At 43.6% G+C, this 144,179-nt stretch overlaps 1 protein-coding gene across 1 annotated transcript; it reads left to right on the top strand.

The window, feature by feature from the left end:
• Positions 1-26,486: 26,486 nt before the first annotated feature.
• On the top strand, positions 26,487-142,629 carry LOC124545959 (glucose dehydrogenase [FAD, quinone]-like). The gene is made up of 13 exons (XM_047124922.1): positions 26,487-26,678; positions 28,653-28,841; positions 32,056-32,298; positions 36,100-36,336; positions 47,324-47,545; positions 52,149-52,328; positions 57,038-57,236; positions 64,027-64,387; positions 130,986-131,278; positions 132,460-132,531; positions 140,413-140,609; positions 141,682-141,797; positions 142,212-142,629. Exons 1-13 carry the CDS (start codon positions 26,517-26,519, stop codon positions 142,627-142,629), a joined length of 2,889 nt encoding a protein of 962 aa, XP_046980878.1. The 5' UTR covers positions 26,487-26,516.
• The last annotated feature ends 1,550 nt before the right edge of the window (positions 142,630-144,179 follow it).

The following is a 144,179-nucleotide window of genomic DNA, read 5'->3' as shown; positions in this document are numbered from 1 at the left end:
TGCGAATGTGGGGAAACTGTTGGTGCTCGTGCAGTGGGCGCTTCAGTGAGTGACCGGTGTCTCGAGAGGCAACGTGTCAAACACTTATAACGCATACAGAGGCAGCGGGAAAACGTCACCCGCCAAGTCACAACGCGGACGAAAGTCTGCACTGAGCGAAAGTGACAGACGGCCATTGAGGAAGACTGCGCCGAAAGTCACTGCAGAACTGAACGTCGCACTCGTGAACCCTATCAGCGCCAAAACAACGGAAAGTGAGCTCCATAATCAGGCAACTGCAGGACATGCTGGAATTCCAAAGCCTCTCGCCACTGATGCAAATGTCCGCAACAGAAAACCGTACCGTGGTTCCAAGTCTTTAAACTTGCACTACGGAGCAATGGAAGAATGCCATTTGGCCGAATGACTCTTGTTTCACACTGTTTCCAATTTCTGATCGAGTTTACGTCCAAAGAATGTAACAAGGCGAGGATACGGTAATGATATGGCAACTATAGCGCGTTATTCCATGGGCCCCACGTTTACTCTACGTGGTCACTTTACTGTCAACGATTATGTGACCAATCTGGCTGATCAAGTCCATCCCATGGTACAGCGTTTCTTCCTCAACAGTAAAGCTGCGTTCCAAGGCTACACGGCCCCGGTTCCCACAGCTCTCATCGTGCAGGACTGGTCTTGTGAGTACTACGATGAAAAGTCACATCTTCCGTGTTTACCAGACTCACCAGATCTCAATATTATTGAGCCTTTGTCGTCTACTTTTGACAGAAGGATGAGTGATCGCTAGCCATCTCCATCGTCGTTACGTAAATTTGCCACTATTCTCTACATGTAAGACTCCGCTGAAAACCGTATAAGAGCTGTATTTATCCATTTCGAGATGACTGGAAGCCGTTTTGAATGCCAATAGCTTTTCTACATCGTTAGAGGCATGCCAATGTGTTGTATTTTTGGTGTTTCCATATTTTCGTGCAGCCTCTATATTCGTTGCCTTTAAAGAGGCGAGTCGCAGTGAAGACGATATCCCCGCACCCCACCACCCTCCTTCACCTGCTGCAATTCATCTTCCTTTAAGTCTCTTCTGATGAGGGGATTCAGTTTCTTAAATTCGATTGTTCCAATTCTAACAGTGCTATGCACATCGGGTTTCACATCAGTGAGCAGTAAAGTTAACAAGTCAACGTCATTCGTTGAATATCGAAACATCCGCATACTGAAAACTGCAGATCATTTATAAACACCGTACACTAATTGGCACTAGTCATGATTACAACTCTGATAAAAAAGTTACAGAAAATTGAAAATAGGCATTTAGTACGAGAAAGATACGCTACAAACTAATCACCACACGGTTGCTTAACCTAACAATCATTCGCGTCTGTCAGAAGCTAAAGTCTCCGTGTACGATGTTACTTTTCACAACTACGTATTTATAACTACATCTATAAAATATCTATAGTTTTAATAGACAAATCTGCAATACGAGTGATAAGGAGTGTTGAAATCCATTTCGTGTACTACTGCAGTTCCTTCTTGCAAAAATATACTTAAAGTTTTCCTGAAAATACCTTTTGTATCTCTACAAACTATTTTAATTTTTTATTTTTTTAAATTTTATTAATCTGAGACAATTATTTCCCATACTAAATATGATCCCTACAGCGTGTTACACTTTATTTCGGTGTTCGTCAACGCCATTCGATATTAATACGAGAGACTTCTTTTCTTCCATATAACATAGTGTCTTTAGTGTGAGCTGTTACGCTTGGGAAAGCCTCAGGAAGAGTGTTTTCCTATATATGACGATGGGGCGGTACGAGCAGCTGAGAAATTTCCGCGGAGACTATTTTTCTCGCGGACTTACACTTGATAGTACAAAATTTTTGGCAGTCACGTAATGTTGCTATTCTGGGTCGCTAAATTCTAGATGGAATTCGACCTGTGAAAGATAAGAATTGTTGTAAGATTTTAATTAATCATATTAACAGATATTAATTAAATGCATTTAGCAGACGGCTGATGTTTAATAATTCTGATACTGTAGGGTTGATACGTTCTATCGTCAACAGGTAGCAATTTCTTTTCCCGTCACTTTAATGATTCTTAAATGTTCATTTCAGTTGAATATGTACGTTATTTTAAGTAGATACTTTAATAATAATGGGTACACTCTAAACAACTCGCTAAGATCTATAATCGCAACGACATTGGCTGCCTGCGAAGCTATAATTACAGATGCACATTCAGACCACTTTCCATCTCTTTACACGAAGTTCTCGCGAAGCTGATTTTTTCTGTGGATCAATATAAGGCAACAAGTTACCGTATATGGAGGCAACGAACACGATGGTGTGCTAGCCTGATAACAGGTCATCGCTCAAATGTCCCTCAATTACAGTTGATTTAATTAAAATTACTAAACTGTAATTAACGTGCATACTCTCAATTCAGATGAAACCTGCAACCAACTCAGCCCAGAATACGATTAAATATATCCGAAACAGACACGCAAAGCAAATGTTACTTAATTTTAGATGTTGTTGTGGTCTTCAGTCCTGAGACTGGTTTGATGCAGCTCTCCGTGCTGCTCTATCCAGTGCAAGCTTCTTCATCTCCGAGTAACTACTGCAACGTACATGCTTCTGAATCTGATGAGTGTATTCATCTCTTGGTCTCCCTCTGCGATTTTTACCCTCCACGCTGCCCTACAATACTAAATTGGTAATCCCTCGATGGTTCAGAAAGTGTCCTACCAACCGATCCCTTCTTCTTGTCAAGTTTTGCCACAAATTCCTCCTCTCCGCAATTCTATTCAGTACTTCCCCATTAGTTACGTGATCTGCCCATCTAATCCTTAGCATTCTTCTGTAGCAACACATTTCGAAAGCTTCTATTCTCTTCTTGTCCAAACTATTTATCGTCCGTGTTTCATTCCCATACATGGATACACTCCATACAAATACTTTCAGGAAACACTTCCTGACACTTAAAACTACACTCGATGTTAAAAAATTTCTTTTCTTCAGAAACGCTTTCCTTGCCATAGGCAGTCTACATTTTTTTATTCTCTCCACTTCGACTATCATCAGTTATTTTGCTCCCCGAATAGCAAAACTCATTTCCTACTTTACGTGTCTCATTTCCAAATCTAATTCTCTCAGCATCACCTGATTAAATTCTACTACATTCCGTTATCCTCGTTTTCTTTTTGTTGATGTTAATCTTATATCCTCCTTTCGAGACGCTGTCCATTCCGTTCAGCAGCTCTTCCAGGTCCTTTGCTCTGTCTAGCAGAATTACGATGTCATCGACAAACCGCAAAGTTTTTATTTCTTCTCCATGGATTTTAATTCCTACTCCAGATTTTTCTTTCGTTTCATTTACTGCCTGCTCAATATACAGATTGAATAACATCGGGGATAGGCTACAGCCGTGTCTCACTCCCTTCTCAATCACTGCTTTCGCTAAGTCTACAAATGCTAAAACGTAGGTTTGCCTTTCCTTAACCTATCTTCTAAGATAAGTCGCAGGGTCAGTATTGCCTCGCGTTTTCGAACATTTCTACAGAATCCAAACTGATCCTCCCCGAACTCGGCTTCTACCAGTTTCCATTCGTTTGTAAACAATACGTGTTCGTATCGATTTTAATACTGAAATTTTTCTGGCGGAAAAGCAGTATATTCCAGTTTTAGTTTTCTATAATATGATTTCTCCTACACAAAAATGAGCAGCATAAAACTTAATTTTGTAGTTTTTGCATGAACAATATTAAATTTGTTTTTAGTCATGTAGGAACCAGCTATATCAAATTTTTAACATAATCTCAGATGCCAAAATGTGGTAGGTACCGATATAGTCATGAATCATCAATTTACAAACACAGGTACAGACATCTTTTTAAAACATCAACTGCTGCAGAAAGCGCGCTGGACCGAGCCTACACTGAGTACCAGTTTATGTTGGCAACGCTAAAAGAACTCATTTATACCGCACCATTTTGCTTTGATATCCCGGTTGTAGTCGACCGCGTGTGGAACTGCTTGCTTTGTCCTCTTGGTAGTTGTATCGAGATTAACAAAAAAGTACTAAAACAACGTTTTTTACTTAGCCTACAAACTTGTCACAGGTAGAAATTTCAACAAAAATTAAGCGTTACGCAGATCTGCGTTTTTTGAGGGACTTTGGTCGTAAGTGGCATTTATAATTTTTTTTTTTTAAATGAACAGATCACCTTACTTACTTGTTAGACCATTTTACCTGTACTATCCACACACGGAAGCATGTATGCAGGCTAATCCTGCCAGATTTCATTCATGTCCTATCTCTCTCTCTCTCTCTCTCTCTCTCTCTCTCTCACTCACTCCTCCTCTTCACTCGCGTTCTCTAACCAAGCCTGCCTGCCCTGTGGTATACGTATAGTCGTGTTAACTACATTACAATTCATATTTGCGAACTTTCAGTGATAAATGCCACATGCAGAGATCGTATTATTTTGTGGTTTCGTGTACTGTACAGAGATATAATTTGTGAAGAGTGTTACATAGTTTTGATTTTATTTTTTGGCATCGTGAAGTGATGAAAAATATCCTTTGTCTTTCAGGAAATCAATACAGTTTTCCAAATGTTTCTTGTGCTTTAGTTCTGTCTGTTCACTAAGAATTTCGTCTGGAAATGCGTCTGCGTGTATGTAAATTTCGAGTATTTCCAAAATATCATTTATGTTTGGTTTGGGTATACGATGTAGAACTTTCATTGCATTTTGTGTTCACACAAGTTGAACGAAACAAGGCAGTAAACTTTCTCGACTTAACAACAAGCAACAAGAACAACCGCCATAAATTTGAAAAGTGTAGAAAACCTACCATGACAGACATTACAGTTTTATTAACAGTCACTTCTACCACCCGTTTCCACGTAGACTTGCATTCCTTACATCAATGATTAACCGAATCTTGAACTTACCACTTGGTATTGACGCACTACAGAAAGAAACAGAAACATTACCATAGATAGCACTACCGAATGCTTTTAATCCAACAGTAATCTTGAGACTATACAATCAGTACATACAACAAAACACAGGAAACATAAATACAGACAGAACTCTGATAAGAGAAGAACAAAATCATGAAAAAAATACTTACGTTCCACCACCATGGATCGTCCAAATTTCAGGAAAACTCAACAAAATATTTAGAAAAACGAAGGTGAAAAAGGAGTTTAGTAACAGTAACACTTTAAAAAAAAAGGCTGTGACTTAACATCTGAGGTCATCAGTCCCCTAGAACTTGAAACTACTTAAACCTAACTAACCTAAGGACATCGCACACATCCATGACCGAGGCAGGATTCGAACACTTTAAAAAGAAAGTACAATGAGAAAAAACAAAAATCTCAACTTCCTCGTACCCAGACACTTATAAAATCACATGTGATGATTGTAACAAATTTTACATAGGACAGACAGGTAAGACGTTCTCAATTAGATTTAAAGAATACACGCGAAATTGTGAAAGTAATCAATCCACATTTTATACACATTTACGCGACTATAAACACGTATCACAACAAACATAAAATGCAATAAAAATTCTACTTTGTGTACGGAAAGAAATCTAAATAATATTTTGGAAGAGCTCGAAATTTATATCCACGAAGACGCATTTCCAGACAAAATTCCCAACGAACAAACAGAACTGAAGCAGAAGCAACATTTACAAAACTACTGATTTCCTAAAAGAGAAAGAATATTTTTCAGCACTTCACGATGCAAAGAAATACGAATATCTATTTCTTATGCAGGACTCTGAGAATCACTGATGTATGTCCGACACGCAAGTCGCCGAAGAGGCGTCAACTCTTTTTTCTGATGTATGTCAAGGCAACTAACCGGAACCTTCAGGACCAACTTTCACATTTACTTGTGAATGAAGTGCTGTAACTAAAGTCCTCGTTGCGAAACTATTGGGAAACGGACGAGTCATTTTTCCCGCCTACATGCCCACTAAGGTAACGTGGACAAGCTCCTCGCGAAAGAGAAAGCTGAAACGGTAGTAGTAACTCTGGACGCGCTCGCGCAGACACACACAACGCACACATAATATGCGTGTTAGGCAGATGTGAACAATCGACTAACACATTAAAAATCATCTAGGTTTTGTTCAAGTGCACCAGTTGACAAGGGGACCTTATGGACTGATATGCCTTCTTCGATTTTTCTTTTTTTTTTTCATTCTTACAGAATTTGCAACTGTGTGTCCAGAGGCTCAGTTTCCTAAAAGATGTAAGACGCAGTTATCAAAAAAATCCAAAAAAGTAGCCTCATTCTGTCGAACAAGCTGTATTGAAGGTGTCCATGGTATTCTGCTAATTATTACATCATTGGGTACTTGAATTCCGAGTTTTGCTGCGATTTAGCACTGTTCTTAACATGCGTTAGTGCCGAATCCCGTCTTCACACACCGGTTGCGACCTACACGGAGGAATCTCAGATACTCCCAATTTATAACAGGGGTGGGTATATATAAGCGTCTTTTATTGCTATCCTATGTTTTACATTAACTATTGTAGGACATGACCAAACGCTGAAATAAATTTTCGGAATTTCATGATACACACTCATTTGGATGGCAAATCTTTATTTTACAAGGAGTTTCAGTCTTACAAGTGCACAGAGTAAAAAGTAAATGTAATGTATGGAAAATGCAAGCTAAGTGAGTGGATTCCATGATATACGGGGACTGGAATTATCAACATGGAAAAACATTCACGTACTTAATATTTTGTTTCTTTGAAACGTCTGCACTCCTGGTGGACTGAAATCCCTGCGCTCACAGTACCGTAACACTTTGAAACAGCAGCCAAAACAGCTGGCGCCGCCCTCAGATAAAATCAAGAATCGAGCGTTAACAGTAGAGTTGAGCCAAACCTATGGTAACAATGCATCATCATATGACGCGGTAGTTAGGTGGTGCAAGCGCTTTCCAGAGCCGTCAAACGAGTCGGAATCGAGAAGAACAAACCAGCTGATCAAATCTCTGTGGAGAACCAGCGATCGCAACGACAGGCCTGATGCTCTAAAAGTGGTGTGTCACAATAGAGACGGCAGTGGAAAAGGTGAAAATAAGTCATGGATCACTTTACAGGATCCTGTACGACATTTAGAGCACGAAAAGGCTGCCGTCCGGTTAGTCCCGACTCGTTCTGGAAGGAACGCAAGTCACACATGCTCCTTATATGGGCTAGACAAATTTTGCTTCTTCCCCAAATTCTCCTGACATGGTACCCTGTGCCTTTTTCTTCTTTCCATGGCAAACGAAACCATTAAGTTCCCGGCATTTCTAAAACGACGGGAGTGATATTTTGCGGGTGGAATGGTTCCTGAACTTCCAGAATGCAGACGTCTACCCTTCGTTCACAATAAGAACAAAGCTACTGTAAACAAAAGCAGACTGGTAACAGGCCAGCTGACGTAGCACACGCACACTCGTGTTGTTACGCTCTTGGAAGTAGGTCCTACTCATCCATTACATATCTTATCACCAAGTTAAAAACAGAATTTTAATATATTGTAGTGTATTAACATTGGTCAATAGTTTCGTTGACCATACTTTAACTTTGTAGTATTTATTGCAAAAATCGTGTACAGTCGCAGTCTCTGTAACGATAATTGTGTTCTGATTATCGAACTGTTGATATATACTGTAAAAATCGCTGACGTTGCATCCTGCTCCGTAGCGAAACACGCGCACGGAATACTGTTCTTAAAATGTTTTACACAGGTTTACAGAGAACAGCGTCTTTGAAGTTTTCTGAGGAATTTTATTTACCGAAGTTAATTCGTTTCTGTAAACGAGGTGCGTTGCTGAACCGGTAGTGTTGGAGCATTGTAGTTGAGTATTCTATAGGGAGCACTGTAGTCATGTACTCTATGGATCGCTGGTTCTGATATAGTTTTGGTCTGTTTATTCGAATTTTTGTTTTCATTCAGTTCAAATACCTACATCATTTAAACATAAAAATCATCTAATATATCATAACTAGCACATATATAATCATATTTTATTAAACATTCACGTCTTCCTATTTGTAATTACATATCGAATGCTAAATTACAGTTTTCATTGCAAATATAAATTCATTATCGCTATTTTATAAAAGATAAAAGAGTGTTTAAATTAAGCAAACATAACAAAATTTAAAAATCAGATACTCTTTACTTGTACTGTTTACACTTTTTTACACCAGAGATGTTGCCTCACACTAGGCGTGGTGATAAGCGCAGTAGGAAAACGGAAAACAATTTTCGAGGCATCGGACGCACCGTACAGATGCTGCATTTTTGTAGTTGCCACTGTACCACTGCAATCTGAGCCCAGTAGAAATGATCCGGATCCTAAATAAGGCATTTGTCGAGAGAAATAATAAGATATTTAAGCTGGAACACGTACTGGAACTGATGCACGGAAGTCTATAGTTCGTCACCAGATAAAGAGAAAATGCGGAGCTTAGATGGTTTCGTGGGATCTATTCTTGATCACCTCGTTGTCAACGTAGCGTAGCACATCAAAATTCCAGTACTGAAACGCGTTTCTCTTATTCGGATGTGGAACGAGTCCAGACATTACCAAGCAACTGACTGTAAGTAATAGCCTCAGCGGCTTCCATATTTACTATACGGAGAAATCCCTGCAATAAGCTTTTACGTTACAAACAGCTCACACAGAATTTTTTGTTAGGAATTTCATCACTCTAGGTTCGAATTACGGTACTATGCCAGCAAAGGAACGAGAGCTGATGTTTTACATCTGGTTTCCTAAGAAGCGTATTGCTGGAGTTTTACCGTGTATTACGTCATTCCGTATAGAAATTAAAGACATCTGAGGCTATGCTGTTTTTCTGTTGTGTATTATCGCTGAGTCAATGTGCACATAACGTTAAATGCGAACATTTTTAGGTTAGGCTTTACCGTGACTGTTACTGGCATTAAATGAAACAACAAGTTCACTGTTACCAGTCACCGTTTTATTTATTTCCACGACGCGTTTCGAAGGTTTAAACCTCCATCATCGGGTGGATTTACACTAGTAAGTATTACATTTGTGTGTGTGTTGTGTTACGATTTTTGGAGGAACTTGTGGCACTGCCTAGTGGATAAACAAGACACTATTTCAGAATACGGTTTAGGATTACTTTTGACAAAAAATTAAACTGATATCTAATGGCAAACAGTAAGTAAGTAAACGAGAGTACCTTCAGTGGTCACAGGTTCCTTTTGCTGTCGTAACACATCACAGCTGGGTGCAAGATTCGTATAGCAGAAGAGAAGACATGATCGCAAAGTGCAAAGAATATACATTGTAACAACATTATTGCAGAATAATTGTTTTAAGCATTTGGCGGTGTTTGTTTTGAGATGTCAGATGTATGTGTGTGTACTTCAGGTGGTATATAAATCCAATTTTGAAAGGTGAAAACAGCTAAACATTCATACTCGTTTATACAATCAGGTGAAATGTTAAAATGGCTTAAACTTCATACTTGTTGGTAATAATTAGGTGAAATGTTACAGACTTTAATTACAATGATCATATTGGCTACAACAGTAAAATCATACATACATTACACTCTTTGATTGGGATTAATAAACAGATGTGAGGTGAGGGGCTGGAGGCAGAAGGAGAGGTAGAGAGAGGGGAAGAAGTGTGTGTGTGTGTGTGTGTGTGTGTGTGTGTGTGTGTGTGTGTGTGTGAGTGAGTAAGTGAGTGAGTGAGAGAGAGAGAGAGAGAGAGAGAGAGAGAGAGAGAGGGAAGAGTGATTATATGAGAGCAAACATTTACATTACAAGGGGTCTTAAGATTGCATGTTGCATATATTAGCTGCCTAAAGGTTGGGGTAATACATTGGTCAGTGCTATAAAATATGCAGATAGATATACATTTGTGCCAGTAGTTGATGTACATACGGTTTCAAGCTGACAAGGGGTACAAGCTGTTGGTGTGATGAATTATCTGTGAATGAGGTCTATCTCCTGTACTCTTTGCAGCTGTCAATATTTATGATAAATGTTAGGTGTGTGTGTGTGTGTGTGTGTGTGTGTGTGTGTGTGTGTGTGTGTGTGTGTGCGTGTGTGTGTGTGCGTTTTTAAGAGTGTAGGCAGTTGTTGAAAACGGAGATGATACTATTGTAAATATTGTCATTTTGGTCATTTAAGATGGACTCTGGTTTGTTTCATTTGATGTTTGTATATTTGGAGAGTTTCAAGGATGTTTAGTTTTCTGCCTTTTGGTTGGATATGTAGGATGCTAATACTTGTGTTGTTAACATGGTGTTTTGTTTCATGCAGGTGGGTAGCTGTTGCTGATGTGTGATATTTTTTGTTTTTTAGTGCTGCCATGTGTTCCTTGAACCTAATCTCAAATGATATGCCTGTCTGGCCTATGTAGAAGCAGTCACAGTCCAAACATTCAATTTTGTACACACCTGTGTGATGAAGTGGGTTTCGTGTGCCGATGTTGTGGGGTAACTTCTGTCCAATCCTGTTGTCAGTTGTAAAGGATATGCTTATGCCTTTTCGTTTGAAGACATTGGCAATCTGGTATGAAATGTTACCCAGAAAGAGGATTGTATGGAAGATGTTATTTTCTTTTTGTTTTTTGTGTTGTGATTCCTTTGCCATTATTGAGTGTTTTAGGGTGTCCACTATGGAGCTGTTATAACCATTTTCAATACCTGTTTGTTTTATTATTTCAGTTTCTCGATCACATTTGTCTTCAGAGAGTGGTAGCTGGATAGCTCTATTGATCACGTACCGGAATGCTGCCATTTTGTGGGCTGTGGGGTGACAAGAGGAGTTGTGGACTGTGATATGTGCTGTGTCATCTTTTTGGCGTTCAACTGTGAATTTTATGTTTTCATGGGAGTTGTTGAAAAACTGATTTAACTCACTGATGTCATCTTGAGTGCCTTTGATTAAAATGATGGTATCATCTACATATCTGTAGTAGTAGATGATATTTTTGAGGAGGTGGTGATTGGAATTCAGGATTTTGTCTTCTAGGTTACTTATAAATACTCGTATTTCTGCTAGCAATCCGGAAAGATTTGAGCCCATTGGCAGACCATCTGTTTGTTTGTAGATTTTATTGTTAAATTTAAAATAGTTGTGTGAAAGTGTGAATTCAAGCAGGTCCATTAGTTCATTAATGTGAGTTGAAGGGATTTTTTTGTGTTTATGTAGGTTGGCATTAATTATCTGTAGTGTGGGATCTATTGGCACAGAGGAATATAGGTTTGTATGTCAAATGAGGCAAGTGTGGCTCTATCAGGTACTTGTATGTTTTTGACATATTGTGTGAACTCTGTTGTGTTTTTAAGTGTTCTCTCATTATTGAATGTGTATGCTTGTTTGAGAATTCTGAAGAGTATTTTATTGCGCTTGAATGTTGCGCTGTTCCTACAGTTCACTATGGGCCTGGTGGGGGTCCCATTTTTGTGGATCTTTGGTTGCGGTCTAAGGCAAGGTGCTTGTGGGCTCATTGTTACAATGTTAGTGCACATAACGCACAGCATAAAACGATCCTTATTCTCTTACTTGACTGTTCTCGAGGCAGCTTGGCTACTGCTCCACGTGAAACGAAATCCAAAGAGTCGATATGTAGAGAAGGGCGACCAATCTCCATAATCGCAGCCGGATTATTTAGAGGTGCTAATAAAAACGTTATGCGTATCACGTTCTGTATGATTATTTCACTAACATTGTCATTCACTGTGAATTAGTATTGTTTCCTCATACATGACCTTAGGACCAGTTTACAATTAGGTGGATTGGCTGCGATACAATCTAACGAAAATTATATAAAATATTCTTTCGTTGTCGTCCCGTCGGAGGTTCGAGTCCTCCATCGGGCATGGGTGTGTGTGCTGTCCAGTCCCGTCGGAGGTTCGAGTCCTCCATCGGGCGTGGGTGTGTGTGCTGTCCATAACGTAAGTTAGTTTAAGTTATATTAAGTAGTTTGTAGGCTTAGGGACCGATGACCTCAGCATTTTGGTACCATAAGACCTTACCACAAATTTCCAATTCTTTCGTTGTTTGATGCACACTGACGTTATATATCTACGATCAGTCGTGTTTCAGCAATTTTCCATTTGCAAATAATTCCGCAATATACAGATGTATCGTATAAAATTATAATAATGTAAGTGGTATGGGTTACGCCTATGTTGGTAGATATTTGCGTTTTTTTGGGTCAGGATTTGATGTCTTGGGGTGTCCGTTGATATTATTTCTTAGTTTCTGTGCTGTTTACGTTTATGAGACTTCTGTATATTGTGCGCACTTCTTTATTTGCACTTACGTTTGACAGCACAATACAGTCCAACGATACATATCGAGGGGCGTTCAACAAACAGTGCAACACTTTTCTTGTGAAAGCATATTGTTTTTATTCAGGATTTCGAGACACCATTTTACTCCCCCTCTTTTGGCTACAGAGCCCTGTTTTTCAACATAACCTCCGTTCAATGCGACGGCCCTACGCCACCTTACTGAGACGGCCCATATGCCTGTGTGGTAGGACTGTACTGGCTCACGTCGGAGCCGACGTCTTTCTGCGCCAGTAAGCTCCCCGTCATTCACGCACTGCTCATCGCGGAGCGCATCCTTCATTTGGCCAGATACATCGAAGTCGGAAGGTACGACATGCAGCTGAGCAGCGAGGTGTCTGATTGTGATCAGTCGATCACCGCGAATCAGAGTATTCGCACGTTCCAACATTGCAGGAGTCACAGCTGTGTACGGCCGACCGACAAGTGGTGGGTAAGGGGGGGGGGGGGGAGGGGGAGAGGGGGAGAGCGGCTGGAGAATTAAAATGGCCGTTTTTTTTATTTATAGGATGCACAAAAGTCTTATTAGATCAGAGGGAACTGATAGCTATCCACTCACTTGTAGAAGTTTGTGAGAATTCTGTAATGAAGAGAAAACTGTGGGCAGGACGCTGTCTTGCCCTCCTCCAGCGCACGCCTATGGTCGGACGCCTCTCTAGAAAGCGGTGGTCGCTGGCGTGCGGCTGCTTGCGAAACTAAACTAGCTACACAAGCGTTCTCTCGCGCTGAGAGGTGTTGCATGTCGACACTCCGAACACGAAATATCGAGTTTAATTCGAAACAGCTGGCGTTTTACCTAACAACAATAGGAGGTCCAGGGTAGTTGTACGTTGCAGCTCCTGCCGTGTCTCCAGCTGTCAGAGACGTCTTCGGTGGAAATCGTCAACTAATCAGAATGAGGCACGTGGCAATATTACCAAATAAACACCAGCTACCTGGTGTAGAACTATGAAACACGAATTTGGTTGCAATAATTACGCGTCTGTTGTTTCAAACTGATAAACAATATTTGTTCAAAATAATCTCCATTGCTATTTATACATTTCTCCCACCTCTCCGACAGGCTATGTATGTCATGCCCAAAAAACAGTTCTTGTTTTGAAGCGAACCAGTCAGCTAGCCATTTTCGTACATTTTCATAAGAATTGAAGCATTGTTCAGCGAGAGAGTGTCCCAGTGCTGCAAATAGATGATAGTCGGACGGACCCAAGTCTGGAGAATAAGCCGCATGTCCCAGTATTTCCCAACTGAACGCCTCGATGGTTTCCCTGACCTGTTTTGCTGTGTGTGATGGAGCGTTGTCAAGGAGCAATATGATTTAGCGTTGCACTTTTCCATATTCCGGTCGGTTTTCACTTAATTCTCAATTTAAATCGACCACTTGCTGTTGGTAGCGATCAGTGATAACGGTTTCACCAGGTTTTAGCAGCTCACAATAGATGACATCCTTCCGATCCCACCAAACACAGAGCATTGTCTTCTATCCAAAGCGATTTGGTCTTTCAGTGGATGCCGATGGTTTGCCTGGATTCTTTCGATTTGCTTGCCGTCTTTCATTCAGTTCATTCGGAGCCCATTTTCCCACTTTCTGCACGTTTCCCATAGCTTTCAACCGAAGAGAAACGGCTTTCTGCGTCACACTCAATTGTTCAAATGGTTCAAATGGCTCTGAGCACTACGGGAATTAACATCTGAGGTCATCAGTCCCCTAGAACTTAGAACTACTTAAACCTAACTAACCTAAGGACATCACACACATCCATGCCCGAGGCAGGATTCGAACCTGCTACCGTAGCGGTCGCGCGGTTCCAGACTGTAGCGCCTTTAACCGCTTGGTCACTCCGGCCGGCCACTCAATTGTTCCGCGAGCTCTTATTGAGTTCGAGTATCATCTTCATCCAATAACGCCTGCTAATTCGTTGTCTTCAAACTTTTTCAGTGGTTTCCCGCGGTTGTCGTTTCTCACGTCAAAGTCACCACTTTTGAATTTTTTGAACCATTCGAAACACTGTGTTTTCCCACGAGCATGTTCGCCGAAAGCTTCGACAGCATTCGATACGATTCTGCAGCAGTTTTCATCAAATGATAATAGAAAACCAATGCTATTTGCAGATCGTAGTCCGTAGGCACAAAACCTGACATGTTTACGGTTTTGCATCAGATACCGATGTATGGAACTTTGGTTACTGTGTGCTGACACTCTTTCTCAGCCGTTACAGGAGGCAGATGGCGCTGCAGACGCGCTCTCACGGGCCCTACAATGACGGCTAGCACCATCTATAGGGAAATTCCAGTTTCATACTTCTACACCTGTCAATTACTCGTTTCTATTTCTATTTGCGAGAACAGTTTCATTCCCGTATGCCTGTTTTCAAGATAAAATCTGGGTTTGACACATCGAACGGAGTATCAAATGTACTCAAAGCTAACTTAGTGCATCATGTTCTTTGTTATGTTTGGGTCATGGCTCCAAGCGCGTTTTATCTGCTACTTATTTAACGACATATAAGTTATAACCGGTTACAAAACGTTTCTTTAATTATCTCGACCAGCTTCACGCTGTGCACAAAATTTGAAACTGACATCTCCGGTGCAATTGTCTGTAGCATCCACACAGTAACGTTTACAGCCTCAATTTAAAAACCACTTACGTTCGCGTATCATCTATACGGCTGTCATGGCAATTATATTCATAACTTTCATTTTCGGATATTTGCGACTTAAATTTATAATTCCGCACTATACAAGAACAGTTTACATAATCGTTGACTAGGCAACGCTACAAAATGCAAGTACAACAAATTACCGTAAATTATGACCCCATGTCAAACCACCGGGCTACGCCAATCACAAACGTCCATAAACAACGCTCTCTCCAGGCAGCCATACCTCTTAGCGGGAACTAATTTGGTCATGTGACTAGATAGTTAAAGGTAGTGCTCTCTCTTTCCTCACAGCGCAAGCATGGAAAGTGATCACGGAAAATGCTTGCTGTTAACATAATTAAATTTAATGAAGTAAGAAGTGGAAAGGAATTACAGAGTTTACAGAAATATGGGGCGGAAGCTGCAAGGAAAATGTTGAAAGATCGACAGGTCAACGGTATGAATATTACCCTGGAGGGAAAGATGCTTAGCGTATTGGTACTCAATAATTTGGTAGTAAAAGGCACACAATAAATATCCCACTCAGGATATGGACAAATGTGTATATTAGGCAGAATTTCTACGATATTATGCACAATACAAAGGAATACCAATTTTACAAAAACTTCACAGCTTTTGTAGGAAAGAACTGAACGTGGATACTAAGGACACTAAGAAAAAATTATTCTATCTATGACAATTAGGTGCGAGATTAACCGTGGCGTTATATGTAGCTTTAAAAAAGGCACACTGAACTGAAGTTTTACGAAATCGTAAAGCATCAATTTTAAAGGAGACACTGTGAATACAGGTAGATAATGTATGTAACAAGCCGAAATGCTGGTCATAAACCTCCATTGCAAAAACTTTATAGGTGTTATCTTTTTGACTGACAAACGTAAAAACATGGCAGGATAACTACGCAATCAAAAGACGTCGCAATACCTCTTAATAAAAGAACTAAGTTAAACTGCATTGTACAACAGATCAAATTGAAAAAGTTGCGTATTAAAATTCGAACCGTTTAATTGACAACTAACACGATTACCTTCCGATGAAAAGAAATAATTACAAGATTAACAGCGTATTTTCACACAACAACAATATAGCTTAGATGGTTAATTTGTTGCAAACGCATAAAATATACACTCCTGGAAATTGAAATAAGAACACCGTGAATTCATTGTCCCAGGAAGGGGAAACTTTATTGACACATTCCTGGGGTCAGATACATCACATGATCACACTGACAGAACCACAGGCACATAGACACAGGCAACATAGCATGCACAATGTCGGCACTAGTACAGTGTATATCCACCTTTCGCAGCAATGCAGGCTGCTATTCTCCCATGGAGACGACCGTAGAGATGCTGGATGTAGTCCTGTGGAACGGCTTGCCATGCCATTTCCACCTGGCGCCTCAGTTGGACCAGCGTTCGTGCTGGACGTGCAGACCGCGTGAGACGACGCTTCATCCAGTCCCAAACATGCTCAATGGGGGACAGATCCGGAGATCTTGCTGGCCAGGGTAGTTGACTTACACCTTCTAGAGCACGTCTGGTGGCACGGGATACATGCGGACGTGCATTGTCCTGTTGGAACAGCAAGTTCCCTTGCCGGTCTAGGAATGGTAGGACGATGGGTTCGATGACGGTTTGGATGTACCGTGCACTATTCAGTGTCCCCTCGACGATCACCAGTGGTGTACGGCCAGTGTAGGAGATCGCTCCCCACACCATGATGCCGGGTGTTGGCCCTGTGTGCCTCGGTCGTATGCAGTCCTGATTGTGGCGCTCACCTGCACGGCGCCAAACACGCATACGACCATCATTGGCACCAAGGCAGAAGCGACTCTCATCGCTGAAGACGACACGTCTCCATTCGTCCCTCCATTCACGCCTGTCGCGACTAGAGATGGGGGATGCGCTCTTGAACTAATTCATAGAGTTGAATCTTTCAAAGGAGTGAACAATCAGTGATTCAGAAAAAAAGAACGGTAGCTCCAAACGTTTCCCACGGCAGAGAGAGAGAGAGAGAGAGAGAGAGAGAGAGAGAGAGAGACGGAGCATATCAGCAGCGCCTCTGCTGGTCAGAGCACAGTGCACGCCACACAACACAGCCAGCGCCGGCCTCTGCCCTGCTTCTACCTTGGCTGCCTGCATTGTGCAGTGCCCCATTGGATTTTGTGTTTCACATATGCCGTGCCGTCCATGTGCGTCGTCTGCCGCGCGCAGTGTCTGGCGCAGCTTAACTTCGCATCGCACTCTGTCGGCGATCGTTTCAGTCGCACGTCCTGCCCTCTGGGCAGTTGATGCGAGCAACAGGACAGAGAGCCACCTAGCGGATAACATAGGAACTACTTGCAACAACCTGCTCGCAAGGGAACGGACGATTTGTTTCGGAGCGGGTGAGTTCACCGCTCCCCCCACCCTCGGAACTCGCCCGCTCAACGCTCACCCCACCGTCTCGACTCTAGCCAGAGCGTTGAGCAAAGCGACTCAGGTGTCACTCTGGTCTCTGCGGTCTCGGCTCACGCAGTAATACAGCTCGCGGCTCGACCCGCTCGACTCAGCGCCTCTGCATCGGAGTTCGTCCCTACTGGATATTGTTCTTCGTAGTAATACCGCTACGTATATTACATTATTATGTTATGTATACATCAATTGTTTTTATTTTATTTTTATTTGTTTAAACTGATTAGATTAGGTTCCTGATGACTCCTCTTACTATAGGATTTTTATTATGGACACTCGAATTTACGCTTTAATTACGAGCGAACCGATAAACGTATCGCAAAATGTGACACACCAATATTTTCCTTGTTTTATTCTGCGTAAGGCTATACGCAGCACTTTCGTTTTACAGTCAAATTTATATATTTTTGTTTTCTTATTCTGGTACGGATTTTGCGATTTTAGGCGTCTTCGGAAGGAAACGTTCACTTTAAAAATATATGGCTTGCGATGAATTTGTATGAGGTTAATGAAATTTTAATACATTATAGCCAAATATATTGTTAATGTAAATCTCAAGTTACAACATTTTCCGATCACCCAAAAAACCACGATAGTGCAAAATAAATCAATAATCAAAAACTTTGTCATATCGTGGAAATTTCAATAAACAATACAAAATTCTCACTCATTATCTGTGTTACTTAAAAATAGGATCAAATAAGATCAAAATACAGGTGTAGTATTGGAATAAACCAAGTTTAAAGGACAATGTGCCTTCCATTTATTTTCTATTGTAAATGAGTGGTGAGTCATGAAAAAGAGCTAATTCATTTCAGGGAGTGAACAGTTCTGATCCAATCTCTGAAAAGAACAGTTTTGCCCATCTCTAGTCGCGACACCACTGGAGGCGGGCTGCACGATGTTGGGGCGTAAGCGGAAGATGGCCTAACGGTGTGCGGGACCGTAGCCCAGCTTCATGGAGACGGTTGCGAATGGTCCTCGCCGATACCCCAGGAGCAACAGTGTCCCTAATTTGCTGGGAAGTGGCGATGCGGTCCCCAACGGCACTGCGTAGGATCCTACGGTCTTGGCGTGCATCCGTGCGTCGCTGCGGTCCGGTCCCAGGTCGACGGGCACGTGCACCTTCCGCCGACCACTGGCGACAACATCGATGTACTGTGGAGACCTCACGCCCCACGTGTTGAGCAATTCGGTGGTACGTCCACCCGGCCTCCCGCATGCCCACTATACGCCCTCGCTCAAAGTCCGTCAACTGCACATACGGTTCACGTCCACGCTGTCGCAGCATGCTACCAGTGTTAAAGACTGCGATGGAGCTCCGTATGCCACGGCAAACTGGCTGACACTGACGGCGGCGGTGCACAAATGCTGCGCAGCTAGCGCCATTCGACGGCCAACACCGCGGTTCCTGGTGTGTCCGCTGTGCCGTGCGTGTGATCATTGCTTGTACAGCCCTCTCGCAGTGTCCGGAGCAAGTATGGTGGGTCTGACACACCGGTGTCAATGTGTTCTTTTTTCCATTTCCAGGAGTGTATTAGCTATACTGCCACATGTACCCATCTTCCGACGGATATGTAGCTTAATCAGAAAATCGTGACACGCTGCCTTGCTAATACCGCCCCCCCCCCTCCACTCTCTCTACGCAGAAGTCACATCAAGTCATATTTACGTGGAACCTCGTTGTAAAAAAAAATGTTTCAGTAATGCGTGATGGGTGTATAATAATTTATCGCGTGGAGATCGCTTGGTTCACATTACCAGTTTCGGTAATTCATTGCTATCATCAGATGTGATACATAACCCACATTCAGTTTCGTCATGAAATGCAGACTCAAGTTATATGTATTCTGAATACCATGAAATGTTATAAACTATGTCAATGAAAAGAAATTCTGTACCTATTTTCTCAATGACCCAAGTGTTTCAACAAGTATTTGATTGTGGTTCGTTTAATCGTTTATAAATTATACAAATATAAGGGTTTTTAATACGGTTGCTTATATTGTGGTGGACTTAGCATACTAATTGTTTAAAGAATTTAACTTTTAGTATTAACTTAGACCAAAAAGGAAGGATCTTGGGATATGACAGCCTTTGCAGTTTGCATTGATAGGCGGTGTAGATGATTTCACGGGCGTTTCTCTGGTATTTGGATGAGGTCGTATGCATCTTTCTATGCGCGCAGTGTCATCAGAGATGCTCTGTCGTCTGGACGATTGCTGGGGCCATCTCTGCAAGATGCGCGGGCGACGATGCTTGCTGTCAATCGTGAGAGGAGGAGTCACGGTAGTCGGAAGTGGTGACATGGGTAGTAAGTAATACGGCATAGGCCGAGTGGTACGGTTGCAGTTATATTCTGAGGAAGTGGAACATGCTGACTTACTGATTAATTATTTGAGATGAGGAAAGAGAGTGAAGCGTTTTGTGATGAATATTTTATTATGATTATTTAAATGACTAGTAGAAGAGGATTTAATATAACGTATGTTGTACTTTGTACTGTATTGCAGTAGCTTGTAGTTATGCATTCTTGGTTCAGACATGATACGTTCAAATATGTGTGAATTCAAAAAATGGCTCTGAGCACTATGGGACTTAACATCTGAGGTCATCAGTCCCCTAGAACTTAGAACTACTTAAACCTAACTAACCTAAGGACATCACACACATCCATGCCCGAGGCAGGATTCGAACCTGCGACCGTAGCGGTCGCGCGATATGTGAATTCGTAAGGGACCAAACTGCTGAGGTCAACGGTCCCTTGACTTACACACTACTTTAACTTATACTAACCTATGCTAAGACAACACTCACATCGATGCCCGAGGGAGGACTCGAACTTCCGGCAGGGCCGCGCAATCCGAGACGTGGCGCCTCAAAACGCGCGGCCACTCCGTGCGGCGGTTCAGGCATCCAGAGACTTGCGTATAGGGGAAGATAAACAGCCATGCGTAATTTTCAATTTGTTGAAATATATAATGTCATTCTCTTTTTTGTTGAAACGATCTCATTTGATGTTAAAGATTACTTACCTTTGTCCACTCGAAAACTGTATTTTTTTGTATATTAATGTTTGTGAAGCAAAGAAAGAGAATTTTTCCACGCGGAACTTTTGTAGTAAGAAAACTAAGTACATCTGATGTTATAATTTATCCCAAGTCATTGTCCGCCCGAGTCCATGCCAAAATATGATTTATCAATTTTATTTTTTCAACGTTGTAATGGAAAAAAAAGAGAGAACGCATTGCACGAGGCGCGTCTCAGTAGTTGGCTGTAGCTCAGCAAATGCGACGCGCTTTTCAAGACACGAGCAGTATCGTGGTGTTTCCATTCTGCAACTGGTAAGCCAATAATAATAATAATAATAAAACGGGAACATTGAGTTTTTCAGAGCCAATTTATCAGTTTAAAAGTTTACCGATTCACAGTGTTAAATTCAGACATTATTCTTGCCATTACGAATGTTTAAATAGACAGGGAACCAGATAAGCACTTTCAAGTTATTTTCTCGAACTCAGATTTTACAGCACTTTTTCGCAGTCGAATTCTGACGTGAAAAATTTACGAATTCCTACGTTTAAAATCAACGTAAGCTTTTATTTATTTTACTCTTGCTTGTGCTTATAAGGAACTACCTTTAAAAATCGCATACGGCAAACGTAAGTCCGTACAGAGTGCGCTCATATTCACCTTGCTTCGCCTATGGCCTGAGACGTAGCACTGGGTATGCCATCTCACTGCGCTCGCGGTGGATGATTACAAGATTATGGCGAGGATTCAGGAAGAAACTTACGTAGGCAGATGTGAAGTTTTATTTAAAATGAAAACTGCATGGGATCACGAGCTATATGAATTTTGATTGAGCGTAATGATCAGAATTGACGTTAACCGGGAGTGGCCGTGAGAAGCTGTTGTCTTGCAGGAGGGAGAGGGCGCACAAAAAGCGTGCGCCATCTTGGGGGGAGATCTGAGTGTGGCGTCGGGACGTGTCTGGCCGACAAAAACAAAGACAGAGGGCGTAGTTTGCAGGGGCGAGCACCCCCTCAGCTACGACTAGCTGGAACAGTCCAAGGCGGTGCAGAACGAAAAGGAAAATGAGTCCATCATAAAACTAGGTCTTATCAAAGCTAGGAAGAGGGGGAAATTATTTCATGCATCATTCTGAGTGTCCCTCCAGTGGATTTAAGCCGTTATAGTATGAGAAGTATTAATTTTCCTAATGTGGATCGTCTGACGTCACGGCAGCAGTGCGGTGTCGACCCAGTGTTCTTGGAGGATATGCTGGTTGTTGGAAGAGGTCGGACGGGGGACGAACGGCAGCTCCGCTTCTACGGCGTAGTAAGCTTTGCTTTTGCTCATGACGAGTTTACAACGTCCAATCAAATAAAGACGCGTAGTCAGTGAATTTTATTGGTGTCTGTCGATAAAGTATATTTTGATTGTCTCGGTCAGCACAGTCTGCCTAGCTGTTTACTGCCTCTGACCGTATCACGGCTGATGGCCTCTAGGTCGCGACGGTGGGTTACGTCATTTTGTGTCTTGGAGAATATCGTGTTACCATGGGGTACCAAAAAACACCGGAACTATTTTTCAAAACCTATGTATTTTCAAGTTGTTTGTAAAACAACCTTACCCCCTTCAAAACACTTTCCATTACAACTAATACATTTGTCCCACCAGTGCTTCGATACATTTTTGGTAGTCATCTTTAAAAGTGCCTGACAGCTCCTCCCTCGTTTTTTTTTCTTCACTTCTTCAATGTTGTTGAATCGGTGTCCTTTCATGCCCCTTTTTCATGCAGGGAAATGAGAAACAGACGCATGAAGCCAGGTCATGCGAGTAACGTGCGCGGGGTAGCGGAACCATGCCATTTTTAGCCAAAAACTGTCTAAAAGAGATGGTTGTGTCTGCAGGTGCGCTGTCCTGTTAGAAGAACCATTCTCCTGTCTGTCATCAATCGAGTCTTTTTTTTTACGAACACTGTTGTCCAATAATCTTAAAACTTCTTAAAACTGTCTGTGAGGACAAGCTCTCGAATTTTTTAAACTTTTTCGTCGATTCAGGCAGTTGATGGACGTCCAGAACGACGTTTGTCATCAAACGACATGCCGCCATTCGTACACTTTAGTTTCTCCCATAGCCTCCTCTTGATAAGCTGTTTTCAACATTAAAACAGTTTCAGCAGCATTTTTACCGAGTAGAAAACAAAATTTCACAGCTGCACGTTGTTCACTTTGAACTTGCCATCACAAAAAACGAAACAAGAACAAAACAGTGCCAGCAAAAACAGTCACTGCAGATGAGGAGAACAAACAGGCGGGACTGAACTGGCAATGGGTTGCACTACACACGCCTAGCGGCAGACGAGAATGTTATTTCGCTTTACTTTGGTACCCCCACCTACTTATTGCCACCAAAGTCCCGCGTTGTACAGAGCATAAATCATACGCAGCGTATCATAGAACTATTGTGGCAGCTTAGGGTTGTATGTTCATACTCGAGTAATTGTTTTGTTCGTGGCGCAGTGTCGTGCTGATTAGAAGTAGCTGCGGTCGGCGGAGCTCCCTCCGTGAATCCTGATAAACACACCTGTAATTCCTATAACGAATGTACATGCACAAAACTGGAGAACTCTGGACCACGACAATGCATTACGATTTTTCGAGGTTTGTTTGCTCGTGTGCTAACCTCTCCCGGGGCGTTGTTCTGCTATTCGTCATCAGAGTTCATTTGTCGTAGCGTAGCGTATAAAAAACTGCACTCTGGGTAAGGTCAAGTAAGGTTAACAGATCGAGAATGTGGGGATGGATTGCTTGAGGACGCAGTACTGACTGATAGGTCTGCATTGCGACTGAGTCACGTACCGCTGCGTGGCTTTGACTTCTGGTAGAGGCAGTTTCTTCCATAGTAAGTGATTGCTCAGGGTTTGGTAGCGACATAAATCGATATATTTTGTTACGAGTAGCACAAAAAGGGACTAAATCAAATCAATTTCTAACACAGTAGGCTCTAACAAAGTTACACGCCTCAGTTCGCCACCCCCTCTCGTCCCATTTTCAAGACCCCCTCTTCCATTTGTTTTATACACTGAAGAGCCAAAGAAACTGGTAAACATGTCTAATATCGTGTATGGGCCCCAGTGAGCTCACAGAAGTGCCGCAACACGACGTGGCATCGACTCGACTCATGTCTGAAGTAGTGCTGGAGGGAACTGACACCATCAATCCTGCAGGGCTATCCATGAATACGCAAGCGTACGAGGGGGTGGAGATCTCTTATGAACAGCACGTTGCAGGGCATCCCAGGTATGCTCACTAATGCTAATGTCTGGGGAGTTTGGTGGCCATCGGTAGTGTTTAAACTCAGAAAAGTGTTCCTGGAGCCACTCTGTAGCAATTCGTGACGCGTAGGGTGTCGCATTGTCCTGCTGGAGTTGCTCAAGTCCGTCCGAATGCACAATGGACATGAATTGATGTTAGTTGTCAGACAGGATACTTACGTACGCGTCACCTGCCAGAGTCGTATCTAGACGCATCAGGCATCCCGTATCACTCCAACTGCACACGCCGCACACCATTACAAAGCCTCCATCTGCTTGAACATTCCCCTGCTGACACACAGTGTCCATGGATTCAAGAAGTTGTCTCCTTACCTGTAAATGTACATCCGATCGATACAACTTGAAACGAGTCTAGTCCAAACAATCTCGGTGTTGAGGGGCCCAGACGAGGCGTAAGGCTTTGTGTTGTGTAGTCATCAAGTTATCAGGGGTGCAGGGGTGGGCTTTAGGCTCCGAAAGCCCATACCGATGATGTTTCGTTGAATGGTTCACAGGCTGACACTTCTTGATGGCCCAGCATTGAAATCTGCAGCAATTTGCAGAAGGGTTGCACTTCTGTCACGTTGAACGAATGTTTTCAGTCGTGGTTGTCCCATTCTTGCAGGATCTTTTTCTGGCCGCAGCAGCGTCGGAGATTTGATGTTTTATCGCATTCCTGATATTCACGGTACACTCGCTACCTCGAGAGATGCTGTGCCCCATCGCTTGTGCGCCGACAACAACACCACGCTGAAAGTCACTTCCCTGCCGACCGCAGTGCGGTATTCTGCCTTTTTACGTATCTCTGTATTTGAAAAGGCATGTCTACGCCAGTTTCTTTGGCGCTTCAGTGTATAGAAAGCACACAGCTGTATTTTAATTTCAGTGTTTTTTACAATGTGACGACATGATGGATGTTTCATTGGCATGTTTTCTACAATTTCTTTTATATTCACTCAAAGATAAAATAAATAAAAAATCGAAGCACTACGCAGAAATTACCCGAGTGGGACGGAAATCGGTAGATTTGATGTACACGTACAGACAAGCAAGTGAAGCCAATTGCAGAAAAATTGGGTGGTTTATTCAAGATTTTAAGAAGCTTCAAAAACTGGGCAGTGAAACGCGTCGGCCCGCCCCTGGTCCCTGTGCGAGCGGAGTTGTTCGGCTTGGCACTGATTGACAGAGTTGTTGGATGTCCTCTTGCAGGATATCGAGCCAAATTCTGTCCGAGTGGCGCGTTAGATCGCTGTAATCCTGAGGTGGCTAGAGAGCTGTGCCGTAACGGTCCAATCGTTCTCAGTTGTTGAGAGAACTGGCGACTTTGCTGGGCAAGGTAGGGTTTGATAAAGACGAAAACAAGCAGAAGCAGCTCTTCGATGTATGGGGGCGGTCATTATTTTGCTGAAATGTAAGCCCAAGATGGCTTTGCATGAGGGACAACAGAACAGGGCGCAGAATACCGTCGACGTACCGCGGTGCTATATGGGTGCCGCAGATGACCACCACAGTGGTCTTGTTATGAAACGAAATGGCGGCCCACACCGTAGTTGGGCCATATGGCGGGCAACAGTGAGGTTAGTATTGCAGCCCTGGCCGGCGTGGCTCCAGACACGTCTTTGCTGGTCATCAGAGCCTAATTCGAAGGGGGCTTGTTGGTGCACAGTGGTCAACAGTAGTCGGCGAAAGCCTCCTTTCTGTGAGCCTCCTATTAATGTCCTTGTTGTCAGTGAAGCACCAACTGCATGTGATAATGATGAATCTACGGCTTCGAGTGTCTCTCTGGCGACTGCTCGGCCCTCACGTTCTGTCATCTCTCTAGGACGACCGGCCGCTTTCTTCTTGGTGCTGTGTTCGGTCACGGTTCATCCATTTCTTCCAACATCGTCGAATAGCGGCACCGCTCCTATTCAAATGTCGAGCGATTCGCCGGCCACTCCAACCGGCTTCTTTGAGCCCAACCACACGTCCTCTTTCAAATGCTTGGATTTGCGTATATCGTACACGCACTTGTTTGTGAGGAATAGCTACTGTCCAACTGAGTACACCAAATCAAACTGGAAATGATTTTATGCCCTGATATCGACAAGTCACCTGCTTACTATGCTTGCCAACTACGCTTGAAACTGTGCTGAAGTGCGTCGGCCGCCAAAGTTTACGATTTCGTATTTCCCATCTATACATGTAGGAATATCAGTTTGAGACCAATTTGCAGAGCTCCTTCGCGGTGAGTCTTTGTATCTTAGAGTGTATTACGGCTAAACTGTCTGTGCAGTAATTAAAACATTTGAAAACTAATAAAAAGCCGAAACTGGTAATGTGAATTAGGTGATTTTAACATAACGATTATATTAACATGAACAACCTCGCAAGCTTCCATTTGACAAAACGACGACTCTGTAACAGCGAGAATGAGAATTGATTTGTATCTTCATAATCCAGAAACATGACGTGGCAATGTTCTGGCTCCATTCGCTTTTTTTCCTCCTTATATATGTTAAAGAGACGGAGTGAGATGACAGGAAAGTGCTACGAAAAGCCTAAGAGTGTGTTGGAGAGCTTTAGACCGCGTGACCCGCTACGCTCGGGGAACCTCACGGCCACCTGTTGCAGATGCCGCCGACTCTGCTGTCGATGCTGGGCGGGGCGGGCGCCAGCGTGGGCGTGGTCAGCCCCGCCACGTGGCTGATGGCGCCGCTGCTCGCCATGGGCCTCACCGCCTACTACCGCTACGCCTCCGTCGACCCGGAGACACACCCCATCAACGCGCGCAGTCTGCTGCCGGAGTACGATTTCGTCGTCGTGGGGGGCGGCTCCGCGGGGGCGGTAGTCGCCAGCAGGCTATCCGAGGTGCGTACACACAGCTGTAACTACTCTCTACTCCACGCTTATTGCTGTTGTAATGGACTGAGGTGACAGACGTCGTGGGATACCTCCTAACATTGTGTCGGACATCCTTTTGCCCGCCGTAGCGCAGCTTGTAAACCAGGCTTGGCACTCAATAAGTCTTTGGAAGTACCCTGCAGAAATATTCAGCCATGTTGCCTCTATAGCCGTCCACAATTGTGAAAGTGTTGCCGGAGCAAGATTTTGTGCACTAAATTACCTCTCGGTTTGTCCCATAAATGTTCGATGGGATTCATGTCGGGCGATCTGGGCGGCCGGATCACTCACTCGAACTGTCCAGAATTTTGTTCAAACCAGTCGCTAACAGCTTCGCCAAATGAGATGGCGCTTTATCATCCATAAAAATTCCATCTTTCTTTGCAACTTGACGTCCACGAAAGGCTGCAAATGATCTGCAAGTAGCCGAACATAACCATTTCCAATCAATGATCGGTTCAGTTGGACCATTCCACGTAAACACAGCCCACAGCATTACGGAGCTACCACCAGCTTACACGGTGCCTTGTTGACAACTTGGGTCCATGGCTTCGCTGGGTCTGTCCCACACTCGAACCCTACCGTCAGCTCTTGTCTATTGAAGTCGGGACTCATCTGACCAGACCGCGGTTTTCCAGTCGTCTAGGGTCCAACCAGCCGAGGAGGGCCGCTGCAGGCGATGTCGTGCTGTTAGCAAAGGCACTTCCGTCAGTCTTCTGCTGGCACAGCCCATTAAAACCAAATATGGCTGCACTGTCGTAACGGACTCTTTCGTCGTGCGTCCCACATTGATATCTGCAGGAATTTCATACAGTATTGCTTGTCTGTTATCACTGACGCAAACGCCGCTGCTCTCTGTCGTTATGTGAAGGCTGACGGCCACTGCGTTGTTCGTGGTGCGATGTAGTGCCTGAAATGTGATATTCTCGGCGCACTGTTGACACTGTGGGCATCGGAATACTGAATTCCCTAACGGTTGCCGACATGCAATATCCCATGCGTCTAGTTCCATCCACAATTCCGCGTTCAAAGTCTGTTAACTGCCGTCGTGCGGCTACAAATCAGTTCGGAAATTTCTTCCATGAATCACCTGAGTAAAATGGCGGCTCCACCAATCCACTGCCCTTTTACACGTTGTGCACGCGATACTACCGCCGTCTACCACCTGTATGTGTGCATATCGCTATGGCACGACTTAAATGTATGTCACCTCAGTGTATTAGCTATATTTTCTAATGTTGCTCGGTAACAGTCATACAACATTTTTTAGAGGAACACACCGCCATTTGACAGTTTTATTGTTTATTTAAGTACAACCCACGTTTCGGCCTTTTATGCCGTTTTCAAGTATTTCATCATATAACACCAGAATAATCGTGGGGGATGATGTACTCTCACGATTATTTACTGAACATTGATTTTACATCTGGCATTGGATGGGGAGCCAATGTATTTCTTATGACCAGCTTTAAGCCTGACAACATGTGAAGTGTCCTGCAATGTATGTTAAAGACATTAAATCAAATACTTGAAAATGACGTAAAAGGCCGAAACCTGGGTTGTACTTAAATAAACAATAAAACTGTCAAATGGCGGCGTGTTCCTTTTAAAAAAAACCTATGTTTTTGTTTGTAAGATTTGTAACATAAATGCCGAAACTGGTTATCTCTTTCTATTCATTCCAAATATAAATTCTACCAGATCGCCTGGTGATTAGCTGAAAACTTCCACGATTTTCTAGTGGGCCGAATTCCGTATAGCCCGCCCACCTCCTTGGAACAGTGAAAGAAAATCATCAGAAGACGTTCGCTGACCCTCTTCCTACTGACTACTTCCTCGGCGTCCGTCTCGCCCCATCCCTCTGGCCCTCCTGCTCCTGTTTACCTGTTTACCGCGAGTCGCCGGTGCCTCTAGTGTCGCCCCCGTGCCTTCCTGGTGCAGATTCCCGGCTGGAAGGTGCTGCTGCTGGAGGCTGGAGGGGACGAGAACGAGGTGACGGACGTGCCGTCGCTGGCGGGCTACCTGCAGCTGTCGCAGTTCGACTGGAAGTACAAGACGGCGGCCGCGGGCCCCGACTCCCCCTACTGCCTCGCCATGGTCGCCGACCGCTGCAACTGGCCGCGCGGAAAGGTCTGTAAGCAGCCGCCGGAAGGTCGCGCCACTGCCCTAGGCGGAACACGCTCTCATTCCTTTACTGGCGGTGCTCGCTCATTAGCTACGTTTGGGATACGAATCCTCAAAACTGTGGCAATTTGTGCGTCGGAAGCAGAGAAGGCAATGGTATACGGTATCAAAGATACCACGAATATCGAATAGCATCGATATTAACACATCGACATTGCGATACTATCATTACTTTCGACCGTTATGCTGGATTTTGATATTTTTTTCTATACAGTTTTACTAGGGGTTGAATGTAAGCCAAAACGTTGTTGTGATGATGTGTCTGAAGACGCTATTCCCTGTAAGTCTCCTCATCTCTGCTTAAACACATCCATTTCGATCTGCTTACTGTAGTCAAGCCACGGTCGTCCTACATTGATGTTGTCGATTTGGGACGTAATTTTACACCTAATTTAACGAATATACTAGCGCTATTGTATTTTATATTTGCATCTTCTTATTACTTCAAACAAACGCGGTTACGCTGGAATGTGTTCCCGCTATGTGAGTATATGTATGAACTTTATATTTTCGAAGATCAGATGATGACAGCAAGTTTCTGTGGAAACCGTCATCGTGAAATAAATAATATTTAGCGATACTGGCTTCAGAATTAATTTATTTCGAACAAATAAGCGATGTTCTTCCAATACAATTTTTACACGCGAGGCTTCTCCCCGTAAATTATTTATATTCCTGCTCATGTGTGTGCTATAAATCCACTCCTTCTTTTAGTCAAGTTCTATAAACTATTTTCTATGTAGTGTCTCCGTTAATATACAATTTTTACACGCGAGGCTTCTCCCAGTAACAAGAGAAACTGCCGCGCGGGATTAGCCGAGCGGTCTGGGGCGCTGTAGTCATGGACTGTGCGGCTGGTCCCGGCGGAGGTTCGAGTCTTCCCTCGGGCATGGGTGTTTCTCCTTAGGATAATATGGGTTAAGTAGTGTGTAAGCTTAGGGACTGATGACCTTAGGAGTAAAGTCCCATAAGATTTCAGACACATTTGAACATTTTGAACAAGAGAAACTATTTATATTCCTCCTCATGTTGTGTGCTTTCTCAGTAGTGTCTCCGTTAATATAGGTTTAGGGCAATTAAGCAGTTTCGTACATTTTCTTCGATTTAAAAGCAATGAAAATGCAGAAAAGAAATCCTTAATAAAGATTAAACAAATTCCAGGACAAAACAACTGTTTCTTAAGTAAAATAAGCTTTATTCACATAATGAAAAACCATTGTGTCGAATATACACATCTAGCATACATATCAATTAAACGAGTTATGGAAAACTTACTCCATTTTATGACTGACGTTGCGGCTGCACTCAGAAGCATCTTCAGTTTGACCATTTTCTATTAAATTTCTGAAGATTCTCGCGTCTGACGGACGAAACAAGCAAAAATAAAAGTGGTACGGACTTGGGGCTGCTGGACAATCTTATTTACCGAAAAGTCGTTACATCGTTACTTCATGAAAATCGTGACGTCTGTAGTTGGGAGATACCAACAGGACAGTGGCATACACTTTGCTGCGCCTTTCGCGAATAGTTTAGGACATTCTGTCGCGTAAAATAAACATACAGCACAGAGAAGCAATGCATACCACGAAAACGAATCAATATTTTTTCCGTAACCCTTCGCGAGCATCTCTGTGTGGGAACTGGCGTGTGAGGCAGCCAAGCGATATGAGCACTGTGAATAGAATGGGGGCGTGACCAAACCTCATTCTCTAATTCGTTGTTGCTGTGGTAGCTATCAATCACTTTGTTCCACTGTTCCAAGTATATATGGAGAAGCTGAGAGTGTTTTGAAAGGACGTATTGTTTCTGACGCTGATAATCAACAACACGTACCCTGCAGTGGCAAAGTCGTGGGACACCTCCTGATATCCTGTCGGACCTCGTAGTGCAGCATCTCCACGTGACATGGACTCCTCAAGTCTTTGGAAGTCCTCTGGAAACATATTGTGCCAGACTGCCTCCATAATTGCGAAAGTGTTGCCGGTGCAGAATGTTGTGCACGAACTGTACTTCCGACTACGTCCCACAAACGTTCGATGAAATTCATGTCGGGCGGTTTGTGTGGCCAAACCATTCGCTCGAATTGTACAGAATGTTCTTCAGAGAAAAAGAGTAGAATTGTGGCCTGCTGACATGGCGCACTGTCATCCATAAAAATTCCATCGTTGTTTGGAAACAAATGGTCTCCAACACAACTATTTGTAGTCAATGATCGGTTCAGTTGGACCAGAGGATCCAGTCATTTCCAAGTCAACACAGCCACCATCAGTTTGTACAGTGCCTTGTTGACAACTTCGGTCCATGGCTTTGTCGGGTCTGTGCTACATCCGCACCCTACCATCAACTATTACCAACTGAAATAGGAACTCACCTGCCAAAGTCACTGCTTTAGAGTCCGTTTAGGGTCCAACGGATATAGTCAAAGACCCGGGAGAGGCGCTGCAGGCCATGTCGTGTTGTCAGCACCGCACTCGCCTCGTTCGTCTGTTGTTATACCCCTCTAACGCCAGTTCTCGCCGCACTGCACCAACCGATACCTCCGTCACATTGATTTCTGCGCTAATTTCATGCAACGCTGCTTGTCTGTTAGCATTAACAACTCTAAGCAAACGCTGGTGCTCTTGGGCGTTAAGTCTAGACCGTCGGCCACTGCGTTGTCCTTGGTGAGAGGTCACGTGCCTGAAATGTGTTCTCGCCACACACTTGACATTTTAGATATCAGAATATTGAATTCCCTACTAACGATTTCCAAAGGGGAGTATGCCATGCATCTAGCTTCAACTAGCATTCCGCGTTCAAACTCTAGTAATTCCTGTCGTCGACGATAATCATGTCGGTAAATTTTTCACATGAATCACCCGAGTACAAATGACAGTTTCGCCAATGCACTCCAATTTATCCTTGTGTACGCCATACTACCGTCATCTATATATGTGCTTATAGCTAATGATTTTTGTCAGCTCAGTGTTCATTTTCCATTTAACTGTTTTTGAGAACCTGTGTACCAGTGATCCACTTCAAAAACTGCAGTTTATACCGTCACAGGACGGCCAATCTCTAGCCAGGTACAGTGGGTATATTGGCAGAATCTGTTCTCGGACACGAGTGTACTGTGATACGCTGCTGTAGAGACAGTGTAGAGACTGTGCTCTGCCGACAGGTGTTGGGCGGCTCCAGCGTGCTGAACGCAATGATCTACGTGCGGGGCAACCGGCGCGACTACGACCGCTGGGCCCAGCTGGGCAACCCGGGCTGGAGCTACGACGAGGTGCTGCCGTACTTCAAGAAGTCGGAGGACCAGCGCAACCCCTACCTGGCCAGGACGGCCTTCCACTCCACAGGGGGGCTGCTCACCGTGCAGGAGGCGCCCTGGCGCTCGCCGCTCGCCGTCGCCTTCGTGCAGGTAGGCAGGCGGCCAGCAAGCAGGAGTCTCTGCTCCTCTCCCTGCTCTGCAGTTCACACTTGCATTTTGTAGCAAGAACTCCGCAAGTAACTGTATTTGAGCCGCAGCTGCTTTCGTAGCCTGTCGCCAGGTCATCAGATTTATATCTGCACAACAAGAAATACATAATGATAATAACTCAACACCTGTCCATCAAAGTAATACCAGAACCATAAGCACATAATTGTCAGAATAGATAAAAACACAAAAATGAACTTACAAAGACTAAAACTTGGTACGTAATATGGCAAACAATTTAGATGCCCCAAACTTCTTAGTTAAAACCAAAATGTCCGTTCGGAATCCTACATTCTTCGCCAAGTTGTGTTTGCATGTACATTTGTGTTTTTATCCATTCTGGTAAATTTGGTGTTTATGGCTCCTATTACTTTATAATGTATAGCGCTTCAGTCATTATCGCTGTGTATTTCTTGTTGTTCAAATACGCACCTGACGATGTGGCTACAAGCCTCGAAACATGCAGTGCCTTATTAAAACTAGTTCAAAATATAGTTGTTTGTGGAGTTCCTGCTACAAATTTGTTACCACAGCTGCGGATGTCGAGACCACAGAGTCATTCGTAATTCACACTTAAGTATGTGGCAGGCGGTTTATGGAACGATTCGAAGCCTATTTATCCACCGTTCCACTCTCGAAATGCAGACTGCAAAACTAAAAAACTAGACCTTTCCCTGCAAGCTCTGACTACTATTATATTTCTTCCCCACAGCATTTTCTATGCGACAATTCGAATTTAAGATGGTCCTCTTTGTAATCCATAGGTATTTAGCTGAATCAACTATCTTTCAATTTGTGTGATTTATAGTGAAACTAAATTTAACGTATTTTATCATTATTATTATTTTTAGTTCTCAGGACCTCACATATCTTATTCTTCAGTGTTTGTCGCCATTTTCACAGCTTGCAAATGTCCTGCCAAAATGATTAAGCACATCCTTTGGATCTTCTGGTGACTTTACTAGACGGTAGACGACATCATCATCTGCAAACAGTCTAATAGGAAGCTCAGATTGTCTCCTATATCCTTTATACTGGGTGGCCAGAAAGAGTCGGAAACGCTTGCAGGGTAGGTTTTGCTAAGAAATAATTGTTAAGAAAAAATCCCATACGTTGCGCCTTTTCCGAGACAACGAGCACTGAAGCTAGCCAATCAGCCTGTTGCACGCTCAAATTCAAACAGACCGATATATTTCCCAATATTCGAACACAGCATATGTTGTAATTGATATCAATACTACAGGTCTATAACTCAATGGATTACTTCTGTGACCACTGTAACGTTTTAGTCTTTAGTTACAGCTCTTTCGTCGAGAAAGTGGTCGAAAATGATGGCTAAAAATTTACCTACTTCATCACCATACTGCGAAAGGAGCGTAATGAAAGCTTTGCACTTATTAAGTAATAAAACTCTTCGCTACACCAATGGTATCTACACCATCCGATCAAAAGTATCCGGAGATCCCAATGTAAGGCGGAATTGACCACTAGATGTGAGGAGAGGCGGACTCGCTACTGTAAAAGGATGGGGGGCGGGGGGGGGGGGGGGGGAGTGTTGCGTTGTCAGTGTAGAAGCAGTGAAACCAGAATGGGGTGGTCGGGAGAGGTCAGTGACGTAGAACTTGGACTGGTCATTCAGAGCAACAAATCCATCAGGGAGAGTTCAACACTTGTAAAGTTACACCAGTGAGTTGTTCGATGTGAAATGGAAACATCAAGACTTCACGTACTGACAGACAGTCACCATCCATCATTAGGAAGGGTGGTTGTAAAAAATGGCATGAAATCAGTGGAAGGAACCCCTCGTGAGTCCAACCAGTAGAATCAATACGCACAGGGAGTTAAAAAGAAGTTACTCGCACAATGCTCGAGGAGCTCCTTACAAACCACACATTTATTAATAATCCATTAACCCCAAACATCTAACTAATATTTCAGTCATAGTGGTCTGTATGCAATACGTTGTGGTGTTGTTCGGTCGTACTGTTCATTTACCATCACTTCCCCCATTTGAAGGTCACTGCCCAGCTATCAGTTCTGTTTTCGGTAACTGGTGCAGTTCATCGCAATCAATCCTGCCTCGCAGTAACATTACTGGCGTTCTCTTTCACGAGTACAGACGGAATTGTCTGGCGACACAGTTGGCTGCTGCTCTCACAACACTGTACACTATCGAAAGTATCTCCACTTTGGTGCATCATAACAACACGAAAGTTATAGTGTCACTAAATTAGAATATGCACGGAATTTTGTTCAAGTCCACGTTTGTTGATCCCGTAACAGGAGTGGTACCTAGACTACACGACACATGAATACGCAAATTGCACTTATCATAATTTACAGGTATTTTTGCTGACGAACACCGACATAAAACTGCTATAGTCAAAGTTTTAATAGTTTTTGGCATTTACAATGCAGTGCTCCAGTGTTTCCGAAACCTCTCTAAATGGGTTGTGGTCAGCGTAAATTTGTCTGCCCTAAGGGCTCTTAATGGGAAATAAAGCCGGCCAGAGTGGCCGAGCGGTTCTAGACGCTACAGTCTGGAACCGCGCAACCGCTACGGTCTCAGGTTCGAATCCTGTCTCGGGCATGGATGTGTGTGATGTCCTTAGGTTAGTTAGCTTTAAGTAGTTCTAAGTTCTAGGGGACTGATGACCTCAGAAGTTAAGTCCCATAGTGCTTGGAGCCATCTGATCCGGGAAATAAAGTTATGAAAGTCCTGGCACTAAGTGGCACTTTACTGAGTAGCACTGAAAGTGGAAAAAACAAATGGGAAATTCAAATGGCTGCAATAAGTTCCTGGAGCTGATTGGCTGAAAGGCCTGAAAAATCGATAATTTCGTGCAGCTGTTTGGAGTTCGCGACATCGAGAAGCCAGGCAGCAGCCCGCAGGGGGTGCGAAAAGGAGCCGCGGTCCCTTCAAGGTGATGTGGTGAGTTCAAATTGCTTGTATGGAGCTGGGAATGGGTGATCCTCAATGCTCGATGAAGCTCTGCCAGAACGGAGAATATTGAAAGAGTTCGCAGCTGCGTTCGCTTGCGCGTGCGTTGAATTCCCACAGTCTTCCCTGGTCGTGTAAGCGACTGTTGCGCTTTTGTGACTGTACACATTGTCGGTAGGCAGGGGCCTTGCGTGAAAACGTGGACAGAGTAGCCAGCTCGAGGTGATGTTCGACGGACGAAGTGGACTTTGCCAGCTACAAGTCAAATCAATAAATTACAGATGTGTCCGCGGAAAGTTTGTTTTCCTGTGGCTTTTAGTTGTTGACTTCGAACAATTTCGTGTTTTATTGTTGTGGAGATTTTTGATGCAAGGGGCGCTGTATGCACTGTTGGCGGATCGGAATCTTTCCTAAAGGCAGTTAGACAGCTACAGGGCTTCTAGTTATCGGCTTTGGAACACTGAGCCCCGAACCTCGGATCGGAGCGAGACTGGTAACAACTATTTCGAATGATTTAGTAGTGTAGCACTACAGAGGCTAGCTAGGTTGCAAGTAGATGTTTTCGATAAATGTGCGGAGCAGTACGTCGTGCAGTCGGTTTCGCAGGCCATACAGCGCTAAGTTTCTGGCTGCAAACCCGACTGGGATATCTATCGTTCGAACCCACTAGAGATCCGGTGACGGACGAGAGCAACGTTTGGGGGAGCCTCTGCTACTACGTGCGCTTGTGCACTGCCTGCACCTGGCCTGGCCTGGCCTGGCCTCAGACTGTGCCGTACCGCAGCTCTGCACTTTGCCCACAGGGGGGCCAGCAGCTGGGCTACGAACACCGCGACTGCAACGGCGAGCGCCAGACGGGCTTCATGATCGCGCAGGGCACCATCCGGCGCGGCTCGCGCTGCTCCACGGCCAAGGCCTTCCTGCGGCCCGTGCGGCTGCGCAAGAACCTGCACGTGGCCATGCACGCCCACGCCACCAAGCTGCTGTTCGAGGGCGGCCGCGCCGTCGGCGTCGCGTTCATGCGAGACGGCGCCCAGCAGGTGAGTGCCGAGACACACGAGTTACCTACGTCTACATATAGAGGGGGCAGGGGGGCGGGAATAAAACCGGCCTGGAAAATGTTCCATGCACCTTAAGTTAGGCAACCCAACTTACACAATTTCCTTCGACAATTAATTTTATTTCAAACACTTTAACATGTATACGATATTGCTGTGCCTGTGTTATTCCGAATTACGATACAAGGTTCCTGCGGACGTGCATGCGAAGTGTATTCGCAGTTGCGGATATGGACAACCATCAGCTCTGTAATGGAATGATGACATTGAAATTTTGTGCGGGACCGGGACTAGAACCCGGATTTCCGGCTTATCGCGACGGGTCGCCTCACTGTTTGGCTGTCCGAGCACGACTCACAGGCCGACCCAAACTTCCATACGTCAACGACGCGTCTACGACCTGTACCTGTACTCGTCCTACTCGTACATCCGTTACGTATGTTCCCGTACAGGAGAGACATTTTACTTGAAAGTCACTTGCCAGGTGTCGGCCGATAAATACGATATTGGAGCGCCTGTGTTATTCTGAATTCTGGGTTCAAGTACCGGATAGGCACAAACTTTCACTGTCGTCATTCCATTACATAGCTGACGGTTGTTCGTCTTCGCAAGAGTGAATGTTTCATGCACTTTAACATATGGTTATTTTCATTAATGGCGTAGTCAGAAGTAACAATATGAAAAAAAGGAAAATTTTTAGCCGTTTCGTTTTCCCAGGGGATTTGTTTTGTGACGGGGGGGGGGGGGGGGGGGGGGGAGAGGGGGGGGGGTTAGGGAGTAGGATATGCATGATAATTTAAAAGTTCCTCCAGGGTTACGGAACACGACCGCAAAAAATACAGTACACAAAACAGACCCGCATCAGCGGACAGAGCATCTCTCCAAGTTTGCACTTCACACTACAAGTGCTCTGTGTTCACTTCGTTTGTGATGCGCCAAGCATCGATGCGTGAGTCCAAGTTGTTGTACGGGAAGGCCCGGAGGCGGACCGATACGCGAATCTGGTAATTACGTTGCCTATCTGCAGGTGCGAACTAATACGATGTCACAATGCGGTGATAAAGGGTTAACAATGAAACTTGAGGGTAGCACAACCTGTAGGTGCCATCTGTAATTTAAGAATTCTGCCGACCGTTAGTAGGCTTTCCTTTACAAATGGGGCACTGATGCGCATACAAACAAGCAACCAATTGCAGTCGGTTCTTTGAAAACTTATCGTCAGACCGATACGTCTCGGTAGTCAACGGGATAAGGTGGAAGAAACCCTTTCCGGGCGAGTTTTATTTTACTCGTCCCTTACATTAACACTTCAAAAGCGAAATCACGGCGTGTAGCGGAGGGTGTTTCGATACCACCTACATTTGGGAGCGGTGCGTACAAAGAACGACTATCGATAGACTTGCCTAACAGTTCCAGTTCCGCTGGTTTTCTCGTCGCAATAATTTTGCCGGACAAACTTCGGAGGGATTAATAGGTTTCCCCACACTTCTTCGAACATCTTAATATCACTGGCGTTTACTGAACATCTCCGTAATGTGTAATTACGGAAATGTGGTTCTGCCTTGAGCAAAGACAAACACAGTTCTTAATAATCCAAACATGTTTCGCTGTAGTTTCGCCATCGTCAGTCGATTCATTTATCTTCTTACAATAACTTACTGATGTTTATGTGGCTACTCATTATTTGCAGTGCCAACGGCCTTGCCGCAGTGGCAACACCGGTTCCCGTCAGGTCGCCGAAGTTAAGGGTGTCGGGCTTGGGTAGCACTTTGACGGCTGGCCGTCCGCATCTGCCGAGCGCTCTTGGCAACCGGGCTCCACCCACTCAGCCTTTGAAGCCAACTGGGGAGCTGCTCGACTGAGAAGTAGCGCCCCCTGTCGCGGACACACACAACGGCCGCGTGCCCCTCTACATCCGCATCCAGTGACGCCTATCGGCCGAGGATGACACGGCGGTCGGCCGGTACCGTTAGGCCTTACGAGGCCTGTTCGGACGGAGTTATCATTTGCAGTGCATTTGTTCAAGTCGTCATTTTTTCTCGTTTCCACTGATTCACGGTTCTGTGTGAACTGTACTTTACAACAGGGATTCATACGATCCGCCATTGTAACACAGTTCGTGTTACTGTTGTCAGTGACTTTTTACCAGTAGCGCAATCGAAGAGTGATGGATCTTTTCGCCTGTTCACGCGCAGTACGTTACATTTATTCGTGTTCACGGTCAACTGCCAACGCTTACACCAATCACGGATACTCCGCAGGTCGTCCTACATATCTCTGCAGTCCTCTGACGTTGCTGTAGAAAACAGCATCGCCTGCAAAAACCCTCAAGGTGCTTCCCACGTCATACAGTAAACCATTTACGTATAGTGTCTACCCATCACTCTGCCTTGAGTTAGTCCCTCAACGTCAAAGCACTGAGTTGTATATGTTAGAAAGTGCTGAATCTAGTCACAAATCTAGTCTGATAATCGGTAAACTGGTATTTAGTTAATTAGCCTTTGCCTTGCAGATGTTGAGTACCGCATCAATGCAGTCCGTTTCGCAAAATCTCTATTGATTTTTACAGAGATTTTCGTCATCCAAATATGTCATAACACGCAAGCATGAAACGTGTTCCAATACTCTTAAGCAGACTAATAGCAATAATATAGGCCTACAGTTAGAAGGATCCGCCCGAAGAGTATTTTTAAAAGCTAGAATGACCTTCCTTTTTCTTCCCTTTTTCCAGTCGCTTGGTACTACACGACTTACGGTTCACTGCTGCTAGCAGCGGAGCGAGTTCCTTCCCGCAGTCTCTGTAGAAGCTCACACGTATCGCATCCGGTGTACACGTCTCTTCGCCAATGATCGATTTCAGTTGAATGTCTATTCCGCTATCACTTATCTCACTGTATGCTATTTCGACCTTCGTCAGACAGGTAGAACTTCACTCCAACATGGCGCTGTGAAACAATTCCGTAATACGGAATTTAGTATTTCGGCCTTCTCTTTCTGCAAGCTTCCATTTGGATGTCAGCAAGGTCACTGAGCGAGTGAATAAATATATGATTTCAATCCGCTTAATGTCACAATGTAGGACCTCAAATTGTGTCACTGCGCTGCGGTTACGCTCATTTCGACTTAAACTTAGTTATGCCACCTAGACGTTCACGTCGCTTAACTCTGTCTTCAAGCTCTCTGTGCCTTCGTAGTAACAATCTAACGCGACTATTGCAGCACGCTGGGTCTTTAGCATCCACCACAACTTCGTTCGGCATATGCTGGTCTAAGCATAACTGAACGACGTGATCAGGTAAATGACTGGAGTACGCACGAGTCAAGCGTGTCGGGACTCCAACTTAATTCTCACAGACGCTGACAAAAGAAAACGCCTACTGACTCGCGTAGAACTTGCTGTGATACTGCCTTCTTTAAATCAGCGAGGTCGCGCAAGGAACTGAAAGCTAAATGTTGTGGTCAACGTTCTCTTAATAATGTTTACTGCCACTGCAGCGAAATTTACTTTTTCATAAGGTGGACAGTATCGTTCAAGCAGGGTGTTACTTCGTAAAGCGACAACTTTACCGCGTCGTGGAAAGCGTGTCGTAGCCTGAAACAGGTTCCTAACCAGGAGTTTCGTCTCTCAGAACGTTTTCTCTCACTGTTGCGTCATCATCGACTGTAACGTATATTATGAAGCAACTAAGAAGCTTCTTGCTCAAACCGAGCGACGTGCCGCAGTGGTTAGCAAAATGGATTCGCAACGTACAAGATGGCGGTTCAAACCCGCTCCCGACCACTGGCATTTAGATTTCCCCGTGACTTCCCTAAATCGCTCCAGGGAAATTCCGCGTTGGTTCATTTCAAATGGGAACGGCAGATTCCCTTTAACGTCCGTGAAACATTCCGAGCTTGTGCTCCGTGTCCAATGACATCGATGTCGACGAGACGTTAAACCATAATTTCCTTTCTTCTTGCTCCTCACCTTGTCATGCAACTACTCGGTGCAACAATTCATCATCATCATCATTTAAGACTGATTATGCCTTTCAGCGTTCAGTCTGGAGAATAGCCCCCTTATAAAATTCCTCCATGATCCCCTATTCAGTGCTAACATTGGTGCCTCTTCTGATGTTAAACCTATTACTTCAAAATCATTCTTAACCGAATCAAGGTACCTTCTACTTGGTCTGCCCCGACTCCTCCTACCATCTACTGCTGAACCCATGAGTCTCTTGGGTAACCTTGCTTCTCCCATGCGTGTAACATGACCCCACCATCTAAGCCTGTTCGCCCTGACTGCTACATCTATAGAGTTCATTCCCAGTTTTTCTTTGATTTCCTCATTGTGGACACCCTCCTGCCATTGTTCCCATCTACTAGTACCTGCAATCATCCTAGCTACTTTCATATCCGTAACCTCAACCTTGTTGATAAGGTAACCTGAATCCACCCAGCTTTCGCTCCCATACAACAAAGTTGGTCGAAAGATTGAACGGTGCACAGATAACTTAGTCTTGGCACTGACTTCCTTCTTGCAGAAGAGAGTAGGTCGTAGCTGAGCGCTCACTGCATTAGCTTTGCTACACCTCGCTTCCAGTTCTTTCACTATGTTGCCATCCTGTGAGAATATGCATCCTAAGTACTTGAAACCGTCCACCTGTTCTAACTTTGTTCCTCCTATTAGGCACACAATCCGTTTATATTTCTTTCCCACTGACATTACTTCCGTTTTGGGGATGCTAATCTTCATACCATAGTCCTTACATTTCTGATCTAGCTCCGAAATATTACTTTCCAAACTTTCAATCGAATCTGCCATCACAACTAAGTCATCCGCATATGCAAGACTGCTTATTTTGTGTTCACATATCTTAATCTCACCCAGCCAGTCTATTGTTTTCAACATATGATCCATAAATAATATGAACAACAGTGGAGACAGGTTGCAGCCTTGTCTTACCCCTGAAACTACTCTGAACCATGAACTCAATTTACCGTCGACTCTAACTGCTGCCTGACTATCCATATAAAGACCTTTAATTGCTTGCAAAAGTTTGCCTCCTATTCCATAATCTCTTACAACAGACAGTAACTTCCTCCTAGGAACCCGGTCATATGCCTTTTCTAGATTTATAAAGCATAGATACAGTTCCCTGTTCCACTCATAAAACTTCTCCATTATTTGCCGTAAGCTAAAGATTTGGTCCTGACAACCTCTAAGAGGCCTAAACCCACACTGATTTTCATCCGATTGGTACTCAACAAATACTCGCACTTTCCTTTCAACAATACTTGAGAAGATTTTACCCACAACGCTGATTAAAGAGATACCTCTGTAGTTGTTACAATCTTTTCTGTTTCCATGTTTAAAGATTGGTGTGATTACTGCTTTTTTTCAGTCTGATGGAACCTGTCCCGACTCCCAGCCCATTTCAATTATCCTGTGTAGCCATTTAAGACCTGACATTCCACTGTATTTGATGAGTTCCGACTTAATTTCATCCACCCCAGCTGCTGTATTGCATTGAAATCTATTGACCATTTTCTCCACTTCCTCAAATGTGATCCTATATCCATCATCATTCCTATCCCATTCTACCTCGAAATCTGAAATATAACTGATCGTATTTTCACCTACATTGAGCAACTCTTCAAAATATTCCCTCCATCTGCCCAAGGCATCCACAGGATTCACCAGCAGTTTTCCTGACCTGTCCAAAAGACTTGTCATTTCCTTCTTACCTCCCTTTCGAAGACTGCTAATTACACTCCAGAATGGTTTTCCAGCAGCTTGACCTATAGTCTCCAACCTGTTTCCAAAGTCTTCCCAAGATTTCTTCTTGGATGCTGCAATTATCTGTTTGGCTTTGTTTCTTTCTTCAATATAACTTTCTCTGTCTACCTGAGCTGTAGTATGTAGCCATTTTTGATACGCCTTCTTTTTCCTTTTACAGGCTGCCTTGACTGTGTCATTCCACCAAGCTGTTTGCTTCATCCTACTTTTACACACTACTGTTCCAAGACATTCTTTAGCCACTTCTAGTACTGTGTCCCTGTACCTTGTCCATTCCTTTTCCAATGACTGTAATTGACTACATTCAACTAACTGGTACCTTTCTGAGATCGCTGTTATGTACTTGTGCCTGATTTCCTTATCCTGAAGTTTCTCCACTCTTATCCTCCTACATATGGACCTGACCTCCTGCACTTTCGGCCTCACAATCCCAATTTCACTGCAGATTAAATAGTGATCAGTGTCATCAAAGAATCCCCTGAATACACGTGTGTCCCTCACAGCCTTCCTGAATTCCTGGTCCTTTATTATACAGTCAATGACAGATCTGGTTCCCCTGCCTTCCCAAGTATACTAGTGAATGTTCTTATGTTAAAAAAAGGAGTTTGTGATTACTAAGCCCATACTGGCACAGAAATCCAAGAGTTGTTTCCCGTTCCTGTTGGCCTCCATATCCTCTCCAAATTTACCCATAACATTTTCATACCCTTCTGTTCGATTTCCAATCCTGGCATTAAAATCACCCATGAGCAGAACACTGTCCTTGTCCTTTACTCTAACAACTACATCACTGAGTGCGTCACAAAAACTATCCATCTCATCTTGACCTGTCCCTTCACAATGCGAATATACTGACACAATCCTAATTTTCTTGCTAGACGCTGTCAAATCTATCCACATCAGTCGTTCGTTTACATACCTTATTGCAACTACGCTGGGTTCCATTTCTTTCCTGATGTAAAGCCCTACACCCCATTGTGCTATTCCTGCTTTGACTCCTGACAGGTAGACCTTGTATTCTCCCACTTCCTCTTCTTTCTCACCCCTTACCCGAATGTCACTAACAGCTGAAATGTACAGCCCCATCTTACTTGCAGCCTCTGCCAGCTCTACCTTCTTCCCAGAGTAGCCCCCATTGATATTAATAGCTCCCCATCTTATTACCATTTGTTTGCCAAGTCGTATCTTAGGAGTCCCTGGTTTGTCAGAGATGGGACTCCGTCACCTCCAAAGGTCCGAGGTATTTTGCTCTGATTGTTGCCCGCATCATATTTAAAGTACCAGGGAAGCAGGTTGCTAGCCTTACTTGCCCCGAGTCCCATTGGGTTTTACCCCTAACGGCTGAGGGACTAACCGGTGGATTTGGTAGTCTTTGCCGTATGAGCACAAAGGTGGCCACGACTCAGAATATGTCCGAGATGCCCAGACTTCTTCCAAAGTAACTGGTATCCCGACTGTCGGGACCACTTACTTGGCCACTCATACGTTGCCCGTGGTTCATGAACTAGGACATGACTACAGGAACCCACACCATGAACCATTCATTATATACCAAAAACCATATACTCCTTACTCTTCATCACCCATAAAATGAGTACTTTTTCCCGTTCTCTAAGAAGCGCTGTCCGACCCAGGGTACATTGAGACACTTTTCAGCCCAGTACCAGGCCAGCTGATTGGAGGCACACTGAGTTCCATTTCGGATTGAAGTAGCAGTACTGGCGTTTGCCTTATGCCCCTCCCCCCCCTCCCCCCCCCCCCCCCCCCCCCCCCGCCGACTTGCTCGGATACATCAGTGGAGTGTGCCTCTGGTGTTCACGGCATCGATCCTCGACGGTACGCATCGTCTGACCAATATACGACTTGCCACATTGACATGGAATCTGGTACACGCCGGCCTTCCTCAAACCGAGGTCACCTTTGGCGCTCCCCACCAATGCACGAGTTTTATTCGGAGGACAGAACACCGTTCCGACCCGGTGTTTCTTCAAAATGCGGGCGACTTTCCCAGAGAGCGCGCCTGTATATGGAATAAACGCAGTGCCTACCTCCTCCCTCGTGACTTCATCCATCTCCACAGGTTGTGCTATAGTGGTTGGGCGGAGAGTACGTTGAATCTGCCACTCTGAGTACCCATTTTTTCGAAATGCAGTTCTCAGATGTTCCAATTCCTGGGGTAGACTCTCTGCGTAAGAGATAGTGCGCGCCCTATGTTACTAGAGTTTTAAGTACCCCATTCGTCTGTGAAGGGTGGTGGCAGCTGTCTGCGCGCAAATACAGATCAGTGTGTGTTGTCTTCCGATACACCCCATGACCTAGGGTATCGTCAGCCCTTCTCTTCATTAAGACGTCAAGGAAAGGTAATTTACCCTCCGTTTCAGTATCCATAGTGAATTTGATGTTGGGGCGTATGGAGTTTAGATGTGTAAGGAAGTCAAGGAGTTTATCCATACCATGTGGCCAGATGACGAACGTGTCGTCCATGTAACGGAAAAGCAAGTAGGTTTCCATTCGGATGACGACAGGGCTTCCTCCTCGAAGTTCTCCATGTACAAATTCGCTACCACCGGTGAGAGTGGGCTACCCATGGCGACTCCCTCCGTTTGTTAGTAGTATTCTCCATTAAAAATACGTGGAAATCAAGACATGCCTAAAAAGTTCAGTGGTCTTCTCGTCAAACTTCTGACTAATCAATTCTAGTGAGTCTCGCAGGGGTACCCTCGTAAACAAGGAAACGACGTCAAAACTCACCATGATATCTGACTCACCATGATATCTGACTCATCCAACCTGAAGGCTGTGTATTATACGGCACAATCCCCCTCTGCCCTTCCTATCTTCCTTCTACCCACCTTCATGTAGATAATGAGTTTGTGGTTAGCATCGCATGGCTAATACTTACTCACTTATTTTGTTAAGTAACAGCGTAGCAGTTCATTAGTTTGAAGTATGATATAAATCTAATCCCTCAGGTGCTCTCGGCATGACTGATTAATGATGTGCGTTCGGGAGTTCTGCCGGCTGAGTCGGTCGTCTAAAACCTGTGCGTAAAGTGGAAACAACAACTCGCACCATTAAGACATAAATCGATAATCGCGAATCCTTGAACCAATCCTGTGCAAAGGAATAGAAGAACTTCATCCCTATTCTTGTGTAATGTACGCACAACACCTGTCTCGAATAATCTTGTGGCCACTTTTTCTCCCTTCCTAGCTTTCGTGTCCAAAGTCGCAGAGTTCGGGTTCCGACATGAAATCTTTTACGCAGAGACTCTTATATGGGACTACTCTCTGACAACAGAGCACTGGTTTGAAGGAAATTCCTCTTCTGAATAATGTTATAACTGCCCACTGGTACTAAATATTGAACCTGCGCTCCAAGGTCACGTTGATGGAAAATTTAATGATGGACGACCAATAGTTCACTCCATTATACGGCTAGACCGACAAAAGTCCCAGGATTACATGTGCTGCGTAGAATGTGTCTGAATACGTGGCATTACGAGTGAGTATTTGTCCTAGAGATGGTTGCACGGTTGCAGAAATCAGAGCCAATAAAAAAGAAAATTAGTTGGAGTGTTTCGACACGAACCTGCGTCTCAGAACAGACCTATCCCGCTCGTCTGACATTACAAGCCTGTTTTCTTGACAGCTAAAACGTAACACAATACCATAAGCTTGAAAGAAGAAGACACGGCGCGCTGAAGTTCCAGTATGTCTTTACTTAATGCGCCGACTAGTTGCGGTATCATTACACATCATCTGGTCAGCGTAATGGAGCCATTCTTGCTATGGCGATCCATTGTCACCAGGTGCCATGTATAACTAAACATAATACGCAGTTGTACATGTACTTGTGCAACTGGTGCCGTGTGTGACATTTGTCAGTTTACAATAAAGAGCTTAATTAAGAAAAAATTAAAAATGCATTTGTAAGCTGCAGGCCTACGTATGGTGCACAAGCGCCGTACAACCAACTGTTGTGCGCGTGACTGGGACAAAGGCTTTGCTTGTAAACTTTAGAAGTGTCACATACTGTGAAAATACACGCACATAAACAACTGCGTGCAATGTTTAGTCATTCATGGCATATGATTACAGCAGTTTCCCAAAGCTACCCAGGATGAAACAGTTAAGCTGACCTGATGACAGCGGTACACAAACTCTTTGAATTGAGTGAACTCCTATGGCAGCTTCCTGCTGTTCTTGTATTCCTTTCTCAAATACAGCATTTAGTCCGATACATTTGTGTATAATTATTACTACATGTTGCGTACGTTACAAAAACTATTAGAAAATTTTGTTATTGAAATAAGTAACTAATTAGATACCGTATCACAATGTGGCAGTATGTAATACAATTGTTAAGCCCACTTGTTCCACGCCACAGTGGAACACACATATAACTACAGTAAAGTAATCAGACTTGACGGTGCAAATAATGAAGAGCCCAGTGAATTTGTCTTTGTGGAAGGGAGGTCATTTTGAACCTCTGGGATATTACTGTAGTGGCTACATTTGTAAGCAGAAGTGTCAGACTGTTGATGGAAGTCCTCTGGTGTGTAGTTACTACAGTTCATACGCATTGCAGGAGGACCCAGCACAAAGAATGATAGTTCAGGATTGGTATACAAGCCATATGTAACATTATGTGCACCATCAAAATGTCGATCTTACAGGGAAAGGATATGAAAAAGGAAGATGAAATCAGATTGAAGGTAAGGAATTCCAGGAAGATTACCAACGGGTGAAAACGAAAATGAGTAGAGGGAGGTGGATGAGGTGAGGGAAAGAGAATCACAGTTGAGGGGATGCTGCAAGTGCCTAAAGTTCATTGTGTTCTTTCTATTCGCTGTGGTCAGTGGTGTGGGGGTTGGTCAAAAATGCTTCTACTGAACCCAACAGTATTCTCCTAGATAAGGTGAAATATGGTATCAGAGGTCTAGCTGGTAATTGGTTTTGACCTGTCTAACTGAAAGAATACAGTGTACTGCTTTAAGAAACTCAGGAGGTGTACACATGGAACAACAACTTGACAATAAGGAATAATCACTAAACGTGTACCACAGGGATCGATATTGGGTCTGCTCTTGTTATTTATAAATGACCTTCCATTTGAGGCAGACTCTGAGTCGCACAGTGTTCGGAGCGCGTTCCGCCTCTGACGTGGACCACTGCACTGTGTCCGCAGGCGGTGCGGGCGAAGCGCGAGGTGGTGCTGTCTGCGGGCGCCATCAACTCGCCGCAGCTGCTGATGCTGTCCGGCATCGGGCCGGCGGAGCACCTGCGCGAGCTCGGCATCCCCGTGGTGCGCGACCTCAAGGTGGGCCACAACCTGCAGGACCACGTGGGGCTCGGCGGGCTCACCTTCGTCGTCGACAAGCCAGTCACCTTCACCAGGGCCCGCTTCCAGGTGCGTGCCAAACAACGCCACCGCTCTCCCGGGACACGAAGATCTTGCTTCCTCCTCCAAGTGGAGGACTTTTCTTTATGATCCACGAACCCAAAACCAAAAACTAAGAAAAAAACTAAAAAATCTCCTCCAACTATCCGTCACGCCACTGACGGCAAAATGCCGGCTTATTTGGACTTACGCTCCATTACATAAAAAGAACAGCCGTCTTTGGATTTGTACCGCTACTCTGTACTTCACTGTATGGGGTAAAGCACGTAGGAACGTCGCATTACGCACAAGATGTCAAATTAAATACCTCTCTGCCGTCTAGTTTCCAAATTTATTTTACTTGGCTACCAGTTTCTACGTTTTACTACGCCATCTTCCGACCCCTGACCGACGTGTAGGCAGTTATACAGTCGGCAGATGATCGCTATAGCAAGCAGAAATCCACTAATACCAGTTTTGCTGGCCTCTGTTTTGTCAGATTCGAGGCAGAATCTTCCTACACGTCGGTCAGGCGCCGGAAGATGGCGTAGTAAAACGTAGAAACTGGTAGCCAAGTAAAATAAATTTGGAAACTAGACAGCAGAAGGGTATTTAATTTGACATCTTGTATCGAAAACCCGAGTCCCGCAACCATCTCTCAAAAGATGGACTTACAGTCATATTACGTAGTCCGTGTTTTCAGAGTAATGAATACCTTCATCATTTGCACCATATTTTCAAACGCATCTTTGCTTCATCAATGAGCAGTGATCAATTGTCACAAGGCGCCACTGTATAATTACAGATGTGCCATTTCGGAGCTTAACTACAGGGTGCAGAAAAAAAACACCCTGATAATGTCAGATCAGGACAGCGGACATTGAAATGATCCTGCTCTCAAATATTATGTATTTAATTTGAAAATTCAGTTTTGTATTTCGCTTTTTCTCAATACTCGATGCGAGTATTTGTACTAAATTTTTTTTTAGTGCAAAAGATTTCGTTGATGAATTTATGCTAATTTCCTTCTGTTGGAGGTTTCCATAGTAATTGAAAAATTTAACACTTTTTTTTCGCTGCAGAAAGTAATGCGATGACTCACTTGGAAATTTGTTGCATTCTTACGATATTACAGATAGCTTTCTCCTACCTAATATTGTGTTTCAGCATTCGTCGTTTATTCGTAGCTTGTTCTCCTTTAGATAACTTTTCATTAACAACTACCGGTCGAAGTCGCCGTCACTTATAGAACATTTCGACAATCTCAACAATCTTAAGTGCTATTAAAAACGATAATTTAAGCAGTTTACACAAGAGACTTGTACAAAATCTTTTAAGCGTGACAAGACGCACAGCAGAAAACATAAAAATATTTTTCGGAATTATTTTTGTGAAATAGAGATTCTTGGTGTGTCAGATACTATATGATGATATTTTTAATAATCAGTGTTACAATATGCAAAATTTTGAACACAATTAAATTAACATTTCATTTGCAGTGGCAGTTCAAGTAATCAATCCTATTTAATCTATACAAAATACAATATCCGATCTCGTATTTAAAGCTAGTAATTAACTTATATTTGCTTTACGAACAATTTCTTTTACTTTATTTTTAAGTCTTAAGCAAGAAATTCTATGAAAGTATTTTATAATAGTGCTTCAAATGTCGTTAAACAAAACTTAGTATAAACTGAAAATCAACAAATGAAATAAATATATAACAACGTAATAAAATGACAATGTATCGTGATGTCTAATAACCATGTGTGTTGTGTACTAAAAAGGCGAGTCTCTGGCTGTTACACTAGAACGGTGAATCGAGCGTTTTCCAGGTAAACAGAGATCGGAATTCGACCATTGCGGCGTTTGTGGTCAGAAAAGAGCAACTTGTTGGTGGAGAGAACACAAAAATGTGTACACTTAGCCTAACGTGCCTCAGATAGTATCTATTACGCTAAGGACAACAATTATTCCTTAAATTAGCTTGAAATTTTTATTTAAGCCGCACAATGAGTAGTAGATAAATTTTAAATACCTATCTTAACCTGACTTCGCTAGACTAGATTTTTCCGTGATTTGCGCTGGGAGTATCATACCTTCATTAATCTGTGAAGATAATATAACAAGTTGCGCTACAGAGGAGGCACTGCAGCAAGACAGTCGGCATGCAGTACTGTAGCGTGCAGTATAGGCAATAATGAAATCGAAAGGCCACGTGCTTCAGTTTTTGCTGAGCATGAATGAGTTTATACTGTAAAACGTAGCCGACCGAAGTGGCCGTGCCGTTAAAGGCGCTGCAGTCTGGAACCGCAAGACCGCTACGGTCGCAGGTTCGAATCCCGCCTCGGGCATGGATGTTTGTGATGTCCTTAGGTTAGTTAGGTTTAACTAGTTCTAAGTTCTAGCGGACTAATGACCTCAGCAGCTGAGTCCCATAGTGCTCAGAGCCATTTGAACCATTTTTTGTAAAACGTAATGGTATATTAAGATACTGATGAAAAACAAAATGGAAATAAACTTTTAAACATTATAGTTTTTTCATATACTTCAACGTAAATGTCTGAAACATCTCAAGTTGGTGTGTTAAAACGATTATCGCGGCCTCATAAACTCTTGCTACTAGCTCTTCACGGGTGCCAGCTACCGTGCGCTCGTCGATGGTTGGCTGCCGATTCGTTATCACAGCTTCACAACGGTGCGTTTCCGACTTTATCCTGCAGACCTACCTCTCTTGTACTTCCCTTACACTGCGCTGTTCTTATTATCAAATTTTTGTGAAATCCGTGAAAATTTCACCACAAGACCATTACGGGTTATATTTAGATGTTTTGTGCAGCCTGATGCTGAACTTACAACACCGAATTTCCGTCAGCAGCCGTTCTTTGACGATGCAAAGTTCACTGAAGGCGGGCCAAAGCCACTAGTTAGTCAGCGAGGAGAGGCAATACACACTGTAACAAGAGTGACAATGGGTGAATAAGCGCAGTGCGCTTGTAATGTGATAATTTTTGTGTTGCATACTAGAGAAATAACGCGCCAGACTAATAGTAACTGCGACAGGAAAACTATGACTGTAGGTGGAGACTACTGTGCAGAAATATTTTGAAACTATTCAAGAGCACCGAGCGCGACGGAATAATGAGACATATTACACATACACTATATTCGCATATTATTTAAAAATATTTGTCTTTTAACAGTTTAGATGGTGGCAGTTAGCAAGAAACAGAGCCGTGTAACTCATCAAGACGAGAACGAAAAGAATACTTGCAATAAAGCTTATAAACAGAATTCAGAATTTTTAGTTGATACATTACGGCCACGACCTACTTGTTGCTATGAGCTTAGCTCTTGGTCTGCTGTCACGTATCCAAACGTCCAGGGTGCGACGCTTTAGTCAGGCCTGTGAATTTTTCTGTCATTTATCGCATCGCTCAGCTCTAGCAACCATCTGTTAAATCGAGAAGTGCCAATTGGGCATTGTGATTCGGAGACGATGTTGAACTGGAATGAACTCAGCGGCATATCGCCTGCAATTGTACGGTGCCTAGTACTGCACTGAGGTATTAAAACAATCCTTTAGGTGGTAGACAACTTTATCTTCAAAATTTGGTCGCAAAAAAACGATTGAAAATATTGAAACCGCAGAATTTTAGTTGCCGTGGGAAACAGGAAATGAAATCCGCTGTTATTGAACAGTTTTACGGAAGAAAGGAGACACACACGCAACTGGTTTCGCAAATTTTAAGTTGCACCTTCTGGCGTATATCTGTACAGAAATAAATTAATACTTTGATAATGGGGAAATGAAGTTATCTGAGATATTTTAAAGCACTGAGCGAACAGACCTAAACAAAGAAGAAATATTCGGCATTTAGTTAGGAAACTAGGTGTGGATCACCTATGCCCCACAAAGCATGGGCTCAGTGTAACGTAATAAATAAATTTGTAATTTGATACCAAAAGATCGTTACTATCACTACTATGTCCTATAGTTCGTGGAGCTATTACAGAACGTAGCAGAGTAACATTTGGCGTGCGTAGGCAAAGTTCTGAGCCTTCTTCAATCGCTAAAACCACCTTCAATTACGCATGTTCAGTCTATAAAAGCGAAGGAATAAAATTAGGTACTAGAACCTGATCCTTGGCTACAAAACAGTTGGGCAGAAACTAAAACGTCAAAGACCTGGGGATATTTCCATATAACACAAAACAAAAACGGCATTGACCTGTGTTAAAATGACGGTGATTTGTCATCACTTGATCAACTAAAATATCTTCCTGTGCGCCTATGTCGAACGAAGGACAGTGACCCTCGGTAAATGTTATCCAAGGAGGTGTTGGCTCCCGGAGTCGATGAAGAGTAAAAATGACGTTAGTGGAGAAAACTAACAAAATTAACGTTTAAAAATACATCGAATGAAATTATTTTTAACATGCTTTAGGAGGCCACCATTACTGAAAGGAAGAAAATTATGCTGAAGGCCAGACTTACCAGAAGCCGACACGCTTGTGTTTGTTTGTCACCAACATAACAGTAATACTCTCTGCATGTCAACAAGGGGCTGGAAAGAATCCTCTGGAGCCCATCGCCACGTGCTCGGGCCTGACTGGTGTCTGCGGCTTCCAGACGGTGCCGGTGTTCCTGGAGTACGTGCTGAACGAGCGCGGCCCGCTCACGTCGCTGGGGGTGGAGGGCGTGGCCTTCGTCAACAGCAGGTTCGCCAACCACTCGGACGACTGGCCCGACGTGCAGTTCCACTTCGCGCCCAGCTCCATCAACTCGGACGGCGGCGAGCAGATACGCAAGGTAGCAGCGTGCACTGACTCATCCCACTCCACTGTACACTATCTGACCAAAAGTAGCCGTGACTGACCATCTGATGTCGCTAGATACGGAACCGGTAGCATGAAAAGAGGTAGGGAATATTGTGTTGTCAATACAGAAGCGGAATTGTTCGATCGGGAGAGCTCAGTGACTTCGAACACTACGTAGTCACTGGATATCACGTAAGTAACAAATACAACCCTTCAACAGCTGCCCAAGTCGATTGCTGGTGACGTCATTGTGAAGTGGGAACGCGAAGGAATAAGCCGAGACTACGCGGGCCTCATTCATGTACATACAGACACGGACCGACGAGCACTGTGGAGGGTGGTTGTACAAAAAGTAGCTTGAAATCGGTGGAAGAAATCACTCGTGAGTTCCAAAGTGTTACAACGACTCCAGCTAGCACAATGATTGTGCGTACACATCTTTTTAAAATAATGGGGTCAATGGTCGCGGAGCTGCTTGTAAGTCTCACGTTTCTGCACTCACTTCTACGCGGCGCTGAAGGCAGTGCAGACAGCGAAGTCGGCGGACAGTGGACGGCTGAAACCGACTCATCTGGAGTGATGAATCGTATTATAACCTCGGAAACCCGATGGAAGGGTTAGGGCTTGCCTATTGCCTGGAGGACGTTTTCTGCCAGCATGTGGATTTCCAATAGTGAGGACGGAGGCGTGGTTTTACGCTATTGGCGTGTTACTCGTAGTACGGGCGTGGTTCTCGTATAGAGCTTAAGAAAAAGATAAACGCGAACGATATGAAAACATTTTTACAGCATTCTGTACCACTTGCAGCAGAGTATCAGCTCGGAGACCGTAATTATTTTTATCAGCATCACAATGCAGCCTGTCATAAAGCAGCATCTGTGAGGAAATGGTTTTTGGACAGCACAATTCCTGAAAGGGCTGGACTTCCGGAACCCAGAGCTATTTTCGGTTCTTGTAAGAGTGTGTACCGCCATTCCTCCACAAACATTCAGACACCTCACGAAAGCGTCTCCACCAGAGCTGTAGCCGTCATAAAGGCGAAGGGTGAACACAACCCGTATTAATGTTTACTAAAAGACGTCCGGATACTGTTGATCAGTTGGTGTATGTTAAAAGCCACCAGCCAGTAACCTAAAACTGAGAGATTCGCGTTGAAAGCGGTAGGCCTGGAACTGTACACAGAGAAAAATCTGAAAGCTGATAACAGTATATCACTGACGTACACGTTAACGGTTCCCTGCCTTTGCAAGACTGGGCATGCCCATTGTATCTGTACACATGTAAATGCAAGTTAAACTGTTTTTTATACGGTCTATGAAAGTTGCGAAAAATTAAATATACAATATTTTCGCATTTGCTTTTTTGTCAGGGAGCAGTACCAATCACAAGACATGGTGTGAAACAACATACCGTGCACTAGGAGAAAGAGAAATGATACACTGAAGGTAAAATCCTCTAGATTGTTAGGCCCCCTCATGTTTCATTTCAGTTACTTTCACACGATCGACGTTTCGACCTCTCTGCTGGGATCTTCTTCAGAATCGAGTAGAAGAATCTATAGAGGAGCTTCGTGAAAAACTAGAAGACTTTGCCGCGAATGAGCACGGCCGGAAAGCCTGCAGATTTACAGAAATGATAAAGATCATAACCAGCACAAACTCTTTTGATGTGGCGTCAACAGTGCGTCTGCGCAGCCAGGTGTATAAGAATCACTCGAGAGCAGAGTTGAAAAACTACTGTAAGCTACCGTAGACTATCGTAAGGAAGGGCAGACTACCGTAGTTTTTCTAGCACCTTTTGTCAGTTAAGGTCGTACCCACATTACCTGTACGTATGGTGTGTTGCATACCAATGGGGGCTTTACCTCATACCGATCGCTTTCTTTGCGTATGCGATCTGTGTTTTACTCGATTTCCCCTACAAAATGGAAGCGGTGAACTGTCTAGAAAATGAATGATGATATATAAAGTACCGGGTAACCTACAGAACGTTTTTACTCTACCTCCTATCTGTCACTTAAAAGCAAAGAGTATTTACGGCAAAAGTGAAATTGTCTATATTTAACTCAGGTTTTATTCGAAAATCGTTGACTTCTAAAGTGAAACAGAGAGATGTTGTAGCAAAAATAAACAATACAGATTTATAATATAGCGCTAGAAAACGCAGTTTCCGGAACAAAAAGGTAAAAACAAGTCGCAAAACAAAAATATATCAAACATCGCATCAAAACGTATTTGAACTTACGCAAACACGTCTCTGTTTTTCGTAAACAACTTCCGCATTTAGGAATAATAGCTGGAAACGCTTGCCTTTGATCATTATGAAGGATGTGCTATTGAGTACAAAATAATAAGAATAAAGTATATTCAAACAAAAAACAAATACAGGGTGGTCCATTGATCGTGACCTGGCCGAATATCTCAAGAAATAAGCGTCAAACGAAAAAACTACGAAGAAAGAAACTTATCTAGCTTGAAGGTGGAAACCAGAGTGCGCTATGGTTAGCCCACTAGATGGCGCTGCCATAGGTCAAACGGGTATCAACTGCATTTTTTAAATAGGAACCCCCATTTTTATACATATTCATGTAGTACGTAAAGAAATGTTCATATGTTCAAATGTGTGTGAAATCTTATGGGACTTAACTGGTAAGGTTATCAGTCCCTGAGCTTACACACTACTTAACCTAAATTATCCAAAGGACAAATACACACACCCACGCCCGAAGGAGGACTCGCACCTCCGCCGGGACCAGCCGCACAGTCCATGACTGCAGCGCCTGAGACCGCTCGGCTAATCCCTCGCGGCGTAAAGAAGTATGAATGCTTTAGTTGGACCACTTCATCGCTTTGTGATAGGTGGCGCTGTAATAGTCACAAACACATGGCTCAGAATTTTAGACGAACAGTTGGTAACGTAGGTTTTTTAAAATTAAAATATAGATCGTAGGTACGTTTGAACATTTTATTTCGGTTGTTCCAATGTGATACATGTACCTTTGTGAACTTATCATTTCTGAGAACGCATGCTATTACAGCGTGATTACCTGTAAATACCGTATTAATGCAATAAACGGTCAAAATGATGTCCGTCAACCTCAACGCATTTGGCAATACGTGTAACGCCATTCCTCGCAACAGCGAGTAGTTCGCCTTCCGTAATGTTCGCACATGGATTGACAATGCGCTGACGCATGTTGTCAGGCGTTGTCGGTGGATCACGAGAGCAAATAAGCTTCAACTTCCCCACAGAAAGAAATCCGGGGACGACAGATCCAGTGAACGTGCGGGCTATGGTATGGTGCTTTGACGACCAATGCACCTGTCATGAAACATGCTATACAATACTGCTTCAACCGCACGCGAGCTATGTGCCGGACATCCATCATGTTGGAAGTACATCGCCATGCTGTCATGCAGTGAAACATCTTGTAGTAACATCGGTAGAACATTGCGTAGGAAATCAGCATACATTGCACCATTTAGATTGCCATCAATAAAGGGGGCCAATTATCCTTCCTCCCATAATGCCGCACCATACATTAACCCGCCAAGGTCGCTGATGTTCCACTTGTCGCAGCCATCGTGGACTTTCTGTTGGCCAATTGCGCATATTATGCCGGTTTACGCTACCGCTGTTGGTGAATGACGCTTCGTCGCTAAACAGAACGCGTGCAAAAAATCTGTCATCGTCCCGTAATTTCTCTTGTGCCCAGTGGCAGAACTGTACACGACGTTCGAAGTCGTCGCCATGCAATTCCTGCTGCATAGAAATGTGGCACGGGTGCAATCGATGTCGATGTAGCATTCTCAGCACCGACGTTTTTCAGATTTCCGATTCTCGCGCAGTTTGTCTGCTACTGATGTGAGGATTAGCTGCGACAGTAGCTAAAACACGTACTTGGGCATCATCATTTGTTGGAGGTCGTGGTTGACGTTTCACATGTGGCTGAACACTTCCTGTTTCCTTAAATAACGTAACTATCCGGCGAACGGTCCGGACACTTGGATGATGTCGTCCAGGATACCGAACAGCATACATAGCACTCGCCCGTTGGGCATTTTGATCACAATAGCCATACATCAACCCGGTATCGACCTTTTCCGCAATTGGTAAACGGTCCATTTTAACACGGGTAATGTATCACGAAGCAAATACCGTCCGCACTGGTGGAATGGTACGTGATACCACGTACTTATACGTTTGTGATTATTACAGCGCCATCTATCACACAGCGAAACAAGTGGTGCAACTAAAACATTCATATTTGTTTACGTACTACACGAATATGTAATGAAAATGGGGGCTCTTATTTAAAAAAACGCAGTTGATATCCGTTTGACCTATGGCAGCGCCATCTAGCGGGCCAACCATAGCGCCATCTGGTTTCCCCCTTCAAGATAGAAAGTTTCGTTCTTTGTAGTTTTTGCGTTTGACACTTATCTCGTGAGATATTTGGCCCAGTCACGATGAATGGACCACCCTGTATAAGTCGTCGGCTCTCTTACACATCCATTTGTGTTTCTTTCCCTACCAGTGCTAACAATACTGTCGGTACTCCTACCATTTACTACGTCATTTATGTAGTGTGTTTTGGTAGAGCGCAGCTGTACTCGGGAGCGGCGGACCAGAGCACCACAACTGGTGGTGAGTGCAGGAGCTACGAGAGTGACAGGACTCACACAGTCGCGCGCGTTGCAGATCCTGGGCCTGCGGGACGGCGTGTTCAACACGGTGTACAAGCCGCTGCTCAAGGCGGAGACGTGGACCATCCTGCCGCTCCTGCTGCGGCCGCGCAGCGCCGGCTGGGTGCGCCTGCGCTCCGCCAACCCCGCCCACCACCCGCTCATCGTGCCCAACTACTTCGCGCACCGCGAGGACGTCGACACGCTCATCGAGGGTGAGTCTCCGGCAGCCCCGGCCAGCGGATAGGGTGTCCGCGTCTCGAAATACGGCACTCTGCTGTCGTCCTATGATTGACTGCTGGCCTTTGACCGCTCTGCTGACTAACGCATCGGTATCAGTCAAGTGTGAGTCCACCAAATCCAGAAAGCCGTGGAATCATAGACGCTGGCACTCAGGTTGGTACTACGTGCCTTGTCTTCTGGAAGAATTCGATACACTTCCACACTGTCGTTTCGTGAGTAAAACACGAGCTTACTGAATATCGGACTAGATTTGCGACTGTATTCGTGACGTCCTTGCGTATAGAACTCAGCATGTGACTCGTTAACGGATAAATTTCGACATACTTAAAGTTGATTTCAGGAGTACCTCAAAAAGTATGTTATGACAGTTACTGACCTGCATATATACAGGGTGAGTCACCTAACATTACCGCTGGATATATTTCGTAAACCACATCAAGTACTGACGAATAGATTCCACAGACCGAACGTGACGAGAGGGTCTAGTGTAATTGGTTAATACAAACCATAAAAAAATGCACGGAAGTATGTTTTTTTAACACAAACCTAAGTTTTTTCAAATGGAAACCAGTTAGTTTTGTTAGCACATCTCAACATATAAACAAATACGTAATCAGTGCCGTTTGTTGCATTGTAAAATGTTAATTACATCCGGAGATATTGTAACCTAAAGTTGACGCTTGAGTACCACTCCTCCGCTATTCGATCGTGTGTATCGGAGAGCACCGAATTACGTAGGGATCCAAAGGGAACGGTGATGGACCTGAGGTACAGAAGAGACTGGAACAGCACATTACGTCCACATGCTAACACCTTTTTATTGGTCTTTTTCACTGACGCACGTGTACATTACCATGAGGGGTGAGGTACACGTACACACGTGGTTTCCGTTTTCAATTACGGAGAGAAATAGAGTGTGTCCCGACATGTCAGGCCAATAGATGTTCAATGTGGTGGCCATCATTTGCTGCACACAATTGCAATCTCTGGCGTAATGAATGTCGTACACGCCGCAGTACATCTGGTGGAATGTCGCCGCAGGCTGCCACAATACGTTGTATCATATCCTCTGGGGTTGTAGGCACATCACGGTACACATTCTCCTTTAACGTACCCCACAGAAAGAAGTCCAGAGGTGTAAGATCAGGAGAACGGGCTGGCCAATTTATGCGTCGTCCACGCCGACCGTGGCCCGTGTTTGTTACAACACGCAACTGAACGTCGGAGGTTTCAAGCGTCAACTTTAGGTTACAATATCTCCGGATGTAATTAACATTTTACAATGCAACATACGGCACTGATTACGTATTTGTTTATATGTTCAGATGTGCTAACTAACGGGGTTCCAATTGAAAAAACGTAGGTTTGTGTTAAAAAACATACTTCCGTGCATTTTTGTATGGTTTATATTAAACAATTACACTAGCCCCTCTCCTCACGTTCGGTCTGTGGAATCGGTTCGTCAGTATTCGATGTGGTTTACGAAATATATCCAGCGGTAACGTTAGGTGACTCACCCTGTATATATCCAAAGAGTCGTAAGGCGCTGTTTCTCTGGTGTGTCAGCAGACATTTGCAATTTCGTTTTTGCATTGTGCACCTGCAGTCTGCCCAACAAATAGTGTTCATCACGTTTTTCATGCGACGCTCAGTGTCGGTGGGAAGCGTCGGTTTGTTTCCAGTCCCAAATAAACTGAGTTTAAAAGCGGAATTGTACGTGCCCGTTTGATAGAGCGGTCCCAGATTAGTCTAGTCCGATATTAGTTCTACCGATATGTATTGACAGAGGCAGTAAAATACGGAGAACAGTCGGTACTCCAGCAGCGGCACTGAGTCGCCGCTGCATCGCTGTTTATTATTTATTACTGTTATCATCTTTTACTGTCCTTGCGATAGAAAAAATATCAAATTAGACTAATCTTGGAGCGGTCTATCGAATGGGCACGTATAAACACCGATTCAACAGTAACTGTAATGGGAAACACACTGACGCTTTCTATTGACACTGGAAGTCGCATGGAGGACGTCCCGAGCCGTAATTATTTGGGCTGACTCCAGCACCACAATGCAAAAGCGAAATTGCAAACATCTGCTGAAACACTAGAGAAAATGCGCCTGACTGGTGGATAACCTGGGAAACCGCATGAGGCGATTTGCAGCCCATGCTGCTTCCTGCAGGAAGCTGACAACATCAGAAGCCCGAAAGGTAGTACAAGAAGAACTATGGAGTGTTGATGAACGGTGCGGGGATTCGCACTTGAAGCTGAACGTAAATAAATGTGACGTACTGCTCGAAAACAGGAGAAGAGATCCGTTACTGTTCGATTACGCTGTTGAAGTGTGCGTGTGCGCATGTGAATTCCTAAGAGACCAAACGTCTGCGTTTGTTGATCCGCTGTTGATGAAAAATCAATGGAAGTAGTAATAATCTTAAAATACCTGAGAGTTATAATCTCAAATCAGTAAACAAGAAATAAGGCAGAGGACAATACAAGAAAAACAATTAACAAGTTGAATTCCATTCTTTTCTGAATTAAAATTAAGAAAAAAGGCAAAAAAGGTTATATGAATCAATAATACAAAGCATCTGTTTATATGGAGCGGAAGCCTAGGAAGTAACCAAACAACATAGAAGACCTGAAGCGCTCCAAATGGAATTTTTGCAATATGTTGTCGAGTATCGAGGCGAGAGAACATCCCAAATACGGAAATCACGAAGCGAATTAAAATTCCCACGTACATCTCTGAAGAGGAGGGAAAACGGAGGTTAAAATGGCATGGGCACGCAATGAGGCTGGCAACCTTCAAACAAGAGAAAAAGCAGACACTGTACAAAATGGATAATAAACTAGAGAAGGATATGCAAGGAATAAATTGAAAGAAGATTTATACAATGATCTAGAGATTTCAATACGAAGTTGCAAGAGAGGGCCTCAAGATCCGTAAACAGCTCGCAATACACCCAGGAGTGCCACCCAGAGCGAGTTAAAATGGAATGACCAAGTAAACCAAACAGCAGGAAAAACAGACGCCAGGCTGAGATTCATTGGAAGAACCTTACGGAAATGTGAGTCACGTACGAAAGAAGCGGCTCGCAATACACTCGTCTGACTGACTCGTGGATATTACTCATCAGTCGGGGACTCTTACCAAGTTCGAACAGCAGAAGAGACAGAGAAAACCAACGAAGAGCGCCTCGTTTCACCACGGGACCGTTCAGTAAGGGTCACAGATTTACGGAGATGCTCAACAAATTCCAGCAGCAGACGCTACGAAAAAGTCCTTGTGTATCACAGAGATTGCTGTTGAAATTCAGAGAGCGTACGTCCGAAGAAGAGTTAGCCAACACACTACTTCATCCCTCGTACGTCTCGCGAAATGAACACAACGAGAAAATTCGAGAAATTAGAGCTAAAACGGAAGTTCACCGACAAACATTCTCCCCACGCGCCATTTGCGAAATGAACAGGGAAGGGCGCATCAGATAGTGGTACCCAATGTAGCATGCGGAGTGTAGATGTAGGTCAACACGTACAGTTGACTATGGTATATATATATATATATATATATATATATATATATATATATATATATATATTCTTTCGCAGTTTGTATGGACGGTGTACCAAACTTTTAGCGTACAAATTGTACAAAAGGCGGATAACACTGAGCCGAGCATTTGGAAATAAGGTACCAACGGTTTTAATTGAATATGCCACTGGGTAGGAGGTTTGAAAGAGCAACGCGTATGACGCAAATATTTTTAAACTGATGATAACTCATGAGAGAAGACAGCCTACCGCATAGACGGTGGTGGCGATAATTTGAAACGCAATAGCAGGGTGGAGTAATGGCTGTTCAGACTTGATGACTGGCTGTCCAGTAAAGAGGAACTTGCTAACATGCCTGTAAAGCCAACAGAATGTGCAGAAAAAAGTTTCACAGCAGTTGCCATCCTCACTGGACGAAATTTATAGTCGAGTGTATAAACTCTAGGGCTTTTTCTATTCGAGATACGAGCAGTCTTCGGTGCACGAAACCGAATTAAAAACTGAAAAACTGCTTAGTAGGCTAGCTGCTTGCCTCATTGTGCAACACGCAACAGCGGCATCTGAGAGCCATATCTTATACGCCGTTTGTATCGCACACACTGAGACCGGTGGTCGCCACTTTGAACGGTGGCTGTGTGCTTACGCTGTCGCTATAAGGTGTAACTTATCCAAGACTGTATCCGTGACGCAAGCAGTTTCCAACTTCCCAGACGACCGAGGTGAAGGAATTAGACAAGAGGTGTCCCACATGTTGCGTCAGGCCTCACTGCGGTGGGGAATGTTTCTCGTGGAGAGAGAAAGTGCTGTCACTCACTGCATTCGAGAAGATAATTCAGTTGTTTTACTAGCAATTGAAAATTTACAATGCTCCTTTACCGTGCTGATATGTGAGCAAAATGGTTTTTTTCACTCGATGAACTAGCCTATAGAAAATTACGGAGTGACTTCAAAATGACTGAATAAAAACGAAGACCCTCCCGCTTTTGCAAAAGAGCTTACTATCTACACACGTGATCAAGAAAATTTGTACGGATGCGGCTGTTCCGCCACGTTTATATGACTTGCCGAAATTCCACAAAGCAGATGTGTCAATACGTCCCACTGTCAGCATTGAAGGTATCCCCATCTACAGCATGCCGAAGTATTGAGGGAAGTTTCTTCATCTTTCCATTAGAAAAACTGATGAGCATATATCCAACTCTATGGCATTCATACGACGACTGAGTTGCCTGCATCAACCAGATCTGTTCAGATTTGACATTGGGTTATGGGCGTTCCACTTGAAGAGCGCTTGGGCTTTGGATGTGAAATAATGAAGCTCTGTCATCATGTGCCCACTTCAGCTTACTGCTTATTTAATGATCAGGTTTATGAAGAAACTGACGCACTGGCAATGGGAAGCCACTTATCACCTGCAATTGCACACTTATTTATGGAAGATTTTGAGAACATGACTTTCAGGGTGACGTCTTTGAAACCAACCTGATTTAACAGACACGTGGATGTCACGTTTACGGTCTGGCCACGTGGAGCGGCTGTACTTAATCACTACGTGGAACATTTTAATTCTCTTCATCCCAGCATTCTGTTTATGATGAAATTTGAAACTGTTGAAAAGTCACTTTCTTGGGTGTGATGGTTAATAAAAGGAAGCATGGAAACCCAGAATACAATGTTTGCCACAAACCTCAGCACACCAACCCATATATGAACGCAGTCACCTGCCGTCCGCTGCATTAACACAGTGGGGTCCTGCAGACACTGGCACCAACAGCCTATGCAGCCTTCGGCACTGACAGCTCGCCTGAATCGGACTGATTATCTCAGTAAGCAGATTCACTATGCTTTGGAGTATGGGCCATCACTGAAAACACGGGAAGATGGATGCAAAACAGTTATTTTCCTTAATTATACTGGAAACATGTTCTTAAATTGAGAATTTTTTTAAAATTAACTTACAACCTAGAATTGAGCGATACTAGGCTCTATTAAATATGGTTTGCAGCTAACGAAGCTCAATGTATAAGAAATGGACGAAGTGTGTGTGTGTGTGTGTGTCTGTGTGTGTGTGTGTGTGTGTGTGTGTGTAACATTACGTCACAGAATGCTTCATCAGTCTGCAGTGACCAGATACTGTTTAACTGAGAGGCATTGGATGAAACCTGCGGACACACAGACACTTGCTGTCGCATCTTATCTCAGTAATTGGAGTGTGTCCTTAGGGATACTATAGAGATTAGACTAGCGGGTCATCTCATTAAGAAAGGCAATGGGTTTACTTTAGACCGGATATGGAACCATGTTTTGACATGTATCGCCCCACAACGCCTGTGGCGCGGTCATCAGCATATCTTGTCGTTAGTGTCAATTGTCTGGATTGCGATACAACGCTTCTCCCAGCGTAGGCGTTGCGAAGGGATAGTAGCGCGCACCGTGGTCTTTTTGCGGCTTATATAGGGGCGACAGCACTGGCTTGTCGGGTAGTTCATACTTGGAATGTCAAAATAATTACGGCAGATTGAACTGAGGATCCGACTACAAAGCCGACGAACACTTTACCCGGAAATTTGGTTGCGTGAGTTTATTAACGAAAAAGGACTTCCAGGAAACAAGGGAAATAATGTTTGAACCTAATAACACTTCTATGAATTAAGTTAGCGTATTTACCAAAGAAAAATCACCAAATAGCCTTATATTTTCAGAACTTTTTATTTTATTTACACGAGAAGTTTCGGCACTTCATTAATGCCATCTTGAGGCCCTTATACACTTCATAACTTGAACCACCAATACCTGGATTCCGTGATTTTTATGACTTGACAACTGTTACCAAGTCTTCGAAGTGGACACTCCACGTGAAATTCACGGAATCCACATATTGATGGCTCCAGTTACGCATGCACAGATGTATCTGATTCTCCAACATGCAGTGCATAGGGGCCTTAAAATGGCATTAATGAGATGCCGAAACTGGCCGTGAAAATAAAATAACAAGTTCCGAAAATAGACAGCTGTTTGGTGATTTTTCTCTGGTAAATATCTGACAGGACGCTGTCTCGTATCCACGATGGATCGACAGAGATTAAGTCAGTGAACTTTCCGAAAATCTGTATACTAGACACAGACTGATAACTTTTGTGCTGAGAGGGCAATCACCCTTATCAGATTGTTCGCGCCTACACTTGTTGCACAGACTGGCGGTGTCTTGCAGGAATCCGCATCGCGGTGAACCTGTCGTCGACGCCGGCGTTCCAGCAGTTCGGCTCTCGGCTGCACAGGATCCCGCTGCCGGGCTGCGCGCAGCTCGCCTTCGCCTCGGACGAGTACTGGGAGTGCGCGCTGCGCCACTTCACCTTCACCATCTACCACCCGGTCGGCACCTGCAAGATGGGCCCCGCCTCCGACCCCGGCGCCGTCGTCGACGCCCGCCTCCGCGTGCACGGCGTGCCCGGCCTGCGCGTCGTCGACGCCTCCGTCATGCCGCACATCGTCAGCGGCAACCCCAACGGGCCCGTCATCATGATCGGCGAGAAGGCGTCCGACATGATCAAGGAGGACTGGAAGGACTTCAGGTAGCCGGCGGTCCAGCTGGACGGTGGAACTAGGCCTCCGTCGAGGACGGTCCACTAGTGCACCGATTAACATTTCCGGCTTTCTCGAAAGATCATCTCTTCGGTGACAAGAATGACGCTGTGTTTAAAATTTCGTGCAGCAATGTCCCCACCGCAGTCTGAAGCCAGCTCGATTTTACACCCAAACCGGACTATTTTTGTATACCGATCATCACAAAGCTGGGGCGAAATAATCGATTTAACTTCAGCAAAGTAGTCAGACGTATTTTGAGTTCACTTACGACCTAACGCAATGCTTTTCGATGTAACTTATTTAGTATATAGAAATGTGGCATATGCTGTGTAATATTTTCGTAGTTCACAAGCTGCTTCGTGTTTGAGTAAAACTCGAGCTTTCGTTGATATTGCTCACCTTCATCGCCAGGAGATGACTGAATGTTCCGTACTGACGGTCTCTCTTCTGTACTAGTAGTCTACAGAGGTTGGTTTCTGATCCCCTTCCGCCTCGTAATTCCGGCTGGTGGGGATACACTGGAGGGGGGAGGGAGTTTGTATTCTCTTCACGGTCCGTCATTTCCCGCATTTTCGCACGCAAATCTCGCGCTCAGATGACATCACTGCTTCAGTGATGCCCCAGAGCGCTACTATATAAAATACAAATAGCGGTTCCGGCAATCTATTGGTACCTGAAGATGAACACGGCGAATGTATTCGAATGCTTAAGTCTTAACTCAAACAAGTCGAGAAAATGTTAGACATGTACGCCACTGCGAAAGAGTCAAAGACACTGATTGGACAGATGCTGAATTTGCCCAAGTCCAAGTGCGAATCACTTCTTTGGAAACGCTGAACACTGTTTCTCATGACTTCTTCGTGAGTTTTACGTAACAAGCGGTAGCAAAATGTTTGTGAGAAATTTAGTTAACATTTGTTAACTTCGTTAGTCCTACAAATTTCTATTCTGGTCATAATTTGATGTTCTATTCACTTACGTGTCATAGCAAGACATATTCCTTATTTTAAGTGCCATTATATTTACGTAAGTACTTAAGGACATAAAAACTCTATATCATTTTGCAAGCGATCTCTAAGGACTGCTAACTGCTACAGTGCGCTCGGTGGAAAGTAATGAAGAGCAATCGCATCTTCATGCGAGCTACAGTGATGTTCTTCCCGTTAGTTGGAATTATTCGTGTGCTCGAAATGTTCGCTAATTTATATGCAACCCATATTGACAAGAAAGACCAATATTGTTTCATATCCTCACAGAACTATTTTGAATAACTTTTGTTAAATCATGTATAAATGTAAGCCATCCAAGAAATATCATAACTATTCACTGTAAGAGGTAAATTCGTGTACTGTGAAAAACAAACTGTCTGCAAGGAGGCAAAAAGGAGCAAACGCACTAAATTGTATTTTATTATAAATTAGTTTCGTTTCTGGTTGAATAAAGGAATGAGACAACACACACACACACACGCACACACACACACACACACACACACACACACACACACACACACACACACCACAAAATACGACGTACAGTATCTTTATTTTTTTATTTTTTTATTTATTGTTCCGTGGGACCAAATTAAGGAGAAGTCTCCATGGTCATGGAACGAGTCAATACATGAAATTATAACACGATATTAGAAACAGATAAAATGAAATATAAAAAAACATATTCAGGTGACAAGTCGTAAGTTTAAATGAAGAAAATCAACAATGTAACACTGGAATTTGCTTAATTTTTTAGCTCTTCCAGGAGCTCATCGACAGAATAGAAGGAGTGAGCCATGAGGAAACTTTTCAGTTTAGACTTAAAAGAGTTTGGGCTACTGCTAAGATTTTTGAGTTCTTGTGGTAGCTTATTGAAAATGGATGCAGCAGAATACTGCACTCCTTTCTGCACAAGAGTCAAGGAAGTGCATTCTACATGCAGATTTGGTTTCTGCCTAGTATTAACTGAGTTAAAGCTGCTAACTCTTGGGAATAGGCTAATATTGCTAACAACAAACGACATTAAGGAAAATATATACTGTGAGGGCAATGTCAGAATTCCCAGATTTTTGAATAGGGGTCGACAAGACGTTCTCGAACTTACACCACATATAGCTCGAACAGCCCGTTTTTGCGTCAAAAACACCCTTTTTGAATCAGAAGAATTACCCCAAAAAATAATTCCATACGACATAAGCGTATGAAAATATGCGAAGTAGACTACTTTTCGTGTTGAAGTATCACTTATTTCAGATACTGTTCTAATGGTAAATAAACCAGCATTTAGCTTCTGAACAAGATACTGGACATGGGCTTTCCACAACAGCTTACTATCTATCCGAACGCCTAGGAACTTGAACTGTTCCATCTCGCTTATAATATGCCTATTCTGTCTGATCAAAATATCGGTTCTTGTTGAATTGTGAGTTAGAAACTGTAAAGACTGAGTCTTACTGTGATTTAGCATCAAATTATTTTCCACAAGCCACGAACTTATTTCCTGAACTACATTATTTGTTGCTGTTTCAATATTACACACAAGATCCTTCACTATCAAGCTGGTGTCATCAGCAAACAGAAATATTTTTGAATCACCTGTAATACTAGAAGGCATATCATTTATATAAATAAGAAACAGCAGTGGCCCCAGCACCGACCCTTGGGGAACGCCCCACTTAACAGTGCCCCATTGGGACTGAACATCACTACCACTCTCAATACTGCGGAGAATTACCCTCTGCTTTCTGTTCTTAAAGTAAGAGGCGAACCATTTGTAAGCTACTCCCCGTACTCCATAATGGTCCAACTTCAGCAGTGATTTTTTGTGGCCAACACAGTCAAAAGCCTTCGTTAAATCAAAGAAAACACCTAGCGTTCGCAACCTTTTATTTAATCCGTCCAAAACCTCACAGAGAAAAGAGAATATAGCATTTTCAGTTGTTAAACCATTTCTAAAACCAAATTGAACATTTGACAGCAAATTATGTGAATTTAAATGCTCCAGTAACCTTGTATATACAACCTTCTCGATAACTTTAGCGAACACCGATGGCATAGAAATAGGTCTAAAATTGTCAACATTATCAATGTCTCCCTTTTTATAAAGTGGCTTCACCACCGAGTACTTTAATCGGTCAGGAAACCGACCACTCCTAAAGGAAAAGTTACAGATATGGCTGAGAACTGGGCTAACATACATAGAACAATACTTCAGTATTCTGCTAGATACCCCGTCATATCCATGAGAGTTCTTGGTCTTTAGTGATTTAATTATTAACTCAATCTCCCTCTTGTCAGTATCATGGAGGAGCATTTCAGGTAACAGTCTCGAAACACTTTTTTCTAAGAGCGCTATATGATTCCCTGTTGGGACTAGGTTTCTATTTAGTTCACCTGCTATATTCAGAAAGTGATTATTAAATACTGTACATATATGCGACTTATCAGTAACACGGACATTCCCACTACGCACCGATTCTATATCCTCGACCTGTCTCTGCAGACCAGCAACTTCCTTTACGACTGACCATATGGTTTTAATTTTATCCTGAGACTTAGCTATTCTATCTGCATACCACATATTTTTTGCCTTCCTAACAACATTTTTAAGCACCTTACAATACTGTTTGTAATGGGCTGCTCCATTTAGATTTTGATATAATTGCCACTTTATTCTACAAGATATTCTTATCCCTCTAGTCAGCCACCCAGGCTGCCTGTTTGTGCTAGTACCCTGTTTTAAACGTTCTAACGGAAAGCAACTTTCAAAGAGTATGAGAAAAGTCTTGAGAAAAGCATTATATTTATCGTCTACTGTATCAGCGCTATAAACATCTTGCCACTCTTGTTCCTTTATAAGGTTTACAAAGGTCTCTACAGCAACTGGATCAGCTTTCCTACACAGTTAATAACTATATTTAACATGTGTTGCAGCACAAAAATCTTTTAAAGTTAAAATTTGTGCATCATGATCTGAAAGGCCATTCACCTTTTTGCCAACAGAATGCCCTTCTAGTAATGAGGAATGAACAAAAATGTTGTCTATGGTTGTTCTACTGTTCCCTTGCACTCTCGTTGGAAAGAATACGGTTTGCATAAGATTATATGAATTAATGAGGTCTACCAGCAATCCTCTTCCTTGCACAATCACTTATACAATTAATATTGAAGTCACCACATATAACTAACTTTTTGTATTTCCTATAAAGTGAACCAAGAACCTCCTCTAGCTTTAACAAAAATGTTGTGAAATCGGAGTCTGGGGATCTATAAATAACGACAGTTAGAAGTTTAGCTCCGTTAAATTTAACCACACCTGCACCTTTTCAGTGCAGTACTTTGAAGCATCAATTGACTCAAATGGGATGCCGTTTTTCACATACATGGCTACTCCCCCACACCACAAAGAGCTCCTCGAAAAGCTGCCAGCCAACCTGTATCCTGCCATCTTCTGAAGATGGCAACGATATTTATATCCGATACGATTGAGTTTACCGACGTCACGTAAACATTATTTGTGTGTATGAGACCTGGTGTTTAATGTCATGGTTTGTATACAATACCCATTTCTTATTATCACATTGTTTACTGGTGATTTCGTTCATATTTTCACGGGCGGTTCATTTCCCCTGGGCGCTGGGACACAACCTTACCATCACCACTTACGAAGTGGCATCTTGTAACTACATTCTGCTTTCACTTGTTAGTAAAAAGTACTCTTTCTTTTGAACGAAGAAATGCCTCAATATAGTTTTACACATACAGCAGTGACCTGAGTTAAAAGAACTACAGATATTGAACGAGACCTCACGTCCAGGAAACCTTTACAGTAAACAGGTGCAGACCAATGTCATTCCTCTGGTAAGTAACCTTATCTATGTAAATATTTGATTTTGTGATGTATGTACATAGGGTGGTCAGAAATAGCGTGGAAAGCTTATAAGGGTGTCGTAGGATAGGTTGTGTTGAGAAATAATTGTTAAGGAAAACATTCGACGCTTTGCGCCCGTTCCGAGTTGAGCATTCAAATTAGCAAATCAGGCCGCTGAGCGCGCAAATTCAAGAGGCCCGCCAGATACAGCTGGTGTCAGCTGTTCTCATGGAGACTGTTCAGCCTTTGGCTCGGGTTCAGTCCTCACTACTGGCCACATCCACTTTTTGGATCGCTCTCATCTACATCTACATCTACGATATTACTTTGCTATTCACAATTAAATGCCTGGCAGAGGGTTCAGTGAACCACATTCAAGCTGTCTCTCTACTGTCCCACTCTCTAACGGCACGCGGGAAAAACGAGCACTTAAATTTTTCTGTGTGAGCCCTGATGATCATTTCGCTCTATGTAGATGGGTGCCAACAGAATGTTCGCAATCGGAGGAAAAAACTCGCGACTGAAATTTCATGAGAAGGTCCCGTCGCAACGAAAAACGCCTTTGTTTTAATGATTGCCACTCCAATTCACGTGTCATGTCTGTGGCACCATCTCCCCTATTTCGCGATAATACAAAACGAGCTGCCATTCTTTGAACTTTTTCAATATCATCCGTCAGTCCCACCTGATACGTATACACCACACAGCTATACTCCAGAACAGGGCGGAGTAGAGTAAGCAGTCTCTTTAGTAGACCTGTTGCACCTTCTAAGTGTTCTGCCAATGAATCGCAGTCTTTGGTTTTCTCCACCCACAATATTATCCATGTGATCGTTCCAATTTAGGTTATTTGTAATTGTAATCTCTAAGTATTTAATTGAATGTACAGCCTTCAGATTTGTGTGACTTATCGCGTAATCGAAATTAAGCGGATTTCTTTTAGTACTCATGTGAATAACTTCACACTTTTCTTTATTCAGGGCCAACTGCCACTTTTCGCACCCCTCAGATATCTTATCTAAATCATTTTGCGATCCATTTTGGTCATCTGATGACTTTACCAGACGCTAAATGACAGCATCATCTGCAAATAATGTAAGAGGGCTACTCAGATAGTCTCCTATGTCGTTAGTATAGATCAGGAACAATAGAGGGCCTATAACACTTGCTTGGGGAACGCCGGATATTATTTCTGTTTTACTCGATGACTTTCCGTCTATTACTACGAACTGTGACCTTTCTGACAGGAAGTCACGAATCCAGTCGCACAACTGAGTCGATTTCAATAGGCACACAGTTTGGTTTGAAGCGCTTGTGAGGAACGGTGTCGAAAGTCATCTGAAAATATGGAGTCAATTTGACATACCCTGTCGGTAGCACTCATTACTTCATGAGTATTGAGAGCTAGCTAGTTGTGTTCCGCAAGAACGATATTTTCTGAAGCCGTGCTAATTACGTGTCAATAAATCGTTCTCTTCGAGGTATTTCATAATGCTCGAATACAGTATATGTTCCAAAACTCTACTGCAACTCGACGTTAGTGATATGGTCCTGTAATTCAGCGAATCACTCCTATTTCCCTTTTTGGGTATTCGTGTGACTTGATCAACTTTCCAGTCTTTAGGCACGGAACTTTCTGTGAGCGAGTGGTTATACATAATTGCTAAATATGGAGCAATTTTATTAGCATATTCTGAGCGGAACTTGACTGGTATACCATCTGGACCGGAAGCCTTGTCTTTATTAAGTGGTTTAAGCTGATTTGCTACACCGAGGATATCTACCATGTTTCTCATCTTCGCAGTTGTTTTTGATTGGAATTTGGGGGAATATTTACTTCGTCTTCTTTGGTGAAGGAGTTTCGGAAAACCGTGTTTAATAACTTGCTTTGTTGGCACTGTCATCAGTGACTTCACCGTTGTTATCGCGCAGTGAAGGTATTGATTGCCTCTTGCCACTGTTGTGCTTTATATGTGGCCAGAATCTGTTTGGGTTTTCTGCCAGGTTCCGAGACAGAGTTTCATTGTGGAAATTATTAAAAGCATCTCGCATTGAAGCACGCGTTATATTTCGAATTTCTGCAAAACTTTGCCAACCTTCAGGATTTTGAGTTGTTTTAAATTTGGCATGCTTTTTTCGTTGCTTGTGCAACAGCGATCTGACCCGTTTTGTGTACCATGGGGGATGAGTACCATCAAGTATTTATTTATGTGGTATATATCTCTCAATTGCCGTCGATACTATCTCTTTAAAATAATTCCACATCTTTTCTACGCTTACCTGATCAGATCGGAAGGAGTGGAGACTGTCTCTTAAAAAGGCGTTAATAGCATTTTTATCAGCTTTTTTAAATATATGTACTTTGCGTTTCTTTTTGATGGTTGTGGTTGTACGGTATTCAGCCTAACAGCAACTGCCTTGTGGTCGCTAATCCTTGTATTCGTCATGATACTTCCTATTTCTCCAGGATTATTTGTTGCTAAGAGGTCAAGTATGCTTTCGCAACCATTTACGCTTCGAGTAGGCTCATGAACTAATTGTTCAAAATAATTTTCTGAGAAAGCATTCAGTACAATTTCGGATGACATTTTATGCCTGCCACCGGATTTAAACGTATATTTTTCGCAGCATATCGAGGGTAGATTGAAGTCACCAGCGATTATAATTGTATGAGTGGGGTACCTATTTGAAATGAGGCTCAAGTTTTCTTTGAACTGTTCATTAACTATCTTGTGAGTCGGGGGGTCGGTACAACGATCCAATTAATAGTTTAGTCCGATTGTCAAGTATAACCTCTACCCATACTATTTCGCATGAACTATCTACTTCAATTTCACTACAAGGCAAACTACTTCTAACAGCAATAAATACTCCACCACCAACTATGTTTAATCTATTCTTTCTGAACACTGTTAGATCGTTTGAAAAAATTTCGGCTTAACTTATTTCAGGCTTTAGCCAGCTTTCTATACCTATAACGATTTGAGCTTCAGGGGTTGGAGCTCTGGTCTTTCCCAACACAGCTACGCCAATTTACAGCTACAATACCGATCGTTTCTCAACTACCTTACCGTGTTTTACCTGCCCCCTTTTAGACGGACATCCTTTCTGTGTTTTCCTGAGACCCTCTAACCTAAAAAACTTCCCAATCCCTTGGACACAGCCCCCATTACCCGTTTAGCCGCTTCCTGTGTGTAGGGGACTCCTGACCTATTAAGCGGAAACCGGAGACCCACCACCCGATGGTGCAAGTCAAGGAATCTGCAGCCCACACGGTCACAGAACCTCCTGAGCCTCTGATTCAGACCCTCCACTGGGCTCTGCACCAAAGGACCACAGTCGGTTCTGTCGATGATGCTGAAGATGGTGAGCTCCGCCTTAACCTCGGAAGCAAGACTGGCAGTCTTTACCATTTCCGCTAGCTGCCCGAGCAAAGCGACACACGTCATTGGTACAGAGATGGGCCACCAACTGCACTTGGCTGCACCCTGTACTCATCATGGCATCCGGAAGCACCCTTTCCACATCCGGAATGCCTCCCCCCAGTATGGACACGGAGTGCACACTGGCTTCCTTCCCCTCCCCCCCCCCCCCTCTTGGCAGCCATGTTCCTAAGGGGCCCCACTACGCGCCTAACGTTGGAGCTCCCAACTACCAGCAAACCCACCCTCTGTGAATGCCCAGACGTTTCTGGCCAAGAAGCTTTCTCTGGAACAGGGTGGACGACTGCATCCGGCTCAGAGACTTCGTCAGCCACAGATAACGCCCGAAACCTGTTCGTCAAACGAACTGGAAGGCCTACGATGGGCCCCATGGACGACGACGACGACGCACATGATGGAGGGTTGAACCCTCAGCCGGGAACGAAGTTCTAGCGCTATGTTAATGCGCTTCTCCTTCTTCATTGGTGAGGTGATGTGGGTGTGACATGACAGGTGGTATTGGCCTTGACTGTCCCTCGCATCCCCGCGTCCTACCCCCCACAGTGATGCTCCTGGACAGCAGCCTCAAGCTGTGTGACGGAAGCCAATACTGCCTGGAGCTGTGAGCGAAGGGTCACCAACTCAGCTCGCATCTGTACCCAGCAATGACAGTAACTATCCATTTCTGAACTCGCTCCTGATTGAAAGTCGTTAAGATATGTAATAAACAAGTGGTGTACTCGCCATATTAGCAGCAGGAACTCGCTGTGCTCTCTCACTGACAGTCTAACCGGCACTGAGCTGTTCTAAGCAAATCAAACGAAAACCTGTACGATACGAGGGTCGATAGAACGGTGGTACTGTATCCTACAATGTTTTTAAAATGAAATGAAAGGTTGCTCCTAGTAAGCACTCAAACACGCAAGAAATTTCAAAACTATACTAGTAACTACAAAGGTAACTGAAACGAAGTTGCACCTGTTTGAAGCTCATAAAAATATGTAATAAACAAACAAACGGTGCATTCACCTTATTAGCACCAGGAACTCGCGGTGCTCTCTCACTGACGGTCTAACAAAGACTGTAAAAGTTTAAGAAACAAAACGAAAAACACGCTTGGCGACACCATCTCTGGATCTGCGCGTGCAGCGGCCTGTTCGGCTAACTTCAATGCCAATTAACTCGGAAACGGCGCAACGCAACAAATTTTTTTCTTAACAATTATTTCTCAGCACACTGTAGCCTGGAACACCCATACAACCTCAGAATATTTCTAAACACCCTATATATAAGGCGCCGGTTGATACCTGGTCACTGTACTTGCCCCTGTATCCTTTATTAAATCGTCTGGCCCTCTGCAATATCTGTTAGAGAGAGGGCAGGTGATTCTCTCGAAAATGACAAGTGTAATCTGGTGATGTTAAGATTGGCCGCCAGCTACATGTTTATTCATGACGAGAGGGCTAATAGCAGCATCAGATTTCACCCATAAAACACAAAGACGGGGAAAGCACTTCAGAAGAACCAACATCAAAGCAGTGCAGGTAAGTGTCTGATCCACAGAAACGCAAGGAAAAGCAATAAAGCACTACGATATAGAACGAGGAGAGTTAGATGTGAGAGCGTGATATACTAGTCTTATTTTCAATCTAGCTTTTTTTTTTCTAATCCTATAGCACGATATAATATGAAGACCCCAAGTTACAATATGTACCGTTCTTAGTTCTAGGTACGCTACAATGAACTGTCACTAAGTTGTCACCCAAAATACTACGGATCGAACAGCGTAGAGGAACATGAAGAAAGATGGCCACTCTAGCTGTTCCGTGGTTTCGCCTCTTGTCAGATAAACATACATCGTGCACTGGTGACGGGCTTTGAAAATTACTCGGCTGATTTCCTTTCGCATCCTGTCTCCAACATTGCTTGTGCTCCGTCTTTGAAAACCTTACGATCGACGGGACGTTAAATACTATTTTTGGCGATTATTATGTTGGTAATGTAAAATGAAAAATATAGCATTTTTAACTCTGTGGAATCATTTTCGAGTTTTCGTGCTTATTCTATTTTCAAGATTTTCTAGCGATCGTACTATTTTACAGATTTTACACTTACACACTCTCAGCTGCTGTACAACTTTTAAGATAACTTTGTGAATGACGTTTAAGCGAGTCGAATGGTATGTGCCAGCGGCATACCGATCCAGGTCCAGGCTGGCTGCACGCCGGCAAGTTTGACCCACGTCACTGTAATCTGTCAGTCACAAAGTTATCTTATACGAGCTTTAATCAGTTATGCTTTTTAACGTCTCACCTGATGAGAGTGAAATTTTTATTTGGAACGCAGTACCATAATGATCAGGCCTCAGTGAAATACAAATGAGGATAGAAAAGAAATTGACTGAGACTGGAAATAAATTCCGTTCATTTTATTAAACCGTGATCGATATCGAGACGTCCTAGTCTCATCATCAGATGTACCCGACACGTAACATACTAATTCGACGCCACCCACTAAAGGTGCCGACTCGAAAGTGGTGCTGTGAGCCCCTGGTTTGGCAGTGCAAGTTACTAAAGGACAACTGCCTAGTTCTGAACGGTGACTGACACTGCATAAATTTTTGCAGCAAGATGTCAAAAAACTGTTAATTTAAAAATGAAGAGGTGTAAGCGTATATGTGTGAGAGAAAGAGAGATAGTGTGTGTGTGTGTGTGTGTGTGTGTGTGTGTGTGTGTGTGTGTTCTAGTTCAGCAGAAGAAAATACGCCCTGTTCGCCTCTCGAGGCAGTCCCTTGTAGTGGGGATCTAACAACCGCTTTCAGCTGTACACTAACGGCGTGTTACACGAACATGGGTTACTGCAGCTGCCGTTGCCCTCGACAGTAAACTAAGTCATGTGTTAGAAGTGCACAGGCTGCCTACAATGGTGTAATCCAGTCGTGTATCGCTGAAGCACGAGGTATATGGAAAAGTTTAAAGGCCGCCTTTTTCCAGCAGTGAATATTAAGTACACTGAGGTGACAAAAGTCTTGGGATAGAGATATGCGCATATGCAGATGGCAGTAGTATGACGTACACAATGTGCACAAGGGCAATACAATGGCGGAACTGTCATTTGTACTCAGGAGATTCATGTGGGAAGGTTTCGCACCGCATGACGTGAACTGACAGACTTCGAACTCGAAATGATAGTTGGAGCTGGACGCAGGGGACGTTTTATTTCGGAAATCGTTAGAGAATTCGATATTCCGAGATCCACTGTGTCAAGAGCGTGCTGGGAATACCAGATTTCTGGCATTACCTCTCACCACGGACAATGCAGCCGTCGACTATCTTTACTTACCGACCGAGAGCAGCTATGTTTGGGTGGGTTTTTCAGTTCAACAGACAAGCAACACAACGTGAAATAACAGCAGAGATCAACGTGGGAAGTACGACAAACGTATCCTTTAGGACAGTGCGGCGAAATCTGGCTTTAATGGGCTGCGGCAGCAGATGACCGACTCGAATGCCCCTGCTGTCAGCACGACATCGCCTGCAGCGCCCAGCCTGTGCTCGCCAACATATCGCTTGGATCCTAGACCACTGGGACACCATGGCCTGGTCAGATGAGTCCCGATTTCAGTTGATGAGAGCTCATCGTAAGGTTCGAGTGTGGTGAAGACCCCAAGAAGCCGTGGATCCAAGTTGTCAACGAGACATTGTGCAAACTGGTGGTGACTCCATAATTGTGTGGGCTGTGTTTACATGGAACAGGCTGGGTCCTCTGGTCCAAGTGAAACGGTAGTTGACTGGAAATGACTTTGTTCGGCTGCTTGGAGACCATTTGCAGCCATTCATGGATTTATTGTTCCCATGACAATGCGCCGTATAACTGGGCCACAATTGTTCGCGATTGGTTTGAAGAATATTTCAGACGATTTGAGCGAAAGATTTGGCCGCACAGATCACCCTAAGTGAGTCCCATCGATCAGTTATGGGACGTAATCAAGAGGTCAGTTCGTGCAAAAAATCCTACAGGGGCAAAACTTTCGTAATTATGGACAGCTATAAAGGCAGTAAGGCCCAATATTTCTCCAGCGAACTTCCACACTTTGTTGAGTCCACGCCCATATCAAGTTGCTGCATTACGCCGGCCAAAAGTAGGTACAACTCAATATTGGGAGACATCTCATGACTTTTGTCGCCTCAGTGTAAATTAAGAAGTCTGGAGGATGTGAAACAGACGATATGACGATGATGACAGTGATGAACTAGAGGATTAGTTTTATACTCCTTCGCGTTTGTGTTTTGTGTGTATACTTCACAAAGATATTTCAGTGGTGTATCAATGAAGAAAGGGAAGTATGGGAAATAACTGAACTTTAAAAAACTGTGAAACGCAAAAGGGGACTTAAAAACCATGCAACAGCCATGACCGCATGTAATATTTCTTTATTTAAGGTGACCGGTTTCATCAGACTTTGCTCTCCTCTTCTGGTCTTAAACTTTTTGTTGTAAAAAAAGTTCGTTTTACGCTGAAGCTGAAGCACAAGACGTCAAGTGGACAAAAACCAGCATTATAAAGATTTGTCATCGCTAAACTGGTTTCTATTCACTTGACGTCTTGTCCGTGAGGTTCAGCGTAAAATGGACGTGTTTTACATCTAAACGTTTAACACCTGAAGATGACAGAAAAGTGCTGAAACCGGTTATCTTAAATAAAGAAATGTTCTATGCGATCTTGGCTGCTGAATGGTTTTACACAATGACAACAGATCGCCTTTCAATAATCTCAAAATAGGAAAATTCAGTAAAGTGGGAGGTCAACAGTGATATATTTTAAGCAACACTCGTGACAGCTTGTACAATGAGATAATCAGCACACAAATAGACGTAGGCATTTTTAAAGGAATCTCTCGGGCACGGAACAGTTCGCAGGTCTGAAAGCAACTCGACAGAAGGCGCCAGACGACAGTGGAGAGGGACGTGCTTGGGGTGAGCAGGCTGTGGAGGGTGAGAGGCGCGGAATGAAAGGGCCGGCTGTGGCAGGGGAGGGCGGCCGGCGAGATAGGGCACGCGGCGCAGGAAGCGCCCTCCGCCAGCCACCGCGCGCAGGCAAATCAGTCGGCGCCGCCCCCGCGCCTCAGCACTGTGGTTCCGACACGGCCGGCTGACGACTGCAGAGCCGCTGGCTTACCAAGGGAGTCCCATTACTGTTGCGGCAGTCCCCTCTCAAAAAAAAAAAAAAAAAAAAGGATAAGTTTCCATTTATCTTCATTTCGCTTTCTTTTGATACTACACTACTTACTCCTCCTCTAATGGCGGTCCTATCTATATCCGTATACTTGTGTACGCATAGAACGGATATATTGTAAGCATTGTTCTAAACGCCATCTACTTGTACCAGATGTATTGTCAAAGAGACAATATAAATGAATAAACAAAGTACGTAATGAAAGGCTGCAGTGACATTCATTTGCGACCTGCCTTGTCTTTCAAAGTCGTCATCGTATCCTACTGAATCTGAAATTTACAGCACTTCGCTTTAACGCTTCCTTGGGTTTCCCGCTTCTCTTTTCAACTGGCGCTGGTTACTGTATCCCAGCCTCCTCCTAAGATCCTCAAAGAATGATTTCTGGGGTCTACATCTGTCTACTATACCTGGTATTTTACCTTAAAACTGTAAGGATGCACTTTGTAAGACATAAGTTTGTCGTCCTCCTTTCTGTTCCCTCGAACAGTTGGGTTTTCCTCTTCCTCTTCCTCTTCTTCTTCCTCTTCTTCCTCTTCTTCTTCTTATCGTACTCCTCCTCGTCGTCGTTCTCCTCCTCCTCTTCTCTTCCTCCTCCTCCAAGACTTGCTGACTTGGGTATTCGAACTGTCCATCGTTAATGAAATTATTGGAACACAGCCATGTAATTAAGTATGGAAGAAACCCAAATTGTCCCACAATGTAAATAAATGTTCTTCACTTCACTCCACCACTATCGGTTTACAAGCTTCTGCGCTGATCAGATGTATCCGATTCGCTTAGGGTACTTCGGACAGATGTGTGGAGTGTTCGTCTTAGGACCGTGTCCTACTGGCATCAGTAAGGTGCACTGCAAACTGGGGACCCACAGCATCACTCACGAAGTGATAGGTTGTTACGTGCATGTACCAGGTACATTTGCTGATGAGACTGATCATGCCTCCGTACATTTCGTGGTATAGTAAAATGCAAAGAATTTAACTGCAGTTAGAAGCAACTGCATTTCTCACATAATTTGTTCTCGTGAGTCCAGCTCGCCCTGATATTCTCTTCCACATCCCACATCCAAATTTTAGTGTTATCATGTAGGACATTAAATAGCATAATTTACTATAGCCCGAATACAATAACTTCCTGACTGGCAGGCTTCATTGATGCCGGCGTACAGCCAGCTTGATCTGCGATCCTCTTGCCGTCGGTCCATACCACTTGATTCGCTCCAACGTCTTTCACAAAGCTACTTTTAATCGATGTATAAATATACTGACAACCTTCCATTTACATTTTAGGACTCATAAAAAGTACCTTCATCATTCTGCGTAACATGTCCACTGCAATGGTTTCACTTACCCACTTCTGAGCATTCTGGTACGTCCTGTGAAAGTACCACTCAGGAGTGCACAACTCGAGGTGGAGCGAATGACACGTCTCTGGGGGTGAGGCGTGTTACACGGCCACGACCAGTCTACGCCCCCGACGTCTGTCTTCAAAGTTTACATGCTGCCAACCACGAGCTGGTACTCTCTCTTATCTAAGACATTCACTCTGGAAAACGTTACTGCACGCGCGAACTTACAACGAAGAAAACAAACAATCCAACTGTCGGTGTTTTACTGCTTTTAAAACAATATACCACAAAGTCCAAACTCACATCCACATTTCGACTGATTAAAAGGTTAAACCAATCATCTCCGCACTGGTTTCTAAAAACTGGAACGCTTTACTGTTGCTATGAACACTAGATTCAACATACTGCAACCGCTTTTTAATAACTATTATGCTATTTGTCAAGCAGGAAAATGATATAGTCTAAGACCTTGGTTTCCTATAACAATGACACATTTTCATGTCTGACAGGTGCAGAACCAAACTCCAGGTAATAATTTGCAGTGTACACATCAAAACGCAGAGATGACTAATTTGAAAATACAATTAAAAGTTCTCATATTTTATGAACGGTGCATTCTATTAGGGCTCAACAAGTCTTTTTGATAGGTACAGGTAATGCATCCTACCTACTGGTATACAACAGAAAATGGTGCAAATACTGTTCAGTAATCGCACATATTTTGAAACTTTGGACGGTAGATTTACGTAAATAAAGGCATGGTACCAACATCTGTGCTCGAGTCGATAAACAACACCGATTTTAGATTGTGGCACATTTACTTGATTATCACCGTATGGTGATTAGTATGAAACATAGTCCTTAATTTGAGGAAGAAATTTCTGAGTATGTATGTTTGGAGCACAAAATTTTATGGTAGTGAAACATAGACTGCAAGAAAACCGGAACATAAGAGAATGGAAGCATCTGAGAAGCGGTTCTACAGAGGAATTTTGAAAACTACGTGGCCTCAGTTGAAAAAAGCGTTTAACGCCAACACGCAGTTTTTTTCTCTGTTGTCAAAGTCTACAATTATTTGAGACTTAATACAAGAAAGTTCAAAAACCAAATTTTCTCCATAAGATTTTTTCAGATGCAGCACTACTTAAAGAATGGATTAAATTAATAGTGGAAAAAATAAGCACTGGTAAATGTATTTGTTTCACAAGTTAATTGACAGCGTCAGTCAGAACAACTGCTGCAGTGCAACAGCCAAGTAGGGTTAGTAATTTACCTCTCTGTATATACAAGGCAGTGTCCCGACTGACTCACTCACCCACTCACTCACTCACTCATTAACGCCCAGCCCAAACCACTAACTATAGAAACTTGAAATTTGCAGATGGTTTTGATCTTATACTATAGGCGTCGTTTTAGGAGTGATTTTTCGAAATGCTACAACTTAGGGGTTAAACTGAGGATGAAAGTTTTTTTTAAAAAAAATATGTCATGTTAATGCAATTTTGAAATTAGACCTACGAAAAACTGGCATTAAGTTCCTCCACCAGAAAAACACTTGTTCACGTCTTTGTAAATTTAACACCTATGGGTGTCAAATAGTGGGTAAAAGGGTTTTTTGCAAGTAAATAATTATTAAAGTATTTTTAAAGCTACATGTATAAAAATTGGTATTAGACTTTTCGGTTACAAATAAAGAAATACGTGTTTCAGTGTTTTTGGAAATTCAATTCCTAAGGGTGAGAAACAGGGGCTGAAAAGTTTTAAGAAAATATTTCGTTATACTGAAAAATTTTTGAAGTTAAAACTATGAAAACTGATATTTCATTTCTCGGTTAAATATAAAGAAATATATAAGCGGAAGCAAATTTCAATGGAAATATCACCGCAAGAATGCAAAATGCATGATTAACAAAAACCTTGGACTCCACCTAACAGAATCGCCTTTTTGCCAGCAGCAGAACCAGAAAAGTCCACGCTTTTATGGCTTTAATTAGCGTGAAATGCTTATAAGACGTTGCAATCAGTGAGCAACATAAAAATTTGATTAAAGGAAACAAAAAAAATCCGTGCGAAGCAGCGGGGCTATAAGCTCACACTGTATATAGCAGACTGCGGTGTGTCATCGTGCTGAATGAATCGAATGCACACTGATTCCGTATTCTAATTTTATCACAAATAAAGAAATAAAAACGAGATAAACACGAATATTTTACAGGTTACACTGAGTCGCTGCGAGACATTTCTCCCGCCATGGGCGACAGGTCAGTCTACTGGTCCTAACGCAGCAACAACGAAGACAGTTATGTATGCTGGAGAAAGCTATAACACGTCTGTCATAGCTGTATTTAAAGAAACCATAAGCATGTGCACAATATTTAGACAGCAAAAGTATCGTTACAGTCCTCACAACCGTTTTGAAAACTGAGCTCCAAGTTTCTACGACCATGTTTTTCCTACGAACTCTCACATTCGCATGGTGCAAAAACAGAAGAAGAATTTAAAAAAAAACTGGAAAAACATGTTGTGTAATTACGTTCTTTATTGTGATCAAAGCACCAATATGTATTTTTTGTGATTGTAATAAATCATGTCACTGGAAACTGCCTGAGGCTTACAAAACATATCTTTAAAAAAATTTTTTGAGAGCACTAATAGCTTCCGTATTTAGGAAACTGAGAAAGCACAGTGAGTCATCACAGACAGCTGTGTTCAAAGGACTGAAAGTAAGATACTTGTCACGGACTTGGCTTGGTGTGATTAGTCACTCTTAAAGAACATGGGAGCGTGTACTAGGGAGCGAACGTGCACACAGTCACCATTACGGAAACAGGTGGCCGACAGCGAGCAGCGAAAGCACTCAAAGGGGTCTTCTGCCAATGAGTTTCACTCTCCGCGCTGGAGAAAGTGTTCAGAGGACGGGACGAGCAGCCCGCAGGGACATCTGTACGGGGAGCGGCGAACTAACGTCACCCTTCATGCTATGACGCATCGGCAACATGCGAAGCAAGTACAGCGCATGACACAGCATACACGTGCTTCCGATTTCCATTACAGTGTAGTCTGTCTCTCTAGAAATGGTTTCAGGTGAGCAGTCGAAACAAAACAGAAAGACGCACATGTTATAGTTTTAGGCCTAAAACAGAAAAACAGCCATGAACCTACTAAAATGTATTTTTTTACAGATAGAAATCGAAACCCACAGAAGATGGCACACACGTGTGGGAACATGTTTGGGTGTATAGAGAACGAAATACATCGTGTTCTGCAGAAGACAGAGTTTTATAAACCTGAATTTAATTAGCAAATGCGTAAACAAGTCAACAAGTGCTTCCAACTCCAACAAGACAATTACGTTTCAGATTAAGTTAATTACTTGGGAAGTAGGTGAGCAACAAGCGTTGTGTTGTAGCTGAATTAAAACAGCTTTCCATCGCCAGAGCTCGTAGGAACTTTCCTTGCAGATTTTCTTCCACTAACAAGTGCGAAACCAAAGACGTTGACTGAGTAAATGGTCGCCTCATCATCAGGTAACTACTGTAATACAACAGGGCAGTTGGTTACATATTCCATACGAAATATTCACGATTGACGTTATTATGTCTCGTGTGTCAACTGGATTGCAATTACACGGCCATATTCCGGCTTTTTTCAGGTTTGTGCTGACTGTTTCTTTCTGTGGTTTACAGGCAGTTACGAAGTACACTACGCTGTGTGTAAGAATTTATTCCCGTGGATGGGCAAGAAAAGCAGTTTTGCACACGTGTATATCAGTGTTTTCTGTACCAAAAGTTACATTCAGATTCTAACGTAACCAGAAAAGAGGCAGTAGTCAGCAGATCGAATTCCTTAAAAGCTTCCTAAGAAATGGTTCAAATGGCTCTGAGCACTATGGGACTTAACATCTGTGATCATCAGTCCCATAGAACTCAGAACTACTTAAACCTAACTAACCTAAGGACATCACACACATCCATGCCCGAGGCAGGATTCGAACCCGCGACCGTAGCAGTCGCGCGGTTCCGGACTGAGCGCCTACAACCGCTAGACCACCGCGGCCGGCCCTAAGAAATGTATTTTTGTGAACATCACATATCGACCTAATAGTTTCCTGTTCTGCGATAAATTCGTTTTCGCCTAAGAATATGCTATATATCTTAATTTTATTTGATTCTGTGTCCACAAAGTTAGTTATATTCTTACGGGGAAAGTTGTTCAACGTAAAAGTTTTAGTGGATATGCACACCTAAGATGTGTAACTCTCTACAAAGATTATTTCGCAGTTGGCGGATCTCTATATTGAAAGGTAGTGTACTTTTAGCAGCATTGAACTGCGTGAAATATTTACTATTTTAACACGTTTTTATTTGCTCGCTTTCTTGTCTGTTTTAGGTACAAATTTTACAACCGATTTTAAATTATTTTAAAATGAGCTAGAGACTTGAAATTCTCAGTATGGCTCATAACACGATGGCAATCCAGTATTAACCAGCTTTCATGTCTGGTGTAGAGATGGGCAAAGTCGTTCATCCTTGGGAACTAGTTCACCGGTGATTCTGCAAAACATCTCGTTTAGCCAAATGTTGCGTTATGTGGCTGGTCGCAGGGAAATAATATAAGGTGGCGCACGAAAAACCGGCCCCGAGTACAGACTACTCGCCAATTACGCACGATTTGTTGACCGCTACGAGCAGAATGGATAAACATGGAATAATTAGGCAGTGAAGAAATAACAAATAAGCTAATGCAAACAATTTCTAAACAAGAGATTACGATTTTTCGTGCGCCACCCTGTACCACTGAAATAATATTGTAGGAGTTACTATTTTCTCTCTACAAAATGTGGCACCATACACTCGATTACGAAGCGCGGGCTACATTCGGTTGTAAGTCGGTCTGTCTTCCATAACAATGAACATGCTCTTTTACTTTGGATCAAAAAAAGACGGAAAATGGCCACTCGTGCCTGCCTAACGGACGTCCTTTGCATGTGTAATAACAAAAAGATCTTTTGGTTTTTTTACAACTATTTCTTCTGCTGTTTATCGGAATAGTGAAGTAAGCTGATACGCCGTTTTGTTACCTGAAAAGATGTATGAATTACATACCAAGTAATTTTTGTGTAATTTAGGTAATTATGTAATACGTTTTAATTACCGGTAGTGGACGCTGAATAGAATACGAAAAGAACCAGAACTTCCGAGTTCAAAACAAGTTTGAAACAGATCTAGAATGGGCGTGCGAAGCGAACGAAACGAACAACAACAACTCGGTATTAAACTTACTATGAGCAGTCGGCAGTGGAACTGCGACCAGTGGCCACGCGATGAAGGACGAGTCCGGCCGACCGAGACCGAGACAGACGGGAGCGGGACCGAGGCTGGAAGCTGGAGCGGGACCGAGGCTGGAAGCTGGAGCGGGACCGGCCGACGTGACGCTGCGGGAACGAGACCGACCGTTTCCCGCTCCCTGGAACTACGAGTAGAAAGCCGCAACCGCAGTGAACTATGGAAGACCGTCCCTTAGAATTCGTTCCTCGCTCGTTCCGTTCATCTTGGTGAACCGTTCCTTTGAACCCGTTAGTTCGCGAACGACCCATCTCTAGTCTGGTGTGTGGGAGAAGGTACATTGTGTACCACCATTGCTATTTCCCCCCCCCCCCTCCCCCTTTTTCCTGTTCCACTTGCGAATGTTCCGTGGTAAGAAGGTTGCTGGAAAGTCCCCGTGTGAGGCCGATTCTCTCTAATTTTTAGCTTCGACGTCTTTTCGTGAGATAATCGTAGGAGGAACCAGTGTATTCGTTGACACAGGTGAAAAGAAAGTGAAATATTCCTTAAATTTACCACATGTCTGCTGTAGTCTCCTAAACTGTTTGAAATTGATTGAAAAACTTGACACTCACAAGACTAAAAAGCAGAAAATAATTATTTCAGTAAAGAGCTTATTAATAATAAAAGGTTTTTAAAACGGACAGACGATAGTGATTTGTTTTCTGAAGATGGCGTAATAAGCAGAAAACTAGTTCGAAATAAACAAAAATCAGTAAAACAAAAACTTGCGCATTTTTTATTCAGCCTTAAAAAAGTAATTTCTCCTAGACCAATACAGACACCTAACCCCATTCAGGTAGTTTCGAAAATTTGTGCTTGTGAATTTTTAATAGCTACGAAAACACTTATAGAACTTAAAACGAAAAATGTGGGGCGCGTGTAATAGACAATAGTAAGGAAGTGCACTACTCATGCGTCAATTACGTACTGCATGCGCCCTACATCTCTCGTTTTAAATACGACAAGTATTTTCATAGGTATTACAAATTCACAACCACGAATTTTCATGAATATCTGAATCTGTATGGGCCAAGAACAAATTATTTTGTACTTTTTAGTCCGTTTTAAAAAGTGTTATATTTGGAAAGTTTTTATTTAAATAATTATTTCCTCATTAAGTGGATTTCCACGGCTTGATAACAATACCCGTATCATCAGTAAACAAAGACTAATTTCGCCTAATGAGCAGCTCAATAAACGTGACAAGTGGTCCAATGATCCCAGTGACAGAACATTACATTACATTAATGATCTCAAGCAAATGATGGAGCTTTACTTAACAATCGTAATGATCCGCTTTTCTTCCTAAGAAGATGCTTTCGCGATAGCTGCAGCATTTACATTCCATTTAGTTTTTTAAGACGCAGTAATATGCTGGTTAACGTTTATAACACGATCTAAAATCACTGACGCAATTTTTCAGCACTGTCACAAGAAATAAGTTTTTATAACAGCAAGTTGCGATCACCACATGAAAGTTAAATAGTAATCTAACAATAAATAGGAAAGTAAAAACGAAAGTCGTAATAAAAATGTGAAGCAGAGCAATCTGTAACTTGGTCAGTGTTACCAGTTCCTCCGTAGTCTGAGGGTGTTGACTCCACGTTTGTATGTGCAACTACTGACGAGCAACTGCAGTTAGTAATAAGTACTTTATTAAGGCCGCCACCGGTTTCAGCCCTTGTATACGGTCGCTTTCGAGTGGAACCGAAAACTGTCTTGAGGAGAAGCAAACCATTTGAAAATGCCAGAATGAGATTTTCACTCTGCAGCCGAGTGTGCGCTGATACGAAACTTCCTGGCAGATTAAAACACAGTCGTGCTTGGGTAGTTCAGTTGGTAGAGCACTTGCCCGCGAAAGGCAAAGGTCCCGAGTTGGAGTATCGGTCCGGCACACAGTTTTAATCTGCCAGGAAGATTCATTTGAAAATGGCCTGGTATATAGGATGAAACCGGTCGTTGCCTAAATAAAGTTCTTATTAACAACTGGAGCTGCTTTTCATTAATTAGTCAGTTTCATTTAAGCAGTGTTAGCTACAACGTATTACCTGATTACGAAATCATTTATTATATCTCTCACTCTCTAGGCGCACAAGCAGCATCATGACCTGTTACGACTTCAGAGTCCGTCATTATCAGATTCATGTTTAAAAAGGAAGAGAAGGATGAACAGCAATATCCTAGAACGCTAAATTAAAAACCAGCACCTTAACTCCGTTGCACAGTGACCTGTCAATTTGAATCTGTTTTAAGTTTATTTTAGCGGGAGTGGGCGTATAATGTTAATTGTGTTTTAATGTCTAATTGTCTGTTAGACGCTAAGCCTTGCGTTGAATGGTGCACGTACCGGGCCTTACAGCTAATAGCTTGCGCTTGTAACAAAATTCAACTACGAGAATACATGGAGAAATCTAACTGCGAGAATTCTAAGAAATCTGAAACTTATTGATATCACAAAATTTGACTGTGAACTCCGATAAAAAGTGATTACTTCGAAACTAAAGTTTTTAATCATAGAAATAATCTGTTTTCTATACTATTTGGCTTCCCTGCGCCGCATTGGATGACGCCGTGGAGATTGTTCTCGTAGCTACAGCGCTTCATTATATAAGAGGTGCAAAATCTAACTACCGAGACACGGAAAGGTGAAATTCGTTCTCTAAAAACACTGATATCATTATGGTTCATAATTTTTGATAACGGTTTTAAATAAATTGAAAATTAATTGGCTTCTGGGATGTGTCAATGACTCTGTGTAAAATGAAGTCAATAGCAATCTCATATCATTTGACTTAATAACATGTAACGAAACTTCAATAATAGTTAAGCTTTCTCTGAAATCAACTGACTTGAATTCGATAGTTACAAAAATTAATCTTCACATGTATAATATTTCCTTACACAAAGTTCTAAAATCTAATTCTTAGATCTATTTCTCTCACAGCGGCCGATAAATCGTAAGAAAAAGTGAAAAGTGAAAATATTCTTGATCTACACGTCTGACGAACCAAGAACGCTCCATTATCAAACTACTGCCGCGAATAAAACTGACTTAATCATTACCCGTATTCCATTCTTCATTCTTCACAGAGAGTATAATCGTACCAATGTAAAAACTGTAGTCCACACGTAAATCAGGCGCGCGTCTTTGCAGAGCAAAGATCGCCCCTGACTCAGCCCCGTGCAGCGCAGTTCTTCTGACGAGGCTGCGCGCGCACGTCCAAGCCATTCACATTCGCGAATTCTGAAAATGGCGGCGGTGTGGCGCTCGGGCCAGTGACCTGAGACAACGGGCGGCTCCGAAAAGCAGCGCTGATTGGACAGCCGCTGGGCGTCCAGACAGCGAGTGGCAGTGACGGTGATTGGGTAGGTCATAAGAAAACTGCCACTATTGGATGGGCCCTGCCTCAGAGCGCCAAGTCCACCTGGTAGCTACAGAAATTAGACACTGGCGTTTTGGCTTCGAAGAGAAGCAGTCGCTTTTGCTCCCGTCCGTGCGACGGAGTAACACAGTGGAGTTTTGTATTTTTTGTGTTTGGTCCGGCAGCCCGGACGTTAGTTTTGCACTAGGCGATCGTGTGGGGCAGTCGCAGCTGCAACAAGACGCCGATCCACATCTCTACACTACGAGAGGGCCGCCTGTGGTTTTCGACGTTGCAGACACCATCAGAGAGTAAATACCTGCAGCTTCGGCCGTATTCAAATCGCACCTGCTGAGATGCGTACAGAAGGGCCAGTTGTGGGCCGTATATGCAGTGGCGTGCGTGCTCAGTGTAGCTTTCTCCCGTATGTCAATAGCCCTCATGTTGATAGGTAAATGAACTAGAATCTCATGCGCTTTGTCAGACATAGGAGAGGTACCAATCCATATTAAAAACTGATAAAAAATAGTACTTTTGTGTTAGATATAATTTTTATTTATGTACAGTGTGCCATAATTAATCAGGAGGAATCACTTCATCACGCATTCTGAGATGTTAATGTAAAATCCTAGTAGAAATAAAATTTTGTTTAATTCTGCTCAGTATTTCTGGCTTTCAATTAAAATTACCCACCAGTTTTCACAACCCAGTCATTCTTTTGGGGGATTATTATTTGTATTAAACTGGTTCTTCTTATACGTGCGGCGTGAGTCCTCACCTGGCGTTGTTCTTCAACAGGGGCAAGGGATTAAAAGTGAGATATTGCCCATAGGAGTCGTGGCAGGGAGACTCTTTCTAGAATTCCGGGTTAGTATAGTGCACAATCTGCACACCAACTCAGAGGAAGCTTCCCAATACTTTCGCAATTATGGACGGCGATAGAGGCAGTATGGCTCAATATTTCTGCAGGGGACTTGCAACGACTTGCGGAATCCATGCGACCACGAGTAGCTACACTGCGCCGACCAAAAGGAGATCCGACAGTATATTAGGAGGTGTCCCATGACTTTTGTCACATAAGTGTTTGTGATTATGAACGCGGTATTATGACAATGCCACGGGGTAAAAAAAATGGGTTTCTAAATGGCTCTGAGCACTATGGGACTTAACATCTGTGCCCATCAGTCCTCTAGAACTTAGAACTACTTAAACCTAACCAACCGAAGGACAGCACACACACCCATGCCCGAAGCAGGATTCGAACCTGCGACCGGAGCGGTCACGCGATTCCAGACTGAAGCGCCTTTAACCGCACGGCCACACCGGCCGGCGCCACGGGGTACCCCAAAGCCGTACAAACAATACATGTTAATTTACGTCAACCAATGATGGTGCAGATTTAGAACTCTGACACAAGTTGGTTGGTTGGTTTGTGGGAGAGAACAAAACACCGACGTCATCGGTCCCACCGGATTAGGGAAGGGTGAGCAAGGAAGTCGGCTTTGTTCTTTCAAAGGAACCATCCCGCCATATGCCTGAAGCGATTTAGGGAAATCACGGAAAACCTAAATCAGGATGGCCAGACACGTGCTTGAACCGTCGTCCTCCCGAATGGGAGTCCAGTGGGCTAACCACTGCGTCACCCCGCTCGGTTGTATCACGTAGTGGAAACGAAATACACTGTGAACTTGTAACACTTGACTTGTAATTGGAATCGATTTCGAAACCAATAACGCGAAAGCCTATTCTGAACAATCTACACAAAATAAGGCAATAAGACCAAGCGTTAATAACAAACAAGAACAAAATAACGAAAAAGTGTTGTTTTAAATCTGTATGACGTACACAAAACTAAACTAAATTAAACTCCGTCCGAACACGCCTTGAAGGCCCAGCGTTACCGACCAACCGTTGTTTTATCATCGGTCCGCCGGGATCACGGGATGCGGGTAGGGAGGGGCACGTGGTCTGCACGCCCCTCTGCCGGCTGTTGTCAGCCTTCGTGACCGGAGCCGCTGCTTCCCAGTCAAGTAGCTCCTCAATTGGCTTCACAGGGTCCGAGTGCAGCCCGCTTGCCAACAACGCTCGGCATAGCAGAGCAGCGCTTAATTTCGGTGCTTTGACGAGAACCGGTGTTTCCACCGCGGCAAGGCCGTCGGTACGTCTAATGTACACTGCCTGAAAAAAAAGGTGACGCACCCAGACGGCAAGGCCAACTGTCAACGTAACTTCCAACACGTATCGGCGGGTATGTAAATAATCAGAGTTGCAATTTCCTGTGACGGGTAGAAGGGCTACCAGATTTTACTACTACTGTTCTTATTTAAAGTTGTTACCAGGCGTGGTAGGGTCAGATGTGGAATCGTTATTGTGAAGAACATGGACATGCCCCATACACATATCAGACACCGCTATCAGCACCTCTCAGATCTTGAAAGGCGTCTCATTGTGTGTCTCCATTTGGCCGGCTGGTCGACTGTTTGCAATATCCACATTTTTAGGGCAGTCGAATGGCAGATTTGTCCGATGATGGACTGCTTGGGACGCAAGGGCAGGATGCTGGGTTCCGGGGGGTTCAACATCGTGGTCATCACCACCCGTAATAGTTCCAAATCTTCCCACTTCCAGTCTCGGCACGTCCCGAATGATGATAAGTACAACACAAACACCCAGTCTCCGGCCGGAGAGAACCCCCGACCCGGCCGGGAATCGAGCCCGAGACCCCGTGCAACGGCAGGCATATTCGTCGGCCACGCCTGACCACCGCAGAGGAGGATCGCCGTATTGCGCAGCAAATACATCGTAAAACCCTGCACGTCTGCAGCACCCACGCGAGATCATTAATGGACGCCGTACGACATTCCGCATTCCGCGTCATCTCGCTCCGTCGGTCGGAGACAAGCGGCAGCGGGGCTGGCGAACTACCGTCCCACACGTGGGCCGCCACCAGCACCACAGCACGAGCGGCTGCCTCCGGAGTGGCTCCACGACCGGGGATGAATGGCGTGGCAGCAGTGCTTCCAGCGACAATCCCGGCTCTGCACTATCCAGTGCGGCAGCGGCCTGGGAATGTTTTGGAGAGGTACAACGATGTTACTCCAGGCGTCCCTGTGTTAGGAGCCATCTGGCACGACCTCGGGTCACGGCTGGCAGTGACTGTGGGGACTGGGGAGGGGCAGCTGTGGGGACATCCTGCTTCCACGTGTGTTACGTCTCTCGCGACGGTAACGTGGTGCCATTTTTCAGTAAGACAACGCTCGTCCACACACGGCAAGCGTCTATTACCCGTCTCCCACTGACAGCGAGACACCGGCAGATGATGAGTGGAACCGGTCCGGACGTCAGCTCCGCCCCAGTGCCGGCATCCACGTCATGGAGACGCAGTTGCGACAGTCGTGGGCCAGACTGACATAGCAGAGAACTGCTTTACGAAACCCCAATCAGTGCACGCATCCAGGCCAGAGAGGGTGAAACGGCGTGCTGATAAGTTGGTTCATACTGCAAACTCTATATTTTAATCGCTGAAATAACAACTTTTAACATGGCTGATGTTTGCAGCAACCGTATACAAAAATTTGAAAAATATGTAAAAATCTGGCAATCGGGTGCATAGATTTTCTATATACCTCGACCAGGTTTCGTCACCTCTAAGGGTGACTTCATCAGAAAGTAAGGTAATTACATGAAGAACATATCGTCAAAGATGTACAGTGATTTAATTTAATTTAATTTAATTAAATCAGGACTGAGGATCAGAACAACAACAATTCGAACTACATAAAACTTAAATGGTTTTTACGCGAAGAACAAAAAATTGCCGATTACTTTCTTTACGCTCTTTTTTTCCCCTTTCCCCCTCTTTAGTTCGCAACATTTCAGCCGGCCGCGGTGGTCTAGCGGTTCTAGGCGCTCGGTCCGGAACCGCGCGACTGCTACGGTCGCAGGTTCGAATCCTGTCTCGGGCATGGATGTGTGTGATGTCCTTAGGTTAGTTATGTTTAAGTAGTTCTAAGTTCTAGGGGACTGATGACCACAGATGTTAAGTCCCTTAGTGCTCAGAGCCATTTGAACCATTTTTTGCAACATTTCATCACGTAATTATTTTAGGAATCTTGTGCTGTGTGCTGGAGATTAACGAAATACAGAATGACAACAGAGAAAAAGTACATAACAGAGAAACAATGTTTCATGATTAATATTCTTTACAGTAAGGAGCTTACCGTGGACCGAAAATGATGATAGTCACGTACCCTCTTACTGCCGTGTATTCGAGAAATTCAACTGATAGCTCTGCAACACACAAGCCACATCAGCTGTGCGTACTGCATACCTAATCCTCAGTAGGCGCTCAGTCATGGATAAATGTGTTCCGATTGGGGTCGCAGATTATTTTCATTCTACGATAACTAGTATAGTGGACAACCGACTCGATTACTTCCCAGTAAGGGGCTCCGGAAAGGTTCCAAATCATGAAAAATTCAGTTTTTACTTTTTTGCATTTTAAAAATCTACAGACTTTCTCCTTTCAATTGATATATAATTTATTCCGTTCAGAAGACTACAACTTTTTTTTAGATATTTTTGAAATACGTTCTGAATGGGCGTTATCTACTGTGGCGCTGTTAAACTGCTGTCAAATGTTGTACTCATGAATCTACTTGTTCGTCATGTAAATTTTAGTGACGTGCGAGAAGATAAGTGTTACAAGTAAGTGTTGTGGCTAATCTGTGATAGTTCGAGCCCGCATCTCGTGGTCGTGCGGTAGCGTTCTCGCTCCCCACGCCCGGGTTCCCGGGTTCGATTCCCGGCGGGGTCAGGGATTTTCTCTGCCTCGTGATGGCTGGGTGTTGTGTGATGTCCTTAGGATAGTTAGGTTTAAGTAGTTCTAAGTTATAGGGGACCGATGACCATAGATGTTAAGTCCCATAGTGCTCAGAGCCATTTTGATAGTTCGATATATATCGCTCGCTCGATTGTCGTGTGTTTCACGTTTATTTAGTCTTTTGCAATCCTGAAAATATTCGTAGTGAATTATGTTCATTGAACTCTCTGTTTTATTGAAGGATAATCATGGGTGAACATAAAGTGAGTAGAAATTCTCTGAAGGTTTTTAAGAAAAGGAGATATGTAGCGAAGCCAAAGGTAGGTGTTATTACCGAGAACAATAAAGACGATAACCAAGCGTGTGAACCTCACCTTGCTGGTATACCTGCCCACTGCAATGAAAGTGAGAAAGAAAGTACTTTGGAGAGGAAGTTTGGTTAGTGAAAAGTATGAATGTTTTATGGGCAAATCAGATGTGAATAAAATACTCGTATTTGGATTGAATATCTCTTATTTTTATGTCTTTTGTTATGTATATTTCTTCTTTGGTGATTTATTATAGAGAGGATTATATGGCAGGAGAAAAAATATAAATCGTTTTATTATTATTGTTTTAATATTTATTCTTTCTACAGGGTTTTTAATTATTAGTCCTGTCACTTCTCAACGGAATTTTTGCAAATTGTATAAGATGTATTCAGTGTAGTGAGTCGGTATGGAAACACTACAAAAATCACGTCGGACTTGCCGGTGAAATGGAACTGATGTGTGGTAAGTGTTCATACATGACCACCTTTTGGAACAATGTTGCAGCAACTCCAAATGAAGAAAATGGTAGAAAAATCTATGAAGACAACATTAGATTTGTTTACGCCTTGAGTAAAATTCGTAAGGGTGCTACTGCAGGTGCAGTTTTCTGTGGCATGATGAATCTTCCAGATCCTCCAACCAAGTTTACGGATTATAATAGGGTCTCAAGTAGTAAATGTCTGTATAGAATCTATGAAGAATGCTGTGGAAGAGGCAATAATAGAAAACAGTGGTTACAGAGACTTGACTGCAGCATTCGATGGTATCTGACATGAACAGGGACATATCTCTTGATGGTGTAGTATCTGGCACCAGTATGTATACAGGGAAAGTTTTAGATGTAGCAGTAATATCTAACTATAGTAGGTGTACACTTTAAAATAATTGCAGAACTAACTGCAGTGGCAGTAGTGGAGGAATGGAAGTGGCTGGTGTTGCTAGTATAATTCAAAGTTCTGTTTCGGGTGATAAAGTGCGATATGTGAATTATCTTGTTGACGATGATTCTAAAAGTTTGAAACATATTCAAGAACTGAAGCCGTAAAGTGATGATGTTGGAGTGTAGAAATTTGAGTGTATTGGACACGTTCAGAAACGAATGGGATGAAGACTTTGGTGCCTGAAAGCTTCGTATAAAAAACAAAAACTCAGCTATGGTAAAGTGTTGGATGGGAAGGGAAGGTTAACTGACAGTATAATTTACAAAATACAGAATTATTATGGAATGGCTATTAGGCAAAACACACACAGTGTGGATGAAATGAAAAAGGCTATTTGGGTTCTTTTTCTTCATACATTTTCAACCGATAAAAGTCCCGATGATTACTTGTATCCCAAAGGAGAAAACAGTTGGTGTAAGTGCAACAAGGGATTGCTAACTCGTAAAGTGCACACTCATAAACACAGCCTGCCTGATGAGGTAATGGAGGAGATAAAACCCAATTTCAGAGACTTAGCAGCATCCGAACTGTAGAAAAAGTGTATTCATGGAAAACTCAAAACCCCATTTAAAGTGTAAATAGTGTTATATGGTCAAGAATCCCCAAGACTGTGTTTCTTGAAATAGAAACACTTCACTTTGGAATGTATGATGCTGTTGCTATTTTCAATGACGGCAATGTTGTAAGGTGCCAGTATTTCGAAATATGGGAATGAAGACAGGTTTCAACAGGGTACGAACGGTGCTAGCTTCAGACAAGAAACGTCTTCGGGCTGCTGACAGGGCTGTAAATAGCCAAGAAATACAAGCCAGAGTAAACATGAGGTGGACAAAGAGGAAGCTGGAGGAAGAGTTTGCAGAAGATGAAGATAATCCATCCTGTGGACCTGGAATGCACTAAAAAGGTAATCCAAACTTTGTCGCTGGATTCCCAGAAGTTTTATTTTTTCATACAAATTACATGTTTTATCAGGATCTGTCAAACAAATTTGCTTCAAATTTTCAGTAAATGTTACACAGCCCCTTCTGCGTTACTTAACACAGCCTTTTCCAGAAAGCTGTATACTGTTTATAGAGACAAGTGCTGTGTGGGCGAGCATTGCCCTGATGAAAAAATGGTGCCACGTGAGGACGTAGAATGTATGTGACGTACTGTTGTGCCATCAGAGTCCTGTCAACCGCTACCAGAGGTGACCCGAAGTCAAATCGATGGCTCCTCCCCAATGGTCGCCATACTCGCCGACGACAGTCACTCGTGGCAGAGCAGAAGTGCTATGCATCGCTGAACAAAATTCGACGTCATTCACCAGAAGTGCATGCTTCCCAGAGGCGGCACCATTCTATAAACAGCAGTTTGTGTGCTGGTGGAACGGCAGCTCACGCATGGGACGGTAATTCTCCAGTCCGGATGCTGCTAGTGTGCGACAAGTAGTGGGGAACGAAGAAACAGTACGGTGCAGGCAGTCCACTGCTTGTTCCCGGACGCCAGGCGCTGATGTGGAGGGGTGGTGCAGTACGGCGACTCTGCCTCGTGGTGGTCCGACGTCTCGGGTGGAATCCTGAGGAGGGGCACGTCTGCCCCCACGGTCCCATGCATTCCAACATGGGGCGAGTGTCCTCACATTCGAATGCCCACAAGTCTGGATGTTGCAGGATTCGACCAGCCAGAAAATGGAACCCACAATGAGGCGACTTTTAAACACCATCGTCAGGTACTGATAACACTGTCTCACATGAGTAAGCGACAGCTCCGTGTCCTTCGTGGCTATCACTGACCATCTGACGCTGTTCAAGCCCCTTATACACCCTAGTAGGTCCGGTAACAACCGCTAAGCACAGCCTGCACTCATGCGTTCTACCTATTTACTTGTCAAATTGAGTTGCGTCTGTCATCATTTACGTGCACGTCCATGGTACGTAGGTGTGTGCGCAGTAACGTCTGACCATGAGTCCACGGTTCTTCACTTTTTTCGTCAGCCAGTGTACTTTGGAAGCATCTTTCAAAGCTATAGCAGAAGTGAAGTCTAATTTTAAGAAGTATAGTCACGAGCTAATTTGAGCACATTGTAGCTGCACACACACATACTGAGAAACATATCACTTAGTACAACTGCATATTTAGTGTTTTCTCTGGCGCAAACACACAAAATGTTTTATATCATTAACCGGAATCGGCCACTATTGCTCCACTGCCCTTCGTCAGAACAACTGAAAGCAGCATAATGGTGGCATCAGAGACAGACACACACACACAAAGGAGAGAGAGAGAGAGAGAGAGAGAGAGAGAGAGAGAGAGAGAGAGAGAGGGGCGGGGGGAGGGAGGGAGGGAGGGAGTATGTATGTGTGTGTGTACCTAGCACCCCTATTCATCTGTTAAATGCTCAAGTTTGGAAGAACGCCAACCGCAAGAGATGAATTATGGTCTGCACAGCATAATGAGCAACTCGTGTTCCCACGTTCTAGAATCTAGAACTGGTCTCTTTAATTGGGCACAGAGTACGTTGCAGGAGACATAAAGATGCAGCGGATAAAACAGTCCGCGACACACAGCCTGCCTCCGTAGATTTCACTCGCGAACTGTGAGACCCTTTACGCGTCGGTACGGGAATAAGCGCGTGGAACCGGAGCTGCCAGACGCATAATCTTACCAAGAAGAACTGTCCAAACTCGCCTCCTGCACCAACAATGAAAGCAGGCGACGAAGATCTTAGTTGACAACTGCAAAGTGCAAATAAAATAAAACGGCTGTCTGAAAAGTGGAAAGCAACATCTACCGTGACGCAGTCCCTACCATTGTTGCTTCAGTTCCTCGAAGTTTCTTTCTAGACTGTCTCTTCGTGTCGCGTCATTCTTCCTTTCACTGCGTTTTGCAGTCTCTTCATTCTCTCCCAGACCGCCAGTTCCCCTTTTTATACTGTATCTTCTCACAAAAATGGAAGGCCTGGGGCTCCCTTTGTATTCTTATACGGTTACTCAGCACGTTCTGGACTCTTTACAGTTTTCAGGGTGTTATGTTAACAACAGCTTCTATTCCATTTCCTTAATGGACTCATTTCCTGTTGAGATTGATATTCAGTCAGAATATATGCTTACTGTTCCACAGCTGCTAGATTTCAACTTTTCTCCACGTCTGAGTAACCCCGCTCAGCTTCTAGAAACTACTTTTTACTTAGCGCTGCTGATAAAAGTCCTTACTCTCTATAGCTAACCGTCAGGTACACTGAAATTGTTGATGAATTTCCGAACTACGCACACACACACACACACACACACACACACACACACACACACACACACACACACACACACCCGCGCGCGTTAGTCCTTAATATTTTGGTCTGAGATATATTGCCATAGAAATATATTAAATGTAGCTCCTACCTTCCAGTTCCGACCTAGGTTGTCATTGCTTGAAATTTTGCTGTGGGACTGGTAAATCCCTCCAAAATATTACGAACTGTGGATCCATCCACCGAACTTCCGACTGCCTGCGATTTGGCTGGAAAAACTCGAGCTCAGCAATGGGCTGGATATCGTGCTTTGGACAGAAAAAAATAAAGAAACCAAGAATTAACCGTATTTCAGTAATACGGCTCCTTCATCCGGTGACTTTTCTCTCTCTAACACTTAATATTTCGTATTACTATGAAAAAGAACTGAATGACTTGGAGAGGATAATTGTTCTTTATCTTGGGACTACACTATGAAACCGTCCTCACTTTGAGGGATTGCTACTGAATGGAACACACATTTGAATAGGAGACAGTGTTGCACCAAGAAGACAGTGTACACGCTATGTTTTTGGTCGGTACTTCAATCTGGTATCTGGATTTAGAATCAAGTAGACGTTTTCTAGTTTCGTTGTTAGATATGAGGATATGTTTTGTGCAGAATTTGTAAATATTTCGCATTCTACACATTTACGTGCTGAACAGTATATTAAAGCTATTTGGAATATATTGTTAATCCTTCAGGTACTGAATCTTATGGTGAGTAAAATGCTATGTACTTTTAGATTTATATAACACATGGGCAGTTAAACGATACTTCGTCAGTGGTGCACAATGTTGCACCTTGAAACAGTAGAAGGTCTTTTACCATAGAACATGTGATACTTGCACATGAATTGAATTTCCTTAAAGTCTTAAGAGCTTTACCTGTCTCGGAGGGGGAAATTTGTGTGAGTTTCCAATAGCTTCTGTTTCTAAATGTGTTTAATTTGTAACTGATTTTTTATATTACTTCTGTTTAAACTGACTTCTCTTACTGATTATTGGTTTTTAGTAGAGTAATAATGTAACAGGTAGACTCTTAAATACAGTATTCACAAGATTTTGTCGATAGCAATATTTTTAGATTTCAACAGAATATTGGTTCCTACGTACACGACGATGTTGTACCTTCGAATATGTTTTCACATTTGGAAAAACTCAATTTCCTGGAGTAAGTTTTTGTAATTTGAGAAAAAGACTGCAGCCCATAAAAAGGGGGTATTAACATTTAAAAATGGAATACGAACATATCGTACCCCAGCCAGAACACAGACACAACTCAAAAATGTAGTGCTTGAGATAGTAATTCTGTTGTTGTGGTCTTCAATCAGAAGACTGGTTTGATGCAATTCTCTATGCTACTGTAATCCCGTGCAACCTTCTTCGTCTGCGAATAAATAAAGCAGTCAACATCCTTCTGAATCTGTTTACTGTATTCATCTCTTTGTCTCCCTCTATTATTTCTAACCCTCACCCGCCCACCCCTACACACATACCTACACACGCACACACGCACACGCACACGCACACACACACACACACACACACACACACACACACACACACACTTCCCTTCAGAAGTAAACTGTTGATTCCTTAATGTCTCAGAATATGTCCCATCAACCGATCCCTTATTTAGTCAAGAATTAATTCTATAAAACTTATACTGAAATAGTAGAAGCTTCCTCTAATTTCAAGTAACTATTGTTGGGAGTAAATCCCATAATATTTTTCGTGCACATGGAGGCACTTCACACGTATTTTTCAGTGACAACTTAAAAACTTCCTTTCTTCGACTTTGCCGGTGTGCGATATATTAAACTTCTGTTATAGGACTGTCTGGAGGCAAAGGCTGTAAAGTGTACCAAGACGCAACATTCTCCTCAACCTTCAGTCTCATAATAAGCTGTTTGCTGTTTGTTCTCTCCCTTTCTCCAACCACCGTACTCCACAGACAATACATTAGAAAGTTGTTGGAATTGTTGTAACAGCACAAAGGTGAGCATTCACACGTTCGGAAAATATTGGAGACGTATACTGATAGTTGAAACACACGTTTCTGACTATACTGTTTATTGTAGAAGTTTCTTCATGGCGTTTTATAGCGTGGGCTGATTACTCTTGCTCATTATGGATAGCATCAAAACTCTTTCGACTGACTGGTGACCTATCATCGGTGTTACACTTACTTCGCGAGCACTCCGTTTGACGATAATGTCACAATAAGTCTTTGTTTCTCGATTGAGGATAGTTTATCGCCATCCTGATGGAGATTTGGGAATTACTTATTTCTCAGGCGTACCAAGTGTTTTGATAACAGCAAGCAAGTCGTGTGACGACGTTGTGTAAATTCGCAGCGGTGACAATAAAACAAACCAAGGGCAAATTGTGGCTGGTTGCTGCTACTCGCTGTAAACATTTTAATTTACGTTCTTGCGACGTTTAGGTTAACACCGTCGCGATGGTTCTGTAGCGTGAAAATCACTCTCAGACTGATGTGTGTCTGAAGGTGTTGCACAGTCTAGCAGTTTGTACTGTTCTTAAGCAGGGGTAGGGAATGAACGGAGGCGAAAGGGTGAAGCCTGATGCAGCTACATAACAAGGGGACTCCCTCTCTGTGATACTCCCACCCGACGGATGAAATTTGGAAATTTGTGATAAGGACTATGGGACCAAACTGGTGATGTCATCGGTCCCTAGGCTCACACACTAATTAAACTAACTTAAACTAACTTACGCTAAGGACAACATACACACCCATGCCAGAGGGAGGACTCGAGCCTCCGACGGTGGGAGCAGCACGAACCGTGACAAGACGCCTGAGACCGCACGGCTACCCCGCGCGGCCCCGACTAACGGATCAACGTGGAGCCGCATGTGCTCAATCCTTAAAACGCCGCGGAAAGTTTCAGTATTTCACCAAGGGCAGTGGCAACGCTTCGCCCGTTGCCGTCCACATACTGCCGGCGGAAACGTTTTCACCACCAGAGTTTCAGGCGGCTTACGCCCTAGTCGAGTCCCACAGCACAAGCGCGAGTTGGAGACATCGTTTACCAAGATACGTTATCTCTTGTCTGTATATAAAACGGACAGGATGTTGACCGAAAGTATCGCGCTCCTGATTATGCATAGGACAAAATATTAGCAGTGACAGAACTGAAATGCAAATTTTGTTCACTTGTGATAATTCACTAAAACGCTTACAAACTTCAAAAACAATTCCGTTTTGACGATGAAGAAATTAAAACCACGTGGACGCTTCAATTTTCATTTATACCCTGCACAGCCACTGTTTACGGCACACTGGCTGTATTAAAACTGACAGGCTAATTATGGGCACCTTACAATAACTAGCAAGTGAATGAAGAAGAATATTCAGTGAGCTAATGATTAAGGAGTTGCTAAGTAAAAAGGATATGTGTAAAATGGTTAACGCCCACTATTTATATAGCAAGGGCGTTGCGATTGTTTGGTAATACACCATAACTAATTTATAGGCCAAACTAGCGCTTTATGTTTTAGTGGACACGTCAGCTTAGGGACGTAACATACTGGCGCGGTTTTGAGTACCCGTAAAGCTCTGAGCAGTTTACGGTGTTCGAGCCTCTGGCAGAGAAACTCCTCTGCGGTTGAAACGTCTGACTGTCACACACGCCGCCGCCCCCGCACGAATTGCAGAGGGAAGAGGTGTCGTTTGCGGAGACTGTACGGTTGAGTACCTCAACTCTCTCTGTCACGGACACACTTTACACTTGGCAGCTAAATCAGACGGAAAACCGCAAGCGAAGAGTCCAGCAGCAGAAACCACTACCAGATTTTTTTCCGGTGTTGAGAATGCAAAAATATCAACAATTTACGGAGTAGCTCATTAATTCAAGACAATAGACAGTTCTAAAGCTCCAGTTACGCTGCAGTGCCGTATTAGCAACAAATGCGTATGCAACAAAGAGAACAGGGAAGCACCAGTTAAAGCTTTGTTCGAAAATAAATCTTAAACGATGTGTCACTGAAACCACGGAGCCTGTGGATTCGTTTTTCTCTCAACCTGATTAAGTTTCTAGAAACATTAACATGACCTCAGTACTGCGTTGCGTAAGCGTGCTCTCACTGTGGCCTTATGCCGTGCCTCAGTGCTTTACACGTACATACGCACTGTCGGCACTTGTCTGTCAGTTATAGACAGGTAATTACGTCCTATTTACACACAACAAAACGGAGTGCATATTGTAATTTTTTTCACTCCATCGTAGTACCGGGGAACTCAATAATCCGTGATGAAGAAACCAGTCACACTTTTACAGCGCATTGCGGATTAATCGCAGGAATACGTAATTTTTAAATGGCTCAAATGGCTCTCAGCACTATGGGACTTAACTACTGAGGTCATCAGTCCCCTAGAACTTAGAACTACTTAAACCTAACTAACCTAAGGACATCACACACATCCATGCCCGAGGCAGGATTCGAACCTGCGACCGTAGCGGTCATGCGGTTCCAAACTTGACGCGCTTAGAACCGCTCGGCCACACCGGCAGGCTACGTTATTTTTATTTTGCTTATTTAATCTGATCATATTTGTGCCTTCAGGCCCTCTGTTACACCGGAACAGGGTTTTAGACGTACTTCACTTTTTGCATCACGGTTATTTTGAGAATAGTAATACTTTTACTATGACACATAATAATAAAATGGATCTTGTTGTTGTGGTCTTCAGTCCTGAGACTGTTTTGATGCAGCTCTCCATGCTATCCTATCCTGTGCAAGCTTCTTCATCTCCCAGTACCTACTGCAGCCTACATCCTTCTGAATCCGCTTGGTGTATTCTTCTCTTGGTCTCCCTCTACGATTTTTACCCTCCACGCTGCCCTCCAAAGCTAAATTTGTGATCCCTCGATGCCTCAAAACATGTCCTACCAACCGATCCCTTCTTCTAGTCAAGTTGTGCCACAAATTTCTCTTCACCCCAATTCTATTCAGTACCTCCTCATTAGTTATGTGATCTACCCATCCAATCTTCAGCATTCTTCTGTAGCACCACATTCCGAAAGCTTGTATTCTCTTCTTGTCTAAACTATTTATCGTCCACGTTTCACTTCCATACATGGCTACATTCCATACACTTTCAGAAACGACTACCTGACACATAAAATATATACTCGATTATAACAAATTTCTCTTCTTCAGAAACGCTTTCCTTGCCATTGCCAGTCTACTTCGACCATCATTAGTTATTTTGCTCCCCAAATAGCAAAACTCCTTTACTACTTTAAGTGTCTCATTTCCTAATCTCATTCCCTCAGCATCACCCGGGTTAACTCGACAGCGTTCCATTATCCTCGTTTTCTTTTGTTGATGTTCATCTTATATCCTCCTTTCAAGACACTGTCCATTCCATTCAACTGCTCTTCCAGGTCCGTTGCTGACAGAATAACAATATCATCGGCGAACCTCAAAGTTTTTATTTCTTCTCCATGGATTTTAATACCTACTCCAAATTTTTCTTTTGTTTCCTTCACTGCTTGCTCAATATACAGATTGAATAACATCGGGGAGAGGCTACAGCCCTGTCTCACTCCCTTCCCAACCACTGCTTCCCTTTCGTGTCCCTCGTTTCTTGTAACTGCCATCTGGTTTCTCTACAAATTGTAAATAGCCTTTCGCTCCCTGTATTTTACCCCAGCCACCTTCAGAATTTGAACGAGAGTATTCCAGTCAACATTGTCAAAAGCTTTCTCTAAGTCTACAAATGCTAGAAACGTAGGTTTGCCTTTCCTTAATCTAGCTTCCAAGATAAGTCGTAGGGTCAGTATTGCCTCACGTGTTCCAACATTTCTACGGAATCCAAACTGATCTTCCCCGAGGTCGGTTTCTACTAGTTTTTCCATTCGTCTGTAAAGAATTCGCGTTAGTATTTTGCAGCCATGACTTATTAAACTGATAGTTCGGTAATTTTCATACCTGTCAACACCTGCTTTCTTTGGGATTGAAATTATTACATTCTTCTTGAAGTCTGAGGGTATTTCGCCTGTCTCATACATCTTGCTCACCAGATGGTAGAGTTTTGTCAGGACTGGCTCTCTCAAGGCTGTCAGTAGTTCTAATGGAATGTTGTCTACTCCCGGGGCCTTGTTTCGACTCAGGTCTTTCAGTGCTCTGTCAAACTCTTCACGCAGTATCATATCTCCCATTTCATCTTCTTCTACATCCTTTTCCATTTCCATAATATTGTCCTCAAGTACATCGCCCCTGTATAGACCATCTATATACTCCTTCCACCTTTCAGCTTTCCCTTCTTTGCTTAGAACTGGGTTTCCATCTGAGCTCTTGATATTCATGCAAGTGGTTCTCTTTTCTCCAAAGGTCTCTTTAATTTTTCTGTAAGCAGTATTTATCTTACCCCTAGTGAGATAAGCCTCTACATCCTTGCATTTGTCCTCTAGCCATCCCTGCTTATCCATTTTGCACTTCCTGTCGATATCATTTTTGAGACGTTTGTATTCCTTTTTGCCTGCTTCATTTACTGCATTTTTATATTTTCTCCTTTCATCAATTAAATTCAATATTTCTTCTGTTACCCAAGGTTTCTACTAGCCCTCATCTTTTTACCTATTTGATCCTCTGCTGGCTTCACTATTTCATTCCTCAAAGCTACCCATTGTTCTTCTACTGTATTTGTTTCCCCCATTCCTGTTAATTGTTCTTTTATGCTCTCCGTGAAACTCTGTACAACCTCTGTTCCTTTCAGTTTATCCAGGTCCCATCTCCTTAAATTCCCACCTTTTTGCAATTTCTTCAGTTTTAATCTACGGTTCATAACCAATAGATTGTGGTCAGAGTCCACATCTGCCCCTGGAAATGTCTTACAATTTAAAACCTGGTTGCTAAATCTCTGTCTTACCATTATATGATCTATCTGAAACCTTCTAGTATCTCCAGGATTCTTCGATGTATACAACCTTCTTTCATGATTCTTGAACCCAGTGTTAGCTATGATTAAGTTGTGCTCTGTGCAAAATTCTACCAGGGGGGTTCCTCTTTCATTTCTTAGCCCCAATCCATATTCACCTACTATGTTTCCTTCTCTCCCTTTTCCTACTGACGAATTCCAGTCACCCATGACTATTAAATTTTCGTCTCCCTTCACTACCTGAATAATTTCTTTTATCTCATCATACATTTCTTCAATTTCTTCGTCATCTGCAGAGCTAGTTGGCATAATAAAATGGTAGGAAGAGTATTAACAATTATTTGAAACCATATTTGAATGTATCAATTGGTTTTTGGATTAACACTACATACTATGAACTGGTAGCAGTAATGCGCTGTCCAGTCGCATTAACGTGAACGCCGTCCAAGAGCCCGAACAACCACATGTCGCGGCGCGGTCCGCTGCGGCGGGACGTGCAGGAAGGAAGTCAGTCAGTCAGTCAGTCAGCGAGGTCCAGCAAGGTGCCGACAGGGGTGGGGAGCCGCGTCCACTCCAGCTGCTCCAGGATTCTCGGTTGAGGATCCGTGGTGGGATCAGCGCGATCTAGGTGGTCCCACAGATTCTCGATTGAGTTTGAAACCGGGGAGTTTGCTGGCCAGGGGAGTACGGTAAACTCATTCTGGCGCTCTTTGAACCACGTAAGCACAGTGCAAAGCAGTGTGACACGCTGAATCGTTCTTCTGATAGAGGTCATATTGCTGACGAGTAAAAAACTGCATATAGGGGGTGGACACGGTCCCCAGGGACAGACGCATACTTGGCAACCAACTGTGTATTCCAGAATGACGACAGCAGCGCGGAGAATGTCACGATAACATTCCCCAGACCGTAACGCTCCGACGACTGTTGCGGGGTGCTCGCTTTCAGACGTTTCACGCCGACGACCATCTATCAGATGAAGAGGCCACCTGTCGGCGCTCAGTGGACGTTCAGTTGCGGCACTGGAGAGCACAGTCCAGCCGTCGTCGCTGATGAACGGCAGTCAGCAGGGCTGCGTGAACCAGGCGCCTCCTGTGCAGGCCCGTGCTCAGCAGCGCTCGCCGAACGGTCCTTGAGCAGACACTGTCGGCAGCAGCTCGATTCATCTGCGCGGTCAGTTTGCTCAACAGCTGCACATCTATTTGCCCGCACACATCCCCACAGCTGTCGTTCACGCATGTCACGTACGGCCCGTGGTGCACCACGGTTGCCTCGGTGCCGGTTCCGGACAGCGCCAGATGGCCATGCACGGTGTACTTTAACCACGGTGCCACGCCAACTGTTTACTGACGTAGCCGTTTTGGAAATGCTTCCACCCTTGGCCCGAAAGTCAACGATCGTGCCCTTTTGGACGTCAGATAGATCGCTCTGTTTCCGCATTGGGACAACGACTGCAACGTTTTCCGCGTCCCTAGACACTCTTTATATACCATCCGTAGCTAGCGCAGCCACCAGCAGCTGTGAGTGGTTACTGCAGATTGACTTCGAACGGAGGCAGTGTTCACATTAACGTGACTAGATCGTTTACTAGGGATTTATGCGTGTACAAAGGTGAAATTTTATGACGTATCGAATTCTAAGAGAGAAATTCAGATAGACAGCATCAGCTAGGGCTCCTTTGGGAAATGAAGAAGGTTTGGTCAGAAAGAGAACTGTGAATGGGCAAGGGATGGGTACAGAACAAAGGCAGACGTTACTGCTGTTTTAGTAGATATGCCATCAGCTACTTTGTGACGGTATTCAGCACTCTGATATAGCGATGATGACCTCTTCACATTCTTCAATGAGGCGATGTAGTGTTTCACACACAAGTTGTGACACACTACCGACACAGAGTTATTTCCGGAATGAAAGGGTGGGTACTTACACGTGTTTTAACATAATACATTAAGCATGTCACAGTGTTAGGGTAGGTGTGAAATGATAAACAAATTTATAATTTTTTCCGTGCATTTGCTACAACGAGGGTCAGTAAGAGAGACTCGGATCAGATTGTTTTTTGCTTACTGTTTGAAATGAGTGTTTCCGTAGTTATTGCCAGAGAGATAAAACGGCGAATGAAGCAGATGAGCGACATTCTACTACTCAAACAGAATAATGGGAGGGCTGTTCGAACAGACATGACGACTACTGGTCTCCCTCTATATTACCACTAATTATTTCTGGCTGCGAAGTTTACCTACCACGTAGCAAGCGCTTCATTACATTCCATTTTTCTTTTCTTTTTAAACATTGCAATAATTCTGGCCTATTTGAATAACAAGAATGTATGAAAATGGCAAAAAAGTGTATCGCATTTTTGGAGGGGTGCAAACTAGTTAGAGTCAAAAACAAACAATTTCCACAGCGATTTCTCTAAATCGTTCATGGCGAGTGCCGAAATGATTCAATCGATAGGGCTCGCCTGATATCCTACTGTACCCTCTGGTCATCCAATTTCCTGTCTGTAATGACATTTTCGTCAATCAGATTTTAAACCCTTATTTTTTTCATTCTTTCTTTCTTTCTTTCTTTCTTTCTTTCTTTCTTCCTTCCTTCCTTCCTTCCCTCCCTCCAGCCTCACATTATTGCACATGACTGTCGTAATCGCCTTCGCCTGAGACCAGTAGCGACGAGGGATACTGCGCACATAAAACTAGTCACTGACCACATTCCAGGTACACATAAATAAATGTACTTTAACACACGCTAGTGTGTCCTTTCCATGCGACATCTTTGGCGCTCTAATATCGGTTGTATATGCCCTGTGTTCTTCTCTGATCCTTCGCTCGGAAAACAGAGGACGCCTAACTGACCTGTTGCGTGAGCAATACGTCCTTTCTGTCATATCATTTTACATATTACGTGCTCTGAACTTTTATGCCTTGTGTTTTCTTAATGTTCAGCTTGCTTCACTGGCTTCACCCATTGGCCTCCTGTATTTTGTTAGAATACTATTTAACGCTTTCAGTGATCGATAAACTCATTTTGTGCATTGGTTTTATACTTCATTAGACTAGTGTTTAATTTTCCCTATATCTGCGTGGTACAGGACAGATTAGCTATTATTTAAATCGTTCTTCATCAGGGACCTCACTGCGTGCTTCGGTCGATCTGACGAATCAACAAACGATTTTGTGATACACCTTTGAAAAAGTATCTACTTTGCTAAGACAGGTGGCCAGTTGACTGCATCAGTTCGCATTGCTTGTCATTTGCTATTTTTTTCGAACTAGCCGCCCGTCTGACAATTTTCTTGCCATTTGTTTATTTACCGTTGCTGCCCACCGGGCTTAGTTGATTCCGTCTGTGTAGCTGGTCGGCTTTTTATTTTCCTGTGACCTCTGAAATTAAGCGCTTAGCTTGTTATAGTATTTTGTAGGTCAGTTTTAGATGATTTAATGCAACTGATTGTTTCTAAATTCTGATTAAATCTAAACGACACCGGCTTTTGGTATAAGCTCAACCCAATGTTTTGCTCGGCCAGAGGGCTGTGAAGCTCTGTGTGTTTAAGCTTAAGATTCTCCAAACTAGTTACCATTTTCTGTAAATCCAGAACTACTTTCACCAGTTATGAAGTTGTTACATGGAGGCACACACTTAGTTCTGCAACCTCTGTATTGGTCGTAAATGCTATTGAGATTCTTTGAAGTGTGATTCTAGCCACGTAAGTTCGGTGGATGTTTCCGGTAAACTAGTCTTAAGGCCGAAGAAAGAAAATTGAATGCGACATTGTATTAGTTGGAATCGCCAGCGAAACAAGTAGCGACGGTAACGTCTTAGATCTCCTGGCAACAAAATGATCTGAACCTATCGAATCAATTAACGTAGAGGGAGGTATCAGTGATCAAAAGTCTGTGATAGCAACTATGACAACGGGTCTTATAAAGAATGTTAAGACAGGTAGGAAGGTTTTTTGCTTATCAAGAGTGACGGGACACAAATTTCAGAGTATCGAGCAGTCAGCATCAAATATTCGGTGATGAGGACGAAAATGTGGAGAACAAATGGAAAAAATTCAAAGACATCGTGAAATGTGTACTAGACAAGGTTGTTCCGAGTAAGGTATTAACGGATGGGAAAGACTCACCATGGTTTAATAGCCGAGTTAGAAAACTGCTACGTAAACGAAGAGAACATCTCAGATTAAAGAGAAGTAAAAACCTGGCTGGCAAACAAAAGCTGAACGAAGCGAAAATGAGGGTAAGGAGAGCAATGACAGAAGCGTTCAACGACATTGAAAATAAGACTTTGTCAACCGATCTGACTAAAACCCTAAGAGATTTGGATCGTATGTAAAATCATTCAGTAGGTCAAAATCATCTATTCATTCCGTCAGTGATCATACTGAGACCGAAAAGGAAGATAAGAGAGAAGACCGAAGCACTGAATTGTTTCACCGCGAAAGATCGTAACTCTGTCCTTCCTTTCAACCGTCGAACGAACGTCGAGATGGCAGGTACCGAGATAAACGATAGCGGAATATAAAAACAACTGCAACTGCTTAGTAATGGAAAGGCGTCAGGACCAGATGAGATACCTGTAAGATTCTAGAAGGATTAAGCGAAAGAACCTGCTCCCTTTCTAGCAGTAATTTATCGTAGATCGCTTGGGCAACGAAGAGTACCTAGCGACTGGAAGAAAGTGCAGGTCATACTCGCTCTTACGAAGGGCCGTAGGACAGATGCCTACAGTTATACACCTATATCGTTGACGTCATCTGTAGCAGGATTATGGAGCGTGTCTTCTGCTCAAGAACTAGGCCGTTTTTGGAAAATGAAAATCTGCTCCATGAAAAATCAACATGGATTCGGCAAACAGAGATCCAGCAAAACTCAGTACGCCCTGTTCCTCCACGAGATGCATAGCGCTGCAGAGAACGTCGCTCAGGTAACGGTTTGCAGAATAACCTGCAGAGAATCGAAGAATGTTGCAGGCTCTCTCAGTTGACACTGAACGTAAATAAACGCAACGTATTGCGCATGCACGGGAAAAGAAATCCACTACTGTACAGCTACGCTATTGATGACAAACAGCTGGAAACAGTATCTATAGTAAAGGACCTAGGAGTAACTATCCAGAGCGACCGTAAGCGGGGTGTCCAAATAAAAACAGATGGAAAATCAGATTCAGATTCATAGGAAGACTTTTACGGAAATGTAACTCACTCACGAAGTAAGTTGCTTATAAGGTGCTTGTATGATCCATTCTTGCGTACTGTTCATCTATCTGGGATCCCTAACAGGCAGGAGACAGAGAAGCTCCAATGAAGAGCGGCGCGTTTCGTCGCGGGATCGTTTAGCCGGCGCGAGAGTGTTACGGAGATGTTCAACAAAGTGCACTGGCAGACGTTACAAAAGAGGCATTGTGCCTCACGGAGACATTTACTACTGAATTTTCGAGAGAGCAGTTTCCGGGAAGAATCGGACAACAACAAAAAAAATGGTTCCAATGGCTCTGAGCACTATGGGACTTAACATCTGAGGTCATCAGTGCCCTAGACCTAGAACTATTTAAACCTAACTAACCTAAGGACATCACACACATCCATGCCCGAGGCAGGATTCGAACGTGTGACCGTAGCAGCCGCGTGCCTCCGGACTGGAGCGCCTAAAACCGCTCGGCCACAGCGGCACATTGCAGTGAACATTGCAAGGTTTCTTTCCCTGCTGCTTCTGGTTAATGTGGCATTTTAATAACACAGTAATGTTATCGTTCTCGAAAGCACTTTGCATGTCATGCACCTCACCTCCTATTTTAAAAGATGACCGCTGACGACCGTGCCATGCACAAATATGGATGGCACACGATTTATTTAACGAACTGACAACGATGTGTCGACGTCGGTTACTACAGATGCACTTAAAAATGGACAGTGAACTAGTCGCGGAGCCGGCCGAAGTGGCCGTGCGGTTAAAGGCGCTGCAGTCTGGAACCGCAAGACCGCTACGGTCGCAGGTTCGAATCCTGCCTCGGGCATGGATGTTTGTGATGTCCTTAGGTTAGTTAGGTTTAACTAGTTCTAAGTTCTAGGGGACTAATGACCTCAGCAGTTGAGTCCCATAGTGCTCAGAGCCATTTGAACCATTTTTTGAACTAGTCGCGCAAATAGGCCTGGTGGAATCGTTTGATTTTTCAATAAGTAACTGTATTTGCAAATCCCACGTTTCGACCATGGAATTTAGGAGGCTTCCCTTGGTTGTTAGGCAAATGCAGGAAACAGCAGTCCCATGGTCCACCTATCCAAGGATAGGAAATGAAAGCTAAGAGAACGGAAAGAATGAGCATGTCATTGCAATGCCAAAGGAAAAATAGTCAATATCTCCGCCGGCTGACAACTGTATTTTCCTTCTCAACACCAAAGTCTATTAGTATTACAATCCATTTACTAGGAATTCAATAACTATTCATACCAGATACAGTATAATTTTCGAAATATCTTATAGATCTTCCACCCCTCCCAACCCCCCTCCCCCCCCAAAAAAAAAAAAAAAAAAAAAAAAAAAAAAAAAAAAAAAAAAAAAACTGGAATAAGTCCAGGAGGAATTAAACATGTAATACGAGTATCTAGAAGAAATAATAATAAGCCACAAAGTATAACTACGTATAATCCCATTTCCCAGGTGTTCTGAAAACAACATACCCTCCAACGCAAGTGAAGATTCATTCGGGGTGCAGCCTGGCCTTAGTACAATGCCTGGAGCAAAAATTAACAGCTGGCGGTTAATGTAGAATCGAAGAAGAATTTTTTAAGAATTGGTGTATTGTCAAACGGAAGCATATGGCATTATAAATGTTTATACAATAATTTATTACGTTAAAAATCGCCTAATTAGTGCAATATCCACATTAACGGTTTTGCCAGTTTACTGCATTTTCAAAAGTGAGATAACTAATGCACTAACACTGCCCTCACACCTCCGACTTCAAGTTATGCACTCTGAGCACCAAGAAATAGTATATAATATGTCAATGAATTATACAGCATGTCGTGACATGGTGAAAGGGAGTTGGATTTTCTAGAAACTCTTTAAACCAATCACACACCTGGTCTGATATTTCGTACGCTTGCATTTTGTTCATTAGACGGCAGAGCGGAACTGTGCGAGACGCTTCTCGGAAGTGAAGGATCACGGCATGAATCCGGCAGGCGATGTCTACTGCCTTATGAGAACAGAGCGAGCTGGGTTTCTCACTGTCACCGTTTGCGGAATCCGTGCTGATGCAAGCAACTGGCGGTCTCCAGAAAGGTCATGATACGAGAGTACCAAACGCGTTCAAAAAGTCTACAAGAGACTGGCCTCAGCGGTGCAAGCATTTAGTTTTGTGTACTTGTGCCACTACTTCCTGAAAACAGCAATGACCGGAACATTTTCCAAGCCTCATTGTGCTGTAGCTCGTTACTTACAAATTGTATGGCATACGGTATGTAAAGTCTAATAGGTATTCCAGCAGGTCGGGTTTCCTCTTATAGGTGGTGCAAATGATTTTCTGTTCCGCAGTCAATTATTTTGGTATCAGTCTTTTTGGCATTTACACGGCGACTGAAAGTAGGAAACGTGTTACAATCCTCTTGCATGAAGCAAAATGTGAGCCTTTTGCCGCAATGTCAATGTTTCGCTGTTATGGTCACTGAGGATCGCGACTGATAAGTTTGCTCCATTTACTAATAAGACAAAAACATACGATACAATAAGTGCTTAGCACCCTTCGTCATTCGTTTTTACAACAATTTTCAGATTATAGAAATAACTAGAAGAACAGGATATAACAACAACGACGCTGTACTATTGTACATATCAGTAATTTTTTTTCTTCTGATTTTTCGATAAACTTGTGTAATTGATGTTCTGATTTCATTTTTTTGTTACATGCCATTGTGTTAAAAAAAACTGTAAACAAGTTTCGTTGTGAATATTAATGTTTATGTCAAATGTCAAGCAATATTGTGATAGAATTGAAATGTAACAAATGTTGGAACTGTTGTAAGCTGTTTAAAATCGTAACTGTGCGTCTGGTCCATACGTAGGCAATGTGTTAGGATATGTAGAATGCAAAACCTCGGGGGAATACCCGATTTGTCAGGGAGCGGTAAAAGGTGGATGGCAGGTGAGCGCGGGAAAATGCACGCGGGCACGACACAGCACAACGGGCTCAGCAATACTAGTTGGAGTTTGGCACTGATTTGAGCAACACCTTCTGGAGCGAGGAGGCTCTCCTGGAAGACATAGCTTCACTGAGCCTCGGGTATGCCGTTCCAACGCCCACACAGCATGGCAAAATTCAATAGGCACTAAATGGAAAAGTATTGCGACGCTAAGAAGATTTAAAGTGCCGATACGTCAAGAGCCATAGCTGTGGTTGTATGTGTGCTCTGTGCCTCGCCATCTCGCCGCCCGACAACCGCCGCATCGAGACTTGCAGGTTGAAACTTTTAGTACTGTATTCGTATGGATCAGAGAGTGAACTGTGCAATAATAACCTAAATTTTACCAGAACTTTCCCATTATTTAATTATCCTCACAGCTAACCTAGACAGGGTCCTTTCCAAATGTTGCGCAATCCGAGTGTCCCGAAATGAAAATTTAAAATTTGTGTTAATAATAATTATTTGCAGGCCCATCTATGTTAGAATGGTGTATAAAGAAATGTTTCGTTAATGAACCAGTAAATGAATAACGAAAGTCTAACGAAGTTGAAAGATAACTTTAATATTGATATAGTAATGAAGTTTAATTATTTCGGGACAGATATAAAGGTATTTGAATGAGCAGTAAATAAGATGAAAAGAGTAGTCTGGGAATCTTGAACGCATAATAAATTCAGTAATCATTTTTTAATACAGTGCTCAGTGATCATAACAGTTTCAGGGTCCCCCCCCCCTTTTATTCATCTGAATTCTGAAGTGTTCTAAATTGGTTTGACCAGCAAAATATAAAAGTCAAAATTTATCAGTGTTTTATCTTTATCAAAATTGACATTTTGTGTGTGGCTCGAAAGTGCTATTTCTAGGGTAACCTATGCCCAATTTTAATCAGATTAATAGACAGTATAAAGTTTTGTAGCATACATTATAATGGATCAAATGGCTCTGAGCACTATGGGACTTAACTGCTAAGGTCATCAGTCCCCTAGAACTTAGAACTACTTAAACCTAACTAACCTAAGGACATCACACACATCCATGACTGAGGCAGGATTCGAACCTGCGACCGTAGCGGTCGCGCGGTTCCAGACTGTAGCACCTAGAACCGCTCGGCCACACCGGCCGGCAGTATACATTATAGTGTAGTGTTATGTATTCATGGTTTTTCCATATCAGTACAGAACGTGAAACTATCAGTTCAATAGATTTTCTAATTCTAAAATTCTACTATATTATGCAGTGTTACTACTTGTTGTTTTGCATGAATATGTACCAACTTGTACAGGTAAGAAACTTAGTTAATGCCTAATTAGGCTGGCGACCATATTATTATCAAATTGGTAGCATCTTCAGTGTTGCTTTTGGTCAATTCTGACGTGTAATTGCATTTCGAACTTGCTTGACGGATCATTGATATTACAGAGTGGGTGTAAGTCTGATTTGCCACCATTCAGGCACACGCGGTCGATAACTATACGAGAATCCTCTCTCATAACGTGAACCCCGCTCACTTACCATAGCACAGGCTTTAACGAGTGCTGTGGCACGCGGAGGTTACAAGGAGGAAAGACAAAAGTACCACTGGCGTTTATTCCGCATCTTCACGGGTTCGGTTAATTATTGGATTTGGCAGTGTTAGTTCCCTTCCTGTCGCCATCCTTCTCTCCCCCCCTCCCTCCGCCGTCCACCATCCCACGCCCCACCTGCAAAGCTAGGGACGGGCTGTTATCCCATGTAAAACTGTGCGAATGTTTTCTAAACTGTTGGGCATTGTGTAATTGAGTCAGGAGGCGTGTAACAACTCGTTGCTCACTTAGTCGGCTGTGGAAAGCAGCCTACAAGTCACATCGAGGCCGGCCGGCAACCTGGCCCTCGTCGTTAATCCGCTGGGCGAGTTCGATGCGGGACTGGCGCGCCTCCCCGAATCCCAGCACCGGCATGCTAACGGTCACCGGTACCCGAGCGGGTTGAACCACTGGCAAAGACAGATAAGTGAAGGAGAATAAGGAGAGGGACGCCGACGCTCTGAACGATGTTACAGGCCAACGTGTGTGTGTGTGTGTGTGTGTGTGTGTGTGTGTGTGTTAGTGGGAGGGGGGAGGTTCAAATGGCTCTGAGCACTATGGGACTCAACTTCTGAGGTCATTAGTCCCCTAGAACTTAGAACTAGTTAAACCTAACTAACCTAAGGACATCAAACACATCTATGTTTGGCAGGATTCGAACCTGTGATCGTACCGGTCTCGCGATTCCAGACTGCAGCGCCTAGAACCGCACGACCACTGCGGCCGGCGGAGGGGGGAAGGAAAGGGGGTGGAGCGGTTTGTGATTAGGCTAATGGGCAATTGGTCTCGTTCGAGGATGTCGGTGTAATGTCAATCATCATCAACGGTCAGAAAGGAGGAAGTCTAGACACAGTAGCCAATTGTAAAATAACGACGAAGATAAAAAATGGGAAGTTAAGGTGCAGCTGACATGAGAGACTGATTAACTGTTTGCTTGGCAGCAATAATATCTGAGGTAGAGTTATTATTTTCGTAACACAACAATTATCATATTAACATGAGTACACGCATTTTCAGCGAAAATGAGTGTTTTTATTGTTTATGTTAAACCAAGAATTGTTCGCATTATTCTGCATAACAGTCCTTATTACTAACGGTAAGGCCAACCTCGTATTTCTGGCTCGTCCATTTTGTACACTGGCAGTGTCTCACTGACATACATAATTCACACCTTCCTTAAGAGCTTCTGCAGAACCACCTCGTTTACCCATCTAGCTTGTGGAACATTCGGTTTATTACGGTTTCATGTGTTCTCGTTGCCTTTACACACTGATACTCCTACAAACATTGCAGTGACAGCAGCTCTAAACGGCTTCAATCTTATTCTGTCTCCTACATTAATCTCACTGAAGATTATCCTGCCACTGACTGCTGCCCCGTCAAGAACGCCGCGTTCTGCAGTGCTACGATTTCACCTTCACTTTCGCTGTCACTGTCTGAGGCTACCAACATCCGATAGCTGGCAACTGGTAGCTGGTAGGGGCACGCACACCGCACAGCTCCACTTCTGCCGCGAGGCGTACTTGCCAGTGTTTGTAGACTAAAACTATACATTATTATCTAGTTTGTTGCAGAAACTGACTGGTAATAATGACTTGCAGCACATAAAATATAGTTTTAGTATCGTGTCAACGCTTACCATCCTCAACAAAAACTGAAATTTTGTTAAGTGCTCAATCACAAACATGAAACAGCTTATAGACAGCGGAAACGTGAAGGAGCTTCAGATACAGCGGTAATTTCAATGTCAGAAAAGGTGGGTAACGTCTGTTAGTCAACACAGAGTGCCGAAAGTGGGCACAAATGGTGAACAGCTGCCTGTGGTTTCGCAAAGTACCCAACGTCAAACAGAGGGTCAGTGCCAAGCTGTGGCTACGTGTGCAGGGTAGGGTAGCGTCTGTTGGGAGATGTGACTAGTTTCGCTTCCGTCCGCTCGGTGTCGTAACGGAAGGCGCCAGTCGAAGGCAGCGCAGAGCCAGCCGCGGCAGTGCGGAACCACATCCGAGGCGGCGGACGAAAGTGAGAGGCTGCGGGCCGGAACTTTCTCCCGCGGCTGGGACGGGGACGCGCGCAGCGGCACGTACTCGCGTCAGCCTGCCAGAGCGCGACTGACGCAACGCGGGCCATGTGGGGCACGGGGAGTCACTGGGCCGCCTTCCGCGCCACAGCGGCTGCTTCCGCCGCCTCGGCACACTTCTGCGCGTTCCTTCCAGAAGCTTCGCTCTTACGTCACGGCTCTGGCCGAACACCTCGACAGGCCGGCACCTGTCACGCACGGAAGCAGCAGCACCAATCGGTGCCAACCTGCTCCTCACATTAGACCACCGCCCGTCTAAGTTCCACGTGAATCATCACAATAGGTTGTGCTTTCGACATCCTGACGCAATTTCCCCATTTACTCCTATTCTGTGCACATTTCTTACTTTTTCCTTCCATCCCGAACCATGTCCTTATTTACTAACAAGGGCAGGCCACAGCGTACAGATCGCGGATGTACTTCAAACTTTGTACACTTTTGTAACAGTCCCATTAGGACAATATAAAAAATGGCCCCTAGAACTCAGAACTACTTAAACCTAACTAACCTAAGCACAGCACACAACACCCAGTCATCACGAGGCAGAGAAAATCCCTGACCCCGCCGGGAATCGAACCCGGGAACCCCGGCGCGGGAAGCGAGAACACTACCGCACGACCACGAGCTGCGGACAGGACAATATAATGGCAAGTTGTAACGCGTACTACTTATACGATTCCGAGAAAATCTGAAGGGAAGTTTTACGTGTGAATCATGTACCGGTGGGTTGCCACCCTGAGGACGAGCTGGTGGCGGTGATGTAGTTAGCGCTCCAGCTCCGTAAGCGGTGGTCGCTGGATCGAGGTCTGCTCACGCTTTTTTAAAATTATATTTTTTTCAACACTAGTCGTATTATGTCATACGTATTACATTTGAAAGGCAATTTTATGAAAAGACACCTGTGTCTGCATGAACGGTTATTGGACTTCCAATGTTATTTGGCTGTTTGCTAATTTTTATTATTACAATTATCTGACTTTTATTTCTATACGCAAGTAAAAAACTTTATCAAGCGCCTTCAATCTTGCCCGTATTTGATCGACGACGAACGAAAAATTGCTTCTTGTGAAGGTCATTGGCAATTTTCGCCACCGATATTTACGAAACTGTTGCATGACGCATCCTTTGCTTCCAAATTACTCGCAGACTAGAAAATTGCATTCATTCGAAGTAGTACATAACGTTTTCATTTATGTTTTCCGTATCTCTATGGTGCAAATGGCTCTGAGCACTATGGGACTCAACTGCTGCGGTCATTAGTCCCCTAGAACTTAGAACTAGTTAAACCTAACTAACCTAAGGACATCACAAACATCCATGCCCGAGGCAGGATTCGAACCTGCGACCGTAGCGGTCTTGCGGTTCCAGACTGCAGCGCCTTTAACCGCACGGCCACTTCGGCCGGCTCCGTATCTCTATGAAAAATATCAGCCTCCCACTTGAAATGTCTAATGCACATCCGACGATTAATCAGTCGTACAGTACCCTCATACTCTGCTATAGTGTAACTCATTCCATTATTAAATAAAGTTATCTACACCTTTTTTTTATGGAATTTTACTTGGGCTATCAGAGCCTATTGCTCGCTCTTGAAACCTGTGTTTGCAGATCGAAGCGTGCAGGTGCATAGCAGTTCTCGGTATCTTATACGTCTGCAGGTATAAAGGATTTCAGAAATCACTACAGGCATACATTTTCAGGAAATCTTTATGCGTTTGGTCATTTACTTGTCGACAGTTTTAAATTTAATATCTGCTGTTGTAATAAAAATTACCGTACAACCAAATAACACTGAAATTCAATAAACGTTCGTGTAAATATCCGTGTCTTTTCATCATATTACCTTCCAAATGTAACATCAACGAAATAATGACTAGAGGTGTAAAAAATATAAATTAAAAAATGAGCAGGACTCGATCCAGCGATTCTCCGCTTACGGAGCTTGAACGCTAACCACACGATCGCCGCAATCTCGTGCTCAGCGTCGCAACGCACATTTTATCATCCACGCGTAAAACTTCTCTTGCGATTTTCTCGCAATCGTCTAAGTAGTACGCCTTCTGACTTGCACGTTACGTTGTCCTAATGCAATACTAAAACTGTTAAACGTTTGAAGTAAATCAGTGATCTTAAGTTGTGGTGTCCCCTTGTAAGTCTTAACAGATTCTTATTTGCGTGTATCCCAGGCGACTGACTAAAGGCCTTGAGTTCGACATTTCTAAAATTTTTATTTGTCAGTTACGACTTTTTTTCTACTCTGGTAAAGCGTGGTGGTTTTGGAAACTCCGAGGGAAACGTGGTTCGTAATCCACATTAAACTGCAGGGCCCGCTAGAAATGGCGTTGCCTGTCAGTTCATGGATCGGAGCAAAGTAACGGCATATGTCTTCCAATAGAACTATACCATACTGACAGCCTTGCTGTTCAAAACAACCGTCGATCTGGTGACAGCTTCACCTGCGCCTTTGGACATTTTACTATCTGACAAGTGATATCTCCTTTCCAACATACACCGTCCGTCCAAAAAGCTTCAACACTGATTTTATTCCTGGCTATAAGCGAAGTCAGCGCTTTACCTCTGGTAGCTGTTTGAACTAACAACTATAAACAACAGATGAGCATTCGATCCGTCATTTGTGAGCAGGCAGTGTGATGAACTGGACGTGCAGTCGTAGTTTTGTAGCGTTACTATGTCACAATCTCGACGGAAGAAAGTCTCTAAATCAAGGGTTCAGGACATTCTGCAGTACGTTTTGAAGAAGAGACCAGCGTGTCGCGCACACCTTGTCTCTCGAAAAAACGACACGTGGATATCTATCGCGACTTCACTGAAATGCAAAACGCGGACAAGTCTTTTCCGGAAAATATCATCACGGGTGACGAGACGTTGTGTTATCAACACAATCATACCACAAAATGACGAAGTAGAGAAATCACTTGAAGTGTCGACGCTTCGGCGACACAACCGCATTCAAGCCAATGTTACACTCTCGTTGAACTACATCGCAAAGAAGGACATTTCTGACAGTTTCAGATGATTGTATGAACTTCCCATGCGTTGTACTCAAGTAAGAAGAGACTGTGTCAAACGCCTGGAGATTAAAAACACCGTCTTAAATGTTCTATAATTTTTTGTTAATCTAGCCTGGAACTTTTTGGAATCATGGGGGTAATTCCTTACTACATCATCATCTCAACTCCTTGATGCATACCTGGATTGCCACTACAATTCATTTCATTATTTTGAACCTGTACAAGCTACACGGTCTCATTCGCTAACCCGTGTCTCGCTTAAAGGTCCCTTCTCTCTTACCCATTTGTTTACGAAAGTACATAGAAAGCTTAACAATGACGTCGTGAAAGATGATATACAAGTCCAAATGGGTAACGGCTTTGTGTTATTGATTATTCAAGGCATTCAGCAAGTGACTACATGACATTAACATTTCCTATGTCCAACAAATTCCATAACTTTTTTCACACAACATTTACATCAACTGAGTCACCGAAACAATAAGGCAATACAGGGTGTCCCAGGAGGAACGGTCAATATTTAGTGATATGATAGAAACGATAATTCGAAACAAAAAGATCTGATAAACATGGGCTCCGAAATCCTTACGTTTATAGCTATGAGCACTGCATCTTCGATTCTGTGAGACAAACTCTTCTGTTGCAAGCTCTTTGCCTTCCATATTTTGGGAGGAGGTAGTACGGACCAAAATAAGAAAAAATTGACTAGTAAATATGGGCTCTAAGACGCATTCCTTAAGAGCTGCGAGAACTTCTCGAGTAGAAGAGTTGTTTTTCACGGTAGAGAGGACGAACAAGTGCTCATAGCTCGTAACGTATGCACTTTAGAGGACATGTTTACTGGACTTTTGATCGTTCCTGACATATCCCTGAGTCTGCCCATTGCTTCTCGGACACGCTGTGTACTTACCCACTGCCGCAGCATTTGTCTTTGCAACTCTGTACCAGCATCTGAAATAGAGTCCGATTTGAACTAATTGCATTTGACAGCGAGCGATGTAACTGCCCTGCCATTTCTCAGTGACCACTTGCGGTAGAAGTCCAGGGCAGAGATAGTCCACTTTTTCGCCTACGGTCCACTTTTGTCTGTGGTAGTAGTAAAATTTTCTAACCTCGCACACCGGTTCCTCAATCCCGGTGACTTATAAAGTGACGAAGTGAATGCAATTTACAAAATTTATAAAGCAGAGTTACAGCAAGTTAAAGCATATAGCAATAATTACTTACCATACACTTCGCCAAAATTTTATGAAAACCAAATGAAAATGTTCTTAAAACCCCCACGCTAACGCCCACCACGAACGCTGGAACGCCCGTTAATGGGCGGTAGGAATCAGGTTGATTACCCCTGGTCTGTGGGGTTCGTGTAATGTTCAGTTTGGCTTGACGTCCGACGAGCGATGGAATTAGTCGAAGACAGACACAGTGGAGACACTACAGAGATCTGCAGAATATGAGAATTTTTATGTTATCTGTGCAAGAGATGGAGAGTTTCAATTTCATTCTTGTTAGTAGCTAAATATTGTCAAAACTGCAGAAAAAGTTTATCTTCCGAAGACTATACATGTTAAATGCAATGCGACACGCAACTTCGGAAAGATCCTTTGCTGAGCGCAGTATTTTGGTAATCAACGAGAAATAAGATTCAAATGGTTCAAATGGCTCTAAGCACTATGAGACTTAACATCTGAGGTCATCAGTCCCCTAGACTTGAACTACTCAAACCTAACTAACCTAAGGACATCACACACATCCATGCCCGAGGCAGAGAAATAAGATGTACTGGAGTGAGGTGGTATGATTAAAGCTGTTCCTGAACGGCAAAATTATATCAGTTTTTTAAAAAAAGAATAAAGTAGCTCTGATTTTAATTAATATTTCTTTTGCGAATTTTTTTGGACATAAAGACTTGAAGCGATTTTGTGTCGCCAGGACTGCGGACGGCTGCGCTGTGGCGGCTGCCTGCTAACACTGCCTGTCCCGACACTTTGGACTTTAAACGACAGAAGCCAAAAACACGCCCCACAAACGCTGCCCTCCGTAGTAAAACAACTGCGTAGTGTGCCGTGCTCGGTACAACAGTTATGTTGGCTATAAATTCTACCGACGCCGCTCTGGAGCGAGGCCTCATCTGTGACAGCGTGGCGGGGGAAGACGAGCAGTGACCTGGGAGAGTGACAGCGTATAAGCAACAGGTGCGCGTCTCGATGAATGCAGACGGAAGGCGCCGCGTACTGTCTTTCTGGATATCGTCACTGTGTATATCGGTCACGATCGTACTGAGCATGAAGTCTGTGAACGAATAGGACGTGCAGAAATTGTCCACCTTAACAGTCGGGGACTCGGTGTTCTCAGGCACTGTCTAATCATCTCAGGTTCGGCTTCTCGCTGTGAAGTATTATAATTGTCACTGAAGCAATTGAGAGATTTCGTGCCTCACGTCAGACTTTGAGGAACACTTGGATTGGAGACCCATTCTTTTACTTGTTGCGGCCGGCCGCGGTGGTCTAGCGGTTCTAGGCGCTCAGTCCGGAACCGCGCGACTGCTACGGTCGCAGGTTCGAATCCTGCCTCGGGCATGGATGTGTGTGATGTCCTTAGGTTAGTTAGGTTTAAGTAGTTCTAAGTTCTAGGGGACTGATGACCACAGATGTTAAGTCCCATAGTGCTCAGAGCCATTTGAACCATTTTTTACTTGTTGTGCTCTAGTCATGACAGCCTCCAGCGTCTGTTGTTAATCCGAGTGAAACTGATACACGCTGCGTTAACTGCTATTTGTACGTGTGTCGTTAGGATCACCTTCGTTACTGTGGCGTTTTTTTTGTATTTATTCAGTGGTAGCCATTGGCGGTATTGCATTAAAAACATGTACTATGTATTTAGTTGATTCTGCTGATTTTTGCCCTGGGCGTATACATTATTGAAATATTGTAATGCCTTTTCTAATATTGTGTTGTTTCAGTTGTATACCGTATGAAGAACTTGCAAAAAAATGGTTCAAATGGCTCTGAGCAATATCCGACTTAACTTCTGAGGTCATCAGTCGCCTAGAATTTAGAACTAATTAAACCTAACTAACCTAAGGACATCACACACATCCATGCCCGAGGCAGGATTCGAACCTGCGACCGTAGCGGTCGCTCGGCTCCAGACTGTAGCGCCTAGAACCGCACGGCCACTACGGCCGGCGAAGAACTTGCAAACCTGATCAGACGAGTATTTGCACATAACGAACGGCAATGGAAAATGAACGCGCACTGCATACAGGGAAAGAGTCGTTTGCGATAATTTTGGTTGATAATAATTTCTAAAGTTGATCTGGCTGCTCAATATGCTCAATATGATTATGTTCTCTCCTGGTTAGTGTTCTTAGTATAACCGGTGTAAGGTACTGATGTTTACAATCTATTTTGTGGTACCATTAGCTACGTTCTGGCGTTTTTCTTTTAAAATTGTAATCTTAGTAGAATTATCAGCTGTACAGTTGCGTTACCCAAAGACTCGGACTTGTGAATAATCTCGTGCTTGTAGTGTAATTTCAGTTCAGACAACTTACTTAATGCTCTTGTGAATCACTGTTTTTTGAGTTCAACTCATTTTTAATTCGGTAAACTTCTATTTACTGCTGGTTTAAATATTTAATATGTTTCAGCGTAATAAATTGTTCTTATGTAGTGTTTGATGATGAAAGTCAATTGTTCCGCGGAACACACATTTGTAATTTGCTGAACTGTGAAATTTCTAATAAATGTGTTTTATGTAATATATCCGTCACTCGTTCAATCGTTTCTAAACTTTCCTAATTTATGGGTCCACTGCTGCTGCACAGTATTTAACTGTGAAAAGTATTCAAATAAAGTCTCTTCTCCGAGTACAATAATACAGTTCTTGTACAAAATATACTTTGTATTCTTGCTACGTCAAATTAGAATAAAAATTCAAGCCCCCTTCTTCCTCACCAGAAGCAGCTGACTAACGTCATGCTACCTGAGAGTGTGTAGATGTCTGAGATGGTGGTGGCGGTCTTTTGAACAAAAATAACTCTGCAAGTATCTTTGTAGCACCTCAACGTCGACATTCCGCTTCAGTGCACCACAAAGATCACAGCTACTGTCCCTGCACTCCAAAAATAGAGATTTAAAAACGTCGGAGGTTTTTGAGCACAGCTTCAAGCATAAACATGAAATTATTTTGTCTCACGCATCAACACACTGCCATCAAAGAGGCTCTACAGATCAGAATGTACAACAGTATCTTTTGTCGAGGATATTTTGTACACGAAAGTCGTCGCGAGAAATACGGAAAAGAAATAATACTCATAAGAGAAATAACATCAAGACCAAAATTTACCCATAAGCCAACTAGATATTTAGGTAAGACATCGCACCAGTAAAAAATACAAATGTAAGATTCGCATATCAAAGAACACACAAGAATAGATCACAGATCATAGATCGGGTAAAACAAAATAGGCTTCTCGAACCCAAGAATGTACAAAATTGAATGCAAAACCTGTGATAAATCTACATAGGTTGGGTGTGTTGAAACTTCAGCAATAGATAACGAGAACACGTTGAAGACAGCGGCTACAATCCGTCTACCTTTTTCCACCACCTAAAGACCGAACAGCACACAGCTGATAATGCAGAGCAAGCTGTCGAAATTTTACACAACACTGAAAGGATGAACATTCTAGAAGAGATGGAAATCTGTATACATACACACAAATACCAGGAAAAAGGGTAAATCGACCTAAGCCAAAAGCTATACATACAGAAATGTATTGAAATTATCCACCAGGACAATGGATACATGCATACAACAAATAATACGAGACAGCCAGAGATCACATTATAGCTAAATTCACAACAAGATATAGATTCGAACAAACAATACTGTAACCACACACCATGGCCTGAAAACCTGCCAACAAGTTGGCAGAAAGACGCACCTATAAAAAATTAAAAAGAACGTATAGCACATAAACAACAAGAAAGAAGTGTTTAGTTCAATTTATAATTGAATACAAACGAATATGTAGGACTAAACACAGCTATAACGAAATCCGTCTACGAAAACAGATTACAATGACAGCATCCAGCGATGCCATATGGGCATGCAAAGATCAATAGCTACATAACAGCAACGATAAACAGTACTGCCTGTAACCCTGCAATATCACTGCATTATCTCTCAAACAAGCCGTCACTAAAATATCGGTACACAGAATGTAATAAGACAACTAGATAAGGTAGTAAGTCAGATGAGGTGGTAAACAACCATTATTACTACAATAACACCAAAGGAACGTAAATAACAAGCAAATAGACACTGACCGAGCTACCGATATCGTGTGGATGTCAAAACCATCAGACATGTGTAAAAATGTACAATAATGCAAACCATTCAATTATTACCTTTAACATTAGAAATAATATGCCAAAATTATATACCATTTACCTACAGATAACCTGATTATGTAGTTCAGTCGAAATAGGCTTGTTCTATAAAAAAATAAAAAAAGAGCAATCAAACTTAGCAGAGTACTTGGAATTATAAAACATAATTCACAATGTCCTTAGAGGATATCTACTAAGCAGCGGGCCAAGAAGAATATAAATAATTGATCCTTACTTTTTATAATATAATGGACAATATTTTGCGTTTTTCACGCCTGGAAGTAAAAATGGTTAACTGAAGGAAAGCGTCAAATTCTAGAAATTGTGTATAAGAAAGAGAATTACTTCAAGACACATCAACACCCGCAGGTTCGAATCCTGCCTCGGGCATGGATGTGTGTGATGTCCTTAGTTCTAGGGGACTGATGACCACAGCAGTTGAGTCCCACAGTGCTCAGAGCCATCTGAACCATCTGAACCACATCGACACCAAGATCGTTGCAGCAATGCAGCCATCAAGAAATATGCATCAAGGCTATGGGGGCACAAAGAAATCATGGACAAACTCAGTCACAAAATGTACGTGAGTCAAGACGGTTTTTTTTCGTCCGTCAGATTGAATGTTAAGTCGATTTTCGGGCATGCAGCCGGCACGTAATTTTTTTTCTCACAATATATCTCAGGTAACTGAATGGAACAAATTTCCGCTCAGAAATACCTCACAGTGTCTTCTTGACTATAGTTCGAATGTTTTTAGCCCAAATATCAGGTGAAATAGTAATGATATAACTTTTAAGCAACTACACATTTTTCTGGTCCCTTCAACCCCACAAACCAAACAGACAACTACACATTTTAAAGCAGCACATACTGCCGATACTGCCACTGCCACTAAAATAATGTTCAGAGTAACTTCTACCTTACTGTTACAATAAATATCATTTATAGTATTCAGACAATAATTTCCTTGTATATGTGCTATCCGAAGTAAAGTACGCGTGTAAAAGACCAAAGGAAGAAAAAAGCTAAACTACAGACGAAAATTATCAGTACAATAGAAAAAATACTAATCAATGGTTTTAGGTTTCCTCCGTCCGCGGAAATATCACGGTGATGAGAGTGATAGCTTTGTGGTTATTTGGGATAGACTGCTTGAACGCGTATGTGGAAACTTTTACTTGCGTAATTTTGTCTGCGCTATCTCTACAGCACAGATACTTAGAGGGCAGAAGAACAATCATATTTTCTACCGCTGAATATGTTTTCAGAAGTTTTCTTAGATTATTATCGTGAAGTGTACGGCGTTCTCCTTCTACACACTGCCGACAATAGGCTGTTTATATCCGCTCGCCCGGTGCTTGTGTTACCATTAGCAGCTTCCTTCTGTTAAAAGTAAGCTTTGCTCATGTATGCGACCTTTCACCTTTTACCACATTCTTTCCATGTCTCCCCTAGCCAGCTTCTTCAGACTGAAACGTTCCCTCTGTCCGTCCTTGGGACTCCCGTGGCGTCAACGTAAATCCACGCACGCTCACCGCTGAGCGGCGCGCGGGACAAATTGCGCGAGAGATCGCTCCACAGATTTAGTACGGACGGTTTCTTGGCATACTCTGATCAATCCAGTGCTACACTTTCAAAAAAGTCTACATAATGATCGTCAGCATCGATCTGACTTGCGTAACAGGGCTAAACTTCTCACTACTCCAAAATCAGAAATTAAAAGCCATGTAATAATCTAACTTGCGTCAGGTATCTCGCAGTTGTAAATACCAACAACCGACAGCTGTATAAGGTAATGACGAGAATAAATGTTTGCTGCGGACCGGGAGTCGAACCCATATTTCCCACTGTACGCGAGCGGTCGCCTTAACCGCTTTGGCTATCCGCGCACGACTCATGGCCAGGCCCAACCTTCCATACGTCTTCGATCTTGCGTCTCAGCCTCCTGTACTCGTGCAGACATTATGTAAGTCCCGTACAGGAGAGGACGTTTCAATTGAGAGTCGCTGCCTGGTGGCGGTAGACAAATACGACACTGCAGTGCCCGTGTTGTTGGCAAGAACGACGCAACGGTCCTCCGGACAATATCGTAGTCTCAGCGAGATTCCGACGTCCGAGCACTGGGATGCAATGCGTACACCGCTGTTCGAACACCGCTTCGAACTGTCTCTTATCAACTTTTGCCGATACTCGCCATACCAACGAAATACAATTACAGTTCAAGGCGATGCGGAAAAAGTCCACAAAACCATCTCACTCAAATTTCCAAGTAAACAATCATAATTTATTGGGTTCAATTAAACCCAGCAAACTCAGCCTCGTTCACTGAACATTGTAGTGCTAAAATTGCACGGTAGACTAGATAGGCAAGTTTGGAACAAAACTATAAATAATGCCCGGTAAATATGAGATCTAAACTGCTTACCGAAAGAGCTATGAACACTTGTTCATCTTTGCTGCTCTGAAGTACATCTCCTCTATCAAACAACAACTATCTACAAGGCTCCTCAACCTAGTTTGAGGTTTCTGCCTTCACAGTATACGCATAATAGATGGACAGTAAAACCCGACTAGAAAAACGGAAAAGACTCAATCAGAAATCATGACCGCGTACTAGAAAACACTGTCACATGCTGTGTTCTCTTTTCTGCAAGAAATAACTTGGTAGATCACGTTCTACGGAGTTCACAAATACACCGCGAAAGCCCCATCTCCATCTAGAACGACACTTCCTCTAGGACGACATTAGAGCAGGACTGGCGGCCAGCTCCAGAGTTCGCGAACACCAGGCCTCTCTGCGAATAAGCGCCAGAAGTCGAATTCAGGAATTTCTATAGGCTGTTCCTCGCTTCCACTGACAGCATTTCTCTGGGAGGTGCAGTTTCCCGTCAGGGCTTTTCAAACTTTCAAAGTTCCTGGACATCACTAGCCGTCATGGAAAGTTACAGCCTTTATACCAGGCGATTAGGCTCCAACCACGACCCACCTGGAAGAATTACGGAAAGACCGCCCCCCTCAACATACTCAGGCTGCAAGCGAATCCACCCTCAGAGACAGCAAACCGGCCCTGGCGTCTATAACAGCGAACACACTAGTTCGGCGAGGAAATGGTATGTTACCTCGTAAGTCGGCTGATTCTGAGACAATTTCATGGGTCCTCGAGCAGAATAAATGTTTCTGTTTGAGGTAAGGCGCACTGATGCGGAAACGACCGAGGCGAAAGTTAAAGGCGAACATCTTTTTGATACCTCTGACTGTGGAAAACACGTGTCGGAGAGCTATGAGCACTTGTCCATCCTTGCTACCGTGAAACACATCTCTTCTACCGACCAGCTACCCATATCCTTTAACGCATGCACTTCGAACAACTATTTCTTTTTTTTTAGTCCATGTTACCTTCTCCAGAAATATGGAAACCAATGAGTTTGTTGTAAAAAATATGTGTTTCGCAGGATTCAAGATGAACAAATGCTCGTAGCTCTTAAGGAACGCATTTTTAGCGCCTATGTTTATTGGAATTTTTCTTCTTCTTTTGATCCACAGTACCACCTCAGCTGCTTCCTTTTCAAAAGAACCACCCCGACGTTTTCCTTAAGTGACTTCGGACGAATCACAGAAAGTCAAAATCAGTATGGCCCGGTCCCACGAGTGTGAGAGCTGTCTGTTAACACTCCGCCGCCTCGTTCGGTTGTAATAACGTAAATCTTAATTAATGAGGAAACGGATGAAGAGTTACGAGAGCTTAAGACGATCCCTTGGTCTCGCCTCGCCCTCGGAGCTTTGGTGGCGGAGTCCCATTCCCGGCCGCGGCCAGAATCCACCCACTGATAGCCACGTCTGTTCGTTCCTGTAAACTAACTTTGCGGTGTGGGGCGCGTGAGAATAATTTACGCGACGTACTGCCTTACAGGTTCACTGAAAACCGTTTACTGGCGGACCTGGACTAGTTCTCTGCGTTCCTCCTCTATCAAAACCATTCTAAATAAAAGTCACCGTTCTCGCTTTGACCCGTGAAACAGAATTAAACGTCTCACAATTCCAAAGTGAATAACGAAAGCCCAACATACTACCAAACTATCGGAAAAACATCATCCCTACAATTCCGAATACTGCAAGAGCCGATAAGTGCGAGAATTGCAGCACAATGAGCTTAACATGTCGCGCATCCAAGTTGTTGAAGAGAAGGATGGAAAAGAACATCGAGGATGTGTTAGATGATGATCAGTTTGACTTTAAGAAAGGTAAAGGCACCAGAGAGGCAGTTCTGACATTGCAGTTGACAGTGAAAGCCAGGCTGAAGAAAAATCAACACACGTTCCCAGAATTTGTCGACCAAGAGGAAGCTTTCGACAACGTCAAATGATGCACGATGTTCAAAATTCTGAGAAAAATAGGGGTAAACTACAGTGGAAGACGGGTCGTATGCAAAATGTACAAAAACTGGGAGGGAACAATAAGTCTGGAAGACCAAGAAGTAAATGCTTGGATTAAAAACGATTTAAGACAGGGATGTAGTATCTCGCCCGTGCTGTTCAATCTACGAGTATACACCGAAGGAGCCATGACGGAAGTAAAAGAAAGGTTCAAGAATGGGATTACAATTCAAGGTGAAAGGATATAAATGTTAAGATTCGCTGATGAGATGCTATCCTTAGTGAAAGTGAAGAAGAATTACATGATGTGTTGAATGGAATGAACCATCTAATGAGAACAGGATATAGACCGAGAACAAGTCGAAGAAAGACGAAAGCAACGAGTAATAGCATAAATGAGAATAGCGAGAAACTTAACATCAGGACTGCTGATCGCTAAGTAGGTAACGTTAAGGAGTTCTGCTACCTAGGAAGCAAAATAACCCAGGACGGACGGAACAAGAACGACATAAAAAGAAGACCACCACTGGCAAAAGTTGCATTCCTGGCCAATGGAAGTCTACTCTTATCAAACATAGGTCTCAATTTGAGGACGAAATTTCATACAATGTACGTCTGGAGCACAGGGTTGTATGGTAGTGTATCAAGGAGTGTGGTGGGAATACCCTAACAGATGAGAATCGAAGTGTTGAGATATACTGATACAAACGAATGTCGAAAACTGGGTCGGCTGACAGGGAAAGGTATGAGGAGGTTCTCTGTAGAATCGGCGAGGAAAGGAATGTATCGAAACCACTGACAACAAGAAGGGACAGGATGATAGGAAATCTGTTGATACATGACGCAATGATTCCCATGGTAGTAGAGGGAGCTGCAGATGGTAAAAGCCGTAGAGGAACACAGAGATTGGAACACACCCAGGAAATAATTGAGGAAGTATGTTGCAGGTGTTAGTCCGAGACGATGAAGTTGGCACAGCAGAGGAATTCGTGGCGGGCTGCATCAAACCTGTTAGAGGATTGATAACTAAAAAAATGATCTATATCACTAAATTCTGAAAGATACCGAAATCCGATCACTGGACCAGAAACTTTACATCCCTAAGAGTTGTACATCGCCTCCAGCAATGATAGTCTTCCGCTGTTTATCTCAACAGGACAAAACAGTTATGCCAACAGGTCAAAGTCACACAAAACCCTACTATTCAATACATGAAGTATATTCCCGATAGCGAATATGGACAACGCTCAGACGTATAATGAAATGACGACACTGAAAATTTGTGGCGGACCAGCACTTGAATCCCGATTTCCCGCCTATGTTAGGGATTGCCGTACCATTACGCTATCGGCGCAAACTTCAATATGTCGTCAAGAATGCGCCTACAGCCTGCACTCGTACATACACTTCGTATGTACTCATACTGCATGCCTGTCCGAAGGAGCATCGCATCGTACTTCTCAACAACACACGCGCTGCAATATCGTACTGCTCTTCAACTTTTCACAGGCACGAATGTGACATATTACTTGGCCAAGCCGCATTATTAGCTACCAGATCCCCCACTATCTGGTACATAAACTCTGCGCCCTGACCACATGCTCACGCGCTAAGTCGCAAGACTCGACAGTGGAATGTAACGTGACGAATAGAAATTTCGCATCCGAAGATGGAAACGCGCTTGTGAACTCTTGAGCTTTCCGTACTTGAAGAACGACTTCGGCGATCACTGAAGATCAGTCACTCTCGACTCCCCACACTCAGCACTCTAAAATATTTCCTCCACTCCATAGGCAACACAAGACTTGCTTCCTACACCGGCGAAGGCTTACGTCCGATTCATCGATTTTCCAAGCCCCACGGAACTGCTGCAGTACTCAGGTCTTTCAGCCAGTCAACACGAGTACCAAAAATTCAGGTTGTCATTGGCGAAATCCTGCTCCCAGTAAAAGAACTTCTCTGGAACGTAGTTCTTTCCACCAAGACTACTCAGGAATTTCTCTCCGGCCGGTCTTGAAAGTACCTGCCGTCATGCAAAACTCAGTAGCATAACAGGCCCCGACCAAAATCCACTATGAACGATTACAGTAATCCCGATCTATCGTACGCAAGCTGGACATGACAGATAAGCGGCTGAGGCGCCCACAGTAGACTAGGAAACGAGACGGTGGTCGCCGGTCACAGACTCGACTCGCCCCGCCCCCTGAGCCCCGGGCTCAGGCGCGGCCCACGTGGGGCGGCGCAGCCACTCCCTGCCGGCGGCGGGCGGCGGGCGGCGCCACGGCGGACCGTCCGCGTAAAGGCGGGCTTTCTCGACACGGGCCAGCTCAGCTCAGCTCATCCCTGCTGCCTCCAGCTTTCCCTCTCGCTGAGCCACCGCTCAGAATCAGCCGGCTGCCGCCGGCTGACGTCATGCTTCGGGCAGGTCGCACTGCGCTGCAGTGCCCACAGCGTTGTCCCACCCACTTTCTGTCATTTGTTGTTGGGCGCAGGACAGGTGACAGTGCCGAGCTGGCTAGTGCCACGGGGGGGGGGGGGGGGGGGGCGGCAGGCAGTCACCCTCCGGTGTCGGCGAGGGACGGCCCTTGCCTAACGGGCTGTAGGCAGTCCGCCAAACATTTGCGACTAATTTTTGTGCGAACACTGAAAAGCAGGTTGTTCCTGCCGTAACACCATTCAATGAAACGGGTAAGTTATTCAAAGTGTAACTCACTAACAGATATCGATATTCTGACGAGTGTGACAAGATTTAGGTCATTCATCAATCATCAGTATTTTATTCAAAATTCATTTACCCTGTGTGCAAATTTAGATAAACAGTTGTTTCACAAAAAAATAAAGTTATATGATAAAGTAGTAAAGGAGTTTTACTATTTGGGAAGCAAAATAACTGATGATGGTCGAAGCGGAAAGGATATCAAATGTAGACTGGCAATGGCAAAGAAAGCGTTTCTGAAGAAGAGAAATTTGTTAACATCGAGTATAGATTTAAGTATCAGGAAGTCGTTTCTGAAAGTATTTGTATGGAGTGTAGCCATGTATGGAAGTGAAACATGGACGATAAACAGTTTAGACAAAAAGAGAATAGAAGCTTTCGAAATGTGGTGCTGCAGAAGAATGCTGAAGATTAGATGGGTAGATCACATAAGTAATGAGGACGTATTGAATAGGATTGGGGAGCAGAGGAGTTTGTGGCACAAGTTGACAAGAAGAAGGGACCGGTTGGTAGGACATGTTCTGAGGCATCAAGGGATCAGAAATTTAGCATTGGAGGGCAGCGTGGAAAGTAAAAATCTTAGAGGGAGACCAAGAGATGAATACACTATGCAGATTCAGAAAGATGTAGGTTGCAGTAAGTACTGCGAGATGAAGAAGCTTGCACAGGATAGAGTAACATGGAGAGCTGCACCAAACCAGTCTCAGGACTGAAGACCACAACAAGAACAACAACATGATGACGAGTTACTGAGGAACCTTACTAGTTTCGTTATTTGCCGATCAACAGGAATGGACTAATCTACGTCTAAATTTACACATCTACTTCGAACTTTTGCAATCATTATACTGAAATTCGGAATAAAGATGAGCCATTACAATTACGTAGTCTTTGTTGTTGTTGTAGTTGTTATTGGTGGTGGTGGTGGTGGTGGTGGTGGTGGTGGTAGTGGTGTTGGCGGCGGCGGCGGCGGCGGCGGTGTTGCAGTCTCAAGTCTGAAGACTGGTTTGATGCAGCTCTCCACGCTTCTGTATCCTATGCAAGCCTCTTTATCTCCGAATAACTACTCCAACCTACATCCACTCGAACCTCCATATTCAATTCCCCTCTTTGTCTCCAGTTTTTACCCCTCACTCGCACCCGACAATACCACATTGGTGATTCCTTGATGTCGCAGAACGAATTCTCTCAAATTTTAGTCGACTAATACCACAAATTTCTTTTCTCCCCAATTCTATTCAGTACTTGCTCATTAGTTACACGATCTGCCCATCTAATCTTCAGTATTCTTCTGTAGCACCACATTTCAAAAGCTTCTATTCGCTTGGTGCCTGTTAAAATACCATCAGAAAAGACTTCCTAAGACTTAAATTTAAATGCGATATTAACAATCTATTCTTCAGAAATGCTCTTCTTGCCACTGCCAGTCTACATTTTATATGCTCTGTACTTCGCTCATCATCAGTTATTTTACCGCCAAAATAGCAAAACTCCTCTATTACTTTTAATGTGTTGTTTACAAATCTAATTCCCTGAGTAGCGCCTGATTACCTCGACTACGTCCCGTCACCTTTGTTCTACCTCTGTTGATGTTCATTTCATATTCTTATTTTCAAGACACTGTCCATTCCGTTCCATATTTTTCTTTGGTTTCCTTTACTGTTTGCTCAATGTAGTCATTCACAGTGGGAATAGTCTATAAACCTATCTCACTCCCTTCCAAACAACTGCTCCGTTTCATGTCCTTCGGCTCTTGTAGCTGCCGATGGTTTCTGTACAAGTAGTAAATAATTTATCGTCTCCTTACGATATCCCTGCTTTTCATTTACTTATAATTTGAAATTATTAATATTATATTAAGTCTTTACTTTGTATTCATATTCTCGTTTTGGCGTCAAGAGTGGGCATTGTTTGTGTAGTAGGAAAAACTCATGGCACTTAGTTCCAATTTGGAACTCACTGTAAAGAAAATGGGTACAGCCTGTGCAGAGCTGTTAGTATAAATAACACGAATGGAAATAATGAATTCCTAGCAGTGCAAGATGTAACACCTTTCCAACGATGGAAAGAAAAAAGGAAAAGTAAACGGAAAATGAAGGCAACTAGTACATAGATTACCAGCACAACAATGACAATCCAGTTTCCACGTACGAGGGGGAGGGACGCAAAAATAACGAGAATCATTTTCCAAAAACTCGTGTATTTGACGAAACATTTTAAAACTTTTAACACCTTGAAAGTAGTGTCCAACAGACATAATACGCGTTTTCCAACATTTTTTCCATTGATAGAAATAGTTTTTAAAGTCTCCTGAACTTATACAATTTAATGCCTCCAACGATTTATTTTCACTACTTCTACGTGTTGCAAATACTTACCTTTCAGGTTTCTTTTCAATCTTGGGAACAGAAAAAGGTCACAAGAGACCACGTCCAGCAAGCAAGGTGAGTGAGGAACCGTTGTCTTTTTTTTTTTTCAAAATCTGCTTGACACTGAATGCTACGTGTGCAGGGGCATTGTCGTTGTGCAAAAGTCAATCTCCTGATTCCCACAGTGCGGGTCATTTTTTTATGACTCCTTCAGGTAATTGCTTTAGCACTTCATGACAGCAATATTCGTTGGCAGCAGCATTCCAGGGAAAAATAATTCATGGTGGACGATCCCCCTGAGGTCAAAAAAGACAAACCAACATTGTTTTCACAAGGGATCTCACCGGCATTGCTTTCTTTGGTCTTGGTGATGAAGGAATCTTCCGCTGGCTGGATTCTTGCTCGGTTTTCACGTCGTATCCGTAACACTAGGATTCGTCGCTCGTTATGACTTTTGCGTCAAAACCCGGATCAGTTTCTGACTGTTCTTTCAGTTTCCGGCACATGTGCAAACGATTGGCTCTCTGGTCTTCAGAAAGCACAGGCGGGACGAATTTTGCTGCAACACATTTCATCTTCAGATCTTCATCAAGAATTATTTGGCATGAACTGCAGGATATTCCAGTTATTTCCGCTAATTCATCCATTGTTCTACGAGAATCAAAAATGATCGCAATACGTGTATTGTCAATGTTTTCGTCCGTTCTGGAAGACTAGGGATGTTTCGGTCGTGCTTCCTCTTCACTTGACATTTGATCATTCTTAAAACGAGAGAACTGCTCGATAGCTTTTGCATGGCTCAGAGCTTTCTCCCCATAAACCGCTGAAGCATTGTGACGTTTCTGCTGCTGGTTCCCCTAACAGAAAACAGAACATGATGCTAGTACGTTTGTATTTAATGTCTGCCGAACACGTAAAGCAGTGCTTGCAAAAACAGCTGTACTAACCACGTAACGTTTACTCACCGATGCTGCTAGGGCAACTGATACAAAATGGTGTCTAGTGAATGCACCTAGCGGGAGAATTCGGAACTATTGTTCTACCAACTACAACAGAACAATTCTCGTTACATTTGGATCCGCCTCATATGTGCCTGGGACCGTATAGAAGATATTTGAACGTGAAGTACAAGGTTGTGGCAAAAAATAACAAGCACACAACTATAAATTAATTGTGCTAGTCGTACTTTTCGATTTAGAAAGTAATTTCACAAACTGTGTTTAACAAGCTTGGATTGTAGATCCGAAGCAATTTCTAGTTACACTAAGCGTAACGGGATTGTCCAGGGTGCTGTGACGTGAAAATTTGTAAATTTATGGAAAGCAGCTTAAAATAGAAACGCATATGAGTCATAAACAGTTTAGCATTAATGCAGGCAGCGTTTAAGAACGAAGTCCACAAATGTTTATTATTTGCACAGTAACTCCGTTAGCAGTCCTTTTGATGCCCAACTTCTACAGTTCAATTCATACAATGCACAAGCTAAATAATTCACGTTAGACGGCCAGGCGTCTTACAAACTCCATCGTGTAAAATTTACAAACCGATGTTAATGCACTAAGGAAACTACAAATCAGCGAGTGAAGCACAGCGTTTGGAATTCTGTTGTCCTTCGGATTCGTCAGGTATTCGAAATGTTTGTGAATATATTCCTTCTGTGTGAAAATGTGGTCAGGAACAGTTGCAGCAGTCATATTTCACAGTATTCTGTGATGTTACAAATCTTTCTGCAGTAATTGTTTTTTTCCTGAATCAAAGGGTTTTCTTATAACATCACCCGAAGCGAAACCAAGAGTTAAGAGAACTTCTGTGCAGTTATTCACATTATACTTACGGCCATCCGAAGCACTCAAGGGAGATGGCTACCACTTGGAGCCGCGCAATGCCTGAGCGCCGAAGCGAGATACACCAGCACTGTGCAGTAAATGAATCTCCTGGATTATTTTTCCATAATAAATAATCATATCATGAAGAACTGGAAAATGACTCCACAGTCTGTAATTCGAGGTGCAAAAATTAATGCAACTAATTCAAAATAATCCGCCGCGTTAAATTTTTGAATCCAGTCATTACGTAATCTTTCGTCATCCCACAAGAATTAGCCTTGCTGAGACTGTTCCGTCTTTAAAGATCTCAAAACTAGTCCATATTTTCTGTGGTCTACCTGAATCTCGTTTCCCTGGGACTTGTATCTATACATCACAGTATTTTAGGATGTCTGTTATCGTCCGCTCTTTCGACACGATTTAGCCATTTTATCTGATGTGCTTCAGTTTCTTCCAGAATGTTCTTAACAGGTAACCTGAATCTTGTATCTTCATTTCGGAAATGATCTGCTTTTTGGTATCCTAAATCGAATGTCGAATACTCATTTCTGCTGTTTGCTTTCTTCGATGTTTCCTCTCAGTGCCTTGTATCCTGCTCAATAAAGGATTACATGTAAACGTGCTTATACTTTCCGTCTGCGAATTTCACACACTGTATCCTCTAATACTTATATTCTGTAGCGAACGTGATCAGAAGTATTGTGGACGTAAATATCGTAACGGTTGTAACTTTTTGCATACCTTATGTTTGAGAGTACGCTTCGTATCTTTGTACCGTTTTAACTGAAGGTTAGACAAAAAGAAGTAAATGTGAACTTAAAACATCTGAGAACGTCCGTGGCTTTGTAATTTTCGTATTGCCATATTTTTGGAACGATCACAAGAAACGAAGAACTAAAAGTAGTAAGAGTTCTACATACATCGTGGAGATAATACGACTGAGTTGTAAGTGCCAAAGGCAACGTGAAGCATAAATGGGATTTACAGAAGGAAAACGGAGATACTGAATGACGTTTATGTGACAGCCCACTCAATGCAAAAGCATTAACGACTTACGGTCTGTAACTACCATACTCTACAGTTTGTGGGGAAAAAAGGCGTTTATAATCTAGCAGACAATTTACCTAGACTGCCTAACGACGTCTTTAGGAATTTTATACGACAGAACTGGCAATCCTCCAGATACGTAAATCTCATCTTGTCAACAAGACGCAACAAACAGACGCTCTCTTAGAAATGTCTCGCATTTCACGCGCCTTTGAAATATTTAGACAAATAAGTATACAAACTGTATCCCATTATTGGCGGAAAATGACATCTGAAAAAGAGAAATCTATCTTGTTGCCAAAGAAAATGATTCTAAAAGTCTGTAAACAAAAACAAACATTTCATAAAATAAAAAATAAAAAAAATGGTTCAAATGGCTCTGAGCACTATGGGACTTAACATCTATGGTCATCAGTCCCCTAGAACTTAGAACTAATTAAACCTAACTAACCTAAGGACAGCACACAACACCCAGCCATCACGAGGCAGAGAAAATCCCTGACCCCGCCGGGAATCGAACCCGGGAACCCGGGCGTGGGAAGCGAGAACACTACCGCACGACCACGAGATGCGGGCGAAAAAATAAAAGCACACAATACAATGAGCAGTTATTTTACATGCTACTTTTTTTTTAAGGAAGAAACAGAGAGAGAGAGAGAGAGAGAGAGAGAGAGAGAGAGAGAGAGAGCTAGAGAGAGCTAGAGAGAGAGAGAGAGAGAGAAAGAGAGAGTAGAGAGCAGAAGAAGAAGGAGGAGAAGGAGGATGAGGAGGAGGAGGAAAGAAAGAAAGAAAGATTAGCGTTCATCATTCCTTCGACAGGGCAAGGGTAGGGAAGAAGATCGACTGTTCCGTTTCAAAGAAACCGTTCTGAGACTTGGGTTAAATGACTTAGCGATAGATCTGGACGTCTGGACGCGGATCTGAAGCGTCGTCCTCCTGAGTCAGAGTCTACTTCGCCACTACGTTTCGTAATGTCGTTAGAGAAAGTATATACTATGCTATATACAGACAAATCATAAACAAATCAGTATGAAAACCTTAAACCGATGGTTGAACAAAGTATTAAATGAAGCTAATTGCAGACTGAGAATAAATATCAAAGGAGTTACACTAAGCATCAGAATCCTGAATTATGAGACTGATGGAAGTCTTAGAAATATACTGGAAGAGTGTAGTATGTCAGAAGACTCGTAAATACTGGTAACAGAAAAAAAGTCTTAACTTTTTGCTGTAAGAAATGCAGTTCATCGTAATAGATTCAGTAGAGGATCTCAATGAAGAGGGTGTACGAGATTGGGTGGGCCATAATTTTTGTAGCGGACATACGTCACTTAGCTGCAGTTACAATAACGACAACAGTAACGATTAGCAGACGTACGTTAGTTAGCTGCAATTACATTAATAACGAGTAAGACCATCAGAGAATCAGCATTTTCAAAGATAACAGAGGCAAAACTTATGTTCTTCTACATCTGAACAGGGTATTTCAAATTCTTTGCTATAAAAAATGGTACAAATGGCTCTGAGCACTATGGGACTTAACATCTGTGGTCATCAGTCCCCTAGAACTTAGAACTACTTAAACCTAATTAAGCTAAGGACATCACACACATCCATGCCCGAGGCAGGATTCGAACCTGCGACCGTAGCAGCCGCGCGGTTCCGGACTGAGCGCCTAGAACCGCTACTTTGCGATAAAGTCATGGGGTACAGGTACAACTGTTGATAGAGACAAAATGTACGCTGGCACTTCACGTGGACGCTAGGCGTCGTTTAAGACTGATTCTGCCCCTGGGAGACGGCAGGGTGTAGGCTGCCTGCGGCGTCTGTTTGCAGTGTGTGTTGCCCAGCATCCCGTCATTTCCTCCGCGTCAAAGGCGGCAGGTTGAGCAACATCAGAGTTTTTGATTCTGTTCTAAAATATCTTTCTCCGCTTAGAGCAGAGCCAGAATAGTAAAACGTAATTTTCTAAGGGGAAAAAACAAAAAGTTCAGTAGTGCACTGATCGCGAAACTAAATTATTTTTAAAGGACAGTTACTATTACGAGTATTTCATAAGATGACGGTGCTTACTACATAATTTATGGATAATTACATTTTTTCGAATACTATCATTAATGTGTGACACAGTGTAGTGGTTTCAACTTGTGAAGCAAACGTATGGACGAGATCTTCCTCAAATAGTCCACCTGTTTCAAACGTACTTCGTACCATGCTTCTATGACAGAAAAATGGAAACGTATACTTCAAAATTCTTAAATATTCATGGAAATGACTTCTCCGTGTTACAGGTATAGTCTGCTATAGACAGAAATTACTTCATTATTCACATCGCAACAATAAACGAATTAATTGGCAGCACAACACAACAGTAACTATGTAATGGTTACTAACTGCTTTAGGGCCTACACTGTACTATTATTATTAGTAGTAGCAGTGGTCAGAGAAAATGCATTCGTAGACTGAAGACTTCCAATTGTTGCCAGTTCAGAAGTAAGAAGTCCACAAGTGTTTTACAAACATCAGATATGCGTATTGTGCACAGACTTTAACTTGGATGATTTTAAATGTAGATGCAGGGTGTGGGTGAAGCAGATGCCTCAGGGTGGGGAGTGGTGCTGAGGAAATATGTTTTGTAACAAGTGTCTATCCTCAATGTGAGTGGTTAGTTTTTCTTTCTGAGAAGGATTTGTATGAAGCACTTGCAACGTACTGCGAATTGCCTCATAATTTCATAAAAGAAGTTGTTAGAAATAAGCAGTACAAACTGTCTCCGGGACTCATTAGTTCGAGGTTTAATAAAACAACTACAACAACTAAATATCATTTACCTTTCGTCATTTTAAAAATGAAAGTGATCAAAGAAAATTCTCTTGCATCGTAAAGTTTACTTGTGGGCTGATGTTAATGGTGGTGACATGGGGGAGGGGGGGGGGTAGGCGGGGGGGGGGGGGGGGGAGGACTAGGTAATACGTGATTGTATTCAGGGTTAAAGGGTTAAGAAAGGTTGGGAACCACTGGCTTTGAGGCACTGATTCTTATGGTTATCTTGTTGAAAATCTATCAGTTTACTGGGGCAGTTAGTAGGCTGCCAGTCCCTGCTAGTTCGGTGAAATCTCGTCGTTCCTAAGCCCGCGAATACTAAAGGACACCCGGCGCCGCTGGGAAGTATCAGCAAACACTTTGGTTCCAAGTGAAGCTGCTCATCATGACGTGGCCTATCATTCCTGGACTTACGTCACAAAGACCTTGGAACAATCTGTATATATACTCACAAGCCACTGTGTAACGAATGGTAGAGGGTACCTCATACCAGTGTGATGAATTTTCTGTACTATTCCACTACTGTGCTGGGCGAGGAAAAATAGCTATCTACACGCCTTTGCACGCGGACTGCTCTGTCTTGTTCTCGGCATCGCTATGCAGACTGCTCGATGACGGGACGAGGTGGCGCAGTTGTTAGCACACAGGACTCGCATTCGGAAGAACGAGGGTTCAAACTCGCGTCTGGCCATCCTGATTTCCGATGACCTCGGTGTTTGGTCCACTCCTGCAAGTCAACCAACCAGCCTACTACTCGACGCTAGCATCATATGACAGCCGCGCAACTTTCTTAGTTGAGTGTGGGCGCGACTGCCGGCGGCTGCTGGCGGCACCGGCCCCGACGCCCACGCCCGGGACGAAGGCCGGACTCCAGCGGAGAAAGCCGCGCAGTGCGGCCGGCGGAACGGCCGCCACCTCAACAGCGGGCCGCGGCCGATCGAGCGATACGGGAGGCTCTCCGCCAGGTGGCTGCCCCCGCTTTCCACCTTGCGTCCGTGACCTGCTCCAATCCTTGTGTGTTTGGGAATTCCACTGCACACCTCACTTTCCTATCTGTCCTTCAGGATGTCACTTCTTCTCCTCCTTCTTTAGTATATATGCCTTATGACACATTTCAACAGGAGGTTCTGCATTGTGTCCTGTTCTGAGCGTCTTCCTTCATCTGATTGTATGTTCTTCTATTTCTAATGTCGTCCATCATTCCAATTCTGTTCCTACGTGTTTCTCGCATTCCTTCCACTTTTCCCCCTGTAATTCTTTGTTGTGGACAATTCCTACGCAGTATATGCTCCAACCAAGATTTTTACCTCTTTCTGATCACTTCCAAAAATCATCTTTATTCTCTTATTTTCTACATTGTTAATTCTTTCAGTCCATCCCTATTTTCTTCATTACTTCTTCATTGCTAGTCTGTCACTCCACTTCACTTTCAGCTATAGACATTGAAAACTTCCTAAATATCTTTCTTCTCTGTTTTCAACTGCCCATGATTCACTGCTGTAGAATGGTAGACACTACGTACAGCAAATCGTTTCCTCGCTTTCACTGGAATTGTTCTAGATGTCAGTAAATGATTCACCTTTCCAAATCTCCTCCTTCCCATAGATATCCTCCTCCTTATTTCTTCTGTACAGCTTCCGTTCCATGTCGTTAAACTTCCCATACAGTAAGGATTTTACTTGTTCATTCTTTTCCGTCTAAGAATGCGTTAACTGGCGCTCACTTCTTGCTTAGTTTCATACTTCCGCCTTACTATATTTATACTGTCGCATATTTCTCGCCCGTTCTTGCAATGCTCTTAAACACCTGCTGTAACTCTTCTTCTGATCCCGCCAGCTCTCTTTGGTCATTCGCGTATTCTACGGTCTTCATCCTTTCTCCTACGATTACAATGCATCTTGCGACGTCTGTTGCCCTACGTATCAGTCCATCTCCGTACATGTTGAACGGCTTCGGTGACAGTTAGGATGCTCGGCTTAAACCCCACCTAATGCTCCTCTCTTCCGCCTCCTCATACCCTATTCTGTCACTTTTTGTACCAGATACGTCTTCACTGTGTGCAGGCTACCTCGCCACATAGCCTAAAAAGGAAAGTTGTGAAGGAAAAGATCGTGCGCTCGCTGCCTCTACGTATGAAGAGGAACTTCAGGCAAATTCTTGAAGATCAAAACAACAACAGGTATGTGGTGAGAGCTACTTCTTTCAGTAGGATTTTGAGTCCTATCTCATTAGTGTTCTTTCAGGCTGAGTAGTAACCTTATCAGGCAAAGCTCGTGACGAAATCAGAGCTGTGCTTTTGCTAGAACAAGCTACACTACATTCATCCTCAGTCACTCGAGAAAACCACTGTAACCATAGTTATGGATAGAAGTTTATGATTTTGCAAATTTCTGGCCCCGAGTGACTTTCCAGTGTATTAGACATTGCGCCATACAGCACGGTGCCAGTGTTGTTGCGCATGAGATAGCAATGGACTGATCGTTTATCGAATAAAACGAGGGAACGACAGAATGGAATGTGAATCCTTTACCAACGTAAAAATCTAATTGCAACAATATTTAGAAGTAATGAGGAAGCCCTGGTACACATGCAGCGCCATTCCGAGTCATTTCTCAGTAGAAACATCAGCGCTGATATGGCTTCGAGCGCGGACCGTTGCGAAGAAGCGAAGGAGGTGGCGGGTGGCCGCGCGGCAGAGCTGGCCCTACCGGCGCCGCCACGCAGCCCGCCCTCCACCCGTGACCGACCAGCAGCAGCCGTCGGACTTGGAGGTGGCTGCTGGTCTGTCCTCGAGCAGTCGTCATGCGGCCGTTGCTTCGGATGCAGCAGCGAGTAGTGCGGTGGACCTCCGCTCAGCAGAGCTTGCTCTGTTGGAGGCCTCACCCTACCCGCTGCCTACGGTGGACCGGTGCAGAGACTCGGAGAATGAGAAGAACGGCACTACTGGACTGGATCGTCCGCCATCTACGACTTTACGACTCGGAAAGAAAGGCGCAACACTGCAGAGGTAGCGCGCTTATTCTGCAGACGGGGGCTTCCCCTGCACGCTGTAGCGCACGCACTGGGTGTAGGAGGACCACCTGCACCCTGCCCCACAACTACGAGCAGCGCTGCGGACCGAGTTTCCGCTTCGCACGCAACGACGACTGTCTGCCGGCCCGCGGCCGCCAAGGGCAGCACACTGCGGCAGAGCTCGCCACCTGCACCGCTCCAGGAGGGCCTTGCCCTACTGCCAGGCCTCGTACCAGGGGAACACCGGCAGCTTAGAGGATGGAAGTGGAGCCAACCTCGCGAAAGCGCCCAGCTGACGCGGACGCGGCCACCACCAGCACGAAACGCAGCGCCACAGGCGCCGACCTCACCGATGAAGGCGGGAGACGGAATATCGGCACCGGAAGAAGACGCATCCGCCACTGCCCGTCATCGTACAGTTTGTGGGAGCCTTCAAAACGTTCAAAGATGAAGTGTATCGTGAAGGGCAGCTGCACAACTTGGTGCAAAATTGCCACATACTCGGTCGAAGGCTACAAAGGGGTCACCGTGAAGAAGGAGGGCTCTTCGGAGCTGGTGTAGACGTTGAAGGTCTTCTTCAGCCAACTCCCTTTCATTATGGACCCAGTATACCTAAAAGAGCTGCTGGAAGAAATGGGCTACTACTCTCGCACTACCTCACGAATGAAGTCGACAGTAGACAACTGAGAACACACTGTTCTTCCTGGCTATCCTCGACGAGAACGCGAGGAATAATAAGATTTTCGCCGCCCGTGGTGGCCGAGCGGTTCTAGGCGCTCCAGTGTGGAACCGCGCTGCTGCTACGGTCGCAGGTTCGAATCCTGCCTCGGGCATGGATTTGTGTGATGTCGTTAGGTTAGTTAGGTTTAAGTAGTTCTAAGTTCTAGGGGCTGATGATCTCAGATGTTAAGTCCCATAGTGCTCAGAGCCATTTGAACCCTTTTTTGAATAAGATTTGCCAGGTCAAGCGAGTGGCTGGTATCAGAGTTATGGTAGAAAAACTTCACAGTATGAGAGCGTCTCCGCAGTGCTTCAACTGCGAGGTCCTCGACCACATCGCGAATTATTGCCAGATGCCCGCGCAGTGTGTGAAGTGTGCGGGTGCGCACCTCAGCCGTGACCGCACTAACCCAAAGACAGACCCTCCACGATGCTGAAACTGCCAGGGGAAGCACGTGGCGAACTACCGAGGTTGCAGCCGCAAACCAGAGAGCACGGTCGGCCCCTTCGAGCCGTTACAGCAGGGAAGGAGGTACTCCGCAGCAACAGCAGAGAGGTGAGTGCCAGCTAGGCCGCCGCAACGCGTCCAACAGCCGCCCAGCGGCGCGGGCGTCGGCATGAGCGCGCGCCTTTCGCGGCAGGCGCGACGGGGAGCGCACCGCAGGCGGATCGACCGGCACCAGGAAGGGGCAGCCGCCGCCACAGGTCGCCACCGACTCGCAAATCGCCTGTCAAGCCCAAAGACGACACCGCGTGAGGAGAAACCACTTGCGACAACTGAAGCTGCGGAACTCGGAGCGATATATTAAACGAGTTCACACAGCTCGTC

This window comes from Schistocerca americana, chromosome 8 (genome assembly GCF_021461395.2).
Source record: "Schistocerca americana isolate TAMUIC-IGC-003095 chromosome 8, iqSchAmer2.1, whole genome shotgun sequence".
In the NCBI taxonomy this organism is placed as follows: Eukaryota; Metazoa; Arthropoda; class Insecta; order Orthoptera; family Acrididae; genus Schistocerca; species Schistocerca americana.
Note: the sequence above shows the minus strand (reverse complement) of the source record. Positions and strands in the feature narration are given on the sequence as shown.

Excerpts from the sequence above, each read along its gene's own strand:
- LOC124545959 (XM_047124922.1), top strand. The coding sequence starts at position 26,517 with ATGGCGCCGCTGCTCGCCATGGGCCTCACCGCCTACTACCGCTACGCC. Across the intron at positions 52,329-57,037 it reads GCGGCGAGCAGATACGCAAG|ATCCTGGGCCTGCGGGACGG; the intron begins GTAGCAGCGTGC and ends CGCGCGTTGCAG. Across the intron at positions 132,532-140,412 it reads CGGCGGCGGCGGCGGCGGCG|TTGAGTGTGGGCGCGACTGC; the intron begins GTGTTGCAGTCT and ends CAACTTTCTTAG.